General features: G+C 41.2%; 1 protein-coding gene and 1 long non-coding RNA gene across 6 annotated transcripts; one reads left to right on the top strand and one right to left on the bottom strand.

Moving 5' to 3' along the window:
• Positions 1-34,789: 34,789 nt before the first annotated feature.
• LOC118854013 (long-chain-fatty-acid--CoA ligase 1) lies at positions 34,790-125,015 on the top strand. Of its 3 annotated transcripts, XM_036764320.1 has the most exons (22): positions 34,837-34,973; positions 66,813-67,039; positions 84,644-84,758; positions 88,290-88,354; positions 92,662-92,763; positions 95,948-96,047; positions 96,309-96,487; positions 98,566-98,598; positions 98,779-98,830; positions 99,834-99,907; positions 102,224-102,301; positions 102,370-102,447; positions 105,741-105,875; positions 106,559-106,693; positions 109,012-109,107; positions 114,177-114,249; positions 116,270-116,358; positions 117,079-117,195; positions 120,850-120,993; positions 121,522-121,623; positions 122,533-122,604; positions 123,271-125,015. In XM_036764320.1, exons 2-22 carry the CDS (start codon positions 66,845-66,847, stop codon positions 123,409-123,411), a joined length of 2,175 nt encoding a protein of 724 aa, XP_036620215.1. In that variant the 5' UTR covers positions 34,837-34,973; positions 66,813-66,844; the 3' UTR covers positions 123,412-125,015. The 3 variants fall into 3 exon arrangements, with proteins under 3 accessions (XP_036620212.1, XP_036620215.1, XP_036620214.1); XM_036764317.1 differs by lacking the exon at positions 102,370-102,447 and having other exon boundaries at positions 34,790-34,973; XM_036764319.1 differs by lacking the exon at positions 102,224-102,301 and having other exon boundaries at positions 34,838-34,973.
• On the bottom strand, positions 41,861-60,712 carry LOC118854014. 3 transcript variants are annotated; one of them, XR_005010696.1, is made up of 4 exons: positions 60,608-60,646; positions 52,368-52,662; positions 46,587-46,688; positions 41,861-42,810 (listed from the first exon to the last, which is right to left on the bottom strand). It is a non-coding gene; the product is annotated as an uncharacterized LOC118854014 (long non-coding RNA). The 3 variants fall into 3 exon arrangements; XR_005010694.1 differs by lacking the exon at positions 52,368-52,662 and having other exon boundaries at positions 60,608-60,712; XR_005010695.1 differs by lacking the exon at positions 60,608-60,646 and having other exon boundaries at positions 52,368-54,147.
• Positions 125,016-144,179: the final 19,164 nt, after the last annotated feature.

Below are 144,179 nucleotides of genomic sequence, written 5' to 3'. Positions count from 1 at the left end.
AAACCATTATCATTATTGTAAACAAAATCGTTACTGTACAGACACCTGGTACAGTAGATGGAGAGGTGGCCTTGGAGTCAGGAAGGCCTGCATTCAGGACTGAGCCACAGTAACTGTGACACTGGGCGGCTCACCTGACCTCTCTAGGCCTAGTCCTACCTCCAGGGAAGACTCTAAATTGCAGAGCTTGACCTGAAACAGTGGAACTCATCAGGAGTTTTCCTGCAGCAAGTCCAAAAACCAAAAATCCAGGGAGGCCACTAGCAACTTTCCTGAGGGGTCAGAGAAACCTCGTATAGGAGGTAGCATTTAAACTGAGCCTTAAACTACAGATTCTGGAAGAAATAAGTGGGTGGGGGAAGGGAACAAGCATTTATGAAGCTCCTGTTGTATGCCAGGCCCTGTGCTAGTTGTTTCCAAATATTATCTCATTTGATCTTTATAACAACTCTCTGAGGTAGGTGCTACTATTATCCCTCATTTTATAGTTGAGGAAACTCAGGCAGGCAGAGTCACCCAGATAGTAAGTGTCAGGTCACATTTGAACTCAGGTCTTCCTGACTCCAGGCCCAGCATTCTATCCATTGTATCACACTGCCTCTTGTGAGGAAAGAGCACATTTCAGGCACAAAGGATGTCCCTTCAAAGGCAGGAAGATAAGAGGCGGAACAGGGAACAGCAAGGAAGAAGTCAGTCTGATTGAAACATAGAATCTGTGAAGAACAATAAGCCTAGAAGAGTAGGTAGATCTTCTGCTCATCCCTGTTGTCCTCATGAATGAATGTCAGTGTCATGAATGAATGACTATTGAATGAACAGCTATGACTGAAGGGAGAATGGTATCTTAAGGCTCACTGCCTAGATGAAGAGCCCTTGGACTAGAAAGGGAGAGGAGGACAGCAGGGAGTGTTTCGAATACAAACACTTCCAATCTGTGCCAAGCTAATAGGAACATGAGACTGTGCTTATGAGTCATCTCCACTACACCTGGTCTGTTCCCCAGAGTACCCTGACACCAGAACACAGCTGTGTCATATCCTAGAAAGGACTCTGCATCCTGGACCAGGGATGTAGACTCTGAGCCTTTTCTCCCTTGACTAAAACCATGAAAAGTTTCCTGGGGCCCAGCTGTAGGATGGGCAGCCATGCTGGGCGGGGAGGGCTGTTTGGGGATGCCCTTGGGTGAGGTGCCCTATTTCATCACATGACATTCAGGTAAATTATTAATGGCCCAAATAGCTTGGCTATCATTCAGTCTCCAGCCTGTGTGATCTTGCCCCTACCAGTCTGATATCTTGTTTGTGAACTCACAGCATGGGCTAAGATCTTAACCGTTCTTCTGTCACCGTTCCAGTTCAGGACAAAAGGAGCACCCTTTTAAATCCCTGGGGACTTAGTGATATGACCAGAAGACCTTCTAATTCCATTTTTCTAGTATCCTTTATAAATGGAGGATCATCCATTCCTGAATCTGACATCAAACTCTTTTTCCTCATTAGTACCTGAATCACGGCAAACACATTTCTCAGCTTCTTATCCCATAACCCCTTTGAAGGTATTCCCCAATTTTCCCAAATGTAACTATGAGTTTTCCTTAAAACTTAACAATTTCAAAACAATTTTAAAAAGAACCAGTTTACAATATGTACTTCTAAATAATATATATATAATATTTCTATAATATACAATATTTCTAGTGCTTTGTCACTTGGAAGACTATAGATTTTAGCTAAAGAAACCTTAGAGACTGTTCAGTCCAACAGTTTACAAATGAGGAAATTAAGGCCCACCATTATACAGTTAATGTCTGGAGCAGGATCTGAACCCATTTCTTCCTTGGTCTAAATCTAGTTCCTTATCTACTATGCCATGTACTGCTCTGTTCAAAAACCTACCATGAATCACTGTTTGCTTTGTAACAAATATACTTTGGCTCACTTTTCCAGAGCCAGGCAAGCTACACCTGCCCCTCAGGCTACTAGAGTACCCCAAGGGGGTTCTTTAGGGTTCTAGAGTACTCTGAGGGGTTCCTTGGGGTTCTAGAGTACTCTGAGGGGTTAGAAGTATCCTCATATCTCTTGAGCCCCCACCAGGGATATTCTTCTATTGTTAGGTGGCAGTGAGCAGTACTTCAGTTCAGTTTAACCACTTACCATTAATTAGCTTTTACAAAGAAACATTTACATCAAAGATAGAGCAAAAATACACACAAACAAAATTCCTGGACCCTCCTATCCCCAACAATTTAGGGACACACTCTTCCCTATACCAAATTCTCTCTGGAAAGAGTAGGCTCACTCTCAGCACAATTCTTACATAACATTCATTGACCCTCCAAGTTCATGTCCAGATATGATCTGACTTCCAGATGAGTCTTTATCTCAGCTACTTCTGGCGTTGGTCCAGAAGGTCCTGCTCCTTTGGACAATTGTGCAATTGAAGGCGCTCTGTGCATGCACTTATCATTATTACAGATTATCAAGTAAAGTTCAAAGTCCTTTACTGGCATTTAAGACTGTGATTTTATGACAGCCTACCCTTCCAGTCTCAACTCATACTAACCATACCTTTAGGCATTTTGCACTCCAGCCAAAGTGAATTACACTTAGCATCCTGAATGAATACACACTGTGCCCACCCTCTCATTTCGTAACTTTCCTCACTTTGTTTTGTAAATCTCTTAGCACATTTATCATGTAATATTATGTATTTTACCATCTACATTGATACCATTATTACTACTGGTATCTTGCTATGGTTATTATATGTTACAGTGACCTGACAGCAGGGTCCATGCTGTACCTAAACTTTGTACTTCCCCCAGTTCTTAACATAGTAGTTCTTGATATAAGGTTATTCCCTGGATGAATGACAGCTCTTGACCTCCCCAAAGTGTCTAACAAAGTGATGGCATCGTAATATGTGCCTAATAAGTCAACCATTTGTTTTTAAATCTCCTTTGCTAAGCCTTTTACTCAGGTTCAGTGTTAGGTTATCATGTTCCTTGTCAGCATGTGTATAAGTATATAGTAAATAGCCAGAGAAAGAAGGAGAAAAAACAAATCAACAAGTATTAAGCACCGACTATATGCCCAGTAGTCAGATAATCATAATCAATATATATGGATAAATGTATACATATATAAAACACTTTAAAGTTTGCAAAGTACTTTATGACCATAATCTTGTTTGAGTCCCACAAGTACTGGGTTAGATGGTATGAAGAGTCCTTTCAGCTTTGAATCCTATGATTTAGACTTTACACATGAGGAGGGAGAAAGAGAACTGGCCAATGAGGTCCCAGTTCTGGCATCCTGTTCCACCTGATGGCACTCCACAAAGTGAGCCATTTCAGAGCCCACACAGGTTTTCTGTTCCTGCTTCCTATCCCCTTACTGAGTAATAAAGAAAAACCTTTTAATTGATTACTGACCCAGAACTGAGCATGCAGACTGATTACATCTCTCTCTTCCTTGGTGTTATCAAGGCAAAAGCTGCTGTGGGCATCAGGCCTATCCCCACCTGGGTGCTGTGTGGCCTGGACCATACGGAACCTGTGTTGCTTCTGTCCCTGGGGCGTCTGTTCTTTCTTATTCTTGAGTTAAGGAAGGTTGGAAACAGAATGACCCTGTGAGCAGGTCAGAAGACCCAGCAGAATTTGCTATCAGCCACAGCCACCAGAACCCTGAGGAGCACCTGCTTGACCCAGAGCAGCAATGGATTGACCCAGCAGCTGGAAGACTGTGTCTTACAAGCAAGAGTCAGATTCATCCACTGGCTATGCTGAACCCAGATGTAAACGTGGTAGTGCTTTAAAGTACTTTAATTTTGAGCTTACTTTCCCCAAGGACTGAGGTGGAAGAGAGCAAAGTGTGCTGCAACTGGGGAGACAGGAGGGGCGGAGAAGGATATGGTTTTTGCTGTATCCTCTCAGTAAATAGTTCCTCGTAACAGCTAAGTGATAATAATTGTTTATTAATGACATCAAAGAGGTATCAACTCATTAAATTGACAATAGGATGCTCATCTTTGGTATTGATGATACTGAGGAACTCTTAACTAACACCGAATAACTGATACTGGGAGAACGTGCTAGAATGAGGCCTCAAGCCAATAGCATTAAAGAAAACCTCATAACTTTTCAGGTACTTTCAGAATCCTGAAGGAGAAATGCAGCCAGCCTCACTCTGGGAAACCTAAATTGCTTGCTAGTACATAGCTGGGTTGGGGGAACTGACCTGCCTGTAAAAGGGGCTTCTTACATGTAAGGGGCAGCTAGGTGGCTCAGTAGATAGAGCGCCAGGCCTGAAGTCAGGAAGACTCATCTTCCTGAGTTCAGATCTGTCCTCAGACACTTACTACCTTTGTGACCCAGGGCAAGTCACTTAACCTTGTTTGCCTCAGTTTCCTCATCTGTAAAATGAGCTGAAGACGGAAATGACAAACCACTCCAGTACGAAAACCCCAAATGGGGTCATAAAGAGCTGACCGTAACTGAAATTAATGAATAATAATTTAAGTGTAACAGGAAAGGAGATTGCCTCTGTCCTCTTCCAGCGCTGCTTTGGTCTGTTCACAATTCTAACACAGGCAGAATTGACAGTCATTGGAGGACATGATGAGACAGGAGACTCACAGTTCTCCTTCAATGACACTCACACAAGGACTACATACAAATGGTACAAAGTTAGAAGAGACTTGGCAGTCATGGGGTATGGCCATGTGGGGCCACCTCAGAGAGCCGCTGTGGGGAGCATCTGAAATGTCTATAATTGTCTAACTCCCGTGCGCAGAAGCCAGAAGTGTCTAGCCTGTGGTATACTGCTGGGAATCCTGGGATTTTTCTACAGCTGCACTGAGTATTATTGGCAACTTCCATATATTCATGTTTCTATATGTATATGGGCATGTATGTATAATATATTTATGTTTATGTATACATGTGTCATACACACACAAATAGGGAGCCAGAGTAATTAATCAGGAAGCTAACTGACATCTCAAAATGGTAGTTATTTGCAAACGAAAGCATTTACAAACTGATTTAAGGTCCTGATTTAAAGCATATTTTTGGGGGAAAAGAAAAAAAAAGGAGCTAACATGATGTAGAAAAACTTTAGAAGCACTCGCACTACAAAACAGGTTACCAGTAAAGGGTCCAATTTCACTTCTCTCTGACAGTTTTAAAAATGTTTGTTATAGTGAGAGTTTGATGTAATTACTTAGATGCTTCAGGGATTTTACCAATGTAAGTACTCCCTCCAACAGTAGAGCAATCTTTTCATAGCTAAATTAGATGTCCTTTTAAAAATCCTCACCCTTCCTGGTCTTTCTGCAACATTGGACACTGTCAAGTACCCTGTCCTCCTCTTTTTGGGGAAAACATTCAATATTCTATTCTATTCTGATTATAATATACAATTATTATATAATATACAATTACAGTGATATACCATACTCTCTTCAAACATTCCCCAACCATTGGACACATAGGGTGTTTGCAGTATTTTTTTTTGCTACCATAAATAAAGCATCTCTATTTTTTTATATCTTTCTGTCTTTGTTTCCTATTTAATTGCATTATATATAGACTGTAGTCCTATTATAGAGATCCCTGGATCAAGGAGTATGATCAGTTCTGACTTATGTTAAATGTATAAATTAATTGAAAAGCATTGACACTTTTACTATAATTGATTGTACTAGCAATACACAAGGCCTATCTCTCAATTGCTCCTTCTTAATACTTCCTTCAAGGCTCTCTAACAAAATGTTTCTCATGCAACATGAAAAATGTAATGACTTCCTAATCACTATTAATATTGTTCAAAAGCCCTGTGACTATTCATCTCAAGTGAAGCATAAGACAAGATCTATGCTTGTTCAAGGTATTTGCCATTGTCCTAGAGAAGGGCTGTCCAACCTTAGGTTTTTATTGAAACAATAGACAATATATTTTGATTTGCCATTTTAATGAGAGCTCTGCAGTAGCTCAGCTTCCTTTACTAAAGCATTTATGTAAATTTCTATGCTTGTAGGTGGGCCTCATAAATTGCGTTGCAGGCCACATTTTGGACAGCCCTGTCCCAGAAGATGGTCAGTTCAGAGTCCAGACTGAAGGTGTATTCCCCAAAGATGGTGAAGTCCTTTACATTAGACATATCAAGCATAACGCCCATGAGGTACAAACCTTAAAGGGCCAGGGTCTCCCAATACATCCTGGGCCATCTCCAGTTGTCCTGGTGAATATCAGACCACTGAACCCAGATGGTCCTAGAGGAGAAAGTGAGGCTGGTAACCTTGAATAGCCCTTTCTCATTCAAATCAAAGTCAACTGCAAGTCATGTCATCATTTCCATGATGTCATGGTCTTTTTCAAAACCTAAGGACAAACACAACAACCTTTTGCCCAAACAAAGCCAATGCAACCAAGATTAGGAGGGAAGCAGAAAATTGGGAAAGAATTTTTACAGCCAGTGTCTCTGATAAAGGCCTCATTTCTAAAATATATAGAGAACTGAGTCAAATTTATAAGAATACAAGTCATTCCCCGATTGATAAATAGTCAAAGGATATCAACAGGCAGTTTTCAGAGGAAGAAATTAAAGCTATCTATAGTCATATGAAAAATGATCTAAATCACTATTGATTAGAGAAATGCAAGTCAAAGCAACTTTTAGGTACCACATCACACTTATTGGATTGGCTAACATGACAAAACAGGAAAATGATAAATGTTGGAGAAGATGTGAGAAAATTGGTACACTAATTCATTGTTGGTGGAGTTACAAACTGATCAAACCATTCTGGAAAGCAATTTGGAACTTTGCCCAAAGGGCTACAAAAATGTGCATACCCTTTGACCTAGCAATACCCCTTGTAGGGCTGTATCCCAAAGAGATCATATGAATGGGAAAAGGACCCACATGTACAAAATTATTTATAGCAGCTCTTTTTGTGGTGGTAAAGAACTGGAAATTGAGGGGATGCCCATCAATTGGGGGCTGTCTGAACAACTTGTGGTGTACAAATGTAATGAAATACTATTGTGCTATGAGAAATGATGAGCAGGCCGACTTCAGAAAAACCTGGAAAGACTTATATGAACTGATGCTGAGTGAAGTAAGCAGAAGCAGGAGAACATTATACATAGTAAGAGCCACATTGTGCTATGACTGACTTTAATAGACTTAGTCCTTCTCAGCAACACAAGGACCTAAAACAACTCTAAAAGACTCATGATGGAAAATACTATCCACATCCATAGAAATATGGAGTCTGAATGCAGATCTAAGCATACTATATGGTCTCTTTTTTTGTTTTGTTTTGCTTTATTTTTTCTTTCACATGGTTCCTCCCATTTATTCTAATTCTTCTCTACAACATAACTAATGTGAAAATATGTTTAATAAGAATATATATGTAGAGCCTATATTGGATTGCATGACATCTTGGAGAGAGGAGAAGGGAGGGAGATGGAGAAAATTTTAAACTTACAGAAGTGAATGTTGAAAATTAAAAATAAATAAATAAATAAATAAATAATTTTTTTAAATGATGAAAGAAACTATCCCAGAGAATCCTGGGTAGCATGAACTGGTAAAGACAGAAGTGAACAGAACTGGGAGAACAATTTGTGCAAGGACGCAAAATTTTAAAGAAAAGCAACTTTGAAAGACTTAAGACCTCTGAACCACGCAATGACCAACCACGTCTTCAGGGGACCCATAAAAAAGCATGCATGTTACCCAACTCCCGACAGAGAAGGTGATGAACTCAATGTTCAGAAAGAGACATTTTTTGGACATGACTAGTGTGTAGATCCATTTTGATTGACTTATGTTTATTTGTTGCAAGGATTTTTTTCCCCCTCTTCGTTGTTTCTCTTGGTTTTTAATTTGGGTAGGGAAGGGAGGGAATTATCAATGGTAATTCTCTTCCAAAAAATACGGCCATTGAAATATTCTTTTAAATGCCCAAAAGGGAGCAGAAGAAGATTCAGAAGGAAACACAGACAAGCGGGACAGTTTTGAAAGCAACATGTAGAATTATTAGTTACTTTTTTAAAAAAGCAAGCATTTTAAAATAGATTCATAATTTCATGTACCATACACCTTAACATAAAACATAATTCTTATAACTTAATAAGTGTGTATGACTTAAAATGACTGTTTCTCAACTTTTTCACTTATATTCAGAATAAAATACAAGAAGACTTTTCTTTAAAAACAATAATTAACTTTGATTAAATCATAACAATGCTGTGTAAAAAGGAGTTGGCCTCTGAAAGCCTAGTATTTAATTACACACACACACACACACACACACACACACACACACACAATGAGGTATTTAACAGCAAAAAATTGAAGAGGCCCCCAAAATCCTTGGACTAAATTAGAAAGAGATTTTCTAATTTGTTTGCCATTGGCCAAAAAATGGTTGGCCATGACCCAAATTGCAACAGTTTGGGGGGAAATCTATTCAAGAAGGTCTGGGGCAGAAATCATAATCCAGAAGGAGCCCAGCTCTTGTCAAGATGCATAGAAGACACAAGGAGTTGGGGAAGGGGAGACTCCAAGAAGCCTAGTGGAGTTGGGACATGGGAAGGACAGGCAGAGGCAGCCAATACAAGTAGTGGGACTCCAGGAGCAAGATTTTACTGGCAGATCAGACCTAAGGAGCATCAAAACAGATGCTATTTTGCCATACTCCCCTCTCTATCCAGAGGATTGATCCCAAGGCTATAATTCTGTACTTCCTTTCTCCCCACAGTCTCCCTCTTATGAGTCTGGAAGCCTTTTCCCTAGGGCACTAAGGAAAGTCTGTTTACCTTGTTTTGTTTTAAACCATTTACTTTATCCTTATTAAACCCCTTAACCACAGGAATTTGCTAATCTAGGTTTATTTATTGGGACTTCATTGGGAGGAGATGACTGAAGGGAATGATCTTCAGAGAAGAAAGATTTAAAACTAAAATGTTTGCCAAGCGTTTGCTATCTTTGGCTGGGGGTTCAGAGCAAGAAAGATAGTTATTGATTCTCTTTATTACAACTTCCCAAAACAGGGAAAAGATTATTTATCCTGGGAAACCTCTCTAGGTAACTGATGAGTTACTAATAGGGTGTCTGGGGGAGGGGTGTAAAGGCAGGAGAGGAGAGAAAGGTGCATAGGAGTGGTTAAACAATTCTGCTCACACAGTAGGTTCACTTTTGCCCTATAACACCACCTAGAAGTGCATAGCATGCCTCCAAATACCTTATAGCCTCCAGTTTCTATAGGCAGACATGAGCAACACCCAGCTAACCAGTCAAAGAGCTATCTTCTTAAGCCAAATGTTTAAGCTCTGGTTTTTTTAGCTGTTTTAAGAGGTAACTGGGAACCCAATGGCAAAATCAAGATATTAATTTAAGTGAGTGGGTCTTTTAATAGATAAAATGTTCAGCTCACTTATTTTTAAATCAAGGAAAAGGTACAAAGATACTTCAGTTCTATATTATGTCTGGTTAAGAAAATGAGAAAGAAGAGAAAGGGAGAAAACATGGAAAAAGAAGAGGAAAAAAGAGATGAGACTATGAGAAAAGAGACAGCTACACTTAAGAGATTTAGAATATTCTAAAGCAGTAAGAATTACCTAGAATTCAAAAAAAAACTATTGCTATTCAGTTGTGTCAGATTCTTTGTGATCCCATTTGGGGTTTTCTTGGTAGAGATATTGGAGGGGTTTGCCATTTCTTTTTCCAGCTCATTTTACAGATGAGGAAACTGAGGCAAACAGGGTTAAGTGATTTGCCCAAGGTCAAACAGCAAGTTAAGTGTCTGAGGCTAGATATGAATTCAGGAGGATGAGTATTCCTGACTCTAGGCCCAGTACTCTATCCACTGCAGTATCCAGCTGCCCCCAAAAGAAACCTAGGGAGAAGGAAAGTTGCTTCCCCATTCTCTTCTCCACTACTTCTGCATTTACCCTCTAAATCATAGATTCCCAAAATGGGTGATAGGGCCTCCTGGGGACTGCTGGAACAATGGGAGGGGGCAGTAGTAGCCTCGGGTACAATTAGGGGGTGTTGAATAAAAATAAGGGGGCAATGGAAGCTTAAGGATAGAAAAGAAGGAAATTTTTAAAAACTGTTCATATATGTTTCATCTGTTGTATAAAAGAGTTAAAGTCAAAGTGATTATGTTATTTTCCAAATAAACACACAAAATGCAAGTTAAGTGGTCAAGTCCACCAGCAGGTCTTAAAAAGCAAGTGTTGGCAGGTGAGCATGTTGCGTATTGTCAGGAAGTGTAGCATGCATTGGCAGAAATATGTGAGTGTAATGATCTGTTTACGATATGATACTATAGGGTTATATGACACAATATCATGTCATCAAAATTTCAACTTAGGAAAAAAACACAAATTGATAATAAATTATTAAATTTAAGATGCACTATTTAAAAAATTATATTTTATATATTTTTTGAAATGATGCAAATTTCAAAAAAAAATTAAAGGGTTAAAGATTTCCAGGGGGGCACTGAGTATTTTTTGAGAGGGGCAGTAGGCCAAATAAGTTTGGGAACCTATGCTCCAGACCAATAGCCTACCCAAATCCATCCCCTAAGCCACTGCCTCTGCTCTGCTTATTAGTCATGATAATAAGATAAATGAAAGGCAATATATCCTAGTGAATAGAGACCTGGCCTCTCTAGTCAAGAAGACTCAGATTTTGACTCACAGACTGTGTGATTGTACACGTTACTAAACCTAATCCCAGGCAATTCTCTAAGAAGGTTATTGGCAAAGGAGGTACTGATAACCATTGACAGAGGAAGTCTCTCACTAGAAGGTTCCAAACCATTGAAGTCATATGTCTGGTTAAAAAAAGATAAATACATTTTTAAAGTATATTAATATTTTTATATCATCTGTATTGCCAAATATATCCCTCTCCTTTCATACCTTGCAATACAGAATAAAAACAAAAAGGGAAAAACAGTTCAGTAAAACACAACAATAATTGTCATGCAATAAAAATATATTGACATAATTAATATTTATATCACACTTTTAAGATTTTAAAAATATTTATCTCATAAGAGCCCTGGTTGGTAAGCAACACAATAATGATTGTCTCCATTGTATAGTTAAAGAAACTAAGGTTGAAAAAAGATTAATTGATTTGCCCATGTCACATAACTAAGAAATATTGGTTAGGATTTGAAGCCAGGTCCTAAACTCCAAGTCTAAGCTTCTTTTAATACATTCTGCTGCTTTTTGTTACCAAATTCGTCTAGCCAGATTCCACCTCCCAACCCTGAGGCCAACAATCCCCTCCCCACTCACCTCCTTCCTACCCAGCAGTCTTGCTTATCCTTCCCCCTGGGCCAGCCAATGAGTCTGGGCTATTTTAGCAATGAATAAGTCCAGCATTTCTAGGGATCTAGAAATCTCTAGGTGGAGCCTGGATGATCATTTATTGAGGATCTTATAGAAAAGATCCCTGCTTAGTTGTAAGCTGGAATAGATTACCTCTGAGATCTTTTACAACTCTGAGATTCTTTTCATGTTTTGCATGTTTAAAAAAAAGGCACACCGACCCAGTCCATAACTCCATTTCAAATATGTTCTTCCTCAACACCTGTTTATTCTATTAAGCCCCAACTCTGTGTAGGGCACTCTGCTAGGTATTATTAAGCACCTACTATGTGTAAGATACTCTGCTAGATGTCTAAAGTGGTATGTCATATATCTAGTCAGCAGCAGCATCTTGTATAGTCCTTGTCATCACGAAGCTTACAGTGTAGTCAAGGGAACAGAACTTTTATATGAGATAAGTAACAATGCAAAGGAGTCTATAGTAAGTACCAGAGAGTGATACCAACAATGGAAACTGCAAGAGTTCTGAGGAGGAGTCAGTGGGAGACCTGTACCTTTGTGACACACATAGTAGGTCTTTTAAAATGATTATTAAGAAAGGGTGAATAGTTGTGCTTTGAGGTGAGGCAAGGCAACAGCCATGGACAATGGCCTAAAGAGGGCTCTGGGCTCAATTCAATATATCAAAATATTTAGTATGAGCCCACTACATTCAAGGCTGGGGCTGGAGATGGGTATAAAGACAAAGTGAAAAAGAAATAGCCCAGGCCCTCATGCAGTCCCCAGCACTCTACTACGGGCTGGCAGAAATAAAACAAATATACAGAAAAGTGCAAAGTGTAGACAAAGTAAGTTAATTCAGTTCTCCAAGTATCTATTAAGCACTCGATGATTATAAATAAGGCTCTGTGTTGGGACAGAGGATACAAGAAATGATCCCTGCCCTCAAGGAGTTTACATTCTGAGAGAAGAGAATATGACTTGTACACAGACATGTAAATGCCAAGTACTGGGGTCTGAAGGAGGGAAGGATCAGAAAAGAACTCTGCCTGGGCACAGGGTAAGCTAAAGGGTTAATAAATACTTGTAGGTGATGATGATGATAATGATGATGATAGTAAGCCATTTTAGCTTAGGAGGAAGGTAGTGATTCTTTCCCACTCTGGGAGCTACTTACATTCAACCCATAAGAATAGGGGGAAAAGAAAGGCTCATTGCTGGGGCTAGAGACCAGACCTTGGGATATATAGATCATTTTATAGAGATAAGTCCTTCTGATTTTAGAAGAGAGAGGGAAGAGACAGATAAAATGCCCAAAGGGCTTTTTTCCAGCAGGGTGGTGACCATTGCACATTTCACATCTATGCTCACTTCATTACCTTGCAGGTCATATTGTCCATGGTCTGAAAAAGAGAGGCCAAAGAGAGTGGCAGTGATGAATCTGTGTAACAAGGTCAGCAATTGCTTAGACTTCAAATCTGCCTGTAAAATCTTTCTCTCACAAAGGGCACAAATATGGAGAAGTTATTGGACCTGTCGTAAATTGAAATAAGTAAACAGTAATAATAGCCACCATGTATATAGTACCTACTATAGGCCAGGCATTGTGCTAATACGGGTGCTGGGGAGTGCTTAGAGCTTGGTCAGACATCAAAGACACCAGGGTCATACACTGAATCCCAAGCTATCACCAGGCACCTGACCTTTGTCCTGACACTGGACTTTGATGTCTCTGGAAGAGAGAGTGAGGCTGATGACTCTCCAACTCTTGTTGCCAGTCATTTTCACTCCTGTCCAACTCTTCACCCAGCACTCTATCAACTGCACACCTAGTTGTACAGCTCTGCCTCACTTAAATCCAACGCACAGGAAAGTCAAAACTTCACTCAAAAGTGGTGTCATTGGTCTGTGATAATAACAATAACAGTGCCGTATTTGGAGTCTGGAAGACCTAGTAACTATTCTGCCTCAGACACTTACCAGCTGCATGACTCTGGGTAAGCCTCCCAGATTCAGTTTCCTCACCTGTAAAGCAGGTATGATAAGAGTACCTTACCTTGCAGAGTGTGACAATCAATGAGATAATATCTGTAAAGGTGATACTTGTGTAAATAATATCATCATCATTCTTAGTACCTTGCACCATTTTGCCCCAGACTCCTCCAGAGCTTCTTGACAGTTGTCAGATCTTGTGTTTAACTCCAGAAGTCCTCATCTGGCTGGAAAACACTGTGTTCTTAAGTCTCAGACCGAGGTGCCTCTGCCCTTCCTGTCCCTCACCACCTGCTACTACTCCAGGAGAAAGCTGTGGGAATTCTCCACCTTCCAGGAAACTTTGAGTCTCTGAAACATCCCCTCCAGGATTCCTACCCTTTCCTTCAATACCTTAGAGACTATTACTATACATTTTCTATTATGCTCTCACAAGCATTCTGCAGCGAGTCATCCATACTGAGAGTGGAAGGCAAAGCTATTAGTCACCTGTGGTCAGGGAAGGGAGAGGAAAGGTAGCTGGGGTAAAGAGCTACAGAAAACAGGACAGAGGGGTCATGTGAAGGCCAGCCGAAGGACCAACTGCTTGGAGAGGTCAGAGGAAAATGAGAAGAGGTCTTACGAATTTGGGGAAGGGAGTAAGGGAAGTTAAGGGAGTGAAGACAGAGAGAGAGATGGGAAACAGAATTGGACAGCACAGTTGGAGATAGTTATGATGCTGTTGCAACAATTGGGGTAGCAGCTGCTGTGGGGGTGAAAAACCAACACAAACCCAACAACAAGAATGCTGCCAGCACACGTTCTTGTGATCTGCTTTACTAAGGAAAGTAGCATTAAGGGGGTTAACAGTCTTATTTCAATCTAACATACAAATATCATTCACTTAATTCAGGGGAAAAATCCAGCACCCTGAACTTCAGAGCAAATACAAACAAATTACAAACATCAACAGACAGACCTTGTCTGATTCAAATCTCAATTCATACTTACCAGGGTTTAACAAAGTCCCAACATCTGGGTTTACAAGCTGGTGGGTCTCTTAACAGGTGCCCAGAGTCTCTTCCAGTCACATGCCACTCTTCTAGTGAGTCAGAGCCCCCAGTAAATAGCTCTGTTCTCTCTTTTTGTACTGTCTTTGGATGTCATCAAACATCATCTGAGTGACCAGCACTTAGGTGCCTACTATTGGCTCTGGTATTAGCAACTCTCTTTAGGACCCTGAGGGCTTGATGCCCACATAGGCTTAGCAGCTAGTAGATAGGGGTTTGGGCCTGGGGCTTTGCACCTAGTCAGGCTCAATCAAAGACATTTAATTAATTTATCATTCTAAAACAGTAAAAAAGCCCCAACTTAATTAATATTACAGATGCCCATTAATTGAGTCCACTATGAAGCCATGCTCTGTAGTGTCAACTGGGTCCTTGCTTGTCTCCACAATCTCTTTATTCATTTCTTGCGAACACCTTATTCCACCTCCAGGCCTTCCTCTGCTTACCATGACGCTTCCACTTCTTTCCCTTCCACACACTCTTACTTTCAGGGTCTAAACTGGTCTCCTTATTCTTTACTAAGAAAACAGGGGTCATGTGAAGGGATTTCTCTCACCCTAATTCATCCACACTTAATTTCTGTATGTTTTCATTCATCTGATACTCCTACCCTCTGAGAAAGGGGGAGGGAGAAGGAGGAAGGGAGAGGGAGAAAGATGGAAAGGTGCAGAAAGGGAAGGGGAGAAATGAAAAGGGGAGAAGAGGAGAGGGGAAGGGGAAAGAGGGAGGGGAGAGAGAGAAGAAGGAGGAGGAGAGAGGATAGGAGGAAGGAGAAAGGGAGAGAAGAAGAGGAAGAGAGATGCAGAGATACTGGGAGGGAGGGGGATAAAGAAAAGGGATGCAGAGAGAGGAAGAAAGAAAGAGAGAGAGAGAGGTATCTTTCGAAAATTTACCCCATCCCGTCCAACAACCTCTGAACCTTTCTTTTATTTTTCTTTTCTAAACTTACTCTCTCTCTCCTCCCAATGGTTCACTCCCTCTTGCCTTACAGAGTTGTTCAGGACTCCCCTGATCTTAAGAAATAAAAAATTAGAAACCTTCCTAGGCCCTGCTGTAGGTATTGCACTTCCTCTCCTGTGCTCAACACCAAACTCCTCAGGACTGTAGTTGAGACTTAGACCCTCTACCTTAGATCATGATACCCCTGTAACTGGTTTCAAGGCTGTTCCCATAAGTTTTGGTGAATTTTCAAAGTCACCAAATCCAATGTTTCTGGACCGCTCCTCTGTATTTGAAACTGTAGGCCATCATCTACTTTAGAATATACCTCCAGGAAGTGACTGACACTTGAATCTCACTCTCATCTCAACTAGTCAAAAGAGGGAAGAATACATACATACATGAACTTAAGTACAGAAATATATTTCACAGAGTGGCAGGTAGGTGGCACAGTGAGTAGAGCAATGGCCCTGGAGTCAGGAGGACCTGAGTTCAAATGTGGCCTCAGACACTTGACATGCTTACTAGCTGTGTGACCTTGGGCAAGTCACTTAACCCCAATTGCCCTGCCTTCCCCCTTCAAAAAATATATATTTCACTCAACAGGGAAATAGGAGGAAAGGGGAAGAAGGTGGGATTAGAGGGAATTTAGTTTTAGGGATGGCTTAGATCCAAGCAATATTGATTCTAAGGATGTACAAAAATATTTAGAGTTCTTTTTGAGGCAGCAGAGAATTGAAATGGAAAGAGTGCCCATCGGTTTATGAATGGCTGAACAATGGCTGAAGTAATGTTATCTCAACATGCTAAAATACTTCCATGTTTTAAGAAGTGGTAAAGAAGATGGTTTCAGAGAAATTTGGGAAGACTTATATGAACTGATGCACAGTAAAGTGAACAGAAGCTGGAGAGCAATTTATAAAGTGACAACGGTAGGATAATGAAAATCAACTTTGAATGAATTAAAGAATCTGATTAGTATGATCAAAAAATTAAAAAAATTTAAAATACCTTCATAACACTCTACACTCCTGGTTCTCCTATGTCCCTGACTAATCCTTCTCTGACTCTTCCCTTTGCTGGCTTCTTGATCTTTTCCCAACTCTTAAATATATTCCCTCTCCTCTCTCTATTCTCTCTTGGTGATCTTCCCCACCACCAGCTAACACGTCCATGTAGATGACTCTGTGATCTGTATCTTAACTTTGGCCTCTCTCCCAAACTCCAAGCCCATATTTACCATTACTTGTTTCCTTCCATCTTCAGCCTTCTATGACCACCAATGTACCATGACTCAAACTTAACTCTTACTCCCTCCAGACACCTCCTCCTCTTCCTCACTTCCTTTTATGACAGTCTAAAACTCTCCTGGCCACCCAAGCTTAAGATGTCTATCATCTTTCACTTCCTACATTAGGCAAGTAATCAAGAAGAATTTATTAAGCACCTACCGTGTGTCAGGCATAAGTACAAAGAATAAAAACCCCTACTATCAAAGAGCTTACAATCGAATGGGGGAGGGGAGACAAGTACATATTAAAAATAGATGTATAGCATAAATATAAAGTGAAAAATGCAAATATATGCAAAGTATTTAACTATGAGCTGTTGTTGTTGTTCATTCTTTGTTCTTGAAAAGGACCAATGACATCAGGAGGGTGATGTCTTCACTTCCAAGTGAATTGGATTTAAGTGAGGCAGAGCTAGACAAAATCACCAGCCTCACCCTCTCCTCCAGAGTCATCAGGGTCCAGTGGCAAGACATAGGTCAGGATGACTGCTGATGGCCTTGGAAGCAGTGGGAGACCTCGGCCTTTTGTAAGCTAAGGTCTTTCCCAGGTCTCACTTTGTCTGAGGCAATGCCCATTCAGTAATTAAAGGCTTTGGAAGGGAAGACTATAGCAATTGGGGGAAGAGGGTAGAGAATCAGGCCAGGCTTCCTGTGGAGTCTGGTGCTTTATTGGTGCCTCAGCTGCATCTTAAAGGATGAGAGCAACTTTAGGAAGTGGAGATCAGGTGGGGGCGACTTCCAGGAGCAGGTGCAATGGCATAGAGAAAGGAAAAAGGTATGAAGAGGCAGAAAGTCACTGAGACCGGAGGGTCATGCATGAGGCCAGTTTGACTGGATTGCAGATTGTGGGAGGGGGAATAATGTCCAGTGAGGCTGAAAAGTTAGGTGGGGGAAGCTGGCTCGTGCAGGGCTTTAAAAGCTAACCCGAGGGGTGTGTTTTCTCATAGAGGCCATAGGAGACCCCTGGAATTGATTGAGTAGGAGAGAGTCACATGGTCAGATCCACACTTAGAGAAAATTATTTGAGCAGCAGCATGTAGGATGGGCCGGAGTGGGGAGGGACACCAGATCAAAAGCTGTTGCAATGATTTCAGCAAGACATAATGAGGGCCTGTCTGTGTGAGTGGAGAGAAGGGGTCTGACGCAAGAGACAAAAATTGAGACAGTAAGATTTAGCAACCTTTTGGATATGTGGGGTGAGTGACACTGAGGAGCCTGTATAATGGTGAAACTAGGAACCGGAGACACTGGAAAAGTGGTGGTGTCTTCTCCGGAAACAGGAAAGTTTGGAAAGGTGAGCAGGAAAGAGGAGCTTAGTTTTAAACGTGTTGAGTTTAAGATGTCTCCAGCACATTCAGTTTGAAATACCCAATAGGTAATAGACATCCAGTCTGCCACCAAACCCTGTCCATTCTCACACTTGCTTTTTCCTTTCCATTTTCAGGCTTTAATTACCTCTTGCCTGGACTTTTGCTAAAGCTTCCTAATTTATCTCTGGCCTTTCCGCTGCTCTAATCCAACATTTCCACACCAGGACCAGATTAATTTTCCAGAATGAGTATGTCTGCTCCGCTCAGAAATTTTAAATAATTCGCCACTGTCCATGCAATAAAGGCTGCCCACAGTTCCAGGAAAAGCCATGAAATTGGGCTGATTTGTTCTGCCACAAACTCTGCTGTATGAGCTCAAATGGGCCTTCGTTGTTATTCAGTGATCCTTGTGTTGATCTCTGGTTAACTCCCTCAGAACCTCTGTCTCAAACCTTTTCCATTATCATGGATTGAGAGAATTCTAAGGTCAAAAAGAACCTAGAAAATCTATAATCTATTACCTCATTGTACACATGAAGAAAGAGAAGAGCAGAGAGAGGAATTAACTTACCCAAATTCACCCAGCAAAGTTATCTATTGGAGAAATGGGCTAGAAGCAAGGTCTCTACCCCTCAGCCACACTCCTTTCCTCTCTGCTAATGATCTTACCTCTGAATTTACTGCAAATTTAGATGTAACCAGACAGATCAGCCTCTTTACCTCGAAATTGCTGTTGCTTCATCCATTACATACTTCTGTGTCAGAGGGAGAGTTATCTCGCTTTCTTTTAAAGGTTAACAATATCCATGTATGTTGTTAGTCTAAACTGCCTCTACCTTCTCTCAGATGTTCTCTCTCTGCTTCATCTGTCTCTCTGTCTTTCTCTGTTTCTCTCCTTCTCTCTCTGCCTCTCTGTTTCTGTCTCTCTCTGTCTCTTTCTGTCTCTCTCATCTCTCTCTGTGTCTCTGTATCTCTGTGTCTGTCTCTCTGTGTCTCTGTCTCTGTCTCTGTCTCTGTCTCTGTCTCTCTCTCTCTCTCTCTCTCTCTCTCTCTCTCTGTATCCTCTCCCCCGTAAGCCTCCTCTATATGGGTTTCCAGTATAATAAAAATTTGAAAAGCCTTCACTTGACTTTATTGCCCTTTATCTGTTTCATTTCACTGCTAAACTTCTTAAAGAGATTTCTTCCTTATCACTCATTTACCCGGTAAACTCCTCTCAGTCAGGTTTTTGTCTCAACCTCTCCACTGGAGCTATTATCCCAAAAGTCACTAGTGACCTCCAAGATACCAAATCTTCTTTTTATTTCTCACTCCTTGACTTCACCATTGCAGCAGACATTAATCAAATTCCTTTGAAATTCTCTTCTTTGTTGTCCAAGACACTTCTCTTCTCTGATTTCTTCTGCTACTGCCCTGACTCTTCCTTTCCTGCCTCCTTTGCTGACTGAACTTCTTCTTCCTGACCCCTAAATACGTTTCCTAAGTTTCAGTCCTTGGAATTTTTCTTCTCATCTCTCTCCTTTGGCAATCTCATCCACTCCTACAGTTCAACTCTGATCTCTATGTGGGTGTTTCCCAAATCTACATCTCCAACCTAACCTCTCTCCCAAGCCCTAAACTGGCATTTAAAAATAATTAAATTTAATTTTTATTGTGATCTTAATCAACTACGAACAGACACATTTCTGTATACAATGGACAGAAGAATTGTATAAGAATCTATAAACATGGGGCAGCTAGGTTGGTGTAGTGAATAGAAGACTGGTCCTGAAGTCAGGAGAACCTGAGTTCAAAGCCAGCCTCAGAGACATACTAGCTGTGTGACCCCAGGCAAGTCATTTAACCCCAAATGCCTCCAAAAAAAAGAAAAGAAAAAAATCTGTAAACTTCTTTCATGTACAATTTGCTTTTAAGATGTATCATTGTGGCCCAGTGGATAGAAAGATCTGGATTCAAGTTCTCCCTTAGACATGGGTAGGCTATGTGACCCTGGGGAAACCACTTAACTTTTCGATGACCTTGGGAACCCTCTAAGACAACATCACCTCTAAGATGGAAAGAAGTTGACAACTTACATTGATAGAGGGAGTTTCTTCACCAGAGTTCTCTAGTGTAATGAAACCACACGTCTAGTTCCTATCCCTATTCTACATTACATTTAACAAGGTAATAACAAATACTTCTATTGGTTTATCTTTTGTACTTTTTTGTTTTCTTCTTTGCCTTTAAAATATATTTTGTTGATGGTCTCTTTATACATGAAGAGATCCTTGTAGAGGAGGCACATGGGGGAGAAGGGGCAGAGAGGGAGAGAGACACAGACACCGACACAGACACAGACACAGAAATGTCTTTCCCTATAGAAGCCCTCCCTTCTGCCAAATACAGAGTTTCCTAAAACTTTGACTACTTACAACGGCTTTTGGAACTCCAATATTAGTGCATTGTTATATTTCTGAGAGCCTTCCAACATTGTCACTTTCTACTGTGTCAGTTTGACCACCCAAATGGGCATAAGATAGAAACTCAGAGTTGTTTTAATGTGTTTCTCAACAATTATTAATGATTTAGAGTATTTTTTACATCTATAGGTAGGTGGGATTTCTTCCTCTGAAAAAAGGCCTGTTCATATTGTTTGACCATTTATCACCTGGGAATGGCCCTTATTCTTGAAAATTTGAATTATATATATATATATGATACATATATATGAGATATATATGATATATATATATATGAGATATATATGATATATATATATGAGATATATACATTTGTACATACACACACATATACACACATCTTTTTTTAATATTTTATTTTTTTATTTTTAAAAAAATTTTTATTTAATATATTTAGTTTTCAGCATTGATTTTCACAAGAGTTTGAATTACAAATTTTCTCCCCATTTATACCCTCCCTCCCACTCCAAGATGACGTATATTCTGGTTGCCCTGTTCCCCAGTCAGCCCTCCCTTCTGTCACCCCACTCACCTCCCATCCCCTTTTCCCTTCCTTTCTTGTAAGGCAAGATAAATTTCTACACCCCATTACCTGTGTATCTTATTTTCTAGTTGCATGCAAAAACTTTTGTTTTGTTTTTGAACATCTGTTTTTAAAACTTTAAGTTCCAAATTCTCTCCCGTCTTCCCTTCCCACCAACCCTCCCTAAGAGGTCAAGCAATTCAACATGGGCCACATGCGTATCATTAGGTATAACCCTTCCACAATACTCATGTTGTGAAAGACTAACTATATTTTGCTTCTTCCTAACCTATCCCCCTTTATTGAATTTTCTCCCTTGACTCTGTCCCTTTTTGAAAGTGTTTGTTTTTGATTACCTCCACCCCCATCTGCCCTCCCTTCTATCATTTCCCCCTTTTTAAATCTTCTTCTTCCTTCTTTCCTGTGGGGTAAGATACCCAATTGAGTATGTATGGTATTCCCTCCTCAGGTCAAATCTGATGAGAGGAAGATTCACTCATTCCCTTTCACCTGCCTTCTCTTCTCTTCCTAGAGAACTGCTTTTTCTTGCCACTTATATGTGAGATAATTTACCCCATTCTATCTCTCCCTATCTCACTCTCTCAATATATTCCTCTCTCATCCCTTAATTTGATTTTATTTCTTTTATATATCTTCCCTTCATCTTCAACTCACCCTGTGCCCTCTCTCTCTCTCTCTCTCTCTCTCTCTTTCTCTCTCTCTCTCTCTCTCTCTCTCTCTCTCTATATATATATATATATATGTATATATACACACACACATACATATATACATATATACACACTCACATGTACATATATAAACATAAACATATATATATATGCATATTCCCTTCAGCTACCCTAATACTGAGGTCTCATGAATCATACACATCATCTTTCCATGTAGGAATGTAAACAAAACAGTTCAACTTTAGTAAGTCCCTTGAAATTTCTTTCTCTTGTTCTTTTCCTTGATTTCCTTTTCATGCTTCTCTTGATACTTGTGTTTGAAAGTCAAATTTTCTATTCAACTCTGGTCTTTTCACTGAGAAAGCTCTAAAGTCCTCTATTTTATTGAAAGTCAATATTTTGCCTTGGAGCATGATACTCAATTTTGCTGGGTAGGTGATTCTTGGTTTTAATCCCAGCTCCATTGACCTCCAGAATATCCTCTTCCAAGCCCTTCGATCCCTTAATGTAGAAGCTGCTAGATCTTGGGTTATTCTGATTGTGTTTCTGCTTGCAATATTTTCTCCTTGACCTGGGAGCTCTGGAATTTGGCAACAATATTCCTAGGAGTTTTCTTTTTGGGATCTATTTGAGGAGGCGATCTGTGGATTCTTTCAATTTCTATTTTGCCCTGTGGCTCTAGAATATCAGGGCAGTTCTCCTTGATAATTTCTTGAAAGATGATATCTAGGCTCTTTTTTTGATCATGGCTTTCAGGTAGTCCAATAATTTTTAAATTATCTCTCCTGGATCTATTTTCCAGGTCAGTGGTTTTTCCAATGAGATAGTTCACATTGTCTTCCATTTTTTCACTCCTTTGGTTATGTTTTATAATATCTTGATTTCTCATCAAGTCACTAGCTTCCACTTGCTCCAATCTCATTTTTAAGGTAGTATTTTCTTCAGTGGTCTTTTGGACCTCCTTTTCCATTTGGCTAATTCTGCCTTTCAAGGCATTCTTCTCCTCATTTGCTTTTTGGAGCTCTTTTGCCATTTGAGTTAGTCTATTTTTTAAGGTGTGGTTATCTTCAGTGTATTTTTCAGTATTTTTTGGGGTCTCAAAGCCTTTAGCAAATAATTGACTTGTTTTTCATGGTTTTCTCTCCTCCTTCTCATTTCCCTTCCCAATTTTTCCTTTACTTCTCTAACTTGCTTTTCCAAATCCTTTTTGGGCTCTTCCCTGGCCTGAGACCAGTTCATGTTTTTCTTGGAGGCTTTTGTTGTAGGCTCTTTGACTTTGTTGACTTCTTCTGGCTGTATGTTTTGGTCTTCTTTTTCACGAAAGAAAGATTCCAAAGTCTAAGACTGAATCTGGGTGCACTTTCGCTGCCTGGCCATGTTCCCAGCCAACTTGCTTGACCCTTGAGTTTTTTAGCGGGGTATGACTGCTTGTAGAGTAAAGAGTTCTATGTTCCAAGCTTGGGGGGATGTGCCAGCTGTGCCACACTAGCACTCCTCCTTCCCCAAGAACCCCCAACCCGGACTGGACTTAGATCTTCAGCAGGCTGTGCACTGCTGCTCTGATCCGCCACTTAATTCCTCCCACCAGGTGGGCCTGGGGCCAGAAGCAACTGCAGCTGTAGTTCTGTAGCTGCCCCACCTCCGCTGCCCCCGGGGCAGTGGCTGAACCATGAACTCCCTGTCCCCAGCAGCTTTTTCCCCTAACCTTCTCTGTTGTGTTTGGTGTTTGTGGGTTGAGAAGTCTGGTGACTGCTGCAGCTCACTGATCCAGGGTGCTATGGCATGCTCTGCCCGACTCCTGGTCTGGTTGGTTCATGCCACCCACGCTGGGCTCTGCTCCTCTCCGCTCCCATCTCCGTGAGGGATAGACCTTACCCAGAGACCATCCAGGCTGTCCTGGGCTAGAGCCCTGCTTCCCTCCGCTATTTTGTGGGTTCTGGAGTTCTTCTCTGTTGTCTTTGGTGTTTGTGGGTTGAGAAGTCTGGCAACCGCCAGAGCTCACTGATTCAGGGCGCTAGGGCCCACCCCATCCGGCTCCTGGTCTGGGTGGTCCACACCGCCCACACTGGGCTCTGCTCCACTCTGCTCCGCTCCCAGCTCCGTGCAGGAAAGACCTCACCCAGCAACCATACAGGCTGTCCTGGGCTGGAGCCCTGCTTCCCTCTGCTATTTTGTGCGTTCTGCAGTTCTAGAATTGGTTCAAAGCCATTTCCTATAGGTTTTTGGAGGGACTTGGCGGGGAGCTCACACCAGTCCCTGCTTTACAGCCACCATCTTCTATACACATCTTCAAAATGAGACCTTTATTATAGAAATGATAAAAGGATTTCCCTCCCAGTGTCCTGCTTCTCTTCTCCTTTTACCTGCACTGGTTTTGTTTCTGCAGAACTTTTTTTTTAATTTTATGTAATCAAAGTTGTCCATTTTTCCTTCTCTTTTTCTCTCTATCCCTTGCTTCTGATAAGTAATTTCTTCCTTTATCTTCTTGTTTGTTTGTGATATCACCTTTATATCTTAGTCACATACTCATTTTGAGCTTATTTTGATAAATGATATGAAATTTTGGCTTCTGGCAGACTATTTTCCAGTTTTCCAAGAAATTTTTGTCACATAGTGAGTTCTAAAACCAGTAAATGTGATCTTTGGGTTTATCAAATGCTACTGTGCTTATTTGCTTCTGTATATTATGTATCTAATCTGTTCTAATAATCAGCCTTTCTCTTTCTTTACCAGTACCATATTGTTTTGATGATTATTGCTTTATATTATAGATTGAGATCTGTTACTGCTAGGTCCCTTACCTTTCTGCACCACCCCCAACTTTTTATTATTTCTCTTGAAATTGTTGATCTTTTGTATCTTTTCCTGCTAGATTTTGTTGGTATATAGAGAAATCCTGATGAATTCTGTGAGTTTCTTTTCATATTCTTCAACTTTCTTGAAGTCCATTGTTTCAGTGATTTTTAGGTGACTCTTTAGGGTTCTCTAACATATTATATCATCTACAAAAAGAAACAGTTTTGTGTTCTCTTTGTCTATGTTCATTCCTTTAATTTCTTCTTTCTTGTGATCACTGTAACTTTCTAGCACTGTATGAAATAGTAATGGTGGTAATGGACATCTTTGATTTACCCTTGATTTTATTGGAAAAGCCTCTAGTTCATCCCTACTATATCAACATTGGCTCTTGTTTTTTGATTGATACTCCTTAGAATATTGAGGAAAGATCCATTCATTCCTGTGTTTCCTAGGTTTTTTTTTTAAAATGGGAATGGATGTTGTATATTGCCAAAGGGTTTTTTTGGCATCTATCAACTTTTTTTTTAATGTTTTGACAATTGCATTTCAATATAATTGGTTTCCTTTGTAATCCCATGTAATTTGTTTTATACATTTAAAAACGTCAACCTGAGAAGGGGTGTATAGACCTTACTTGCCTATCAAAGGAGTCCTGTTGTTGTTTGACTCTTCATGGCCCCATTGGGGGTTTTCTTGGCAAGGATACTGGAGTGGCTTGCCATTTCCTTCTCCAGCTCATTTTACAGATGAGGAAACTGAGGCAAACAGGGTTAAGTGACTTGCTCAGGATCACTAGTATGTGAGGTCAGATTTGAACCTAGAAGGATGAGTCTTCCTGATTCCAGGCCCAGCATTCTATACACTGCACCACCTAGCATGCCCCATTATGTACTCTATAACACACATACACACATAAAGCTTCAAAACTCTTTTTGTAGAAGGCCTTAAATATCATGCAAAGGAGAATGCAATAAGGAGCCACAGAGAATTTTTAGCGGAAGAGTGACAAGGCTGGATCTGTACAGTGTAACAGCAGCCTATTGTAACAGTCAAGAATGGGGTCAATGGTTTAGCTCATTGCCTTTCAATAAGAAGACTAATTTGAGATATATTGAATTTGGATAGCATGGTATCTAACTGGAAATCCCAGCATTTCAGCACTGGAAGGGATGTCAGATGGCATCTGGCTCAATCTGTAATTGATGAGGGATCTTTCCTACAACCTTGCTGCAACCTCTGGGTGAAAGCCCCAATGAGAGAGGTACTTCCTTATTATCATCTGCAGCATCTAGACCGCTCTGCCCTCTAGGGCTGAGAAATTTCTAGTGAGAAAACGGAGCTTAGTCTTACTCCTGCATGACAGCTCTTGAAAAACTTAAAGATAACTAAGGTATCCCCACTAAGGGTTCTTTTCTCCAAGTTAAACCTCCCCTTTTCCTTCCACTGATCCACACAGGGAAGACTAATCTGGCAAGGGTGAGTTTCCCTGCTAACGATGTTCTGTAGTCAACTAGTGATATAGATCTGAAGTTCAAGGGAGAGAGGTCAGAGGAAAGAGAGGAAGCTTAAGAGTCACTTATGGGATGGTTGTTCTTTCCATGGTATCTCAACTCACCAGCCCCCAAACTTACCTAACACTAGAAAGATCGAAGGGTAGAGTTTACAAATGCAAGTGAGGCTTTTGGAAAAAGAAAACCATCACCATCATCATCATTATCATCAGCGTCATTGACACACTTAAAAGTGAAAGATCAAACCCCAGCAATGGACAGGTACCAAAGTAATATAATCACACATAAGATGCCCAAAGGGAGGGAAACATTATAATAATGGCTAATGTTTATGTAGCATTTTAATGAAATGTTTAAAAAGCACTTACTACCCATAGTCTTGTTTGATACACAATGACCCTACGAGATAGATACTAGTGGTTTTTTTATTTCCATTTTATAAATGAAGAAACTGAGGTATACATGGAAGTTTAGTGGTTGTGGCTAACCGGGTTAGAGGTGGAATTTCAATCTAGGATTCTGCTGATTCCAAGTGTTTATTCTGACATGTGGAATTGAGTTGCCCACAGTACATGCAGGTTGAAATTTCCAAGAGGTACATAATTGTGTAGTATTAAAACTCAGGAGAGAGTCCGGGGCTGGATATAGAGATCTGAATAGAGATGACATTTGAACCAAGTGAAAGTGTAGAAAAAAGAGAAGATGGGTTCAGGATAGAGCCCTGGTATACACCCAGTTAGTCAATAAAAGTAACATTGATGTAATCCAGCATAAGTGATTGGGAAGAAAGGGTCAGACAGATAGGAGGAGAATGAAGAGACAAAAGGTCATGAAAACCCAGAGGAAAGTATCCAGTATTGGGTGTTTGTACTGTCAAATGCTTTATAGTGATCAAGAAGCATGATTAAGAAGAGGCCATTAGATTTCTCAATTAAGATATAGTAGGTAATTTTGGGAGCACACTTTCAGTTGGGTGATGAAGTCAGATCACAGAGGGATTGGATGTAAGTAAGAATAAATGAGGCTGAGAGTGTTAATAGTCTTTTTTTAAGGAGTTTGACTTGAAAATGAAGGAGAGATAATACAATAGCTAGCATGGATGGTAGGATCTGGTGATGTTTTGTTTTTATTTTTTTGTTTTTTACAAATGGGGGAGATGTTGGATTTGTTTACGAGCAGGAGGAAAGTAGTCAATAAATAGGGATTACAGAGAGATGATTGCAGAGGCAATCTTCTGGAGAAAAAAATTGGGGGGGATGGGATCAAGAGAGGTTGACTTAGTGAAGAAGAAGAGTTTCTCTTCATCAGAAACCAGAAATCAGAAATCAGCAAAAAAAAATAGGAGAGTCTTGACAAAATTGTTTTACATATATCCTTGCTCCCTCTTCTTTTGCCCCTCACTCCCTCCTATCCCCACAAATCATCTCTATTCATATCTCTATATCCATCCCTAGACTGTATCTCAAAGCAGGATTTCTGCTTACTGCTGAATAAAAGCCTACGGCTACATTGCTCAGTGGCCACACTGCCTCTTTTGTGGAAACATGTAAGTCCTTAAAAGCATCATCAATCAACTAGGAAACTAGTCCTGTGTAACTTATGAATGTTGGGTTCATTCATTAAGCCTTTTGGCCACAAGTGGGCTTCCAAAGAAGGTTTTGTGGCTCCTGTGGAGAACATACTTCTTCAGTTTACGATATAAAGACAGATTAGGCTGATATAAACTTTGGAAACACATAGGGCCTACCTTTGTTTGTAACAGGAAAAGAAGAGAGTATTGTCTGTATCTGATGGCTATGATGTGTTGGTAGAAGGGATCTGCCAAGTCTTTGTTAGTTCTTTGTTAATTAAATGCTACAAGGCTACAGGTACTTGGGCCCACCCAAAAGGCATAATATTCAAGGTAATCATAATGCCCAGATCTTATCTAAAAGTCTGTCTTCCTCCCATCACCAGCCCTAATTCTAAGGAAATTATGGACATTAACAGGTCAAGACTGATGTTAGTTTTGAGCTCTCTGCACTCTAAGCAAACTCTCTACCTACGATCTCACACTACCTTTATTGTTCGTTTGTTCATGGTTTAAGAGAAAAAGGACTAAGTTTAGTATTACAGGGCTTCCATTTAGATGACTTTCTATGGTACTGATTCTGGCAGTCTATATGCCATATAGAGGAAACTTGCATAGCTGTAGAATGCTTGTTTGCAAGCATTACAAGGTTTTTTGAAAGATCTCATCATCCATAAAATCACATTACTTTGGTTTCCATATTGTTAGGTGAGCTCTAAGTTCTTCTGTTTTTTGGGTTAGATATATATGTTGCTTGAGAGTTCTTAAAGCCGACATAATATCTAAATTGTTGAGTGTTGGTTGTCATGTCCATCTGTGCGGGTTAAATCAGAGCCCAAGCTGAGTCTGGGTACAATTTGTGCCAGGTCTTCAAATAGGTGGGGTGGATGGAGGTGTTTCCTCTGCAGTTTATGGATATCACATTCAAGGTATTGATAGTGTTATCAAGTGTGGAACTCTTAAAGAACTTCCAAAGTTGGTGAAATGGAGTCTTGGATGGGTTCCATGTTAGAGATGGAGCCTTAGGTTTCTTCAAGGAAGGCTTTATTGTCATAGACTCATTTAATATGGAAAGACTGTCCCCTAGCCAATGTGGAGGCAAGCAACATAGCCATAATCTCAGAGAGAAAAAAGTATAGGTTGATAGCTATCTATCTACACACATATGTGTATATATATATACATACATGCATACATATATGTATATATCAATCAATCAATAAACATTTATTAAGTGACTACTATATTCCAGGCACTGTGCTAAGCATTGGGGATGCAAAAGAGGCAAAAAACAGTCTCTGACCTCAAGAGCTTATAATCTAGTGGGGTAGACAACATTAAAACAAATATCTACAAAGCAAACTGTATACTGGATGAATAGGAAATAATGAACAGAGGGGTGGCAGTAAAGCTAAGAGGAGTTGGGGAAGGCTTCCCGTAAAAGATGAGATATTAACTGGGACATAAAAGAAACCAGGAGGGCCAGTAATTGGAGTGACTTCCTGGCTGCCTTCCTGGGTAGATACATACTAATACATCCAAATCACGGAAACCTTGGCAATCTTGGGAATGCAGTCATGGTCTTCCCAAACCCTGAAGACTCAGTTTGGTTTGAGTTGGCTTCCAAAAATCATGAAATAAGTGAATCAATCAAAATGCATTTATTAACCACCTTCAGTATGTGCTTGGCATTATGCTAGGCATTGAGGATATGAAGTGGCAAGAAAATTCCATAGCAGTAGCGAGCGCTGCACTATCGTTAGATGAAATCCGTATTTCCTTCTTGTTAAATCTCCCACCGTATACTGTAGTTACTCCTTGTTTTAACAATTCAGCTAGCAGCTCCTGCTAGCAGCTCCTGCTAGCAGCTCCTGTGGGTGCGTAAGATCCCCCCACAGCCAGCACCCAGGAGGCTGCCAGCAGGCAAGAGGCTGCCGGTAAAGCATAGGTTCTTTTTATTTGCTTAAACAAGGAAAGCATGGTGAAGGGGTTGACCAGCTTACTTTAATCCAGCATTCAGTTAGCATACAGACAACATTCATTTAGTTCAGGGGAAAACACCAGCATTCAGTTAGTTCAGGGGAGCAAAGAGACAAGCATCAAGAGACAGACCAAATACAGATTCATTCACTTACTTCAGGGGAAAAAGCCAGCACTCTGAGGTTCAGAACATTCATTTAGTTCAGGGGAAATGAACCAGCACCCTGAACCTCAAAACCGAAATACAAACAAATTACAAATATCAACAGACAGACCCAATACAATTCATAGTTACCAACATCTGGGCTCGGCCCGAGAGCAAGGGCTGGCCCAGAGTCAAGCTTGCCACTGCTCCCACACCAACCGGAAAAGGAAAGAGAGGAAGCTTCAAGCCATCTTCTCCCCTCTTATAGAGTTTTTGACATCATCAAGCGTCGCCTGAATGACCGGGCCGATTGGTTCTGGAGTTGGCACCTTCCCCTAGGTTAACACCCAATAGAGCGTGGCTCTGGAGTCAACACCTCCCCTCAGCCAGCCCCATGACTCATCACACAGGAAGTTCTCTGCTCCCAGGCATGGCCCAGCAAGGCTCAATGAGATAAACTGAGTCACTCAAAGAAAACAAAGGCCACTCTGGCCACACTCCTGCAATGACAACTTAATGAAACCCAGCTTGTAGGGACTCAGCATTAACACTTTTACATTCTTACTCAGCTCACAGTTCTCACTCAACCTCACAGTTGCCCCTGTCCAGAGTGCTAAGAGCAGGAATAAATGAAGTGCCAAGGGAAACAACAGAGAAAAGGCAAAGGGCCGAGAATAGAAGGGAATTCTTCTTCAGAGATATGTAAGGACAGTAGAGAAGACAAGGGGCCAGTGAAGAAAAAGTCTTTATTAGAAGAAGTAGACAAAGAACCAGGAAAGTATGGTGTCTCTGAAGCCAAGGGAAGAGAATGCATTTAGTAGTGGGGATAGGGAGTCAACAGCATCTCATGCCATACTAAAAAGAGGTAATCTTTCTTTTCTCTTAACTCTCATAGCAAATATCCCCAAGACACACAAGTGTCTCTTAAGACACTAGCTGTATTCTATCTTGTATTATAATTACTTATGTAAATGATGTATTCAGACCATGGACCTTGACTTATCGATATCTTTGAACCCCCCCAAGCTTGAATAGAATTTAGCAGATCCTCCATAAATATTTGTTGAATAAATGAATGAAATCCACCCAGTGGAAGATGTCCAAGTGGAAGTATTTTTGGAAATAGGAAAGCAAGCTAGTTGCAGTGCAGAAATAAACAAACTGTTAAATAGCTAATAAGAAATTCAGGCCGTCTCTGAAACATTTTACTACAGCACCTGCACTCTTTGGGAGGAGTTGACTACTGCTGTTGTCCTAGAAAAGAAGATTCAAAAGAGAGATGCCTTCTGTGAACTTCTTGTCTCGTCTTGAGTTCTCTTGCATTATTCAACATCTTTAATATGCTTCTGGCCTGGGACTTGGGAACAAACTCAAATGTGCCAACAATATTCTTAATTCTCAGAACTTAAAACCATTCATTCATTCATTCATTCATTGGGCCCTGTTATCCTGACTTCAGATCTAATGCTCTTTATGCCTCACACTTTATACTGGAAAGGTAAAACCTAAACAAAATGGATGTTACAAATAAGGATGTGATAAATGCATGAAAAAGTTACAAAATTCTATGCTTGTGGAATAAAATCGATTAGTGTGTGTGTGTGTGTGTGTGTGTGTATGTGTGTGTGTGTGTGTGTGTAAGAGATTCAATGTGGTTATTGTGTGCAGACCACTGTTTCAGATGCTAGCTGATATACAAGGTCTAAATAAGACATGCCTCTTAACCTGATTAAGCTTCTGGTCTAATAAGAGGGAAAGATACATACATATGTGAAGTCCAAGGAGGAGGGGGAAGCCAAGGGAAGGCTCCATGGAGGACATGATATTTGATTTAGGAATTCAACAGGCAAGGTGCAGAGAGATACAGAGGTGAAAAAGCAGAAGAAATATTCAGAGGGATGAAGAAAGGTTGAGTTAGGCTTGGACATCCGACTATGGGAAGAAGTATTAGGACGTAAGGCTCGAAAGACAGGTTGGTGGCAGAATGTGGAAGGCCTTGACTATCAAAGGGATTTGAAATTTATTTGGTAGAGAGCAGGAAACCACCAAAGACTTCTGAATAGAGTGGTACTTTAAGTCTATGCATAATTAATAATAATAACTGACATTTATATGGTGTTTTAAAGTCTATATATCTTATATCATTTAATCTTCACAACATTCGGAAAGGAAGATACAGTATTTTATTATTCTTATTTATTTTATCATAAATTTTAAAACTTTAATTTTAAAGATGAGGTAACTGAGTTAGAGAATTTAAGAGAATACTTACCTACGGTCACACAGCTAGTGTCAGAGATGAAAAACAAAGCTGGATCTATACCATGAAGCTTCCAGTTCTGAACAAACCAATAAGAATAAGAAAAATCAGACTGGCAGCTCCTGTTAGGGATGGATTTGAAAAGAGGAAGACTTGTTCACAGTCTATGGTGCTAGTCTAAGAGCTTGGTAATAAGGGCCTAAATAAGGACAATGGGGATAGAGAAGGGGATTGCTTAGAGAGATGCGGCAAAGCTGAAATGAACATATAATGGATTGGTCAGGAGACCAAAAGGAGAGAGAAGTCAAAAGCAACACCAGGATTTCTCCCACAGCAGGCTAAATGAATGGTGATGCCACTGACCAAAACAGGGAAGTCAGAAGGGACTAAGTTTGAGTTGAACAAAGCTGAGTTTTTGAGATCACTACATCATCTCCATTCAAATGTTTGATTACATGCACCCTATAGCAATAATACCAAGAGACTGTCAGTCGAGGTAAAATTATTCTTGTTGAGTTATTTCAGTCATATTTGACTCTTTGAGACCCCATTTTGGAAAAGACACCGGAGTACTTTGCCATTTCCTTCTCTAGCTTATTTTACACATGAGCAAACTGAGGCAAACAGGGTAAAGTGACTTATTTGTCCAGGGTCACATAGTTAGTGTCTGAGGCTGAATTTGAACAAGATGAGTCTTCCTGACTCCAAGTCCAGTGCTGAAGGGAAAGGATAGTACATAAACATGATTTTCTTTTTTTTGCCTCGTACTGTGAAGACAAGCAGCCCAAGTGTAACCTGGCACAAAGAGAAGCCCTGCTGAATCCTCTGTGATTGAGTTGCTTTCCCAAAGCAATTGGTATCAATCAATCAACAAGCATTTATAGGTCCCAGCAATGCAGAGTGGCAAGAAGATACCACTGTCCAGCTGGCTTTGAACTACTGAAACCCTCTGCCACTGGATGTCCTCATTCCTACAAAGGCAGCCTAATGAAACTCAGCAGGGAGGGGCAATCAATCAATCAATTAATAAGCATTTAGTAAGGTTTCCTATGTGCCTACTTGGCACTGTGCTATGGTGCTGGGGATAAAAAGACAAAGCAAAAACAGTCCCTACTCTCAAACAGCTGCCCAAAGTGTCTTTGGTTGATTCAAAGGTCAGTCTAGTCAACAAACATTTATTGTATATTTACTAAGTACAGGGCATCATGCTAAGATGCCAGGAAAACAGGGTGTCTATCCTCAGTGAGCTGCTCATAGGGAAGACAACGTGCAAATAACATTATATATACATATATATACACACACACATATATATATATACACACATATGTGTATTATATACTTTTATGTGTATGGGAGAGGACAGGAAAAGATTCTTGCAGAAGGTAGGATTGGAGTCATGTTACTAGGGAAATGAGCTACGGAAATGAGAAGGCAAAGATGAGGTGGTATAGGGAACAGTTAGTGAAAAAGCATGGAGCAGGAGCAGGAGACTCATGGAAAGAATAGGAAGACCAGGGTAGCCCGATCTTGGAGTATGTGAAGGGGAGTCAAGTGTTAGAAGATCGGAACGGTAGAAAAGTCTAGGATGTGAAGGAGAAGGCAAGGAAACAAGAGTTTATTAAGCACCTACTGTGTTCCAGGCACTGTGCTTTACAAAAATTATCTCATTTGTGAGGAACTTTAAAGCTAAAATAGTGTATTTGATTCTGAAGGTAATAGGGACCCACTAGATTTTATCCACGGGGGTGGGTGACTTTGCTCTTTGGACTTCGGTAAAAGGACTGCATTTTGAGTTCTAGTTTGGAAGCATTGTATTGTCTGCTGAAAGTTTTCTTTTAAAAGGGATCCCACTAACGCCAGATCCCAAACTGAATCGTTGGCTAATACTAGCAATGGGGAATAAGCACCAATAACTTCCCGGGTGAATGAAGTGTATGCCCTTGAGCAACGTCGAGGTTGCCTCCTGCTCTAACTATAGCCTCGGAGCGCTCTTTCCAAGGTTATTTCACGTTCTGTGCATTGCAGAAGTCCAGTCAGGCAGCCGTCAAGGCAAGGGGCTGTGGTGAAACCCGGTGTGGAGAGTTGTGGTGAAATCGATGTGGTAAAGGTCACGTAGTTTCTGTGCCAAAGAGATAAGGAAGAAGAGAAAAGAGAATGAAAGAAAGAAAGAAAGAAAGAAAGAAAGAAAGAAAGAAAGAAAGAAAGAAAGAAAGAAAGAGGAAGGGAGAGAAAGAGAGAGAGACAGACAGACAGAGACACAGACAGAGACACAGACAGAGAGAGACAGAGAGATTGGCCACCACCACCCGAGGATGGTTCCAAGGAGTGGGCATGCTGCTCCTAGCTGCACCGAGGGCGCCTCACATGATGGGAGGCTCCAGGGGTATGTGCATGACAGTGAAGAATGAAAAGGTCCTGCTCGGCGCGGTTTCTGTGGACGTGATGGGCTCATTTGGGGATTGTTACTGCAAATAGTTCCAAGGCACCCTTTGCCTTTTCCTTTCCTCTGGATTATTAAGAAATATAGCTCGGGGGCAGGGGTGTGGGCGTGGGAAGGAGGCTGGGTTGGGAGAAGTCGAGGTCAAATTTAAACATCAGCAGAACAGGACAGCGCAGTTTTTTTTTTGTTTGTTTGTTTGTTTTTCCCTCCGTGGGCAGGAATTAGAGCCGGGCCGGGCCGAGAGGAAGGAGGAGGCTAGAGAGTGGTCAGCTCCGGATTCCTCCACCCCAGGGACCTCTGCTAGTCCAGCCTCCTCCCGCCAGGGCCCCGGAGTGCGCGCGCGCGCGCCGTCACACCCGGTGAGGGAAGTGGGGGTGGGGATGTGGGTGGGGAGTAGGGGGGCGGGGAAGGGGAGGGGTGGGGGAGGGCGCGGCACGCGCACCACGCTGCAGCCTCTCAGGAACGTCGGCAGCAGCAGCAGCCGCAGCAGCCACAGCCGCAGCCAACCCAGCAACGTCGGCAGCAGCAGCAGCGGCAGCATCAGCTGTCTGCGCTTTAAATAGGATCCAGCCTGGGGACGCGTTAGGCAGTAACGAACTGTGCTCACTGCTGGCGGGGCGGGTTCGGCCTAGGGACAACGAGGTGAGTGAATGAGTGCATGAGAAAGGGGAAGAAGGGTCCGCTAGCCTGCCCCCCACCCCCATCCTGAGGCTGTGTTCGCTCGAGGTTCCGTGGTACCCTCCACCCTGCGGGAGAGGAGCGGAGGACTGGGGGAGTGTGTGTGTGTGTGGGAGGGGGTACATCCGCAGCTTTAGTCGTCTTCCCTCCCCCTCCCCTCCACCCCCTGGTCTCTAGAGCAGAGAAAAAGCAGGGACATGGATATGCCTTCCCTCCATTCTTGAGCCTATGCCCCCCTTCCCCACCTCCCCCGCCTCTCCAGCTGCTGCGAGGCCAGCCTAACCCCTGGCTCGGACCGCTGCTTCCTGTGCGTGAGGCTGGGGCCGTCCAGCCTGTATGCCCACATGCATGCATGCCTGCCTCGTTTCCTCTTCTCTCTCCTTCCTCCCTGTCCCCAGCCCGCCCGGGCCAGGCCGCTCAGTGCAGTGCTGGGTAGGGCAGTACAACGTAGCGCCGGCTCCTGCAAGCAACCTGTGAGAGACTCTCGGGACAGGCAGCTCGGTGTTTGCGTAGATACTTATCCGGGTTACTCGCGTGTCAGAAGCCGGCCTCATGGTTGAGGCGGTGGGCACTGCTGGCACGGTCACTCACTCCTTGGCCACCCAGCCGTCCCAGCCTTTGCTATTATCAGGGTGGCATGACTGTAGTCTCCCCGTGACCCCCCTTTCCCCCCTCCCTATACCAGAATTGTAGGATATGCAGAAGGCGGGCGCTATGGTGAAGCTCTTAGTTTAAAAAATAATACTACTTTATTATTAGGGCTATGTGCTGTTAGACAACAGTGGCCTTTGAAATACAGCTTGCCCAGGGCAATCTTGTTGTTGATACTCTAAAGAGTATTGGAAGAGGCGAAATGCAGCATTTAACACCAGTTGGCATATGTAGACATTCTCCAGATCTCCAGAAGAGGTCCTGGCCCTAGCAATGCCCCTGGTGGATGGAGTCACTGGTCAAAAGGACGCTGGAGATATTTTCTTGAAGTGTGCCACCATGGTACCTTACCTGCCAAAGGAGAATTTGGAGGGTGACAGAAAACTTTTCTCACGTATACACGGGACTTTGAAGTCAGGACAATCTCAAGGGACTCCGTTTTATGTCTGTTTTAAAATTTGCTTTAAAAAAACCATCACTGGTACCTAAAATTCATAGTGTTAGGGTTGGAGAACGAGCTTGCAGATCACATCAATTGAGGCTGGCTAGCTATAGCTTGGACATTCTTTTATGTGTTAGACATTTTCAGAAATCTCTTGTGAGGCAGCCACATTGCAAGACCGCCAAGCAGAATGGCAGATACTGTAAATCACGGGATGCTTTTTGTCCATGTGGTGGCTGAATTTCTTTTAGCCAAAGAGAAATGAGCATAATTTGCCTCCTGCCTTTTTGACTCCAATTTAATCATAGCTTCATGCTGTGACTTGGAAAAGTTCAAATGAGAACAGTAAACTTGTGGGTTGTTTTTAAAAATTATTTGTGCTCCGGTTGTTTTAGAACATGCTGTCTACACAATGGTACTGGTAACATTCTCAATTTACTTAAAATTTAAGGTGGCAGTTTGGGCTGCAGGAAGATTAAAGTAAAATGTACTGCTTTATCATCAGTTTTTAGTCAGAGAAATGAATTTTCCCCCCATGCTGCCTGAGTGAAGGGGAGACTTTGGAGCTTGGCTGATGTTTTAAGTTGTCATTCAGATTTCAGGGCAAGTATGAAGGGCACACATGAGAACCTGATCCTGTTGGTATCATATCATACTACTTGTGTTTGGTGTTTGCTTCTGGGTACAATTTAACAGCAATAAAAAATGTCTATTTGCTCTTCATGTGAACCATAGGGGTGAGGTGCTTGGCAAGACACCTTATTCTCCTGAGAATCTATTTCTCCTTGGGTTTTGACAGCTGTGTGACAGCAAAACCTACTCTTTGCCTTGTCATTTTAATAAAAAAAAAAGAAAGAAAAACCTAGTGGTGGTTCTTCCTCTCCCCCAAGTTTGCTAGCATGTTGTTAAACACTTTAAATGTGACATTACACTGTGTTGTTGCAATCTAAATGGGACAGTGTTAATACTTAATGGAAACTGTTTCATCATAGTTGGAGGGAATTAGAAATTTGGAGATTTATCCATTGGATTTGACTCTAAATGCTAACAGTTGGGAGTTGAGGGAAAGTGCATCTGCTTAGCAGTGTCCAAACCTGATTAATAACCTTTTTCTCCCTGGAGTTGTTAATGTAGAATTAGTCCTTAGAATGTTGTCAGGTTTCAAACATTGCCTTCAAGCTTATATAGCAGAAGCCCTGGGGCTACTTGCTCATTTGCTTCCAAGACTCAGTAAGAATTGTCAGCAAATTTCTTTTTAAATCAGAATTCTTATGACTGGTATCCTGAGTCCTTTGGAAAGCTTACTTTCAGAACTATGGCAGTCAGTCATATGAAAAGAGTATGTGTGTGGTGACTTAAGAGCTGGTTAGTGAAGGTCACCCCAGACTGGAGGTGGTCAAAAAAATGCTCCAGTGTCTATTTTTCATTGCTACATTGATTGACACTTATGACTGGGAAGTAATCCAGGCTGAAAAGGCTAGTGTGTGTCTGGGGTGGTGATGAAGGGTATGGGATAAAGAAGGGTGGTTAGCTTTGAATGTCAACATTGCCCACCTGCTGCCAGAGTCCTTCACACAGTGCTTACCTGACTGACTTTAGTGGCCTCCCACAGCCTCAGGGAGGGAAGGATCTATCTATCTACGTGTGTCTATGTATATAAAGATAGGCAATGATATGAAGAATATTTGGCTAACTGTTCATGTTGTCACATTTAAAGTATGTAAGCAGAGGAAATATGATGGCTGGCAGATTCATGTGGTAATGAATGTTCTCGTGTAATAATTTAATATTGTCAAGCTGCACTGTGATAGCAGGGAACAGGAAGGTGTCTGGAGCCAGGAAGACTTGAGTTCAAATCCTCCTTCTGACACATACCAGCTGTGTGACCATGGACCAGTCATTCTACCCTCCCCTCAGTATCCTCCAGTAACTTTCAAAGACTATAAAATGGGTTGTCCATCTGCATCAATAAGGGGGAGTTTCCACAGTAGGAGTGCCCCATTACTGGTAAAATCACCAGCCGCCCAGTCCTTTCCAAAGAAAAAATTATCTTTATAATACATAAAATTTAAAACTGCCATATCCAGCTGATAAGATTAATACAGATATCACCCCAAACCTTGATTATATATATATATGTGTGTGTGTGTGTGTGTGTGTGTGTGTGTATGTATTTCTTATATTCTAAAGGCTTAGCATGGAATACCAACAAAAATGATTTGCTGCACCAGTGCCAGCAGTGCAATCCATGTTGAATAGTTTTTTTGAGTTTTGAGAAGCCCCAAACTTGTGTCAGTTACCCTACATAGTTTGCTATAAACAGAAAAATACAGTAGAGAAGTTAGATATCGTGAAATATTTATTAATAGAATAATAGTAGGAGAGAATTGTTTTGGTTTTTTGCAGGTAGAGGAAGATTTCTAAGTCAGTGTTACTGCAATGTGACCAATCATTCTCAAGGAAACAAGTTACGAGCTGAAGAATATCTTATTGTTCCTGCCCAGATCAGAATAGTTTCCAGGAAATAGCATTTTACCTGTTAACTGTCTTGCTCTCCCTCCAACTCCCCCCACCCCTTTCCTTCTTTGAAATTAGCATTATCCTGAAGAAGCAGTCTCCTGCCTGGCCTGAGGTACACTCGTCACATCTGCATTTTGCAGGCTTGGCCAAAAATTCTAGAAATGGAATTTGTGTGTCTATGCAGCCTCTTACCACCTTGAGAATTGGCTGTCCTTCAGACTTAAAAACAAATTAATGGGTACATTAATGAACTATTAACAAAACCCTTTGCCCTAAAACAGTTCTTACATCAAACTAGTTTCTGGCATGACACCCTACTGTATTGTGTTTGATTGCCGAGTGTGCTGGGTTGTTCACCAGGGTAGCCCATTGGGGGTTATCTTCTAGCCCATAGCCCATGGGACTATTCAGTTGAAATTTCCTAGTGTGCAGGAGCTGTAACTGCAGTAGTTGAGGGTGTTTTACAGAGGAAAGTACTAATTGCCCTTTATGCTATTTCTTCATTTGGGGAGGGAACTTGGATAAACGTGACTATCTATCAGCTCGCACATGGTCTTGGTGACTGTTAAAGTTGGCATGCCTTCATGTTTGATGTGGAACAGTCTGCCCAGATAAGTAAGAAGCTGAATTCATTGAACATTAGATATTTTACTGACTGGCTAAGAAGGCAGTCACAATTTAGTGGTTGAGCCATCCATCTGCCATTCAGCTGGAAGCTGCCTTAGCAGACTGAAGCTTGAAAATAGACTGAATGAGGATCATAGAATATTAGAAACAAAACTCTGTGAAATCTGCTGCCTTGTTTTCAAGACTACTCTTTTTTAACTTCCTTTTATCTGTTCTTTCCACCTATTAGAAGTGAGCTCCCTGTGGGCAGGGGCACTGTCTTTCTACTTAGACACTTAGCACACTGCCTGGCCCATTGCAGGCATTTCATAAATGCTATTTGCCTGACTGAATGTTGATTGAGGAAGAAATTGTGGCTATAAGGGTAAAGGTGACATGCCTAGGGTCATACCAGAAGTTTCTGGCAAATCCAGGAAATCCTGTCTCTGAGGCCAGTATGCTTTTCACTGTTCTTTATGTTTTTGTTTTATTTCTGTGCTGTTCATCTCTCCTGTTACACCAAGTTATCCCAGCATACCAACTAGATGGAAGAGATTAAAAGTATGAGGTTCACTTTGATTCAGCAGATATTGATTGGATTCTTATTAAATTTGGCTATCACTGAGCTAAGGGATGAGAAGGAAACAGGTCTGAGACTGCCTGATCAGCTCAGATCCCTGAGCTAGGGATTGGGAAGGATACAAGTCTAGACTGCTTGCTGTCAAGGAGCTAACTGACAGCTGTTCCAAGGGTTCTTAACTTTTTTGTATCATAGTCCACTTTGATAGACTGGGGAGACCTTACATTTTTACATAATTGAAGGAAATGATAAATTTCAAATTAGAAATTAGGAAAAATGAAGATGTAATTTTTTCTCATTTAAATTCACAATATTGTTAAAAATTTCTGATATAGAGATAGTAAAAAAAAATCTATGAAATAGAGAGCTCACAAGACAGAATAAAAAAAGTGACAAAGGTATTCCATAGGCTAAGTACAATGGTGTGTGTGTGTGTATTGTGAGTGGGAATTGGTGTGGGCTGAGTAGTTGAGGAAGGGCAGCTAGGTGGTGAAGTGGATGGAGCGCTGGGCTTGGAATCCGGAAGACTTACTTTCGTGAATTCAAATCCAGCCTCAAAGACTTAACTAGCTATGTGACCCTGGGCAAGTCACTTTACCCATTTTGCCTCAGTTTCCTCTTCTGTAAAAATGAACTGAAGAAGGAAATGGCAAACCACTCCAATCTTTGCCAAGAAACCCCCAAACAGGATCATGAAGAGTCAGACATGACTGAACAACAGCCACAAGAGTCTCTGAGGAAGGCCTAGCCTAAATTAAAGCCGTGGTGTTCATTTAGGAAGGAGGAGGTAGGGGTGGGGTGGCACAAGGACAAAAAACAAAATGGTCCCTGCCTTCCAGGAGCTCACAGTCTAGGGAGGAACCACACTATTGCACAATATATACAAAGGAAGAGATACTGGCAGCCATGGAGTTCAGGTGTCACTTGAGCCAAGTTTTTAAAGAGGAGCTAGGGGACCTGCAGAGCTGTCCATGGTGGCACTGGAATAGGTGGTATGGGGGCAGGGGGAACAAGTGCTTATTCAAGTGCTTTCCCTGGAATCCTCTTCAGGCTGCCACGTGGTTTGCTGGAGTGTCTTGCCTCCGTATGTTGTCCCTGGAAAGAGTCCTGTAGACTCATGCAGTTAGAACTGGAAGGAATTCCAGAAGCTGTGCAGTCCACACCTCACTTTTATGATACAGATGAGGAAACCAGGCCCAGAGGAATTAAATGGCTTGTCTGGTATCACCCAGGTAGTAAGTAGCAGAGCTAGGATTTGAATCAAGGGCCTCTGGCTCCAGACCCAACACTCTTTCCACTGTTAGGCTATGACACTTTTAGGAAGTCCCTTTGCCTCCTTTCCTCCCCCCACCCTGGCATACCCTTCCACAGACCCCTTTAATGCTATGTCATTGCCCAAGGGTCAATCCCATCCCTCCCTCCCTCCACCCCCCAATAACTCTGCTTCATGCTAATCTTCATTCCTTGATCCCCAATCATGTAGTCCTCTTCATTCACAGACTCTCCTGTTAGCTCTCCCTTTTCCACTTCCACTGCTACTACCTGACACCAGGTCATCATTATTGAATGATTTCAGCTCATTTGACAGATCAGGAAACTGAGGCCCACAGGGTGCAGTGACTTACCCAGGACCACACATCTGGTAAGTATCTGAGACCAGATTTGGACTCAGGAAGATGAGTCTTCCTGACTCCAGGCCAGCACTCTATCCACTTCCTTATCCAGCTGCACTTATGGTCTATTACCTTGTCTTTAACTCTCTCCCCAGCTACATTGTAACCATAGTCACTTTAAAGTATTGTCAGTAGCATTTAGTAGATACTGATCAACCAGTAATCTACAAGTTTTATTAAACACCTGCCATACCTAAGCACTGTATTGGATGCTGAGCAAACTAAGACAAAAGCAAAGCAGTCCCTGCCCTCAAGGAGCTTCTATTCTTTGGGGTAAATGGTAAAAGTTGGTTAATTGTGATTAAGAGCAGTTAAGTGACCCTGTAGCAAGAGGAGTTACCAAAATTGGAATATGCATTTAATTGTTCAAGTTATATGAAGAACAGAAACCTTTTTAAGGTTTGATTTGAACAGAATCGTCCTAAACATAAAACTAGACGCAAACCCTTAGAAGTCCACAGGCCCCAACCTTATAGTTTTGTTCAATTTGGCAGACATTTATTGAGGACCTACTATGTACAAGGCAGCTGTGAAAGGTACTGGGGGTCACAAAAACAAAAATACCTGCCCTTGAGGGTAGGTATAATACCTACCGTGAGGCATGCAGCATGGGAGGTCTTGGTGTAATGGAAAACAAACTGGCTCTGGAGTTAGATGACCTGAGTTCAAATGCTGCCTCCAGTGCTTTCCACCTGTGACACCATGACCAAGTCACTTTTCTTCTCTGGATCCAAGTTTCCTCATCCATAAAGTGAGGTTGTTTGAGTAGGTGGCTTCTCATGTTCCTTCCAGTAGTGTGCCTGTTATCCTGTGTATACAGGTATAGTACCAGGCAAGACTGATAAGGGCAGAAGATCTGATGAAGAGTTATGGAAACAGTTGAGGAGACTCATGAGCAGGTGGCATCTGAGACGAGCCTTGAGGAGGACAAGGATTTTGGAATGCACTTTGGCCTTGTAGGGTGGCTTGTGTGAATGAATGGGGTTGGCATTCTGACGTCTGGGAATAGCAGGTACCCCTGCTGGGTTGCAATACAGCCTGTGAAAGGATATCCCGGGAGCTAAAGCTGAAGGAGAAAGCTGTCTGCTCGTTGTGGTGAGGGGCTCATGTGCCAGGCAAAGGAGTTTGTAGATACCCTCGAGGCAATGGGGAGCAACCAAAGGCTTTAACTTGGAGCAGTGTGGTCAGACTTGTGTCCTAGGAAGATTATTCAGGCAGCTATGTGAAAGCTAGATTAGATAGGGGAGGGCAAGACTGAAGCAGAGAGACCAATGAGAAGGTTACAGCTGTCCATCATAAAGGTGATGGGCGACCATACTCAGAGGATACCTGTGAGAGGGGAACAGGAGAGAGAATTCATAAGGACTAGAAAACTGGAAAAAGGGAGCAAAGGAGAGGGAAGAGTCATTTGAGCTTCTGATTAGGCGTAGAGTTACCTGCTTGGCAGAGGCTCAACTGTGCTGTTTAGAGACAGGTGGTTGTGGGTTTGGGGGACTGTGGGAGAGGACTGTCACACTCTAATCTTAGCTGACTGTATTGTAGCCATCAATAATACTACTTTAAACAAATTCTCTTTTTTATTCCCTAAGCCATCAGTGAATGTGCTGATGTGTGTGTGTGTGTGTGTGTGTGTGTGTGTGTGTTTTACTGTTTATGGTAAAAACTGTTTATGCCCATACTCTACTTATAGCTTGAGAAGAATGGTAGAATTCTTTCTTAAGGAGCGGGAAGGAGGTCTTGGAGATGGATACCTTCATTTTACAAAGACAGCAACAGTCCTAGAGAGGTTAGGCATCGTAGCTAATACCAGTTAGTGCTGAAGCTTTAGATTGTAATTTGTAATTGTAGATTGTAATTAGAAGACGGGTCTCTTCCCAGGGGTGGTGTGCTGGTATATGTCTATCAGCCAGCTCTGGGAGAGGAAGGGCGACACACTTTTAAGCTTAATTTGCATCATTAATATTTTCTCCACCAATTTCCTAAGTCAAGACAATGGACAAAACCATAAAACAAGCTTTGTTTTGTAGCCTTTGCCTATTTCTAAGGTGTAGATGTTCACACTGAAAATTAAACAATCCTCTTCAGAGCTGGCTCCAGCACACCCCTGCTCCGTTAGAAGAAAATAAATGTCCCACGAGTCCTAGAAATTCCATCTTGGGAATTTTAAGTTCCTGTTTTGGCCTGATGGATGCTTGATGATGGGTGAAAGAAAGCAGAGTGGCCCACGTGGATTCATATTCCTTGTGTTCTGTAGGACCAGGGAGGATGGAATTCTTGGGGCCAGTCTCAGTGGAAGGAGCCCCTGCATGAACCTGTTAGAGGCAGCTTCATTTGGCAAAAAGAGCACTGGATTTGCAGTCAAAAGGACCTGAGTTCAAATCTTAGCTTAGGGACCTTGATCAAGTCACATTTATGTAGCTTTGGGGTTCCTAAACTCTGCTTGTCTTTCCCTGTGTTTGGGTAATACGTCCATCACTACCCTTGTCCTGCCTATCCTCTGAGATACTTCTTCTAGTCATAGGAGATGAAATGTTTTTTCTCCTCCTCCATCTGCTCTGGCAGACAGGAACTCCCTATTACTCTTGGTTGCTCCAAGCTTTTCTCATTGACCAAGCTCATAGTGTTTGCCCAAAGGGAGAGGAAATAGGAAATAGGATGGAAATGGCTCAGAAACTTCAGCCTGATCAGAAGTTTAGTTGCCTTGAGGAAAAAGATGGAGGATCTTGATTGCTTCCTCCCTGTGCACCAGGATAATCCTGAAAACCATTTGGGGGAGAGAATTAAGTCAAATCATGCTATTTGGAAAGAAAACAAGAAACGGCTGGGTTTCTGAAATAAAGGAATGAATCATGTCCAAGTTTGTCCCTGGCTGGAGCTAAGTAGAGTTACATCTGCAGTGCACTGGAATAAAGCTGGCTGTATTAAGTTTCATCAAGTGTTACTTAAGTAATCTTGGAGACTGACTATTCTTCACACTGACCCCTCTTTTTTTTTTCTCTGGGACAGCAATTAGCACTTTGTTGAGACAGTTGCTGTAAATCACTGTAAATCTGCATTTTTCTTGTCTGTTTGGGAGAAGTGATAAAATTGGGACATGATGTTGATGACTGGAAAGTCCACTGTCCAGCCTCATTTCTTTACCTATATTCAGTACCAGCTGACCATATGAAATGAGAGCTTTGCACTGTGTGACCTCTCAGGGCCCTTCCAGTCTAACTGTGTGATCCTGTGACCTTCTTAGTCTCTTCAGGATTCTAGAAGAGAACGGAGCTTGTTCCTGCTTCCTTACTTCCTAACAAAGCAGTGTTTAAAGTCTGGAAAATAGTTGTGTCCCTTTTCCCTGTTGCCCTAACACACACATATATTCTCTCTCTCTCTGTGTCTCTCTGTTTCTCTCTCTCTGTCTCTCCCTCCCTCCCCCTCTCTCTCTCCCTCCCCCCGTACCCCCCCTTCACCCCTCTCTCTGTCTCTCTACTCTGCTCTGATGATTTAGGTTCAAGACAGCTTCTGATATGTGTGGTCTGTGTGACCGTGGGCAACTCATTTAACTTTTAAGACTCGGGTATTGATCTGCATGGATAGAGGGAATTTCCTCACTGAGAGTTTCCTATACTAATGAAATCAGAAATTAAATTCTTTTAGAAAGTTATCCCCATTCAACATAGCATTTATTTAATAATACGCACCATTGTGGAATGCCATTTGATATGAGCCCTCAAGTTGAAATGTGGCAATCAATAAACATTTATTAGGTGCCTATTATTTGTTGGGCATAGTTAACCTGTGAGAAAACAAGATGGCTCTTGCTCTTAAGGATCTCATGGCCTAACAGGAGAGACAACATACAAACAACTGTACACAAACAAGACATATGTGCTATCAAGCTTTAGAATGACTCTCCAGCGAGGCATAATGCCATTAATGGTTCGCAGATTTCCAGCCAATCAAGCAGCAGGCATTTATTAAATGTTTACTATATGCCAGACACATATGGGAGAGATAGCCTTACAAAGACCTATATTCAGATCCCACCTTCAACATATATTGGCAGAGTGACCCTGGGCAAGTCATGTGCCTTCTCAGTGCCCAAGACAACTATCTAAGGCATAAATTTCAGGGCAGTAGTCAATCTCTTTGGGAGAAGGAGTTTCCCAATATCCTGGGGGTTCCCTACACCAAAACAAATCACAGAAACTTCCCTGCCAGGCACTGTGCTGGTCGCTGGGAATCCAAAGACAAAAAATAGTCCTTACCTTCAAGAAGGTTGCATTTTATTGGAAAACAGATTTGCCTTAGTTTCCTCATCTGTAAAATGAGCTGGAGAAGGAAATGGCAAACAGATCTAGTATCTTTACCAAGAAAACCCCAAAGAGGGTCACAAAGAGTCAGACACAACTGAAAAGATAACTCAACAACAACAATAAAACCACATATATTTGGATACAAAATGCACACAAAGCAAATACAAAGTCATGAGAAGAGGCAGGCACTAGCAGCTGGGGTTCTGATTGGAAAACTGTGTTTGTGGTTGATTAAAGTCCATTTTCCATTAATCCCCAGCCTAAACCTCCTCTTCCTGGACCTCACATTTTTGGCCTGTACCGAATCACTTAAACTACTCTTACTGACTTAAAAAATATTCTTCCATTTGAATCTTAGCCAAAAAAAATCAAATATTAAACATAAAATAAAGAATAAAATCTTGCACAAAATCATAAGCATTTACAGGATAGGAAACAAAATAACAAGGAAGCAAGAAATGTTTTGTTCTGAGACTCCTTCCAAGTCTGTCTGCTACCTCTGTATACAATTTTCCATCTTCTGTGCCACCTTCGATTTCCCTTAAATAGGCTGGTTTTCTTTTTTCCCTTTTTTTGGGGTGGGGTGGGGCAGGAACACAGAGTACTTGTGATTCTAGTAGTGTGGGGAATTTCTCCCATTGCAAAAACTTTCTCTGTCACTGCAGATCAGTACCAGCTCCTCAGTGTATTTACAAAGAGTTGCCCTGCCCAGGGTCACAGCCAGTATGTGTCAGAAGCAGGGCTATCCCTTCCCTCCATTCATACAGCCATAGCCCTCTAGTTGAGGCCCCTATCACCTCTCACCTGCTCCATAGAAACAGCCTTGTAACTGGCAATCCAGCCTCAGGTCTCTGCCCACTGCAGTCCATGCTCTCAGCTGCTAAGTGATGTTTCTGGGGAGGTGGTCTAATTTACAGGATAGAAAACAAAATAACAAGGAAGCAAAACATGTTTTGTTCTGAGACTCCTTCCAAGTCTGTCTGCTACCTCTGTCTACAATTTTCCATCTTCTGTGCCACCTTCGATTTCCCTTAAATAGGCTGGTTTTCTTTTTTCCCTTTTTTTGGGGTGGGGTGGGGCAGGAACACAGAGTACTTGTGATTCTAGTAGTGTGGGGAATTTCTCCTATTGCAAAAACTTCCTCTATCACTGCAGATCAGTACCAGCTCCTCAGTGTATTTACAAAGAGTTGCCCTGCCCAGGGTCACAGCCAGTATGTGTCAGAAGCAGGACTATCCCTTCCTTCCATTCATACAGCCATAGCCCTCTAGTTCAGACCCCTGTCACCTCTCACCTGCTCCATAGAAACAACCTTGTAACTGGCAATCCAGCTTCAGGTCTCTGCCCACTGTAGTCCATGCTCTCAGCTGCCAGGCGATGTTTCTGGGGAGGTGGTCTAACCACGTAATCCCACTCCACCCTCCATCCCCTTTTCACTGAGCTCCAGGGACACCCTTTGACCTCCAGGTCCTCTGTCTGGCATCATAAACTGGCCCATTCTCACCTTTCTAGCCACCTTACACCCGTCCTTGTACTTTATGATCCAGCTTTGCTGCTGTCTTTGAAGTTCTTAGAACAAGAATCTTCATATCCCCCTGCCTTAATGCTCTTGTATTGGCTGGCCTCTATGCCTGGAACTCTCTGTGCCCCACCTCAGACTTTTTACTTTTCCTCTCTTCCTTCAGGACTTAGCTCAAGCCCACCTTCTGCAGGAGCTCCAAGATTACCTTCTCTCTACTCCCCGTCTTGTTACGTACACTTCTTAAGGATAGAAATTCTTTTTTTGCCCTTTCTCCTTAGCAGAATGTCAGGCGCACAATAGCCTCTTAATAAATGCTTGCTGACTGACAGACTTTCTAACTCTAATGCTGACTTTTTTTTAACCATTATGACTATGACATTTTTCTACTATGGTTTTCTTAGGGGCAGAGAGACCATATGCCTCCTATTTGTTTGTAAATTCTTTTTTGTTGTTGTTCATTTGTTTCAGTCATGTCCAACTCTTCATGATCCCATTTGAGGTTTTCTTGGCAAAGATACTGGAATGGTTTGCCATTTCCTTTTCCAACTCATTTGACAGGTGAGGAAACTGAGGCAAGCAGGGTTAAGTGACTTGCCCAAGGTCACACAGCTAATAAGTGTCTGAAATCAGATGTGAACCCAGGTCTTCCTTATTCCAGGTGCTCTATCCACTATGCATCACCCAACTGTCTGAAACATTATTTAGGAAATAGGTATTCAATCAACACTTGCTTAAGATCTCTTATGGATTCCACTGTCCTCCTTAATGCTACTGCTATTACCTTCCTTCTATTGATGATCCCCACTTTATCCTGCATATATCTTGTTTGCATATAGTTGTTTTCATGCTATCTCCCCCTTTAGACTATGAGCTCCTTGAGGGTAGGGACTGTCTTGTCATTTTTCATATCCCTTGTGCTCTTAGCACAGTGCCTGGAACATAGTAGGTGTTTAAATAAATGCTTGTTTACTACTTCTGTCATTCTCTTGTTAAGAGGAGAGAGGGAGCAAGGTACAATGGAAGGATTTAGAGTCAAAGGTCCCAGGTTCAAATCTCACCTCCATTACTACCTGTGTGATGTAGGCAAGTCCTTTAACCCTCTGGGCCTCAGGATCCTCATCCATAAAATAGAAGGGGTTGGACTAGATGGCCTCCAAGATTCTTTCCAGCTCTCTGTCTATGATCCTTTGAAATTTGATGTTCTTCCTAATAGAGTTATCCTCCCTTGCTTCAAGATCTGTTTTTCAGCCCTTTCCATTCTGGTATCCTGACCAGTCAGTTCTAGATTATTTTAATGGATAGAATATCTTATTAGGGTTTGGTTGCTATTAACATAATAGGCTTTACCCCGGTTCTTAATAGCTCATCCTATGCTCAACACAGGCTGAAATAATAAGCCTTTAAAATTAGACCAAAGTATGGCAGGGAAAAGTTTAACCTGTAGAAATACTGTTTTGGCTTATTCAGCAGGACCCAGTGAGTAAAGGATCGGGTGATCTCAGCAGAGCAGTCTCCTGTCTCTCCCTAACAGGCTTTACAAACTAGACAGTACCATTCTGTTAGTAAGCTGTATGGGTGAGGAATCTACCGACATCCATAGTTAGATCTTTTTTTTAATTTAATGGTAAATATATTAGATGTTCCCTTGTAAAACATTTCTGTAAGGATTACTTGCATATTTTAATTCGAGGCTTCGAAACCAGTAAGTTGAGAAGCATCATAGAGAGGTGACCTCGGAGTCAGGAAGTTCTGCATTCAAGTCCTATTTGTGACATATACTAGCCAGGGGACCCTGGACTTAATCTGTCAGTGGACCAGCCCACTTTCTAAGTCTGTATGATTCAGAGAGGGGGTGAATCTGCAACAGTAGAAGCCTCTTGCCAATCTACTCAGGCAATCATACATATTGTCAGTCAACAAGCATTTATTAAACACCTTCTGTGTGCCTTAAACTGTGCTAAGCCTAGGGCTACAAGGCAAGGCAAAACAAAACCAAAAAAACCACCAACCCCACCAAAAAAATAAAACAAAACCAGTCCCTGACCTCAAGGGGCTCATATTCTAAGGAGGAGATAATGTGCAGACAAAAATAATAACAGCTACCATTAATACAGAGCTTTAAGGTTTACAGAGCGCTTTAGAAACATCTCTTTTGATCAACTGTATCTACTCTGTGTGTATATACTGTGTATGTGTGTGTGTGTGTATATACACACTAATTATGTAGGGTGCGTATGAGTGTATGTGTTTGTATGTATGTATGTATGTATGGAGAGAGAGAGAGAGAGAATGACAGAGAGAGAGAGAGAGAGAATGGTACAAACAACTACATATATACAATGCACCATGTAAATGGAAGGTAGTCTCCAAGGGAGTGTGCTGGTGAATGCTTAACAACAGGCTCCCAAGGAGGGGGAAAGTATGTATGACACCTTTAATTTTCATCTTCATTATTAATATTTTCTCCATCAATTTCTTTTTTAAAATTTATTTATTTATAGCTTTCAACATTCACTTCCATAAGTTTTTAATTTTCTCCCCCTCCCCAAGACAGCATGCAATCTGATCTAGGCTCTACATATACATTCCTATTAAACATTTTCACATTAGTCATGTTGTATAGAAGAATTAGAGCAAATGGGAGTAACCATGAGAAAGAAAAACAAAAAAAGAAAATAGTCTGTTTTGATCTGCATTCAGACTCCATATTTCTTTTTCTGCATGTCTCCATCACTTTCTTAACTCCATACAGTCAACAAAATAATAAATCAAGCCCTGATTTGCAGCATTTGCAAGGTGTGAATGCTCTCACTGAAAATGTAACAGTAAGAGCTGGTTGGGCTGGCCCCAGCACACCCCTAGAGGGAAGGAGGGAAGGCACTAGTACTTGGGAGAGGGTGAAACTGGAAAAGGCCTCTAGGAGATGTTGAGATTGAAACTGAGAGAAGCCAGAAGTGAGGAAGGGAGGGCATTCCAGGCCATGGAATAGACATGGAAGAACAGCAAGAAAGCCAGTGCCCCTAGATGGTAGAGTAACTAGGAATAGGATAGGAATAAAGTGTCAGGCTGGCAAAGCAGGAAAAAGCCCAGGTTGTGTAACACCTCAAAAGCCAAACAGGATTTTATATTTGATCCTGGAGGTAACAGAGTTTGGACACTGGAGAGTGTGGAATGAACACAGATCTTTGCTTTGAGAAGATCACTTTGGTAGCTAAGAAAAAGGATGTTCACTGTTGTGAATCTTTTGTCTTCCCAAAACTAGACATTGCTATCAGATAAACATAACATTCATAACATTCAGTAAATTTACTCAACCCCTTGGCTTACAGGTTTTAATTGTATTCTTTTTTTGAAGAGAGGATAGGAATGGGACAGTCTAATTTCTTTGCTGGGAGAAGTTGGGTGTAATGTGATTGTTTCATGCATCCAAAGGACCCTTTAAGCTTTAAGCTTTACTCTTCTCCCCACCTCCTGCTCTGGAGGCAAACCTTTTCATTTCTCCTTATTCATGCTATTTACTTTCTTCTAAAACATCACCCTTTGGGGAAGGTTCTCTGCCAGGATTTCTATGAGCTCTGTCTCTACAGAGCTCTTGGTCCCTCGCTGTCTTGCAGTGAGTGAAGAGTTAAGGAGAACTCTCCAGAGGCATTGCTCCTGCTCCTCACTACCTTCCTCTGGAAAGGGACCAGCAAGATGGTTACTTCAGCTGCTACCAGGTGGTGAGTGGGGGCCACGTGCCTAACGTGGCATTCCAGGGGACACAGAAAGGTCTCATCATTGTCATTGACTATTGTCTTTTAGGACAGTGGTTCAAAAGCTCTTTCATTTCAGGGCCCTTTGCACCTAAAAATCATGGAGGATGCCAAAGAGTGACATTAAAACTTATAACTTGGAAAAAAATATTTATTCATTAAAAATAATAAACCATTATATATTAAGTAACATTTTTATAAAACAATATATATTTCCCCCCAAAACGATGAGAAGAGTAGAATTGTTTTATTTACTTTTGCAAATCTCTTTAATATCTGGCTTAATAGAAAGCAGTTGGATTCTCCTGTTTGCTTCTGCATTCATTCTGTTGTGATATGTTGTTTTGATTGAAGTATGTGAAGAAAATCTTGCCTCACATACATACACAGTTGGAAAAGAGGAGTATTGTAATAGGCAAAAAACATCTTATATTTACTATGAAAATAGTTTTGATCTCAAGCACCTCCTGAAAGGGTCTTGGAACACTTCCCCCCCCCCCCCAGGGGTCCTGGGACTACTCTTGGAGACCCATTAGTTTTAGGAGGACAAAATCTAGCCCCAGGAAACAAGTGAACAAAGACAAAGTCTGCAAAGTCGAGTCAACAAGCATTTTTTATGTATCTGGCACTATGTGGGGCTGTAGGGGGTGTTCAAGGAGTACTGGCACCTCTTGCCACCTGAGCCAGTTAACTCCAGAAGAGACAGCGAGGTTGGTGACTTTGCACAGCCCTCCCTCACTTAACTCCAATTCACTTGCAAGTCATGGCATCACTCCCTGATGTCACAGTCCTCTTCAAGAACAAAGGACAAACAACAAATACAACACCATCTCTGGTGTGAGGGCTTGTTGAGCCCTTCCAAGGCTACTTTCTACCTTTGGTGTCTACCTGGCACCCCACTCTCACCTGCGGCTCCAAGAAGCTGTAGCATATGCAGCAGCCACACCCCAGTAAACTGTCTTGGCAGACAAGCTAAACCAGACTGAGGGTAACCAAGGGGCCTCAGACATGTGGCTAAACTAGCAGAGTGTCTACCCTGAGCATGTGAAGATGTCTCCTGGCTGAATGGGTGAATGAGAACAGTTTGTTCCGACAGCCATGAAGGAGGCTGAAGCAGGTACTGGGGAGCACCTAGAGCTTGGTCAGACATTGAAGAGCCAAGGTCATTCACTGCCCCTTGGGCCATTTGCCAGTTGTCCTGACTTTTGTCCTGTCACTGGACTTCACTGACTCTAGAAGAGAGAGTGAGGCTGAGACTTTGTGCAACTATGCCTGACTTAAATCCAATTCGTGCTCGAGTCAAGACATTACCTCATGATGTCATTGTTCCTCTTTGAAAACGAAGGACAGACAACTAACCAACCAGGCATTGTGCTAAACACTGAGGATCCAAAGGAAGACAAAAGGCCAAGGCACCTTCAGTAGAGGTGTGGCCATGGTAACATTAAGCTTTGTGGACATCCTCAGATCATAGACCTGGAGCTGGAGGACACCTCTGGGTCATCTTGTTCAACTCTCTTGTTTTCCAGATGAGGAAACAGTCCTTGGGGGTGGTTAAGGGATTTCACTCGTAGTGGTGAGAAGCAGATTCTGTCCTGAGCCTCATCTGGAGCAAAGAAGAATGTGATTAAGGGTGATGACATGAAAATAGAGGAAATCATGGCCTGATCCAAAACCTGTTAATTAATCCCTGCCTTTGTGGATAGGAAAGGGAATTGAACAGACTGTCTAGAGGAGAGAGAAGTGAAAGGTAAAATTGGAAAGAAGCTTCTGCTTGCCTTTGACCAGAGCCCAGCAGATACATTCCATTCCTCCCACTAGTGCTCCTTCCCCTGCAATCCACAGTTTGTCTAATTGTGCCACTCTCCTCTCCTCCCAAGAACCTTGGAGTTACAAGACTCTTCCCTTTTGCTCATCATATGGGCCATTTGCCCTGTTTTTGTTCTTCCCTCAGTGCCTGGATGAATCTGCATCCATTTGCACCCCAGCCTGCTCTCCCATCATATTATATATGGATTATTGTTCTTAATCTTTCTAAATCCCTTTCTGCCACACCCTCACCTTCACTCCCATCCTGTATGCTTTTGTCATTTCATCATTTCATTCCCCTGTTCAAAGAACATACAGTAACTCCCTATTGACTATCACAGGTCTGAACTTCCCTGTGAGGTTTTCAAGGCTTGACCTAGAACACTTTTCTTCCTTTCCTGTACCCTGCCCCCACCTCTCCCTCCATCTCCCATAAATATACATTTTAGTACCTTGGATGATCTAGTTCAACTTAAGCAAAAATTAAATGTCTACATCTGCAGTCTCACCTAGGATAACTCCAGTGATAACATCATCTTCTAAACCCCAAGGCTTCATATTTCATTTTTTTCAGCTTTGTAATTGTTCGGAAATTTTTCTGTATATTCAGCCAAAATCTACCACTGGATTCTTTATCCATTTGCCTCATTGTGCCTCTCATAGGCAAGTGGAGCAAGTCTGATTCCCCTTCTGCACGGCAGAGATCACACAGTCCTCTCTAGTCTGATGGCTGCTGGGTCATTCCACAAACCCTCCTATGGCATGGCTGTAAGTCCTTGGCCAGGGGGAATCATCCCTTCCTGGGATGAATCATCCCACTGGGGCTTCTAGCTTGTTACTAGCCTTCTTAAAGCGTGGTGAGCAGAGTGGTAAGGAATACGTTAATAAGTTGTCTGAAAATGCAGTTCATCTTGTTTTTAGCTCAAGTTCATTTTTTTCTTTTTGCACCTATGGCTGATATGGCAGCACGTTATCTTACATGTACTGCCTTGTTCACTATTGCATGGGTCTGTAGCTGTGTCAGCAGAATATAAGCTTCTTGAGGGCAAGGGAGTTTGGTTCTGTCTTTGTAACCTAGTGCCTAGTCTAGTGCCTTCATACACAGTAGGTGCTGGATAACTGTTTATGTGTTGTATTGAATGACAGGACAGATTGTAAGTTTCTTATAAGTGGATATTTCCTGGTACCTGCCTCAGTGACATTTAGCCTGGGTTGGCTTTGAAAGCAAGATGCTACTTCTGTGATAGTGAAATAGTTCAGATTTTTGGATTGGCATTTTAAAAATAATAAGTCTAGGGGGCGGAGCCAAGATGGCAGCTGGAAAGCAGGGACTAGTGTGAGCTCCCACTGAGTCCCTCCAAAAACCTATAAAAACTGGCTCTGAACCAATTCTAGAAATGCAGAACCCACAAAACAGCAGAGGGAAGCAGGGCTCCAGCCCAGGACAGCCTGGATGGTCTCTGGGTGAGGTCTATCCCACATGGAGCTGGGAGCAGAGCGGAGCGGTGCAGAGCCCAGCGTGAGTGACATGGACCAACCAGACCAGGAGCCTGGCGGAGTGTGCCGTAGCACGCTGAATCAGTGAGCTGCAGCAGTTACCAGACTTCTCAACCCACAAACACCAAAGACAGCGGAGAAGGTTAGTGGAAAAAGCTGCGGAAGTGGAAGGAGTTCGTGGTAGGCCCTCCTGGTGGGAGGAATTAAGTAGCGGATCAGAGCAGGAGTGAAGAGCCTGCTGAAGATCTAAGTCCAGTCCGGGTTGGGGGTTCTTGGGGAAGGAGGCGTGCTGGTGTGGCAGAGCTGGCGCATCCCCCCAGGTGTGGAACATAGTTCTCTAAACTCTACAAGCAGTCATACCCCACTGAAAAACTCAAGGGTCAAGTTAGTTGGCTGGGAATATGGCCAGGCAGCAAAAACGCACCCAGATTCAGTCTTAGACTTTGGATTCTTTCTTTGGTGACAAAGAAGACCAAAACATACAGCCAGAAGAAGTCAACAAAGTCAAAGAGCCTACAGCAAAAACCTCCAAGAAAAACATGAACTGGTCCCAGGCCATGGAAGAGCTCAAAAAGGATTTGGAAAAGCAAGTTAGAGAAGTAGAGGAAAAATTGGGAAGAGAAATGAGAAGGATGCGAGAAAACCATGAAAAGCAAGTCAATGACTTGCTAAAGGAGACCCAAAAAATACTGAAAAATACACTGAAGAAAACAACACCTTAAAAAACAGACTAACTCAAATGGCAAAAGAGCTCCAAAAAGCCAATGAGGAGAAGAATGCCTTGAAAGACAGAATTAGCCAATTGGAAAAGGAGGTCCAAAAGACCACTGAAGAAAATACCACTTTAAAAATTAGATTGGAGCAAGTGGAAGCTAGTGACTTGATGAGAAATCAAGATATTATAAAACAGAACCAAAGGAGTGAAAAAATGGAAGACAATGTGAACTATCTCATTGGAAAAACTACTGACCTGGAAAATAGATCCAGGAGAGATAATTTAAAAATTATTGGACTACCTGAAAGCCATGATCAAAAAAAGAGCCTAGATATCATCTTTCAAGAAATTATCAAGGAGAACTGCCCTGATATTCTAGAGCCACAGGGCAAAATAGAAATTGAAAGAATCCACAGATCGCCTCCTCAAATAGATCCCAAAAAGAAATCCCTGAGGAATATTGTTGCTAAATTCCAGAGCTCCCAGATCAAGGAGAAAATATTGCAAGCAGCCAGAAATAAACAATTTGAATATTGTGGAAACACAATCAGAATAACCTAAGATCTGGCAGCTTCTACATTAAAAGATTGAAGGGCTTGGAATACGATATTCCAGAGGTCAGTGGAGCTAGGATTAAAACCTAGAATCACCTACCCAGCAAAACTGAGTTTCATGCTCCAAGGCAAAACATGGATTTTCAATAAAATAGAGGACTTTCAGGCTTTCTCAGTGAAAAGACCAGAGCTGAATAGAAAATTTGACTTTTAAACACAAGAATCAAGAGAAGCATGAAAAGGTAATCAAGAAAAAGAACAAGAAAAAGAAATTGCAAGGGACTTACTAAAGGTGAACTGTTTTGTTTACATTCCTACATGGAAAGATGATGGGTATGATTCATGAGACCTCAGTATTAGGGTAGCTGAAGGAAATATGCGTATATATATGTTTATGTATATATATGTACATGTGAGTGTGTATGTATATATGTATGTGTGTATATATATAGAGAGAGAAAGAGTGGGCACAGGGTGAGTTGAAGATGAAGGGAAGATATCTAAAAGAAATAAAATCAAATTAAGGGATAAGAGAGGAATATATTGAGAGAGGGAGATAGGGAGAGATAGAATGGGGTGGATTATCTCGCAAAAAGGTGGCAAGAGGAAGCAGTTCTGTGGGAGGAGGGGAGAGGGCACGTGAGGGGGGAATGAGTGAATCTTGCTCTCATCAGATTTGGCCTGAGGAGGGAATACCATACATACTCAATTGGGTGTCTTACCCCACAGGAAAGAAGAGGGAAGAAGATAAAAAAGGGGGGAATGATGGAGGAGAGGGCAGATGGGGGTGGAGGTAATCAAAAACAAACACTTTGGGAAGGGGACAGGGTCAAGGGAGAAAATTCAATAAAGGGGGATGGGTTGAGAAGGAGCAAAATATAGTTAGTCTTTCACAACATGAGTATTGTGGAAGGGTTATACATAATGATACACATGTGGCCTATGTTGAATTGCTTGATTTCTTGGGGAGAGTGGGTGGGAAGGGAAGAGGGGAGAGAATTTGGAACTCAAAGTTTTAAAAACAGATGTTCAAAAACAAAAAAAAAATTTTTACATGCAACTAGAAAGTAAGATACACAGGCAGTGGGGCATAGAAATTTATCTTGCCCTACAAGAAAGGAAGGGAAAAGGGGATGGGAGGGGAGTGGGGTGACAGAAGGGAGGGCTGACTGGGGAACAGGGCAACCAGAATATATGCCATCTTGGAGTGGGGGGGAAGGTAGAAATGGGGAGAAAATTTGTAATTCAAACTCTTGTGCAAATCAATGCTGAAAATTAAATATATTAAATTTTAAAAAACTATAAAAAATTAAAAAAAATAAGTCTAGTGTTAGGGATTCTTTGGAGTGGGGAGAGTGGGAAAGGGCCATTTTGTTAAGACAGAAGTTACTTAGCTCAGTATTGATGTAAAAACTTCCTTTGAGTCTTTGAATGCGAGTAATTTGCCTGCTCGCCTCCTATGAAGAAACCATATTCTTCACAGAATGTGTGCTAGGCAGTATGGCATAATGGATGGTAAATTGGGCTTGAAGTCAGGAAGAGAAGCATTTAAATATTGCGCCTGACCAGTGTTGTTGCTGGCCTAATGACCCTGACCAAGCGTTTCTGGGTAGGTGGTGAGTTGCAGAACAGTTGCTGATCTATATTGGATGAGGGAGTTTCCTCACTGGGAACTCCTTAAACAAATAAAATCACATATCCAGACTTTCCCTCCTCACCCCAACCCTCCAAACGTCTCTGTGTGTGTGTGTACCCTTGAAGACACAAGGGCATAGAGAGAGAGGCAGGAGGGAAGAGAGAAAGAGGGAGGGAATGAGGGAGGGAGGGAGGAAGAGAGGCAGGGAGGGAAGGGGGGGGGGAGAGAGAGAGAGAGGGAGAAGGGAGAGAGAGAGAGAGAGAGAGAGAGAGAGAGAGAGAGAGAGAGAGAGAGAGAGAGAGAGAGAGAGAGAGAGAGAGAGAGAGAGAGAGAGAGAGATTGAGAAGGGAGGAGAAGGAAGGAAGACATAACATCATATAGTACAGAGGTGTCAAACTCTGCTAAAAGTCTCTAGAGGCCTGATCCAGATTAAAATGTAATTGGGAAATATTTAAAAAAATAAATTACAATGCAGTACAACACAGATAATGTTAATTTGTGGTTTTCTAAATCAATATGTGGCTCACAGGAATCTGTTTCTAGTTGACTGACACTGTTGGTGTTGTGCAGAGAGTGCCAGCGATAGTGTTAAGATGTAGGATCATAGATTTAGAGCTGGAAAGGACCTTAGAGGTTATTTAGTGCAAACCTCTCATTTTACCAGTGAGGAGAATGAGAGAGATTAAGACACTTGTCCCAGATCATAAACCTAGTGAGTATCTGAGCTGGACTTTGAAATTGGTATAGCACTCTGACCCACAATGCATTGCCTCTCCTGAATAAGGATAAGGACAGGACCGCTGATTTTTCATTAGTATGGAGAACTCCCAGGTGATGAAAATTCCTCTATCAGTGCAGGTCAGCACCTTCTCTACAACTGAGAGTTGCAGAGAGTTGTGGAGAGACCTCAGATGGTAAGTGACATGCCCCCCCAGCATCACACAGACAGTGTGTGTCCAAGGCAGGGTTGAAGACCTTCTGGTCCTGAGGCCTGCTCTCTAGCTGTGCCACACAGGCTCTCAGCCTCTTTAGTCCTGAATTATGTATGTGTTTGTTTCCCAAGAGATCTAGTTGAACCAAATAGAATTCCGTAGCTTCTATTTTTTGAAATACCCATGGTAAAGAGCAAGTGTAATAGTGTAAATACTCTTGTCCAGTCCTTCTCTTCTCCCACTCTTACCTCCTTTCAAGCAATCCTGCTGAACTGCTCATTTTTAGTACAAGAAGCAACAGTCTCCAGCCCGCCCTGATTTAGGTCATCTGCCAGCCACACAGCAGGGTGATGAAGCACAAGGCCGGGGCTTGAGAGTGTTCTTTGCTGGCAAATTGAAAGAACAGCAAGCCCACGGTCTGCCTGCTGCTCCCTTGTTCCCTCCCTTACGCTCCAACTCTGCCCAGCTAGTGGCAGACAAAAGGGGCGCTTTCAGCCTTCTGTCAATAGTCCATTGTACAGAGAAGGGGGTAGGTGGAGCGAAGGATGGCAGCCTCATGCCAGCTTGGCCTGCTGTGTTAAGGAAAGATGAGAGGATTTCTTAATTTGCTGCCCTGGTCTGGGGAATGGTACCACACTGTTTATGTGTGTTTGTTTGAGGCAAATATTTAGTGACTTCTGCCCTTCACCTTCACAGTATGTGGTGAGAGAGACAGACAGACAGATAGAGACACAGAGACAGAGAGAAACAAACATGTAGTTCACTGGTCTTCCATTGTGAATGACACCAAAGCAAGAAAATGCAAATGTAAGTAGCGATCTTCAGTCTTCATGTATATATCTATACATACATATATATATATGTAAATATGTGTGTGTGTGTGTGTGTGTGTGTGTGTGGAGAGAGAGAGAGAGAGAGAGAGAGAGACAAGAGGACTGAAGATAGTAACCTGATTTTCAGTCTTCTATCTATCTAACTCTGAAGACTGAAAATTGATATCTGTCCATCTATATTTGTGCAAGTAACCACAGGGGTTACACTTAGGTCATTAATTTGGTTGGCATACACAATTCCTGGGTGAGGAAACCCCCTCCACCAATTAATCAATCAAACATTTATTAAGTGCCTACTGTGTGCCAGGCACTGTGCTAAGTGATGGTGATACTGAAAGAGGCAAAAAGCAGTCCATGACCTCAAGGAACTTCCAGTCTAGTGGGAGAAGCCCACATGCAAACAAATACATACAAAGCAAGCAAGCTATATACAGGATAAATAGGAAATAATGAACAAAGTAAAGGCACTGGAATTAAAGAGGGGTAGGAGGAGGCTTCCTATAGAAGGTGAGATTTTAGTTGGGACTAAAAAAATATGTTAGACTTGACTGAGTTAAAAAAAATGTTTAGACATCTAATTAAGGTATAGCATTTCCATTAAAATGGATCTAAAATACGTTTGTTCCATGGAGTGCTATATTGATTTCCAAGCTAGACAGGAGTTACCTACTTTCTCTGAAATTTATACCATTAGAGAGGTGTCTAGGGCACTAATAGATGAAGTGATTTGCTCAGGGTTGCAGAGCCAGTGTATTTTAGAGGCTAGACCTGAACCCAGGTCTTCCTGGCTCTGAAACCTGCTCTCTACTTGTTGGTTGTTGTTGTTCAGTGGTTTTTTCAATTGTATCTGACACTCTGTGACTGGAGTGGTTTGCCATTTCCTTCTCCAGGTCATTTGACAGATGAGGAAACAGAGGCACACAGGGTTAAGTGACTTGCCCAGGGTCACATAGCTAGCTAGATTTGAGCTTAGAAAGATGAGTCTTCCCAATTCCAGGCTGGGCACTCTATCCACTTCACCCCCTGGCTACCCTTCTTCATCCATTATACCATACTAATTTGTGACCTTTGAATTCTTCCCCTCTCTCATCCTCCCCCCACCCTTTTTTCCTCCACAGAGGAAAAACCCAGTTAAGTTTTCTGAAGTTTAATATGTTGTCAGTTCCCTTTGCCCCTGGTCTCAGGGAGAAAGGGACTAATACCCACTGTACAGCAGAGTTAAACTGTGGGTCGTTTCATTGAAGGAGCGGTGAGTGACTTCACAGAAGCAGAATTCTAGAGTTTGGTGTAACAACAATGCTGCTGTAGGGGTGTAAGACCAATAAACACCAGCACACAGAAGGGCTGCCCTCACAGGTTCTTTGATCTGCTTTTCTAAGGAAAGCAACTGTAAGGGGTTAACAATCTCACTATAATCAGACATATATATATCATTCACTTAGTTCAGGGGAAAAAGCCAGCACCCTGAAATTCAGAGCAAATACAAACAAATTACAAACATGCATTATATAAACAGAGCAAATAAACAGGAATCAAGAGACAGGCTTATCTGTCTGACCAAATCACAATAATTACCAGAGAAGCGTCAACATCTGGGTTTTCTTCAAAGCTGGGGGACTCCAGCGGCTACCCAGAGTCTCCACACCAACACTTCCCATGAGTGACAGCTCCCTTCCAAAAAAAAAACCCACTAACCTCTGAGTTTATATACCCTGTTCAGGATCAAAGGGCATCACAAGATGCCACATCACCTAAAAGCTTCTTCAGGGTCAAAGGGCTTCACAGACATGCAACTCAAACCCATGTAAACTAGACTTTCCCTTGAGGCAATCAGGTCATCAAAGACTGCAGATTTAATCAAAGAACAAAGGCCAGACTCATCAAAGGCACTTGATTCCGTAAGTGCTCCAAAAGAGAAAACAGTTAAAAAAAAAAGAAAGTCCCACCTTAAATACCAATACATTTGGAAGGGCTCTAGAAACCTTCAGGGAACAGATCATTAGCTTTTCAAGACACCAGGCCATCCCTCTCTTTTCTGCAGGATCTTCACTCTTGAATTTCTGGACTTTTCCACCTCCCCTTTCTTTGTTTATTGTCTTCCCCCGTTAGAACGTAAGCTCCTCGAGGGCAGGAATGATCTATTTTGCTCCTATTTGTATTCCCAGGGTTTTAGCACAGTGCCTGACACATAGTAATCACTTAATAAATGCTATATCCATCCAGCACATCTTCTTTCATTGTGTGACCTCATTTGAGCCGGTCCCTTCAACTTGCCAAGGGAAAGGAAAGGGAATCAGCGTATATTAAGCATCAGCTATATGCCAGGCACTGTGCTAAGTGCTTTAAAAATATTATCTCATTTGAGCCATACAACAACCCTATTATGACACCCATTTTCCAGTTGAGAAAACTGAGGCAGACTGATATTAAGTGACTTGTGCAGGGTCAAGTAGCTGTCTGGCCCATCTGAGGCTGAATTTGAACTCAGGTCTTCCTGATTCCAGGCCCTATGCTCTATCCACTGTGCCACCCAACTACCAAATCTTAATTTCCTTTTGATAAAACCTATAGCATCACAAGTACCTTCCTCACAGGGTTGGCATGTGACTGAAGTGAGATAATTCACAAATATAAAGCACTATACAAAAAATACTTATTATTTTTTTTTGCAAATAATACTTATTAACAGTTTTTACAAATTAGGAAACTGCCTGCGAGGAATACAACCAGGATAGAATCTTGTTCTCCTGAATCTGACCCTTCTACCCCACTATCTGTCCAGTAAATCTAATGGATTTGTCTATGCACATTTCTTTAATACTGAGTCATGTTATGACTGCTTTCTTTTATTTTTGTGATTAATTCCCCAGCCCATCATTGCATTCTGTCATTTTTGGATAGGAAGGAATAAGGAATCCAAAGGAAAAAAACTAAACTGAAGGAACCCAGGCCTGGGCCAGAGGAGTGGGTGTGGGGCAGAGAAACTGTTAGCCACCCTGCATCCACAGAGCACACGACTGATAAGCCTTTAAGCTGATTGAGTTATATTCTTAGTAAACGCCCAATGATTTATGTGCTGGAGTTATGAACTGAGAGGCTAGTCCTCTAGAAGTCACAGTCTTCCCTGAATAAAGTGTTTGAATTGAAATGCCATTGGATTGATAATCAAAGCAGAAGCTGTGGTTCTGATAATAAATAGTTAAGAGATAGCCTTGACCCAGCTTGGGTATCTTCGTAATGAAGCCTTAAGAGGATGGCTCTGAACGTTCACCTCCTGCTTACTTAGAGGTCATCGAAGGATCTCTGTTTATTTGTGTGTGTGTGTGTGTGTGTGTGTGTGTGTGTGTGTGTGTGTGTATGTCTGTGTGTGTGTCTGTGTCTGTGTCTAGCAGCATTCTCAAAGCCTGGAAACTCTGGCATTGGATTGAACTTTGCCACTCCCAGACAGCTGAATATTAGCTCCCTACAATCGGTGAAATCCTAAAGTACTTTTCCCTATTTGTTGGTTTCGTAATTGTTTGTTTTCCTTGGACTAAGTAAAAAGCTCTTTCGTTTCTTTTGAATGTATGATGGTACTCTTTAAATAGAGAAGGAACTATTGCCATCAGCCTCAAATAAATATTTTTTCCTGTGGAATTTGTCTGTGACCTTCACTTTGCCAGTGAATAGGCGAGGGTTAAAGTAACTGGTGCAAATTGATATTATCACAGACTAAAGTTAGGAACTGAGCGGGTAAAACTTGTGGTGATGCAAATCAAGGAGTTGGTGTTAGGAAGTGTAGATGTGAAGGCTTCTTTCCTCTGGTATTCTAAAGTTTTAAAGGGGTGTTAGGCATTATGAAGGACGTGTTAACCTTTCTGATATGCTGTGCTCCAGTGTTCGGTTACTCTTGTTACCCCAAAGGCTTAAAATAGATATTTATGGTGTCTGATTAACTTAACTCATGACTGTTCATTTCAGGAGGAATGTAGGAAATAATTATGCAGTTTTGTTCTGGATTTGTGATTTGGTTGAATAACCTAAATTCATGTAAGACATAATGTGTTTTTAGTTTTAATAAGCACTTTTTATACCTGGGGAGTGTGTGTGTGTGTGTGTGTGTGTGTGTGTGTGTACACGCTTCTGTTTTATTGTTGGTTTTTATTCTTATTTTTTGGTTGCAGGGTAGGGAGGGAGTGATCTGCTAGTCCATTCAAGCCTTTGGTGCCTTCAGAGGAATGTTACCTGGGTAGTTGGGAGGGTAGGATAGTGTAGGAACATGGAATGTTTGAGCGAGAAGAAAACCCCTTTTAGAGATGGTCAAGTTCAAACTCTTTGATCCTAGTTAGTGAGAGAACAAGGTCTAGAGGGGTCTTCTAATTGCCCCATGCAGTGCCCCAGGGATCCTAGACTTAGAACTGGAAGAAACCTTAGGGGCGATCCAGTAACAGACTTCTCATTTTACAATTAAAGAAACAGGCCAAGAAGGTGAGGGACTCATCTAAGGTCACCTGAATCATAAGCATCATTTGTAAGATTCATACCCAGCTCCTCTGATGCCAGACATTGATGTTGCATTTCTTGCTCCTTATATGGTAAAGAGTAATAAATGAGGATAAAATGGAGAAAAATGGTGATTGTTTATGAATAATTCAAAAATTCCTTCTCCTGTGTATTAAAAAAAAAACCCAAACTGCTGAGTCGGCAGAATTTACCTGTGTGTTTGTAATGGTTAAATACATTTTACATTGCTTCTTAGAAAGGAGGCTTACTGTCATCATTGGTTTTTTTTTCTTTTTAAATGCCTGTTGTCATCTTTTTTAAAGGAGGCTGAGCAAAAGGAAATCTCTCTCAGCAGTATCTCTCACCCTCTGTGGGTGGGGCAGTGGGGTGATTTCTGCTTTACTGCTGTTGGCTTATTCTTCCCTCCCTCTGAGAAAGTCAAGTATGGATTTTGCCTGCTAGTTACCTTTAGCCTAGTGGGCAGCTGCTAGAGGTTCTGCATGTGACTAATGCCCTGAGAGCCCTTGGAGGTTCAGGAAAGTGCCAGCTGAGCTGACATCAATACTCTATAACCTCCACTCACCCTTCTGTTCCTACATGCCCTGGGTTCTCTCCCTGGCCATCAGCTGCTGGGGGCTCTTCAAGTAGGGTGGTCTCTTAAGAGGTTTAAGGAAAAAATATTTGCTTGCCTGTGCCTCGTTTGTCATGGAAAGCCTACTTGTTTGCCTACCAAAAATTGTAAACAATGTTTATTGGAACAAAAAAAGGGTCAAAAGATGCAGGGACTGTTTGATGAGTTAACCTAATAAACACTATACTCTGATATCTCTAGGTTTCTGATTTACTTCCAGCAACCAAATACCATTTGAGGTGGGGGGGGGGCAGGGAAATGACTTTGTAAACTTAGGTTTAAATGGAGTCAGGCTAATGACTTTCTTTCCAAATTTAGAAAGTTCCCTTGTGCGTTGACTGTTAAAGAAAACTACCTACTGCTAAAACATCCAAACTCTAAAGTGTTCTGCTTTCCATCAGTCAAAGGAAAACACAGCCAGACAGAGCTGGGGGGAGAGGTGTCAGGAGCTGGGGAAGAACTTTGGCGTTTCATGCTATTTGCTTATTATTATTTTTGTTGATAGCTTTTAATATCCCCTTTATTTTCAAATATATCCCTTTCCCATCCCTTGCAACAAAGAATTATAAAGAAATGGGGTAGGAGGGTAAGTTCAGCAAAACTACCAAACACATGAGTTGTGTGCTAATTAATTCTGCCTCTTTCTGCTGGTACACTAGACTGAAACTTTGGGACATACCCCATCAGGAATTCTCTGAATTACAAATGTGCTGATTGTCAGCACTCTACAATTAGCACCTTGTCATATGCACTGGTGTCCTCTAATTGTTTGTATCTTACAGCTTAATACTTTATTGCAAATTGGCTTGTTTGCTAACCTGTTACCTGTGTGTATCTTGACATCTCAATCAGATTAGCATAATGTTGTACACTTTTGTACTCTGCAGTGGCATAATAAATGCTTAATTTGTAGATGAAAAGTAATAGGCCTCAGCAGTTCCCTGGGCACTTGATAGATAGCATCTAACATCAGGCAAAACATAAAAATGAAGCCAAGTTTTGACAATTTACCTAACTTATTTTCTAGCCTCTTTATTCATTTTCAACTCCATCTAACCATTTGTGAAGAACTTACTTTCTCCTCATATTAGGCCCCAGTGCTAGGTAATGGGTCTACAAAAATGAAATAATTAATATTCCTTGCATACTGTGTGCTAAGCACTAAGGATACAAAAACCAACGTGAAACAGTAAACGCTCTCAGGGAGTCCATAGTCTAATCATGCACACATATCAATATTTACATGATAATTTGGGGTAAGAGCACTCTGGCAGCCAGGGGATGAGGAAAAGCTTCCTGTAGAAGGCCATGATTGAACTTAGTCTGGAAGGTAACCAGAGAGTCCAAGAGGTGGCAGGCAATGAGGAGGGAATGCATTCCAAGCATGGAGGACAGCCATGCAAAGGCCTATGGAGGTGAGAAACAGAGTATGTGTAGAATAGTGAGTAGGCCAGTATGGAGGAATTCCTGAGTTCAAGGAGGGGAGTAGAGTGGCTGAAGGGCAAGGTTTTAAAGAGACTGAGATGTCAAACAGAGGAGTCTTTTTTTTAGAGGCAGTAGGAGGGCATTTGAGTTTGGGGTGGGAGGGAAGAGCAATACAATCAGACCTTCAGAAAGAGAAAATGTAGACATAAACATATTCTGCCTCATACTTCAGAGCCAATGAACGTGCTACAAGAAAATTTTGAAAGCTTTCCAGTTGGTAAGATCCAAAGAATACTTCATGGCAGATGTAGCAGTGAGTTTGGTGGGTAGAGCAGAGTTTCGGTTTAAGTGTAGACCGGAATGAGAACAGGGGTTGCTGTCTGTTTGGACTGTTGTGTTTTTTAATTTTCACTATTATTTGCCCATTCACTGAAGGGGCTTCTGCCTAAACATCTTGAATAGAAAGGACATAGAAGAGATGCTTGCTTACTCTCACGTGAGAGTGTGTGAAATTCAGATCAATTTATTTTGCCATTTGGGAAACTTTATAAGGATGTGACCAAGAAGAGTAGAGACAAACTGGTGACTTGAGGTTTCTGGCTATTCTTTGACTATACTGATATCAATATTGTCCATTCAGTTTGACTATCTCATGTTGGGTGAATGGAGAATAGTGAGCATAATAGGGATAGCAGCTAACATAGTGCTTTGAGGTTTGCAAAGTGCTCAACATACATTAATTCACTTTTCCTCACCACGGTGCAGTGAAGTAGGCAATGTTATTCATCCACGTTTTGCAGATGAGGAAAGAGAAGCTGAGGGAAATCAAGTGACTTGTCTAAGGTCACACAGCTATTAGGTATCTAAGTCAGGATTCACAGATAGATCACTTTTTTGAGCGTGGTGTAAGAACTGGTCACCTAGTAAGTATAAAATCTCCTTAATGCTGTTAAAAGGAATTTTTCAAGAGGAAAGAAAATGATCAAAATTGTTTCTCAATTTGTCTTAAAATTTAAGTATTTCTGTTAACTTCTGGTAGGAAAATTGTAGTCTATTTGGAAAACATTTGAATTATAGGACTTGAAGCCTGGTGGGCCCATCATTGATTAGATTTTGGTCTGTGACTTTATAGCTGGAAGAGGCCTTTAGATGATCTAGCAGTTCAACCTAATAATTGGAAACTGGGGATCACGGCTGGAGTTGCATTTTGAAATGCCGAATTTGTTCCTTCTTTGCTTGCAGAATCTGGCCTAAGGGACAACCACAACGGAACAATGCAGGCACACGAATTATTTCGATACTTTCGAATGCCAGAGTTTGGAGACTTCCGACAATATATGCGCACTCTCCCAACAAACACGTTGATGGGCTTTGGCGCTTTTGCTGCACTCACGACTTTCTGGTATGCTACGAGACCCAAGGCTCTGAAACCCCCGTGTGACCTCTCCATGCAGTCGGTGGAAGTGGAGGTGAGTTCTGGGTCAGGCTTAGGTTGCCATCCTCTGTCACGTGGGGCTTGTACTCATCCATGTCAGGCTCCTCATTTAGTGAAGGTTGAGGTAGAAGCTATCATCTCTATCTAGATCTACCATCTATCTATCTCTATATATCTATTTCTATCTATATATCTCTATTTCTACGTATCTGTATCCATCTATGTATATATCTCTATCTGTATCTATCTCTGTATACATTTCTTTATGCATCTCTAGCTCTCTATCTCTATTTCTCCATATCTCTTTGTCTTTATAGATCTACTGAACTCTTTTTATATATCTATCTCTATATCTCTATTCATATCTATCTCTATATCTCTATCTATTCATATCTATCTGTTTCTATATATTGGTATCTCTTTTCATATCTGTCTTTATATCTGTCTTTATTTCTATTTATATCTCTTTATATCTATCTATATATCCATATCTCTCAAAATATCTATCTCCATGTTTCTATATTTCTGTCTCTATATCTCTTGGAAGTCTGTGGACCTGTCCTTGGTCCCATTTTCAGGACGTGGGAAGCCTTCCTCGGGTCATAGATTTTGAGGTGGCAGGGACCTTGATTCTTTATCTGATCCATCACTTACAGATGACACAACAGAGTAGAAGGGTAAAATGACTTAGCCATCAAAAAGGGAATAAGCATTTCTAAGGAAAGGGGAAGGTGATAAGCATTTGTACAGTCCCTACTATGTGATAGGCACTTTGGAAAGATGTTCTCATTTGAGCCTCACAGTAGCCCTGGGAGGTAGGGGCTACTATAACCCCCATTTTTCAGTCTAGGAAAAGGAGCCTTAGGCAAGTCAAGTGACTTGGCCAGAGTCACATACCTAGTAAGTGTCTGAGGCTAGATTTGAACTCAGCTCTTCTTGACTTCAGACCCCGTGCTCTATCTACACGCACCACCTGGCTATCTAATAAGGGCAAAACCAGTACTTGATCCCAGGCCCTTTTGCTCCCAAATCCATGCTTCTTCTATTGCATATGTGCTTCTCTTGGCCTTCCCTGTCACTTAGGAGCCCTTTTCTCCCTTCAGTGGGATTCTGGGTTAAAACAGCGCCTTCCAGGGGAGCATATCTCCTACCTGGGTTCCAGCCACAGCAGAGGTAGATCTTGTTATGTCGTAGGCCCAGATCTATCTTAAACAGGATTTTAATCATGTTGTGGATGCTCAGAAATACTGGTCCTCTCTCCTTGCCACGGAAACTACCCTTTGTCAAACCTGGGACCTTGGTTTTGTCCTTTTCTTGCTCCCCTTTTCAGCAGGGTCCCTTTCCCAGGGTTCCATAGTCCATAATGTGTTTTAAGATGTTTGTGATTCTGCAGCCAGATCTCTGTTTATTACACATATTGTCTTCCTGCTTTCAAAGCTGCCCAAACATTGGAAGGGAAGAATGGAGGAAATCCACTCTGATTTTTGTATTAAGTACAGAGTATTTGGGCTTCAGCTCTGTACACTGTATACCACCTGTCTTCTCTTCCTTCTCCACATCAAGATTTAATGATATTTGTAACTTGGATTGTTATATTGAGACTGAATTCAAACACAAGGGATAAAACTGTAAAGATCAACCAAGAATTGCTAGGATGATGAGACCCCTTGTACACAGAGCCACTGTGGAGGGGAAAAGCTGTTAATTTTCAGCCTTGTGTCCCTCAAGCTAAGCAAAAGAGCCATGAGCAAACTAGATAAAATCCTGGTCTGAGTATGGTAGCCATATGGGACTCAACTCTTTTTTAAAATTTTTATTTTATTCCTAACTTAAGAAATGAAACAACCATTTTCATAATATACTAGAATAGAAAAAAACCTCTTAATTGTGACCCATACGAAGAAGGGGAAGGATAGTAACCCCAGTTTTTTGGGGGAAGAGAGATTGCAGAAGAACACCTTTAGTCTCACTAAATCACTTGCAAATGTCTGTGAGTAGGATAAAACTTGTTTGTTGCAGATGCAGTGAATGGCCTAGGTAGCAAATGCCTCCACTCAAAATTGCTAGAATTGCATTCACTTTAGAATGGGGGTTCTTAGCCTGAGGCCTCTGAGTGTGAATATAAAAATAATATTTGATAGCTGTATCCCTCTATAATCAAAGTTTTTTTCAATCTTATGTATTGGATTTTATGCATTCTAAAACTTGATTCTGAGAAGGATTTCACCAGACTGCTGAGGCCCATGATGGAGAAAAAAGTTAAAAATCTCTGCCTTTGTCTTATTACCTAGATCATTCAGGAAACATCACTTAGACACTGAGTAGGTGCAATTCTAGGGCCTGGCAGCGCAAAGATACCTGCAGATGATGTTGGGTTGTGATTTTTGGCCCAAGTTGAACATAAGACCACTTAAAAATGATCAGAGCCCTCCTTAATGTATTTTTGTAGGTTTGGGGTGGATATGTCAGAAACTGGTGGGGGTGGGGGAGAAATTAACAACAACCTGGAGTATTCAGTTTCATCAAGGAATAATTCAGTGTCTCTGAGGGTCTTGCTGTTGAGGGAGCTAAGTTCATGAGGCAGAATGTTGCATATTTGTATCTCATTTGCAAACAAATGGGAACAATGTAACAATGTTCTGTAACATTTTTTGTCAGTCTGGTCTGGTAGTAGTCACATTAACTTTCTCATTTTGCTTGGTCACTTTATTGCAAGACACTATTTGCCAGAAATTTGAGTGGGGGGTGGGGAGCATAAAGGGCGGGACATTCCCAAAAAGTACTTGTAAGGCATTTGTAAGTCAGAGCTTTAGCTTTGCACATTCCAAGATTCTTGTTCCTGTTGCATCCCCTAGGAGGATGTCAGCTCTGCTTCTCAGTAAAGATATTGGGCATGTTCAAATCAAGCAACTAAAACCTAGACCTCCACTAAGCAGTGGTTTAATCCTATCACACTTGTTTCCTCATCTTCTTAGTTTTAGTTCAATTAGAATTAATATAATTATCACTAGTATGAGAATTAGTTGAATGATTCTTAAACCATAAAAACAAATTAGAGCTCTCCTATCTATTTCTAATGGTATGTTAAGGCACAATTGTTAGACTTCTGCTGTCTTGGATGGTTAAGGAACATGCTGAACTCAGCCCAGTGGTCCAAGGTTCTGGTATTCAGCACACAGGATGTTGCAGTTAGAGGGTTGGCCAACAATTTGGCATTCAGATTTGAAGGGTATCTGGATGAGCACAGGCAGAAGAAGCATGGGAATGGGGGTAAAGAAAGACCTACTGGGTCAGGTGAAGACCGAAGAAAAGAATGTGAGATCAAGGCAGGAGTCTGGTATTCTAGGGATGAGTCTGAAGACAGGTCTGAAACTGAAAGATCAAGCTCAGTCTATGGTGGGCAGAAAGGACAGGAAGGACGCAGGTGCCATCGGCATGTGCACAGAAGGGCCCAGAAGTCAGGGCATCCACCCACATAGGTGGCCCCTTTGGTCCCAGGGGGCAGAACCAGGAAAGCACTGGAGTAAAAGCTGCTGCAGAGAGAGGCTCAGGCTGGTGATTGGCAATGAGAACCTGCAACAGCAGGTATGGGTAACCTGATCACAGATGAGTAATCCTGGCACAGCATAATCTCCCTGGTCACTGGAACAGTAACAGACTAAGATGGGAGGTGAATGTAGGCCTTGAGGAAGTCACACATGCTATAGTTTGTTGCCCTGTATCCAAACTGAGTCAGACAGAGCTTATGGGAGGGATGCTTCAAAACATCAAACGAGATGGAGCCCACTCACTTTCCAGCAGGTTTCATTGTTAAGAGTCAACCAGGAAGCATTTGTGAAGAACCTAGTATGTGCCAGGCTCTATGCTAATAAACACTGGGCATACAGAGAGAGAAAGGCAAAAACAGTCCCTACTTTCAAAGGAGTTCACCATTTAATGAGGGAGACAACATGTAAATGTCCTGATACATACAAGGTAGAAATATAGAGAACTATTATACATCTTAGTAATTAATATGTGCACATGTGTGTATCTGCATGTATATCTACATGCACATGTATGTATAGTACATATATAATTGAGGAATATAGATGCCTCTGTATATATACACACAGGTATAGTCAGGCATACCTGGTTTTTTTGTGCTTTGCTTTATTTTGCTTTGCCGGTACTTCACTTATTTTTTCTTACAAATTGAATTTTGTGGCAATGCTTCTTCGAGCAGGTCCATTGGTACCATTTTTCCCACAGCATGTGCTCACATCGTGTCTCTTTGTCCCATTTTGGTAATTCTCACAATATTTTGAACTTTTTCATGATGATTATTATATCTGTGATGGTGATCCGTGATCAGTGATCTTTGATTTCAATATCGTGATTGTTTTGGGAAACCACAAAACATGCCTATATAAGATGGTGAACTTAATCAAGAAATGTATTTGTTCTGACTGCTTCACCAACCAGCGGTTCCACTGTCTTTCTCCCTCTCCTCAGGCCTCCCTATTCCCCACAATGCAACAATATTGAAATTAGGCCTAGTAATCATCCTACAATGGCCTCCAAGCGTTCAAATGTAAAGAAGAGTCAATCCATGCAGCAAATTTCGTTGTTGTCTTATTTTAAGAAATTTCCCCAGACACCCCAGCCTTCAGCACCCATCACCCTGATCAGTCAGCAGCCATCAACATGGAGGCGAGACCCTCCACCAGCAAAAAGCTTATACCTTGCTGAAGGCTTAGATGATGGCTAGCTTTTTGTGCGTGTATTTATTCAGCATTTAGTAATGTTTCCCCAATTACATGTAAGAACAATTTTAAACATTTGTTTTTAAAATTTGGAGTTCCAAATTCTATCTCTTCCTCCCTCCTCACCCCCCCTTATTGAAAAGGCAAGCACTTTGATATAGGTTATATATGTGTAGTCATGAAAAACATATCCATAATAGTCATGTTGTAAAAGAAAACACAGACAACAAAAGCTCAAGAAAAATAAAGAAAGTGAAAAAAACCCAAAAGTTGCTTCAGTCTGTATTCAGATACCATCAGTTCTTTTTCTGGGGATGGATAGCATTTTTCATCCTAAGCGTTAGCTTTTTTTTTAATCAATAAAGTGTTTTTAATTAAGATATGTACATTGTTTTTAGACATAATGCTATTTATTGAACACTTAATAGACTACAGTATAGTGTAAACATAACTTTTATAGACACCGGGAACCCAAAAGATCTGGGGTGGTCTGGAACCAAATCTACAATATCTCCAAGGTATGCCTGCATATATGTGTATGTGTGTATACATACATAAGTGTATGTATATGTATGCGTGCATAACAAACACACACATACACACACATCTTCAAGCACTTGAAGGGCCATCCTCTGCAAGGGGAATACTCTTGTTCTCTTTGGCCCCAGGGAACAGAGCCAGGAGAGCACTGGGGTAAAAACTGCTGTGGAGAGAGGTTTAATGTCAAGAAAAACTTCTTTCTTAGGTTCCCTTCTATCTATGGTGTGTGTGTGTGTGTGTGTGTGTGTGTGTGTGTGTGTGCGCGCGCGCGCGCGCGCACGCGTGAATATCCTCTGCCATGTATGTATGTACAAAACATGTACAAATCCATGTATATATGTTTATTGGCAGTACTCATACAGAGTGCTGATGATGTTTCACTCTCTCTCTCTCTCTCTCTGTCTGTCTCTCTCTTTCACTGATTTTGTGTGGTGGTACTGTGTATAACCTTCAGCTGTCCTCTTTAATGTTTTACAGATGAATTTGCTTCCTAAACTCATGTTGTCTTTGCTGTCTCTGTTTGGCAGGTAGATATTTAAGGAGTTAAGTTCATCTTGGGGCTCTTTTGGTCTCTTCTTTATGGCACTGATTGAGCTTTTCTTAAGCTGCCACCCCTTTTCTGAGAATTTTAACCAGCAGAGCTGTGGCTTTGCTTAGACCTGATAGACGAGTAAACTGTTTGAACAGGTCAGTATGTAACTGCACACCATGACAGCTGATCTTTATCCTTCCTGATAATTCGTGCTAATGCTGACCTTTGCTCTATTTGGTGGCCAGACAGCCCCATTGGTGGTGACCTTCCTATCAGTTGTTTCCTGTCAGTTAAGTTGGCAAGGATGCTTTGCTCTTGCACCTTCCAGCTCTGAAGAAATTATTCATGATATGTGGATATGAGGCCTCTGCATAGTCTAAAGCCTTTGACCTTTTTCATTCCTTTCTTAACCTTGAGCCATATATTTCACCACCCTACAATGTACCCACTTCTGCACTGAAGTCGCCAAGTGTCAAGTTATACACTGAATTAGTTTGGAGAACGCTTTTAGTTCCCTCATAGAATTTCTCTACTTCATCTTCTAACAGATGGCAGTGCAATTTATGCTGAAAATTTCTTCATGATTGGCCCCTTTCCTATGTTCATCATGAGCATTGAAAGGACCAGTGACAGCATTTCCCATGAAATGTTTCTTGCTGCCCGTGGTCACATAATGAAGCTTTCTCTTTACCTGTTAGCCATCCTTGCTTTTAGCTGAAACTTCTTTGTCTTTTTAGCATAATTTCTAGTGTGAATGCCAATGTGGATGTGATTAATTTGCCCCAGTAGTCTATCATCTCATTTGATTTTTGAGCAGATACCACATTTAGAGGATCAACAGCCCAGTGAATGTAGGTGGCCTAACTTTGGATTCTTAGTGGAGATGGATGAGTAAGTTAGATAGTGAGGAGGCTGTAGAGAAGGCACCAAGACATTTTTGCAAGATAAACATTTGACATAGAGAGGAAGGAAATTCTTCTTGAAACAGTTACTGGAGTTGTAAGGACTTGGCTGAAAATCCATAATTGTTTTAAATATCCTAGGCAAAGAGATTGCCAGATAGAAACAATTTCTGGAAAGCTGTTGTGGGGTAGTGATCAGGATAAGTAAAGTTATTCTCCCTCTGAGACTCCCAGTTCAGGAGGCTCAGGTATAGTGGCATGACACTAATAACCTGAGGCCAGGCCAGCTGATCTATACCGAGCACCCTTTGTTCAGACTAGTTGCTTGACTTTGTTTCTGTTATAACCCCGTATTGTTTAATGTGAAAAACCAGTTCATGGGCACAGCTTTTCTTGCAGAGTAGAGTTGTGTGACTTCCATGGCAGCACGAAAACCCAGGATCCCCCACTGCAGGAGAAGGTAGATCTCCGTGGAGGGACTGACATTGACAGTGTCTTGTTTCACTGTCCAGATCCTATGCTTCAAAAACGTGAGCATATGCAAAGTGTGGTGGAGGTTTATGAAGATCACCATCACCAAACTTTAAATTTGTGTGATTGGTGCACAGAACACACAGCTACCCACAGCTAGTCTTGGGGTAAATAGGGATGTTGAATGGTGAACAGATAGGCAAGGATGGTTTAGAATGGGCTTAGTGATAGAGTGAAGCAGTTTTGAAGAACTCAGATCAGAGGGACCATGCATAGAGAAAAGGTTTTGACTAAAGTAGGGCAAGTGGTGGGTGGTAGAGGAGACAAACTGGTGACATCAAAAGATCACTTAGAAATGTTTTGTTAACCCCAACTCCTACGTCTCCTCAGGTGTAGGTACTGTGCCTCTTCTTTCGTAAGTCATAGATGTAGGGCAAGAAGGAATGAAGGGACATAAGAGGCCATCGAGCCCAACCCCCTCAATTTACAGATGAAGAAACTGAGATCCAGAAAGGGTCCTCCCCAAGGTCTCACAGCTTACTAGCCAAAGAGAGATTCAAGCCATGGGTCTTCCTCCCTCCCAAGTCTAATTCACTGTCCCTTTGTGCCAGACTCCAGGAAAGGCACCAGCCAACCCTTAATTATTCACCTTCTCTACTGGGGCCAGCTCCTGATGGGGAAAGCAAGACTCTCCTCCCAAAGCCTGTACCATTATTCTGATTTGAGTATAGATAGACCAGAAGATCAGCAAAGACGTGAATGCGCTGGGTCCTGTGGCCCAGGTACTCCAGAGACACTAAGGAAGGACTTGGGAGGGATTACTGTCCATGATCTTGTTATTTTTCTGGAACACCTCCAGCATCCTGCAAGATGCTCTTCCTAGCATGGACCCCAGGGAAAGCCACCTAGGCAACCAGCCTCCCCAGAGTGACACTGTTCTGTCCTCCGGGCTCTTTTGCTTGCACTCCCAATAATGCAGGAGACAGCAGGAGGTCTGATTTCGCTATTTCTGGACCAGTGTTTCTAGTCTGCTTTATATAGTCTGGCTGCAGGCAGACTATATGGTATAGGTAAGAGGACAGTACCCTGCCCTGGTTGGGGTTCAAATAATAGGATCTAAAGTGAAATAAAAGGGACTTTGAAGGGTTCTTAACATTTCTTGTGTCCAGGACTCCTTTGCCAGACCATTTCTTAGAATTGTGTTTTTAGGTGCATAAAATAAAATACACAAGATTACAAAGGAAGCCAAGGGTTGGTGAAAATAAAGATGTAAATTTTTTCCTCATCCAAGTTCATAGCCACCCCCTCAAATTTTACCTATTGATCTCAGGTTAAGAACTGCTGTTTGAGGCCGGTTTCTTCAAGTGGAGAGACTTGCACAAGGTCACACAGGTCAGGAAGGTCAGAACCCAGATCTTGTGTCTGTGTCTTGTGTCCCACTTACACCATGACAACTCATTGGCCACCCCATGGATCATCTGCCCTGCCTTCCTGATGGTGACAACAAAAACCCCTGTTGAGAATAGTTCAGATACTAGGGAACCAGAGCCTGGTCCTAGGTTGGGGTAAGAATGAAAAGGAAGGGAGAGATCATGGAAGAAGAGTATGCTAAGCCTCCTCTCCCTAGTGACTCACTGAGTTTACTTAATAAATGTTAGGTACTTAATAAATGTTAGGAACTTAATAGATGTTAGATACATAATAAATGTTAGGTACTTAATAAATGTTAGGAACTTAATAGATGTTAGGTACTTAATAAATGTTAGGTACTTAAGAGATGTTAGGTACTTAGCAAAGGTTGAATTGAATGAACACATTTCTGAGGATATTTTACGAAAGATAAATTAAGCCATCTGAAGGAACAAGGAAGCCTAGATTTCAACAGAGTGGGAGCCATTTTTGACTTTAAGGAAAAGTCTGGTAAGGGATCAACTTGTTTAAAATACATGTGTGTATAAATATTTATCATAAATGCAAAGTTAAGTACTTTAATCCATTTAGGAGAACTTTTAAATATTAATGACAGAATTTCTCAAAATCTTTCCGAGTTGAATTCTTAACTATTTAAACTGGAACTCAGTGAAAACCTTCTGGAATGGCTTTTTAAATAGCGTATTGTGAAACCTGTTTGGGAAGATGCGTAATGTATAACTGTAGAGTAAACGACAGATTTGACATCAGTAGGAAGGGAAATACTTCCTGCCCTTGAAATTTAGGACTAACCCAAAAGCTGACTTCAGGGCCTAAGAATCTGTAAAAACAAGAAATTAAGAGCTGTTTGTTTGCATTAGAAAAGAATTCACCATGGGGTTCTGCTTCAATAGCCAGAGAAGGAAAATAAGCATTTCTAAATTCACAGTGTAAATTTAGGGCAGAGGTGAAGGTTAGGATGGATTTTAGACAAATTCAGTTGATGCAGCTTTTCAGAAGTACATGCTGTATAAAGTATACCTGTATACAAATATCAAAATGCATCATAAAGTTATAGATTTGAGAGCTGGAAGTCATCTAACCCAACCCTCCCATTTTATAGATTAGGAAACTGAAGTATATGAAACCTTAAAGAGTTGCCCAAGATCACATGGGAAGTAAAGTCCAGAGATAGGATTTGAATCTAGGTCTTTGACACCAATGCCAGTGTCCTTTCCACTCTACCGTGTTAGCAGCGGATTACACTCTCTAAATTGGCTTTAGAAGACAGTCTTAACTGATGTACAAAGTGTAAAAATGATCAATTTCTAAACTTCTCTCCCCAAAGCGAATCTTACCCTTAGACCAATGTTGTGGTGAGGGGAGGAAGATTTAAAGTTCCTGCCCTAGTAACAGGAGCTAGGATGCTCTGAATGAATTAAGATCCTTGCTCTGGCATGTGCATGGGTCCCTGGGTTTTACTGTGCCCAAACTCCATGAATGGGCAGGGGTGGCCGGTGGGGGGAGATACACTGCCTTACCCTGATAGAGCAGGCTGTAGGGAGGAGGAAGAACAGATGCATCGTTAGCAGTGATTCATCTGTTACCTTTCAAAGCAAGTGCTTGGACAGATGAATTAGGTTGTTCTTTGGGACGACAGGTGGAAAACAAATAGGGAGAGTTTCAAAGACCCTCAAGGCAGAGAGAGTTGGGGTACCAAAGATTAAGTCAGGATCAGTAAAGGTAGAAACTCAGTCTTCAAAGACATTTAATATTTAAAGGATTTTTCAACTGGAGTCCTGACAATGAGTTTTTAGTTTTTTATTTCAGATGCCTATAATGTAGAGATATTTCTGGGTTCTCAGTCTATGCCAGAAAAATGTGAGCTATGGCAAATCCTAGTGACTTGGAAAGACTTGGCAGACATGTCATCTGATGAGGAATTTTCCCTTTTTGTTGTTTTGTTTTATTGACACTCTTTCCTCTTAAAAACAATTGTCACTGTCATTTTCCAAGCCCCTTCCCCACCCCACCCCCTTCCCCTTCATTGAATGCTACCTTGGAACAAATGAGTACAGTCAAGCAAAAGCAAGTCAACACATCAACTTTGTTGACAACGTTCCTTTTTTCTTTCTCGGCCATATTGGAAGAGTGATGGAATCATAAGTAACTTGAAGTAGGTATAGCCTTGGAGATTTTAGCACTATAGCCCTCTGCCTTTCTTGGGATCTTACTTGGAGTTCAGTAACAATAATAAGTTAGATAGAAGAATGAATATGGTGCTAAATGTAATGGTTATGTCTTTCCCCTCTATCCTTTTCATTTCTTCTAACTTCCCTGGTAAAAAAATGATTGATTTAGAGTGATGTGGTGTATTAGGCTGTGATAAAATCATAGGACTGGTCCAAAAACAGGGAAAGAAGGCTCTAAGCCAGATTTCAGAATTGTGGCTGATCTCTGAGATTAATTCATTATGTCTTGTGTTTGTTGCATGGGAAGATTTAATAGCTGAGTGACCTTCAGCAAGTTCTAAACCTCATTGGCCTCAGTTCCTCATCAGTTCATGGGAAAGTTGCATCAGAAGATCTTTAAGAACTCTTTTCAGTTCCCAATCTATGCCCAGTAAATGCTTCTGTGGTCCCATTTACCTGCCACACTTGTTTAATATCTGCATTTTGAAAGCATCATTACTGTCATCACTCTGGAAGCATTTCAGTGAGAAATGATGGCGCCCAGTGTGGGAGAAATGAATGTAGGAGGTGCATGAGATGGGCTCTTTTGGTTGGTCATAGGTTGAATCTTTTAGGTCTGGAACTCATCTTCTCAAAGCCCCTTCCCACTCCAGAATGGTGTGTTGGCAAGCCTTAGGACATACAGAATGAGGAGCAGAGACAAGGGGATATGCCACTCACCCCTAGGACCGTGGCTTGGTGTGCTGGTGGGGTGTTGCTGTGGCCTTTTTGGAAGTGGAAGTTCTATAGGAGGAAGAGGGAGAGGGAGAGGGAGCTAGAAGAAATCTCCGAGATCATATAGCCTAACCTCTTCATTTTATAGCTGAGGAAACTGAGACCCAGAGAGATGAAGTGATTTCCCCATGGTTACTTATGCGAGTACCAAGTGCCAGAATTGGAATGAAAATTCTCTTAACTCCAAATCGTTGTGCTATGTGTTATTGAAATTTCAGCTGGGTGAAAGGAAATCAAAGTCTGCTAGGTATCATAGTGGATAGAGCACTAAATTTGGAGTCAGGAGCCCTGGCCAAGTCACTTAGCCTGTTTGCCTTAGTTTCCTCATCTGTAAAATAGGTATAATGGCAGGTTCCACCCAAATAAGGACCAAATGAGTTAACTTATATAAACATTTTTCAAATCTTAGTATGCTATGTAATGTCAGCTCTTAAGGAAATTCATTCTGAGATGCCTCTGTGACCAGCAGAGAAAGCTCTTGGTTAGCTATGTGAAAATGTGACTTATTTGTGTATGTGTCACCCTGTAAGGACCCATGGCATGGGTGAATGTGTCATGGGAGAGGAGTCCTAGAACAGGCCAGGGAGCTCTTCCTTATTGTCCTTTTCTGCTGAAATCATTTTGTCAGTTTAGAAGGGATGAAAATGATGCTACACAATAAAATTAACCAAATGCATCTAACTAGATCACTCCCGATACCAGTCTTCACTTTGTAACTAGTTCTGATTGTATGCTGCACCACATAGAAATATTCTGTGACCTTCAAGGCTTACAGAGAGTTTTTATACTTGAACCTTTTAATCAACATATAAGGCTCAGGCCATAGCCTAAGTCACAGAATTTGAATTCAAGGAGACAGAGGTGACCATTGAATTTCATTGGGAATGGGAGCTTATAACCACCTCTCACAGGGGAGCAAAACTTTCCAAGTACAAAGTGTGCTGTTGCTGGCTTTTTTTGTTCTGTCTTTGGCATGGTTGAGATCACCCCACAGGGAAATGACTCAAAGCCTTTCACCCAGTTTCACCTGTTCCCTTGAAGATCAGGCTTTCTTGGCAGGAAGAAAGTTTGTTTCTTTGTCTAGAAACTCTTGCATGTTGTTTGGTTGTGTAACAATAAATCACTCCCCCTAAGTTGCTTTGCTAGGTATTTTTAATAGGGACCCAATGAACTTTCCTAACTCCAAGTGCTTTGGAAAGCACTCTTTCTTTAACTTCTTGCTTTCCTTTAATTCAGCTTTTAATATATTTGTGAGAAGAGGTTTGCCTATAATGTGGTCCCTTCAGATTGTCCACATTTTGGGAACCTGGCAGTTTCTAACAGTGACTCTAATAATGGAGGCAAATGCTAAGGTTTAATTGGCCAGCCTTGCTCCAGAGTACTCATTCTCAGATCTTTTAGATCAGTGGAGTATGGCCCCCATTTACAACTCCAAAAATACTCTTCAAAATTAGCATAAAGGCTGCTCTTGCTTTTGTTTTAACAGTTTGGCTAGCAGCTGCTGTGGGGGTGTAAAACCAACAACCAGCTCACAGAACACTGCAAGCCCAGGTTTTTTGATCTGCTTTACTAAGGAAAGCAACATTAAGGGGTTATCAATCTTACTTTAATCCAGCATACAAATATCATTCACTTAGTTCAGGGGAAAAAGCCAGCACCCTGAACTTCAGAGCAAATACAAACAAATTACAAACATCAACAGACAGTGTGATTCAAATCTCAATTCATAGTCACCAGAGTTTAATGAAGTCCGAACATCCCAACATCCGGGTTTGCAAGCTGGAGGGCTCTTAACTACAGCTGCCCAGAGTCTCCACATTAGTATACCACCAAGAGTGAGAGCCCTAAGGAAATAGCTCAGTCTTCCCTTTTTATGCACACTTTAGCCACCATCAAGTGACCAGAACTTAAGCTCTTACTATTGGCTCTGGAGTTAGCACCTCCCTTCATTGGCCCTACCTGGAGCCCCACCTTAGTTACCAATCCACACCCACGTAGGCTTAGCACCTAATAGATAGGGGTTTGGGCCTGGGGCTTAGCACCTAATAAGATTCAATCAAAGACACTGAATTAATCAAAGGAAACAAAAGCCAAACTCTTCAAGGGCACTTGGTTGAATAAGTGCTAAGAGCCCATCTTGACCCCCAGTACAGCTTTGCATGAGATACTATTGCAAACACTGTTATGAAGAAAGGTACAGGATAGAGTTCTTAACTTGGGAGCCTCAGAGAGATTGATTTTAGAAGATCTATGAACTTGAATGGAAAAATATTATTTCTTTATTTTCAACCTAACTGATTTCCTTTGTAATCCTCTGTATTTTATGTTATGTGTCTAAAAGCTTTGTTCTGAAAAGGGGTCCAGGACACAAATAAGGTTAAGAACTAGTATAGTTTGATCATAAGCATTAGGGAGAGGCAGCAGGCTGTAGTGGCAAGGATTCACGTGGGTTTGGACCCTGACTCCCCTCCCTCCTCTGCTTTTATGACCACAGACAAGTCATATAACCTGTCAGAACCTCAGTTTCCTCATCTGTAAAAATGGAGGTAATAATATTTGCAGGACCCACCTCACAGGGTTATTGCAAAGATCAAAAGAGATCATATATGTAAAGCACATTGCAAACCTTCAAAGGGCTCTATCATGTTAGTTACTGTTATTATCCGTGATATGAAGACAAACTTCACAGGCTCTCTTAGAGATGGACAGTTGCTGTTACCACCATTTTCTTCTCTTAATTTTCACTTTGTAAGTTTTTTTTTCTTTCCTTCTGTCTCATTTTCCTTTCCTCTTTATTTTTTTAAAATAAATTTTTTTTCCAATTATATAGTATTTATTTTTTCTCCATCCCACTTCCCCCACTTTCTGGAGAGAGAGGTGGGGGAGGAAGAGAGGGAGGGAGAGAGAGAGAGAGGAAGATTGAACAGTCTGGAGGAGTTCCTATGCACCATTTACCTATTACCCACTTTTACTAATGAGGCTGTTGGCTTCAGACCATGAAAAATGACCTGTGGCTTTGGCCATTAACAGAAAGTACCTTTCAGTCTCTTGACATGCATGATTCATTTTGAAATCACCTAGGAAGTCCTTCCAACATGGAAGCCCTCTTGCAGATAGGGTCCCCTTGAATAAAATAGCATCCTCTGCTACAGAGGTCCTTACTCCTTTGTTTATTGGATCCCTTTGACACTCTGGAGAAGTTCATGAACTCCTCAGAATAATTTCTTAAATGCATAAAAAATACATATGATTACAGAAGAAACCTATTATATTGGAAGTTATAAAAATATATTTTTAAAAATTTCTCAGGTTGAGAACCTCTGTTCTGGACCCTAGATCTACTACTCTTGAGGATTCTTGAGAAGTGATCCATTTCCAGACACAGATGAGCATCAGACAAACCTGAGTAGAGAGAAGTGGCAGAGCCCTTAATGAAAATCAGGTCCTCTTTGAAGGCCTCAGCTGTGATGTGATGAGTCTCCATCTCCTTCATTATAAAATGAAGGGGATTAGATTAAATGATCATCTCTTCTCATTCTAAATACTGTGATTCTATGTGCAGCTGGCCTCAATGAATAAAGAAGGTAGAGAAAGATACCCTATAGATTTTCTAAAGTTAGGTTTTTTTTTTTCAGTTAACAAGTATTTATTCCCCACCCACCCATCCTATCACAGACTTCTTAAAAGTGGTAGAATTGAGAGCAAAAACTGAGCTTAGTTCATAGGATCATGAATTTAAGGCAGGAAGGGACTCCTGCATCCATCTGATCCCATCCCTCATTTTATAGCTAAGGAAACCTTTTTGGATTGTCCAAGATCACAGAGGTAGAAGTGAAAGCGGTAGAATTTTTGAACGAAGCTCCTCTAATTCCAAAGCTTCCTGCTTTGGGAATTATACTTACACACTGCCCCTCTCTCTGTATGTAATCTGTATTGTCAGCTAAGCTCACCAATGCCAGGGTGACTCTCTTCTATTTGAAAACTTGATTTAAAAGAAAGAAGTGTGAGGAGGGAGGAAGAGAGGAAAGCCAGATTACTGCTGAGATGGGAAAAGGTTATTCTGTCTCTCAGAGCAAGTGCCTTAAGAACCACCCCCTTAAAGCATATGTAATATGCTTTATCCTCAAGGGAGAAGGAAGTTTTAAAGGGATGTCCACATGGTCTTTAAATACTTGAAAATTAAATCACATGCACCCTGTTGAACTAAAACTAAGAAAAGCCTTCAAGATGGAATAATTTAAATTTACTATATTCCCCCTATTGACACTGAAATCCTCTCTGTATATTCTTAAAGTGTTCAAGCTAAAAGGGACCCTAGAGGTTATGAAGGCCAACTTCCTCCATCTACAAATGAGGAAAGGGACATATTGATGAAACTCATAGCTCTTTTTTTGGCTTTATGTAGAGTGTAAAAGATGGGCTGCTCCTGGAAGGCTTCATTTTGCTGTCCAAAACATTGGTTTAGGATTACAGTTTAATAGCTTTAGGGCTGGAAGGGACTTCAGAAGTCATTTTGTCTAACCTTTCCTTTTTGGGGGGCGTGGGCTAGGGGGATGGAAAGAAGCCTTTATGAACCAGAGTACTGAGCACTTAACAAATATTAACAAACATTATCTTGTTTGAGCCTGACAACAATCCTATGGGGTAGATGCTATTACTGTCTTCATTTTATAGATGAGGACACTGAAACAGAGGTTAAGTGACTTGACCATGGTCACACAGGTAGAATTTGAACTCAGGTCTTCTGACTGTCCAAAGATGAGAAAATTAAAGCCTGGAGGGATTAAGTGACCTTCCCAAGGCTGTATAGGTTGCAAACAAAAAGAGTAAGATTTGAACCCAATTCTTTTGACTCCAGATTAAATGTATGTTTTCCATTCCACCTGTCCTAGCATGGGTTTATAGCCCCCTCCTACACCCCACTTTAAGTTGAACCTTCTGTCTCATTCTACAAGAGTTAAAGGTACAGGTCATGTGACAGCTGCAAGTTATGCATTCTTGACTTAGGACCCATGGTTTAGTGTTAGGGGATATAGACAGACAGGCAGACATACACACACACACATGTTTTGTTGACATTGGGACTCAAAGATTTTTTTTCTGCAAGGTAGTATGTATATGAATGGGGAGGAGTTGTCACATTTTCAAATAACGTATAACTCTTCCGAGGCCATTGAGCGTCTCTGTACTGTTATTACCAGTAATTTGTGAATGTTTTATTCTCCTAATTTAGGATATTTTAAGTCCCTCTCAAGTGCCCCCTCAAAAGAAAATTTAGAAGGAACGAAGATCAGTTGCTAATTTTAAATGTTGATGGTGTATCCTTTTAGCATTAAAGAAGGGCTGATTCTGTGAAAGATAAAGGCAGAGAGACAAGACGTTATCTCTACAATGTTCAGAAATTTTCAGACTTGTCATGGGGAAGACTCACTCCTTGATAAACCCCAGGGCTAATATCAATGTACTGCTTTAAGGTTTGCAAAGCACTTATCTCATTTAATTCTCACAGCAACCTTGTGAGGTAGTTACCATTATCATCCCCCATTTTACAGATGAGGATGCTGAGACTTAGGGGGAGTAGGTGACCAGCCAACAAGGAACAGTCACACAATGATATGAACCCAGATCTTCCTAACTCTAAAGCCAGCCTGCTTCCCATTTCCCCACCCTGCTGCCCTGCTGATTTGTGTCATTTGTAGGCCTTTCCTGGCAGGGCTATGATTAGTTCATGGAGGTGGGCAAAGTCCCTCTCTTTAGGATTGTCTACCGTACCTGGTGGTTCTGGTGAGCCACTAACTAGGGAGTCCCAGTTTGGCTTCACTCTTCATAACTGAAACACTGTTAACTTCTGGGTGAAGTCAATCAATAACTTTAATAAAGAGAATCTTTAATTTCTTTCCTTGAAACAAATATTTATTAAGCATCTTCTTTGAATAGGGCACTCAGGCAACTTTTTTGTTGGGACATATACATATACATATATATATATATATATATATATTTTTTTTTTTCCTATTTCTCCTTTCCCCCCACCCACCCACCCATCCACCTTCTCTTCTATCTTTTTACCAGGGGACTGACGGTGCAAGGAGATCCACGATGCTGGATAGTGATGAGCCATTGTCGTTTTTCTATGATGATGTAACAACACTGTATGAAACCTTCCAGAGGGGTGTACAGGTGTCAAGTAAGCAGTTATGTTGAATTTTGGTGACAGATCCATGTTGTCATGAAAGCTTTTAGTCATTGATAAAAAAATCAGCCTTGATCTCACCTCCACCCCATTTACTCTGCTTGGGCACCGGGAGGACACTGTGACAGATGCGGGGGTCCATGCTATCTGATGACATCATGGTGGTGATGATGCTGTCATCCCCTCACTTCTAGAGGAGTCCCTCAGCTAGTAAGCTCAGATTTCATTTTGTTATCTCCTCTACTATTTGATGAAATGAGATCACACATAAAGCACTTTGCCAACCTCAAAGCAGTGTGTAAATGTTAGCTATTATTATTATTATCATTATTATTATTCGTTGTTCCTCCTTTGTGCTTGAAGAGGACCAGTGACATTATGATGGTGGGGTCAAGGCACAGTGAGTCTGACTGTGGCTGATCAGTCCAGTATGAGCTCAGAAGGCGCTACCACAGGCCAGTCCATTTGAACATTTTAGATGGACATATCCTATTATTATAATTTTTAAATGTTAGTATTTTATTTTTCTCTCCCTCAAATATAGTCTATTTAGGAAAGCAAAATCCATGTCATCTTTGAATCTCTTGCTGTACTTTCGTATAAATAACCCAAATAGCGTTTTTAAATTTTTATTAAGGTTTCTTGGTGCTCCAGTGTCTCTTTCTCTTCCTGTCCCCCAGTTGGGAGGTCTTGGGGTGTACTTTGTCAGTTTATACTTTTTATGTCCTATTTCCATAAAAGGGGGAAGAGCACTAAAAATAATAGTGAACATTTATTGTTAACAAAGCACTTTCCTACATAATAACCCTGTGAGATAGGTGGTAAAAGTATTATTCCCATTTTATAATGCAGATAATTGAGGCTTTGTAGGGGATTAATTGAAGTCCTCACCACAGCTAGAAGTACTGGAGCTGGGATTCAAACTTAGGTCTCCCGTCTTCAGATTCAGAACTCTTCCCACCATACCTTGAACCTAGATGGATGGCCCAGTGGAGGGGCAGGCTGCAGAAAGTATACTCTCCCCACCCCAAAGATACTGTTTTCTACATTTTTGCCTTTTTTAAACCTTCATATTTCTAAATTTACCAAATAAAATTTTTGAGGAGTAGCAAGCCATGTTATTCACTTTTATGTTCCTGAGCATCTGGGAATCTCAATAGGATGATAAAAAGTATAAGTATTGAATATTTTTCATTTTTTCTCAAAATGTCTTCTTTTATACCTCCATATCAAAAAACAAGGCTGCAGATGTCTTTAGAAATTATAAGATGTTTACATTTCTATTTGAAATTCTCTTTCAAAGAAGAGAGAACAGTAGAACTTGGATCTTTTCCTTGACTAGAAAAGTTTGTTTTCCCTTTTGCTGGCTTAGGGTTCAGGAGGTAAACTTTGGGGTCTTACGTGGACCTGAGTTCAAACAACCACTTGGATGTGAAAATGAAATTCTCACCTCCATTTTTATTTATGGACTGAGCACATGAGGAGTTGCATTACTAGAGAAAGTGAATTTCTAAAGATTGAGAGTACTGCGGTAGCATTGCGGCAGCAGGCCCTCTCTAAAGAAAAGCTTTTGGATTAAAGTGATCGTTAGCAGGATGTGGGAGTCTCTGAAACTATAAATGAGGGGCAGCAGACTAGGATTCAAGCAATGTGTGTTCTAGCCATCCAACTCTGGCCTTGACTGGAGTATTCAAATACCACTGACACTCAGTTGTCTGTGCTGAATGGAGGGGGGGGGGGGGCGTGGCTACAGATAACCATGTTTTCTTGTAGCTGACTTTGTTCATGATATTGTTTACTAGATACAGACCATTCATTCAAGATATATTTGAAGCACCTACTCTGTGCCAGGGACTATGCAAGCTGCTCAGAATACAAGGCAAGGGTGAAAATGTTCCTGCCTTCAAGGAGCTTGCATTCTAAAATGTAACCTTGTGGTTGTAGTGCATCTAGAGGGTGTTCTCAGTTCCTAGACATTCTTTCTGCATATGAAAAAGATCTCAGAATACTTGTTTTAAGGGTAACAGAGTAAAGAGTCTAAAAGAAAGCAGGGGTCAGACAGAGATCTGTATTCTCCCATCTCTGGCATGTGGATCTGTGTTTGTAAGAGGCATGGGAAGATTTACTAATGATTAATGATTACAAGTACCATTCCTTCACTGCCCCTCCCATATCTTGCATTAAAATATCCCGATTAACATTTGTGAGAAAGTTGCAAAGCAAAGGCATTAGAGATCATCTACTCCAGCTCTGCTTTACAGATGAGGAGACCAAGGCATAGAACAACTAAGTGAATTTTCCAATATCTTTTCTCCATTTGATAACAGAGCCAAGGCTAGAATCCAGGTCTCTTGATTGCCAGCCTAGGGAATTTTTTTATTATACCTGCTAGTATGCACTCACAGCTTCATTGATATTGTGGGATGCATGACAGTTGGCTAGACAGAAATGCACATAAGCTTTCCGTGTACTATCCACTTTTAACTTAACTCTTGTGGACAAGACTGAGAAGGGGCTGGCAGAACTGTGGAGAGTTAGTATAACATAGAGTTCAAGTTCATAGGCTCATTGGATGGCATATTTCCAGCTGAAAGAGACTTTGCCACGATTATCATCCAGGTCAACCCCCTCAGTCACTCAAGTACTTATTAAGCACCTACTATGTGCCAGACCCTGTGCCAAGTACCAGCAATACACAAAAAAGGCAAAAGACAATGAGTGCTTGCTCTCAAAAGGAAACCATGGCCTAGAAGGCATAGTGACTTACCCAAATTGCAAAAAAACAATCCCTTAGCTCCTATGGACAACTTTTGGTTAGTATCTGAATGTGGAGTACACGTCCAAAAAAATTAAACTTTGACTTTGCCCACTTGCGCAATGACTTCTTCAGTCATCAGGGTGTTGCAAGAGGATACAAATGAAATTAATTAGCCTAATTGGCAAAAATCACCACCATTCCAAAATCAAGGAGCAATGGATTTTGGATTATCTACATTATCACTCCCTTCCTTAGTGTGAATGTGTCATGAATTTACTTCTTCTTGCCAACACCACCTGCCCACAAAGCCAACTTAAACATTTTTCCTCACTTACCAAATCTGGAAAACACAACTCGAGAGACCCAAGGTCTCCTGACCTTTGCCTCTGAAGTCCCACCTTCATTTCCTTAACCTTGTCTCTTGTCTTTTTCCTCCTCCTGTGGCCAAGACTTTCCACTTCTTGTTAAGAACCTAAACTCTTGGCCAATAGGATTTGCCACTAAGACTCCCCACCCCACCCCGCAGCTTTTATGAGCTTGAATAAATCATGAGACTAAAGAAGTACCTAAGGTAATCTCTGTGTTTTCTGAATTTGCACTAGAACACTGAACATGACTAAACCAAACAGAGCATAGGAATAATTTATGTTGTTGTTTCCTTAAAACAACAATGAAGCCTAGATCTAAACCCAACTACCAGGTAATAATGCAAAGCTAAGGATAATGCTTTGTTTTAAAATGTCTTCCTTTTTGACAATTATTTTTAGATAATGGCCCTTGTTTAGGCTCTCGGAAACCTGATCAACCATATGAGTGGATCTCGTATAAAGAGGTAAGAGTCTGTGTTTTCATACCTCATTCAGGCTACACACGTGTCATTTAATACTGGATGCATTATGTAGAATGTTTGTAGAGCTAGAAGAAATTAGACATCACCAATTTACTTATTTTACAGATGGAAAAAACTAAGATTTATCAAGGTGAATGAGTGCATAGAGAGGGCTGATGAGTGACTCAGTACTAGAGCCCAGGTCCCGCAGGCCGATCCTGATGCCACCTCTCATATTTGAACCTGGAATGGTGTCTTGGGAAGGGTGCAGGTGCCTAAAGAAAGTGCTTGGAAGGTGTAGGCTGGTGCCTGAAGAGTGAGATTCTTCATGAATTTGGAAACAAAGGAAATATTGGCACCCTGGACAACTCCCTCCTGGACACCCCACCCTCAGGGCACTCTGAGTCCTGGCTGGAACCAGCTTTAAGTAGTTGTACTATGGATGGAGAGGGATTTAACTGAGCTATAAAACTTTTACAGAGGGTGGTCAAGTTGGCGGGGAAGGCAGGGAGGTGTTGTTTGTCACAAATGTAGATCTCTCTGCTTTTCCCCAGGCCAGATGGTGCCCTAGGAACAGCTGGAAATGTTGGTTTGGGGATGTTTCATGCTTAATAGTCCCAGAAAATTGGGCACTTCATCCCCAGGAAACCCAGCTGCCTAAAAAAGTCTCCCTCCCAAATACCCCTGGGTATAGAAATAAGCAAATATCTCAGATTCGGCTTAAGAAGCCAGATTAATTTGAGAACAGCCATGAAAAGTTTTCTATTTGTGATTGGCACAAGAATCAGTGCCCCGGCCCTCTTAGTTTAAGAGTGGTTTTACAAACAGAGTATCCTTGGCTGACCATTGGAGTGGGGAGGCTGGAGTGTGGGTCTGGTCTCTGTTTTTAAGCCACTTAGGTACCCAGAAGTTTAGCGATGTACTTGTCTTTCCTGCTTAGGCTTAAAAAGCCCTTGTTTTCATCTCCATCCAGCATTTTTGAGAGAATGCTGAGTTTTTATTTTAGAGTTTTCATCTTCCGTGGGAGGTGTTTGGATAGGAGTGTGAATAGATCTGCAAAGAGCCCCTCATTCTTCTTAGGACCCAGTGTGGGAATAGGGCTAAGGAGATTCTCTTTAGTTTAATTAAAATAGAGAACATCTTTTCTTTGAATGCTTGTCTTTCACTACACCAAGAAAAACTTTTTTTAGTTTGTTCATTCTGTCAACCAGAACTCTCTTAATTGTGGTATGATGAGGAATACTGGATCTGGAATAAAACACCCCAGCACCAGCGAGTCTTAACTAGGTGAGCCTGGGAAAGTCATTTTAACCTCCTGTACTTGTATTTCCTCATCTGTAAAATGAGGTTGATACCACTTATATACTACCTACCTCACCGGGTTGGTGCAAAGAAAATAATTTGTAAACACTGCGTCATCAGAGAATGTGAGATACAGTTTTGGTTTTTGTTATTATGTGAAAAGCAACCTTATAGCATTGATGGGCCTAGGCCCTGCAATATACTAAAGCACTTTCTGAATTGTCAAAGGAAATTTTAATAATTTATCTTTGGTGTCAAATATCGTGGTATTTAAATATATCCTCTAGTTCTTCATATATATATATATATATATATATATATATAATATACACACACAGAATCTATATATAGCATATATTATATGTATATGATATATGTATATCTGTATGTATACATATATAGCTGTAATCTATATGAACACACACGTAGAACTATAATCTGCATACACACATATAGCTATAAACTATATACATACACACATATGGCTATAGTCTATATACACATACACATGTATAACGATAATGTACACACACATATAGCTATAATATGTATATGTACACATTATAGCTATAATCTATACACACACACATATAGCTATAATCTACATACACGCGTGTATAGCAATAATCTGTATAAAGCATTGTCATTTTCTACCAAGAACACTACATTCTCTGATGATGCTAGATATCAAGGTATTCTGCATTGTTTGGACTACTGAGTTTTCTGAACTTCCTAGCTCACATATTATAGACTAGGTTTTGAAGAATATCTAAATTAGACTTAACTGTTTAAAAAAAAAAACAACCTGCTGGTCTTGGTGACCCAGACCCATAATCTCTGACTCCTAGGAGGCTGGGGTTGGTGGATTTCTGGAGCTCAGGAGTTCTGAGCTGAAGTTGCGAGTCTGGCTCTAATATGGTGAAGCCCCTGTGAGTAGCAGGGGGAAGGGGAGCAGGAGTCATAAGGAAGGGGACTGGGCTTTCTCATAAGGGCTGGCCTGGCCCTGGTTAGAAAGGGAGGGCCAATCAGTAGTAGGACGGAGCTTGGAGGTGGCCACTGCACTCCCGGCCTGCTTGAGATAGGAAGGCCCATCCTCAAAAATAAAACTAAGCTTAACAAAACAAATTTTAAAAATCGAAATTGCAAATATTTTCCTGAGCACTCCCCCTCTCCCTTCTCCACAGTTGTAAATATTAGAATCTTAACAGTAGTCTCTGGGATGATAATTAATCCAGCCTGGCCAATATCTGCCTTCCTCTGAGCAGAATGAAAGTAGGATCCAGACTGGAAGTCCCACTAAAGTGTGAGGAGGATCCGGGTTTGTTCCCCTGACTAGAGCCGTGGGGTTTTGGGCAGGTCTCTCTGAGACCCCTCTGTGCTTCGGTTTCTTCATCTGTTATTAAAGTGGATAGTATAATGTCTATCCTACCCACCTCACAAGGTGGTTTTACAGAGAACACCTTCCAATACTTACAGGGTTTTATAACAGACAAACTATGATTAGGCTCGATAAGGCAGGAAGGCCTCGAGGGCAGGGTAGGAGGAGGCAGAAGAGGCTTTGCAAGGTAGAAGCAGTCCAGAGGTGCCTGGTCAGCAGGCCCCAGCCTTCAGAAACCTAAGAAGGAAAAGGAGTGAAAAAAGGGCCATTCATTTAGCTGGTGGCTCATGGAGGGCACAGTTTTAATAGGAAGTAGGAGAGGAGAGGAGATTGAAGAGAGGGAGGGAAGAGGAGAAGTGGGTAGCTAGTGAAGAAGAGAGAGAGAGAGAGAGAGAGAGAGAGAGAGAGAGAGAGAGAGAGAGAGAAAGATAGAAGCTCCTGAGGAAATATCACGTGAGTAGGGGCAGGGTTTGGGGTTTTGTTATTGTTACTTGTTTTGTTTTAAAGATAGGCAAAGTATAGGGCACCAGAGGCTGTGAAGATAGTTGTTGGGAATGCAGCCAAGAGGGAAGGAGGGAATAAGCATTTACTAAGCACCTACTATGTGCCAGGCACTGTGCTAAGCACTTTGCTATTATCTCATTTGATCCTTACAACAACCCTGAGAGGTAAGAGTTATTATTATCCCCATTTTACAGTTGTGGAAACTGAGGCAAAGAGAAGTTAAGTGATTTGGCTAGAGACACACAGGTATTAAGTCTCAGGGTGAATTTGAACTCGGATCTTTCTGACACCAGACCCAGTGCTCTATTCACTGGGTCTCCAGCTGCCTCTGTACTTGACTTGTCCTGAGAGGCAGCTTGTTACAATGGATGGAGCTGGACACTTGGAGTCGGGAAGATTCTGAGTTCCAGTTTAGGTCTTCCTGGGTTTCTGAATAATCAGGGGTGGAAGTGGTATGATGAGATCTATAGTAATTCAGAGCATTTCTACTTGGCAGTCCTGCATTTAAAACTTTTTTGCTCTTGTTTAAAAGGGACATTGAAAGGAATGCTGTTTCATCCTCTATTTACTCCAAATAAAAAAACCTGGGCTGCTTTGCGTAGCCAATATTGACACGCAAAGTTGCTTCATGTTGAGGAAACATGAAGCACAAAAATGAAAACTGATGGCTAGGAGTGTGGATTATTTTATAAGAGAATTCAGCGTGAGTTCCTTTAATGAGGAGCTGCTCTGAGATTTTCAGATGTGATTGAATTTACCCAATGCAGAACTGTCAGTCAAGACACACCTGCTTATGCATGCATGTGTGATATAGTGATAAGAACTTCAGATCTGGGTTCAAAAACTGGCCCCAAACCTTGCTGCAATATCACAGGCAAGGGACTACCTCCCTGAGCTAGAATTTCCTTATCTCTATAAAGAAAATAAAAATACTCCACTTACCTTGCAGAATTGTGAGCAACTCTCTGTGAAACCTTTGCTATCTGAATGGGAGATACAGATCTCCTTCCATCCCCTCAGCCCTGTCTTTGTGTCATGAATTGGCCATTTACTGAGTAGGACTACATTTGTATGCTTGCTGGGTGCCTCCTGTGGGATTCTTCTATTGACTTTCCTTTTATTTCAGGTTGCAGACAAGGCCGAGTGTGTGGGCTCAGCGCTGCTCCAGAAGGGTTACAAGGCATCACCAGATCAATATTTTGGCATCTTTGCTCAAAATAGACCTGAGGTATTAATGATTAAGGATGGACTGTTTGACCACCTAGTTGTTAGCTTTTTGGTTTGCCTTGATTTTTGATCATGCCTAGGAGTATTAGAGTTCTCAGCTGCTTTCACACACAATTATGTCTTGTGCTCTGCCTCTTACTGAGAGCCTGGCTTTACATAAAGCCTTAGCATTTCAAGGGGACTCAAACAAAGGTTCTTTTGGTGAATGTCCCCCCTAATAATGATGCCTGATCACACATCTATTATCAAATCCTCAGAACATATATTGGACAGAGAGGAAACTTCTTTGTTTAAGGCCTTTAATTTATTGCAGCAGTTGACAAAACTGGAGGGCATGTGTATGTGCTTTTTTTCCCAATCTAAACATACATTTCATGAAATGGAACTACTGACGTCTACTAACAGGATCTTCATTACAGAAATGTTGACTTTACTTGAAAACAACGTGTCCATCAAACCAAATTGAGTACTTTCACGTAACTGTGTATAATAGTGTTACATAAAGCATTTAGTGCATCTTTAGCATTGTGAGTGTATACAGGCAGGTGTTCAGCTGTGTCTGTCTGTAGAAAGCCAAAATATTCCATCACAGCACCTCTCCTCCCACGTTATAAAAATAATAAACCTAACTTTCTGGGTCTTTTTTGTTTAAAAATAAATGTGTGTTGATACAATGTATAATATGTATTTGGATTTTTAAAATTATATATACACCTTTTTTAAACTTGGAAAAAAATTGTAACTTAGTATAAATGGGTAGAAACCAAGATAAAATTTTTCCAATGAAACGACTCATTTTTGTTCTTGCAAAAGATGTTTTCATTCTAGTAAGATCATAAAAGTTAAAAATTAAATTCCTTTAGGATTGCCAACAACACAAAAGAAAGTGCCTTGGGACTGGCTAGCCTGTGTTGACTTTCAGCTCACAGCATTTTATTACATCTTTTCTACCAGACAGTCATACAAGATGTCAATACAAACACAGAGCAAATCAGTTAAACACCAATTACAAACATTTGTGATTTGACAATTATTCTGCCACTAAGTTGGTCCTCAGAGGAGCAGTTCCCATTTAAGAAATGGCACCATTAACCCGTCTTAGCATCTTCAAAATATTCCTCCTCTTACTAATTTTTGACCATCTGGACTGGTTTGCTGTCGTTTTGCCACATCATCTGTCATATACAAAAACCAAACACTTCAGACAGAAATCTGTATTTCCTTCTTAGTCTTAAATATGGTGCATTGTTTATGTGTAAGTAAAGACATGCTATAAGTGAATGAGTTAGCTATCCTATCAAAGGATGATTTCATAATAAAGCAAAAATTATACCAAGTTGTTTGCTTGATAAGAGAACAGTAGCTACCTTTTTGTTCCTTTGTTACAATCACACTTGCTTAATAGGTTAAGTTGTCTTTTCTTATCCTACATTAAAATAGCATTTTCTGCAAGGATGCATTGTGTTTCTGTCTTCATGCAGTGAGCAAACATGTTGTACTCTATATTGAGCAATCCTGTTCAAGCAGTCCCCAATTTTGTCTGTGTGGGAAAGGGAGTGACAGATTGAGAAGTAGAAAAAGAGACAGAGAGACAGAGACACAGAGATGGGGCCAGGGTTGGGGAAAAGGGTCAGGGGACACCCAAGAAGAGTATAGACTGGTTGTCCCAAAAGTCTTACTGAGTTTCCAGTAGCTTTAAACTGCACTAAGACTTTTGGGAGACCCTGTCTATTTTTGCCTTTCCTAAACCAGAGGAGTGAGTGTTTTTAACCTCATGAGCAATTTCTAAGATGAGGCACATAGAATTTTGGTCTGGTTCTTGATCTAAATTGGCTGGCTTTAATCTAGACATGACATCTGTATTCGGGTTTGTAGACACATGTTCCCTCAGAGTTGTGCAGATCCATGTGGCCTAGTGACTGTAAAGAAAATCTCTTCTGGTGTCAGGTGAAAGAGTAAGCTAATTGGGATGTCAGCTAATTAGCAGTCTAGGAACTTCAGGTTGGTTGTTGAATGAATTTACTCCTTAGATTGTTCTTTGTGGAACTCCACAGAGTCCAGCCAATCTTTGGGGATGTTTTTTTGTTACTGTATTTCTTCGGGATTTTTTGAAACAGTGAAAGACCTTCCAGCATATTGAGTCCCTGACTTCATGCCAGGGTGCCACATTAGAATGCTGCTTTAGTGCTACACCCACCATTTCAGGAAACCTATACCTCCTCCTCCTAGAGTGGAACTATCTTTGTGGAACTTCAGTGCTTTTATTCCCAACATATCCAGGACGTCCTGTATTAGAGTAAAACCTCGTAATGGTACAGCAATGTTATAGCAGAGATCTTTTAGCTAACTGTTTGATGTTTTTTCTGGGGTATGGGAGCTTTACAGCATTCCCAAGTACAAATCAGCAGACAATGGGCATATACTGAGTGAATCTACATTTTTTGTTCCCCAGCCCATCCTTAGACACTGTGGATACCTCTAATTTTTAGTTTTTTCTTACATCAAAACTACTTGTGCCTTTCTGCAGCTTCCATGCTTTGGTCTGAGCCTTCTTCCATAAGATTACTATCTTCAGGTATTTGAAGGACTCTTACCTCACCATCCCCACCAAGTCTGCCATTTTCCAGGCTAAAAATCCCCAGTTTCTTCAAATCTGATCATGACATGAGCATGATCTCCAGGCTTCATGCCATACTAATTGCTTTCTTCTAGACTTGCTTTCACTTCTCAGTATCCTTCCTAGAAGGCATGATCAAGAACTGAACACAGTACTGTAGATGTTGTCTGACCAGGGTACAGGTGGGAGGGACTGCCGCTGCTCTAGTTCTGTATAGCTTGTAGCCCAAAAGAGCATTTGGGTTGGGTTTTTTTTTTCAGTTCTTATGTCACACAGTAGAATCCTCATATTACTTAAGTTAACACACACACACACACACACACACACACACACACACATACTCACGTATATTTATGCCTTCTTTTCTTGCCTGATCATTGAACTAAGCCCCTGAAGGCAGAAAATACATTTTACACTGCTTTGTCCTCTATATAATTCTCAGCATGGTGTCTTGCATACAACCTTATTAGGAAGCTCTAGAGGTTTTTAAGATGATCCTTTAGTACGTGATGCTTCTATGACATTTTTTTCTTTTCTTTTGTTTTCTGTTCTGACCCCCACCATGTAGTGGGTAATTATCGAACAAGGTTGCTATGCCTACTCAATGGTGGTGGTCCCTCTTTATGACACTCTTGGAAATGAAGCAATCACATACATAATTAACAAAGGTAAGTTGTTTGTGTTCTTTCAACTGGATGTTGGCTTAACAATTGACTAAACATGGTTTTTTTGACTATTTCTCTTTCATTTAATGTGTGTGTGTTTTGGGGGGGGCAGTATTTTAATGGCATTGTCCAATCTGTTTAAAGGATAAAAGGATCTAATGCTGCTTTAATGTGAAGTGAATATGTGGTATCATGGTACTAAATAGTACTTGGACCTTCAATAATATGCTAAGTTTAATCTTAATTGTATCATTTCTCTTCCAGCTGAACTGTCTTTGGTTTTTGTGGATAAGCCAGAGAAAGCCAACCTCATGTTAGACTCTGTAGAAAACAAGCTAACCCCAGGTCTCAAAACCATAATCATCATGGATCCCTTTGATAGTGATGTCGTGGAACGAGGCAAGAAATGTGGGGTGGAAATAATGAGCATGAAAGCATTCGAGGTAATTACCCAGGACTGTTCTGCTGTCATAGGGAATCATAGCATGCTAGGGCTGAAAAAGACCTCAGGGGATGATCATCAAGTTCACCTGCTTTTCAGATGAGGAAACTGAGACCTCAAGAAATTAAGTGACTCGCCAGAGATCACGCAACTAGTTAGTGATAAAGGTATGACCAGGATGGAGGTTCCCTAATTTCTAAATCCAATGATTTCCCCACTATCTCACCCCTGCTTTCTATGTGTGGATTTTTTACCAAGGGTTTAATTGGCTCCTTGGCCCAAGTATCATAGCCCAAGAAAGGTAAAGTCGTGCCTTTTAATCTTTGTGTGTGCCAATTGGCTTTATCCTGTTCCATGGCTATAGACAGTACTTCTAAGGTGGGTTGGTCATTTTCCCTAGCCCAGTCATGTAACCAAGAAAGTAGAAATCCTTCTCTCTCTCTGGACATACAACTTATACGTGTCCAATAGACTTTATACTGAAAGAAAACACCTTGTGATGAACATAGAAGTAGCCAAACATTTAGGTATAGAGTACGTATTGTGGTCCAAGACCATTAGAAGGTACTTGTGATTTGTAGATTGCTTGTAATCAGACTTCCTAAAGTAACTCAAGCCTTCTCTGCCTCTTTGAATGTGAATTAGACTTTCAGGTTTCCACAAACTGGAAGTCTGAAAGGTGTTCTTGAAAGAGATTGGAGCCAGGTGGTTGTTGTTATTGTTGAGTCGTGTCCAATTCTTTGTGACCCCATGGGCCATAGCGCTCCAAGCCCCTCTGTCCTCTACTATGTCCCAAAGTCGGCCCAAGCTCCTGTTTATTGTTTCCATGACACCATCCATCTTACCCTCTGCCATCCCACCTTCTTTTGACTTCAATCTTTTCCAACATCAGGATAAAATGGGTTAATCCCCACTTCTGATGCTACCTATGTGACCTTGAGAAAGTCGACCTCTCTAGCCCTAAGTTCTCTCAAGTATAAAGTGAGGGGGTTTGACTAGATAGACCTCCTGGTCCATTCCATGTCGTGAATCTAGGGTCCTAGGAACCTGTGACTCTAGCTAAGTCAGTCGACCTGTCTGAGCTTCCATTTCCTAGTGGAAGAGGGAAATAATAGCACTATGTCACAGGGGGTCGTGAGAACCGAAGGAGATAAAAGCAGTTAGCAGACTTGGAAAAGCATCATAAAAATGAGCTATTATTCTTAGTTCATGGTATAGTCAACCCAGATGGCCACTTCCTAGATGTCTGAAAAGCAGGAAGCTATTTAGAATAGTCTTTTAGGAGTGTGTCCCCCTCAATGTGCCCTCCTGAGAGTTTCTCTTTTCAGCAATCATTTCTCTTTCTAAAGGTGGCTGGGTGGAGAGGGGAAGATTCCTGCAAATACAGATTTCTAGAACCTCACACCTTGTGGGTGTGAAAGCTAGAGGTAGTTGGATCTCTTCAGGCTGAGCTGACACTTAAGTCTCTCTCTTGTGGAGGATCTGTTTCTATTTTATTTTTGCCTCTTTCAGTGAACTAAATTTATCCATTGCATTGCACTAGCTGGCAGGATTGTGTGTCTGTGTACACACACAGAGTGTGTATGCATGCATGTGTGTACAGCATCCATGTCCTCCTATGCACGCACACAAATTATTAAAGAGGGTGTCTGAAAGTCATACCTCCTAGGCTGGAAAAAAAATGTATCAAAGGATGGTAGTGTCAGGAGAAATTTATATTTAAATTAGGCCGTACATTTGCCATCTTCAAATAATATAGTTTGTTTCCAACATTAGAGACCTTAACACCTCTTACATAAGAACAGTAGAATCTATTTAGGAAAGTGAAGAGTAGTGCTTAATTAGGTTCAGATTTAGTTTAATCCCAATTACTATAGTTATTTGATTCAGGAAATTAAGCTTTCCTCATTGAGGAGTTAGCTGTTAAGGGAAGGATACCAAAGTGCCTGATTGGCATTTCATTGAACATTTACAATTCTCTGTATCTATGTCTTACACCTAGCACAGCCCTTGGCACCTACCATCGAGACCAGACCAAATGGCAACTTGTATCCTGTTTTCCCTCTATTTCTGTTTTAGGACCTGGGAAGAGCTAACAGGAGGAAGCCAAAGGTACGTGTGCAAGGAAATCATCCCACCAGACTTTTGTTGTCCCCTCAGAGCTACCTCCGTTCTGTGACATGAAAACAACCAAGTCATCTCAGGAAAGCAGTAGAGCCCTTAGCCTCCCTGGAATGTTATCCTTGACTGGCTTCTTCAGGCTTGTACTAAATTTGTTCCTAACCATTTTAGCCTCCGTCGCCTGGTGACCTTGCTGTGATTTGTTTCACCAGTGGGACAACAGGTAAGTTTTGAAATGGGAGAGCCTTTGTCTAGAAACTGGAAGGTTTGTGCTTCTTTCAGAGAATGAAGCCCCTCTCTCACCCTTGTTACTGAATGCGGTAGATAGGTTGTGGAGGCCACCTGGCCTGGCCCACAGTGTGCCTTCTCTGTGTTTCCTAGAAAACGTTAAGCCTCTAGTAGAACAAAAGTGTCAAACTCAAACGAAAATGGCGGCCACCTAAGGATCCGTGGGCTGCATACTGACTTCGTTTTAAAATGCTTTTATCTAGGTTTTACTGGTTTTTTTCTCTTGTTAAATATTTCCCAGATACATCTCAATCTGATACCAGCCCATTGGGGAATGCAGGTGTGTGACACCTCATTCAGTAGGGTCTCAAATAATTCTTGATGAATGTACCCATTCTCTAAAGCAGGCGATGCCTTAGGGTGATTTCGAGGGTAGGAATCCCTGCTTTTCCCTTCCTGCTATCCACCATTCAAAACCGGGCCATACATATATCTCCAATGGTAAAGTTTACTCAGCCCAGCCCCTGGATTTTGGCAGAGGGCCTGTTTGGTGGTGGGACAGGATATGACAGGTATTGAAGGACTTGACTTACTGGAGTTGTGTTTTCTAAACTGCTATCAATCTTAAGAAGCACTTGAGGCATTCTTAAATGCCTTATCATACAGCTGGGTGTCTCAGTAGACAGAGGGCTGGCCCTTGTAGCCAAGGACTCATCTTCCTGAGTTCAAAGCCAGCTTCAGACACTTACTAGCTGTGTGACCCTGGGAAAGTCACTTAACCTCTGTCTGCCTCAGTTTTCTCAACGGTAAAATGAAAATCATAGCGGTACCTCCCAGAGTTGTTGTGAGGAGCAAATGAGATAATATTTACAGTTCCTGGCACATAGTAGGTGCCAAGTAGTTGCTAGCTCTTATTATTATTATTGTGGTTGTCATTATCTTCCTTAGAATGTATTCCATTGGCTTTAACTCTCTTGTGCTCCCACTGTGTTCTGCAGGCGATCCCAAAGGCGCATTGATCACACATCAAAATGTAGTGAGCGACTGTTCAGCTTTTGTGAAAGTGACAGAGGTAACCTTTGGAAATGCTGGAATGGCCATCTGTATTAGGTGGCATTAAGCCATAAGAATTTAAGTAGTTAAGCCCATAGTTCTTTGGTGATCCATTTGGAAGTATGGGCGATTTTGGAACTTTTATTAAGATGTGGGTGGAACACACTTATAAGGTCCGCTTCTCTAAAATGGCAGTCTCATGACCCTGCATCCCAACTCCTGCCTGCCACCATGGAGGCAGATTGGCCAGTAAAAGCTCTTAAAAATTTGGACCGGGAAACTGCATTTGGATGTTGCCGTAAAGATTTTGTTAAGAAAACAAAAGAGAGTACAGAGGAAGGCCTAAATGTATTATATCTGCTTGACTGATGACATTTCAGCATCCCTTTGGGGATGCTAAATGATGCCAGATGGGTAGGCTCATTCCAACTATGGATCTCCCAACTTCCCAAGATCTACCATCTTCTTGTGAAGAGGTTAAAATTTGTCATCCCAGCTGCCTTTGATGCTTGCCCAATATGTTTGTTATCTGCTCACTTCCAGTGACACTTAGACAATCCTCTTATTTGATGATGTGGTATCAGAACAATCAATGTCACTTTTGTCCAGCAAAAGACGTTCTCTTTGCCCACCTCTGAGCCTTATATATCTGACTTTTGCAGTCCTTCTAAAATACTCAGTTGCCTTAATTTTTATGGTAGATTTTCACACTTAACAGGTTCAGGGAATGAAATCCTATTATTGAATAATGGGAGAAGATGTATCCATTTGGGATCTTGCTACCCCGAAGCACTTTTTAAAATATGTTCAGCATCTTACTCAACTGAAATTTTTACTTGTTATTCCTTTTTCTGAGGAAAACTAAAGAAGGTGATATGTTCATGCAAGACTTTAAAAAATCAGTTATAAAAATGAAATGGAGTTTTCAAGTCTACTAAAACTTCATATCAGACTGATAGGGAGCTCTGTCAGTTCTAAATCTATGGGTACAGAGACAGTCCAAGTTGGACTTCTCCAAATGGTGACCTCCATAGCTTTGGATTGACAGGTGGTTGGGATGCAGGTTGGGTTGGGTTGGTGTATAACTACAGTCTAATGGGTAAGGAATTCCTTCTTGGTATTGATTCTCTTACTAAGAAAATTGCCCAGGGTTGGTACTATGATTTCTCTAACTTGTGTAGAATTTATGACAGATTCTAGAGGGGGTAGGAGAGCAAAAATGGAAAGCAGAAGTAGGTGTACCAGTCTCATATTAGCTCATCAGCCCACCCGCTAATCTGGCAGATGCCTTATTTTGGCCAGAATTCTATTATAACTTTATCACCACCCTGTGCAAATACTTACCATGCCTTCCTTGCATTTAAAGTCCAATATAAACCCCACCCCATAAGGGTTAGATCAAACTTGGGCAGTAGGTTTTAGGGATGGTGCTCAAAGGTATGCAGGGTAGAGACTTCATTTACAGGGGGCAACAGATCACTTTGCGGTGGCCTGAAGTTTATTTGAACTCAATGAAATATGCAAAATGGGAGATGAAATATTGGTTTAAAATGAAGAATAAAATCCCAGCTACTGATATCACCTTCAAACTCCTGAGTACAAGTATATGGGTGCCGGGTTCTTTTTCCTCTTTGTGATGTTATGGTATTCCTTGTATTGGGAGATGACTTCTTGCATTCCTGACCTGAATGTTGAAGGTTGAAAGTGTTCTTGCTGGGAAGGGAGGGAGCTCTGGCAGTGGTGCATTTTCAATTCTGAACAATTAGAGCACATAATCCCTTAATATCCTGACTGGGGGAAGAGGATGGGCTTGGGGCGAGGTGAGGGGGGGGGCGGGGGATTGTCCTAGCTTTGACTGAACCACCTAAATGAATTCAACTTAAGTCTTTTAGAAGAGAAATGGTAGCCCAGATATCAAATAACTCATTTAATACATTCTTTGGCTGATACTGATTACTTGTCAGTAATAAATACAAAAGAAGGGAGTATTACATAGTGATTAGAGAGCCAGCCTTGCCAGGAAGACATTGAATTCAGGTCCCCTTTATGTCATGTATTGGCTATATGAGCCTGGCCAAGAGATTTAATGTCTCAGTGTCCCTGGGCAACCCTCTGAGACTCTTAAGTTGGTAATAAATCTACATTACTAAAGAGATTTTGTTCCCCAAGAGTTTCCCACATACCAAAGATATTAAAGCCCCAGACACCCCAAAATCGTATGTCCTCTCCCTCAGTAAAGTTAAGGTAATATGTGCTCGGAAATATGGGGGTGGGCAATGGATGGAAATCTTAATGGTCTTGTGCTTTTCTGCCATGCTGGTATCTTTGCTTGTAGACTGTGGTGGCTCCTTCTCCAGATGACACTTTGATATCTTTTTTACCACTTGCACATATGTTTGAGAGAGTTGTGGAGGTAGGCACTGACTTTATTTCAATTGCTTTTTGTTTGTGCATGTTTGCTCAGTTATTGTCTTTTCACAGAAAGTACTTCATTTGAACTCCAGTGACTCACATATTTCATATTTACCACTCGCTCATATGTATGAGCAGTTATTGCTGGTAAGGAAATTGGGATATAGTGTGGTATGGTGTTGGAAATTAATCTCTTGCCTTGTATCATGTACAGGACCCAGATTATTGAGAACAGTGTAGGTGCCACCCTTGTTTTTCCCCTGTTCCCAGGTGCAAAGCTTAACATGTCTACATTAGTGGTTCACTGTCCCTCAGTCTTTTGGTGTTTAAAAGGGAAATTTGATCTTCTGAGCTGATTCTATTCGCTCTTTTGACCCAGAAATTCAGGTGAATGCTTAGTCAGTATAATTTTGTCCTTTTTCGGTTAAGCCAAATTAAATATAATATTCATAAATTTTACCTAATTTTATATATTCTAATAAATGTAATAAATATAATATATTAAAAATAAATATAATAAAAATATGCCAAATTATTCAAGACTTGCTCTTATGTAGCATTTGAGGCACATACATGTTAAGTAGATCGAGTGAATGTTGACTTGAACTCGGGAAGAACCCTGCTTCAGGCACTTGCTAGCTGTATGACCCTGAACAAGTCACTCATCTGTAAAGTGGAGATAATAATAAAACCCATTCCCAAGAGTTGATGTGGGAATCAAATTAAATGATATGTGTAAAGTGCCTTACAGTGCTTAGAAGTGTTAGATGAATGTTAGTTATTATTGGTCAAAATGTACTCATGGGCTGGTTTTTATAACACATTGTACTTTGATTTGAGAAAGGAGACAGTCCCTAAATAGATTTGGCAAGATTGCCTTGACATAATCACGTGATTCAACCCAGCTGAGAATGCTTTCTTGGCTCCATTTTCAGGTTTAGAAATCTGAGAGTAAGGGCTTCCATTAGATGCAGAGAGAAGTTAAGAAAACAGAGGAGCTCACGGCAGGTTTCCGTGACTACCTTCTCACTCTGGAACTATGTTTCTGTAAGGGGGGGTCACTTCAATCTAAGGATCAGACTGGTGCTTGGTAGCTATCTTTAACCTGATCACTAGCAAGGGGTGAAATGGGCTGTGTTCCTAAAAAAAAAGTTCTTTGGTGACTAAACATGGTATACAAGGGTTCTTAAAGGGCCATGCATATGTGACTATAGATCTGGAAGACACCTTGAAACTCTTTTGGTTTGGCCGTTTTCAGTCTTGGTCAGCTCTTTGTGACCCCATTTGGGGTTTTGTTGGCAAAGATACTAGAGTGGCTTGCCATTTCTTTTTCTAGCTCATTTTTCAGATGAGGAAACTGAGGCAGACAGGGTCAAGTGACTTACCCAGAGTCACACAGCTAGTAAGTGTCTGAGGCCAGATTTCAACTTGGGAAGATGAATCTTCCTGCCTCCAGGCCCAGCTCTCTACTATGTCACCTCGCTGCCCGAATCAAAGTATATTGAATGGAAACCTGCTGAAATTTCACTTATGAATACAACCTGAGTTGTTCCTGGAAGAGAGAATCTGATTTAATTTGGGTGTACAGACTTAGCAAATGTAAGGGACAGATGTGCAGTGGAATGTATCACCATGTGACGAATCACCACAACCTGCCCTGGATTCACTGAGGTTGAAAGTCTAACAGCCTTTTGGAGGTTTTTTTTCAAAAAAAAGAAGCTTGTTATAGTAACGTAAATTCTAATGAACTTGGACTTTAGGTAATAGTTGAAATCTTTATGGTGAAGCAGTAGCATAGGGTACTAAAACTCACATTTGTTCCTCTCCATCCTCACAGTCTGTTATTTGAAGTATTGATCCAAATAGGGGTTATGCTATTCTCCCCAACATCTAGTCTGTGCACAACAGGAAGGCCACCTGGAATTGTGCTGTAGGCTAATGATGGGAAACATCATATAGTACCTGTCTCTTTACCTTCATTTGAATGGAAATCAGTGTAAAAATGGTCACACTGATTATGCTTAATAATTTTATTTTTCAATACATACATATGTGTGTGTATACACACTAATACATATATATATATATATATATATTTTCTCCCTGTTCAAAGAAATCACATTTTTAGGAGTGTGGATGACATGTGGAATGTGGATTATGGAAGCATTTTCTTTTTTTACAATATGTTTTATTGAAGTTTTTGTCTTTAGCTCACAGTCATATCTTCCCCCTTTCTCCTTCCCCCCTCCCATTTAAACTTGTGGCAAAAACAATTCCCAGAAACATCTACTCCAAGGACCATACCTGAAATTGTATACACTATTCTGTACTAGTAGGCCCCTACCTCTCTACCATGAAAGTTGGTATCCTTTTTTTTTTTACAGCCACCAAGACAAGATATAGTATCTTCAACTAAAACCAAAAAGCAGACAAGTATCCCTTCCTCCAATAAATAAAACAAAATGTATCACAGTCCTAATCCTCCTCTACCTTAAGGATTGTATTAATCCTAAAATATGTCATCTAATGTTAGAATGGCCCCAAGATTTTAGCTAAAAGTTCTTTTGCGGGCATACCCGGCATAATGCCTTCCTCCAAACACTCATGTCGTAGTGTTTCCAGCATGCCCAGATTCATGGGTGTGAGGATTTCTTTCATCACTGAAGACCATAACAACGTGTTGCCTTTAGTAAACCATTTTCATGAACTGTAGCTGAGAACATTCACCATCTAGTGGCTGCCCTCCTGAGGATGAGCCTTTCTGGACTTAGCTAGGGCAGATCTTGGACTATAGAACACGGCCCACTGCCAGACTGGCCCCTAAAGCCGTAAGTCTTCTTCTAAGTCTTAGCTAGGTCCTGAGGAGACCCTCAGAACCACCTACCACCATTCACAGCCCACTCAGGTATCAAAGGACTTCAATGGATGTTAACATTAACAACATTAAACTAATGTTCTGACCCATGTTATTTGGCAATAATATCACGACCAGAGGCCATCTTGTTTAAGCCTCTCATTTTATAAATGAGGAAATTGAGACCCAGAGAGATTATCAAGGTGCTCAGACTCTAGGGCAGGCCTGCCCGAAATCCTTTGGCATGCCGCAAGTGGCCCGTGGGCCACAGATTGTGCCAGCGTACTCTAGGGCAGATATTCCTTTCATTGTACAAATAACTCATTAAAAAAAAACACAACCTTACAATCTGTCAAACTCCAGTATAATGCTTTCCAGCCAGTTGTCTGTATGTAACAAACTCTGTGTGTAACTGCTTCCTATAACATCATTTCCCCTATTTTTATGGAATACCAACAAACACTGTTAGGTGGGATTGTCTGGGATAGAGAATTTAAAGGAACTTGGTGGCCAAACCCAAACTGAGATGATCTCACCAGAAAGTTGCTGGTTCCTGAATTCACACCTTCATGTTCCCCCTCTCCAGAGTGTCATACTGTGTCATGGAGCTAAAATTGGATTCTTCCAAGGAGATATCCGGTTACTTATGGATGACCTCAAGATGCTGCAGCCCACCATCTTTCCTGTGGTTCCAAGACTGCTGAACCGCATGTTTGACAGAGTAAGTTCCAGCCTGTTCAGGAGGGTTGGAATGGGGAGAAACTCTAGCTCCAGGGAGGAAGGAATCTTTTGCAGGGAGCAGTATTGAAGTGCCCTGAAGGATGAGCGTGGAAAAGCAAGAAGCATTTGTTAGGTGCTTACTTTGTGCCAGGCATTGGGAATACATATACCAGTAAAAAGAGATTCCCTGCTCTCAAGGAGCCTACATCCTAATGAGAAAGACAGTGCACAAAAGGGAGCTTAGGGCAGGAAGGGGGACTTCATCAAGGGCATTCTGTTGAAGTCTGAAAAGTCAAAAGTACAGCCAGGAGGCAAATGAAGGTTGGCCAGACTGGGCCACCCCCCAAAACAGGCGGAACTCCCAATGGGAAAAAGTGGCTAACATGGTGGAGGAGGCCTTCCGGGGGGAGGGAGGAGTCCTCAGGAGCCCAGATAGGTTCCAGGATGTGACAGCAATCAAGGAGGCATGGTACCAAAGCCTGGAAAGTCAGAAACAGAGCCAAGAGGGGAATGAAGATGGGAATATGACAAGAACAGTACCTGCAGTAGCTTTAATAGCTGGGGGCTGGGGTGGGGGGCGGGGTGGAGATTATTGGCTGTGTGTTCATTGTCAACTGCAAATTAAACTGCTGTACAAACCTTTTACACAAGGAGCAACCTAGTAATCATGACTTGGCTTGTTAGATTTTTGGACAGGCCAACACAACGATGAAACGGTGGATCCTAGACTTTGCTTCCAAGAGGAAAGAGGCAGAACTCCGAAGTGGTATAATTAGAAACAACAGCCTGTGGGATAAAATTATTTTCCACAAAATTCAGGTAATAACTGAATATGCAACAATTTCTCTTATTGCTTAAACTAGCCAGGGTCCAAATTTCTAAAGGGGCTTTTGAGGAGGAGACTAGAGAGGATGTGAATGGTATGTGTGTGTTTGTGTGTGTGTGTGTGTGTGTGTGTGTGTGTGTGTGTGTGTGTGTGTAGTGTTTTATCCCTTGGATACTTAAATTTTGAAATTTAGTCATTGGCATGGAGCTAGAAGGGAACTCAGAGTCATCTAGCCCCAGGCTTCTTAAACTTTTTCCACTCGGGATCCCTTTTCACGTTTTGGCAGCCTTTATTGGCATTGAGTGGCGTGACAGCATGCACAGTACAAAGTGCGTGTGCTTTGTGTTTAGAACCAAGGCTGCAGTGAAGTTGTATGATACAACATGGGCAAGCAGTGCCAGAAACACCTCGGATTCATTATGCCTTTGATTTTTAATTAATTTTTGGTCGTTTCACATTCAGAAACCTTTTACTGTTGCCAGATTTCTCATGACCCCATATGGGGTCAAGACCCACAGTTTAAGAAATGCTGAATTAGTCCACCCTCCTCACTTCACTGAGGCCCAGAGAAAAGGAGTCACTTGCCCAGGATCATATAGGTAGAAAACATCAGGGGTGGACCTTAAACACAGGTACTTTGATTATGCTGCTGTTTCTATAAGCAGCAGCAGCAGCAGTAGTAGTAGTAGAAGAAGATGATGATGACAAGGATACTGGACTGTTTTGCCATTTCCTTCTCCAGCTCATTTTACAGATGGGGAAACTGAGGCAAAAGGATTAAGTGACTTGCCCAGGGTCACACAGCTAGTAAGTATCTGAGGTCAGATTTAAATTCAGGAAAATGAGTCTTCCTGAGTCCAGGCCTGAGCATTCTATTCACTGCATCACCTTGCTGCCTCATAGCTTTTATAGGGCATTGCCAAAACCTTAAAGCTTCACAGATTTTAGGGCATCCTTTATTATACTCATTTTACAGGTGAGGTTAAAATTCAACCCAACAATTAATTATTTAGTGTCTGCCATGTGCCTGCTAGACACAGGGGATATGGGTACAAAATGAAAAAAGTCCCCGCCTTTGAGTTTCTATCTCCAACACGTAAAGAGTTTAAAATATCTAGATAGGAACTGGTGATGAAGGATTGAAGCTAGGGAGAGAGATTAGGGCTGGATGTATGGAACTGGGGATCATCTGCAGAGGGATGATCACTGAGCCCATGGGAGCTAATGGGATCATCAGAAGTATAGAAAGAGGGAAAAAAGAAACCACAGACCAGCCTGCCTGGGAGGTGGGAGAGGAACGTTAAACCCAGAAAGAAGACTAACGTAAGGAGGAGTGGTGCATCAGACAGAAGGGAGGAGAACCAGGAGACAGCAGGGTTGCAAAAACCCAGGGGAGAAGATGTATCCCCCGGTCACACACACAGAGCTTGCTAGTTAGGAGAGGTGGTGTAACAACAGTGTTGCTAGCAGCTGCTGTGGGGGTGTAAGACCAACACTACCAGCACACAGGAGGGCTGCTGGCACGAGTTCTTTGATCTGCTATTCTAAAGGAAAGCAACTAAGAAGGGGTCAACAATCTTACTTTAATCAAAACATATATACCATTCACTCAGTTCAGGGGAAAAGTCAATACCCTGAACTTCAGAGCAAATAAAATCAGAAATTACAAACAGAAATTATATAAACAGAGAAGATAACACAAGTCAATAGACAGGGCTTCTGTCTGACCAAATCACAATACATACATAGTTACTACAGAAAGAGAAGTACCAACATCTGGGTTTTCAAAGCTGGTCCTTAACAGCTACCCAGAGTCTCATCTGGCTACATCACACAAACACTCTTCTCATGAGTGAGCCCCAAAGCAAAATGCTAACCTCTGGGTATATATACACTTCTTCAGGGTCAGAGGGCATGATAACCCTTGTGACCCATGCTCATGTGACTCAGGCTTCCATGTGACTTAAGCAGGTCACATGGGCATATTAATGGATGGGAAAGATCTTCCCATCAAGCAAAATATACATTAACAATGCAGGTGGTGGTATTTTAATCCTGACTCTGGGCCCAGCATTCATTGTCTGTGGCTTTCCAGATTTTCTGACTTCTGTCGAGGTCACTTTAGCCTAAGCATAATTTAGCGTGGCCTTCAGAGATCAGAACTGGAGCTGTGGATGGGGTGCTGGTTCAAAGAGGCTTCAGTGCATTGGAAGAATTCCTAACAGTGGTAAGCATATAAACTGCAGGGAGCATCAGTTCTCAGATGGTCACTAAGCATCCTTTTGCTTTTTTCCCTCTCTACCCCTTTAAGGCAAGTCTTGGAGGGAAAGTGAGATTAATGGTCACTGGAGCCGCCCCTGTATCAGCAACTGTTCTGACTTTTCTGAGAGCAGCACTTGGATGTCAGGTAAGTTGTCAAAGTTGTTTTGGGGCTGCTGAGTGGTGATCTTGGGGAAGCGCGAGTACGTGTGTGTGTGTGTGTGTGTGTGTGTGTGTGTGTGTGTGTGTGTGTGTGTGTGTGTGTGTCATTCCTTGCTTGGGGGAAGAGGCAGCATTTCATTTGACAGTTTTGTGGCTGGGAGAAGAAAAAACAAAATCATAGCAAATATGGGGAAGGGAATGCATGTTGTCATTCCTCACAGTCCAGTCTCTGAATCTTTTGCGTGATGATGTGAAATTGCCTGTTCTGTTCCCTGCCTTGGTCAACTCATGCACTCCTAAGGCGTAGTTGGCTTTAACCTAGTCTTGAACGGTGGAACAGAAAACCCCTGTGTGCCCTTCCCAGCAGAAGCCTATCTCTGCCCTCCTGTCCTTGGTACACCATTTATGAATGGGACATTCACATCTGCCATACTGACCGAGTCTTTGTTGTTTGTTCAGTAGCTGGGATTGTTGTACTTGGAAGTAAGGGAATTGTCCGTGTCTTTCATAATAATAATAATAGCTAGCACATATAATACTTTGAGGTTTACAAAGTACTTTTTATGTGTTATCTCATTTGATCCTCAAGACAACCCTGTGAAGTAAGTGATATTCTTATCCCCATTTTACACATGGGAAAATTGAGGCACTAAAGACGTAAACTGACTTGCCCAGTGTCTCACAAGCTAGTAAGTGACTGAGGCAGGATTTGAACTCAGGATTTCCTGATTCCAAGTATTGCACTCCATGTGCCTGATTGCCAGCTAGTGCTCTTAAGGCCTGGCCCACCTTTTCATAGAGTCTGCATGGCTGGGACCAGAGAGTCTCCACAGGTGACCAGGAGAGAATTTCCTAGTGCTCACCTCAGAGATCTATGGGGAAATCATGAGACACCGACAGCATTTCTCACTGACAGACCCAACTCTCATCTCTTTACCAAAAAACCCTAAGTTTTCATGTAACCTAGTCTTCCTGGAAACCATTTCTGTCTTTGGTGTCTAAATCTTCTCATTTCTTCCTTGAAAGACCCCTTTTGTAGGACTTTCTGTCACAGGATGTATGAATCTCCCAGTCAGCTGGATGTGAACTCTGAAGCTACTAGAATCATTGCTTTAGAGCTAGGTAGAGTTAGGGTTGGCTGCACCAAAATTGACCAGGTCCTTTGACTCCAGAGGCAGTGATCTGTATTCTTAATTATGGTGATTAGCTATATATATACGTATACATATATATGTATGTATATACATATGGGTGTATCTATATGTGTCAATAGATAGATGATGGATGGATGGATGGATGGGTGGATGGCTGGATGCTATATCTTGTCATGGAGTACCAGTATCCTGTGGGGTGACCCAAACAGAATGGCCCTATTCCATACAGACCGTTAAGCTAAACTATGGAATCGATCTTGCCACAGTGAGCAGAACCACTCAGGATAAATAGTTCAAGGCTGTGGGTATTAATTTCCCTGCCTAGAAGAGGCTTTCCTTCTCAAAGAAATACATTGGAAATACTGAAGCTTTAAAAAAAACAGAAAAAGAAAAAATGCTTTATTCAACTCTTGGTTTTTGTTGAGATTGGTATTAAGTTTAGAATAAAAGTTAAACAAAATTAAATAAAATTAAGTTAAACAAAATTGTAAATAGTTTGAGGTTTATAGTTTATGGAAAAGGAGAAATACATATGTTCCAAAACAATAACTTCTTAATGTTGTGTCCCGTCTAGTCTCTCTTTCATACGCAAACTTATGATTTGTAGTTTTTAGTGTCGTATCCCATGTATAGAAATATCTGAAGGCATGAGGCCATGGTTGTATAGCTAGAAGAAGGAATTTGAGATGCCATCTAGTTCAATGTCTTCATTTTACAGATGAGTAAACTGAGGCTCTTTGGGTCTTCCCCTCCTCCCTCCTCGCCCCTCCCTCTTCCTCTTTCTCTTCTTTGCCCTTCTTCCTCTCATTACTTACTAGGCCTTAGTCACTGAATAAGCATTAAGACCTTAGCTTGAAACCATCTCCAGTCATCCTGATCTGTATCTTGCCACTGGACCCAGAAGGCTCTGGAGGAGAGAGTGAGGCTGGTGACTTTGCACAGTCCTCCCCCACTTAAATCCAATTCAGTTGCATGTTACGGCATCACCTCCCTGACGTCATGGTCCTCTTGGAGAACGAGGACAAACAGCAGCAGCCGAGGGAGGCCCATGGAGAGCACTTCAAAGACCCGAGGGCCCACTGATGTGGGTGCTCCCTTGACCATGTGATAAACACATATGGGTGGGTACCTCATTGTATTCAGCTCTTCCCTAATGGCTGCACAGAAGTTTCCAGTGTGTTGCTAATACAGGCTGAGGCATAATAAATGTTTCTGTTCAGCTGGCTCCTTTTTCCTCTTCATATCCTCAGAATGTGGTCCCAGCAGTGAGACAGTTAATCAAAGAATAATTTCATTTTCATCATTGATAATTACTATGTTCTAACAAAAATAGCACCAGCTCACAATCCTACGAATGGTGTTAGATGTTGGTTTTGCACTTGTTTTATCAGTGGTCATTTAAAAAAAAGATTGGAAGATATGTAAAATATCAGCTTTATTTCAATAATTATCAGCCATGAATGACGAAATAAAATTTTAGACAATGAGATATCCAATGATTTAAATGTATTTTTTGTGACTGCTACTTCATTAAACACATTGGGCATACCAAACAAATCTGAGGCAGAAATTACTGTGATGTATTTTAGAACTCGAGTTATTATTTCAATAGACAAATGTAGAATTCAGTATAGATGATTAGCTGGGGGAAATGTAACCTAATAGCACAGAGCATACATTCTTTTTAAAAAATTCTCATGTTGGGGTAGCTAGGTGGTGCAGTGAGTACAGCACTGGCCCTGGAGTCAGGAGGACCTGAGTTCAAGTTTGTCCTCAGACATTGACACACTTACTAGCTGTGTGACCTTGGACAAGTCGATTAACCCCCATTGCCTTCCCTTTTCCCCTCCATAAAAACCCAGAACAAAACAAATTCTCACGTCTTTAATCTAATTTTGTAAAATTAACACAAGATAAAAATTCTCAATTTAAAGCAGGGATTATTAACCTGGGGTCTATAAACTTTAGAAAAGTATTTTGATGACTCTTTCAATATAACTGCTTTCCAGAAAATCCTATTCATCTTATGCATTTAAAAACATTATTCTGAGATGAGATCTAAAGACTTCATCACAATACCAAAGGAATCCAGGAAGCAAAAATGCTTTAAAAATTCCCTGCTTTATAGCATTTTGTCTTTGTTATTTTTTAAATGTTTGCATAGTATTTCAGAGCCAGTATTACCAATAGTTTATGGCTAACACTTCTAAACTTTTTTTGCTCCTGACTTAACTCTGGTAACAATTAAGCAAGACTGGCAGCCTCAGGAAAGTCCACAGGGTTTGGAAATTATTCTGTGATGGCGTGACACAGAGGTTCTTCACCTTTTCCGTGCCTTGGGACCCCTCTGGCAGCTTAGCTATGCCTATGGACCCCTTTGCAGAATAATGTTTTTAAAGGCCTAAAATAAAGTCCATAGGATCAGAGAGGAAACCAGTCATAAAAGTTCATGAACCTCAGTTGAAGAACTAATGAGTTGTTAGCAGGTTTGACTAGATGGTTCGATCAGAGGAATGTCATAGACATATGTGTGTGTGTGTGTGTGTATATATGAATGTGTGTGTGTGTATATATATATGCATACACACACACACACACACACACACACACATATATATATATATATATCTGTAATGGGATAGGCAAAAGCCAGGCCTTAATTAAGGACACAGTGAAGGATCACTTTTGTCTTCCTCATTATGCTGAATTAATCAATCTCTGCTTTGAAGAAGCATCAGGGTGACAGAGTCTAAAGCAGTCATTCTCAAAATAGCCAGTGAGTTCTTGCCTCTGTCTTCCTGCAAATCACAGGACTGCTTGTCATACAGCTTGTTTTCTGTCACATGTGGAAGACAGCTATTCCTACAAATAGGAAGGATAAAAACATATCGGCCTCCTTGGCTAGATACAGATTGAGCCGTGCCCCTTTTTCACATAATCTCATCAAGCATCCTTTTTAAAAGTCCATGAATCTTGAGAATCTGGGAAAGAGTGTTTGAGCTATACATTTCTCCTCACAATATGTCTCTGGCAGTCCATGATAGCCACTGAATCCTGGCAAAGGCTCTCAACTCCTCCTGATTCACAGCAGTGGAACTGGCAGGTCTGCCTATGTTTCTTTCCTCTCTTGAATCATAAATCGGCCTGTGTTAAAAGTCTTCAGTTGAGGTGCCTGTTTGAAGAGAAGAAAAACCCTTTGTTGGGAGACAAGGGAGACTCAATGCAAAATGCAGACTTGGGCACCTCTGACAGCTAAGAGTTAATTAAGGTCGTTACATTCTTGGGGAGCTTGGTGTATATATAGCACATTTATCGCTGCCTGAATGTGTATCTTTAACCCGTCATTTCATTGGTATAGGGAATTCCCCAGTTGAGAACAGTCCCTCTGCCAATACAGAGAAGCAGCTGCTTTGTAATTTTCTTAGGGAAACACCTGGGACAAAAGCAGGACTTAAATTTGATACACACACACTAGTGTGTGTGTATGTGTGTATATGTACATAACCATACACATCTGCTATATGTACAAACATGCATATCCATATATGTACCTGGATTGTTTACCTACGCATACATGTATGCATATGTATATGCATATGCATAGACCCATATATACATGCACATATACTATATATACAGTATATATACTATATATTATATAATATATATGTGTATATATACAGTATGTGTGTGTGTGTGTGTGTGTGTGTATGTATAGTCTGTGTCTGTGTGTGTATCCTTTCTTTCCTCACAGTGGTCAGGTAGAAATTAGACTCAGATAAATGGACTAAACTAAGGCACGTCCACAGGAACTCAGGCATTTGTTGAATGTGGCCACTTTCAATAGTGACATAGAACTTTTGCTGCCAACAAATAACTTTTAATGTTTTTGATATTGTAGTTCTACGAAGGCTATGGACAAACAGAATGCACAGCTGGATGTTCCTTGACGGTACCAGGAGACTGGACAGCTGGTATGGTTGTACTTCTCATGATCTCTCTGATGTTAATTTAGTTGATCAAAGATTTAAGGGGGAAATCCCCTAACTTCTGTGCAAATTGAGCCTTCAGACGAAATAGTTTGTAGCCAGCTGAACTGCAAAGTGGCTGCTGTGTCTTCTGCAGTGATCTATGGCAGTCTGGCTTCATGTGTCTTATCTTTTCCCTACACTTGTGCCTTGAAGAAAAGCTTTGTCTCCTATCTCCCATCTTTGTCTTCCCCGCACCGTGGAGCTCACTGAGTTGTATGTGTGTAGGAAATTAAAGGAGCTTTGAGGGCTTGGCAGATAGGGAATTTCCCAAGGTGAAAGTCTAGTTTACCAGATCACAACTTCTCTTGGACTTAGTAGATCAAAGTTGCCTACTGAAGGCTGAAAGGTTAAGGAATTTACTCTGGGTGGTACAGTTAATCAAGTATCTGAGATAAGACTTTGGAGTCTTCCTGACTCTACTACAGCAGACCCCCTCTCATATATGCAGGTATATCTGTGTTTGCACAGACACATGCATGTAAATGTATGTGGCCCATATGTGTACTGTGTTACATACTAATATGTACCACCGTTATCAGCATAGAGTATATGTGTGTGTACATCTGATGTTTATGCATACACATGTATATATGCATAGGGAATGTGGAATAAATGTGTTACATATTGTTGAATACAAAATATTCATTGTCTTGTTGATGCTCAAAGATGACTTCTCCAAAAACTAAATAAATGATCTAATAAGTCCTCTAAAATGATAAAAGACATGCTTAGGATTTGTAACGTGGTGTTGAGTTGGGCTTTTTGGTCTTTTGGTCAAGTTATTGGCCTTCAGCAAAGCATTCTGAACGTCCAGCCCAGGAAGTTTCAGAAAGGGACTTCCAGTTCTAGCTTAGAGAAGACGTGGGTTCCAACCTACACATTTTACAAATGAGGAACCAAGGCCAGAGGTTAAGTAACTGGCCTTCCCGACTTGGAGGTCAGCATAGTCTCCATTACATCACCACAGAATACACACATACATACATACAAAACATTCATGCACCTGTGTATGTATGTTTGTGGGTATGTGTGTATATATAAACTTTATTGATACACATCTACACACGTGTGGTGTGTATAATGTCCTAAATTATAGGCTTTAAGAGCAGGGACTACCTATGTCTTTTAAATTTTTCTCTCTTCCCACAGTGCTTAACATAGCGAATCAGACTTTTTCATTTTTCAGCCCAGACTTTTGACCTAATTGTATAAGGAAACTCCCTGACATGCTAACTCCTTCTACTGATGCTGATCAGCAACTGATTTATAATTTATAGCCTAAGACAGTTATCTGGAAAAACAGATGTTCAGTGATTTGCCTATGGATATACACAGCATATGGCAGCACTTGAATAACCGGGCTTATGATCTGGGGTCCATGAATGTTACAAATGAATGAATGAATACGATTTTATATATAAATATATATAACTTGCAGTATAATTAATCTCCTTTGCAATTTTGTGTATTTTTCTTTATAAACTTAAAAAGATTACTCTGAGAAGGGGTCCATTGATTTCACCAGACTGCCAAAGGGGTCCATGACCACCCCCCCCAAAAACGGGAAAACCTCTGATCTAACCACCGCATCCCTTCCTAGCTTTACTAACCACCATACTGGACCCTTAACAAATGTGTTGAACAGCTAGGTAGCCAAGTGGATAGAGTGCTGGGCCTGGAGTCAGCAAGATTTGTGTTTGTGAGTTCACATCTGGCCTCAGACACTTATTGGCTGTGTGATCCTGGGCAAGTCACCTAACCCTTTTTGTCTCAGTTTCTTCATCTGTCAGATGAGCTGGAGAAGGAAATGGCAAACCTCTTCAGTATCTCTGCCAAGAAAACCCCAAATGGGGTCACTAAGCGTGGTGGATGAATGTTGTTGAAGACAAGTTCCTGAGCCAGGTGCCAAGGGGATGGTGACCAGGCTCAGATGAATGATCATTGTATTTCATTTGATGCATAGGCCACGTTGGTGCTCCAATGCCTTGCAGTCTTATAAAGCTTGTCGACGTAGAAGAAATGAATTACTTGGCTGCCAAGGGAGAAGGTGAGGTGAGTAAATTTGTACCGATTGCTAAAGCTTCACCTTGTCTCCTTTTGTTGCTCCTGACTTTGAAGAGAAGACAGCTGCATGTTGGAACTGCTAGGTTTAGTCTAATTGGTGATTCTAGAGTGGAACATTTAATATTGTTTAAGATGCCTTTGCTTTTGAATTAGTAGGAAGGAGACACTGTGGGCATGGAGGACAGAAGCTATGTAGCAGTGACTCTATTCTTCCCCCGGGGCAGCAGGAAAAGAGCTGGACCCAGGGGCTTGTAGAACCCAGAGGCCTCCAGTGGCACTTGTCCTTGGTGCTTAGGTCCTAATTACCCTTGGGGGCCAATTAATTCTTACAGATTAAATAATGTGATCATAATGACCTAAAAGTACTTTCTTGGGAATTTGGGGCCAGGAGTAAGACAGGCACTAACTGCCCTTAGCCCTAAGCATTGTCACCAGAGCCTACCCAACAGCCCATCTATCACTGCTTCAGGCTTGAAGGGAAGATGGGATGTTGGAGGTGGGCCCCAAGATGCTAGGTTGGTCCAATGTCCTTGTAAAGTATTTCTCTGGCTTTGGAGTATGGAACAGAGTAAAAATTCCAGCTACTGGGAGAAAAAATTTTTTTTTCCTTTTCAGAAAAGCCTTATTAAATCTTGTAAGTTGAACTTTATCTCCACTTTAGCAGTTCAGTTTATGGCATTAATGGTATGAAAATCCCCCTTTTCTCAGATATGTGTGAAAGGGCCAAATGTATTTAAGGGCTATTTGAAGGACCCAGCAAAAACAGCAGAAGCTCTGGATAAAGATGGCTGGCTGCACACAGGAGATATTGGAAAATGGTTACCAGTAAGTAAATCTCTCCTCTTTTCTCTAATAATTTACTCTAAAATGAGGTGGGGTGGGGCAGAATCTGCTGGGTCTCACATTCATCTCACATTTCTCACCCATCCCTGCCCGCATTGAACCCTCCCTTCTAACAAAGAAAAACAGTGAAACAAAAAGAGCCAGTATATCTGAGAATGTAGGCCACCCTCTGCCCCTCTAGTCTCCTCTTCTCCCATGTTTCATCCTCTGTTCTCCAGGACCAAGACTGAGTATCACAATTACCTACCTGGCTTCCTTTTAAAGCTCTTTTTACTTACATTTTGAAATCATTTTCTGGTTCTCATTTTTCATCGCACCAGTTTACATAAATCTCCCCATGTTTCTCTGAATTCTTCACAGTCCTCATTTATTACAGTACAGTAATCTTCCATTACATCCCTATACCACAGTACATTCAGTCACTTCCTAGTCGACTGGCATTCAGTTTGTTCCCAGGTATTTGCTGCCACGCAAAGGCTGATATGAATATTTTGGCATATCCTGAAGCTTTCGTTCTCTCTTGACCTCCTTGGGGTGTGTGCCCAGTGGTCATAAAAATAAGGATGAGGCTCACTAACATTTATATTTGCCAGGCACTTTTACACAATCATTTGATTTTTATAACCACCCTGAGAGGTAGTGTTATTTTCCCCTGTTTTACAGATGAGCAAACTGAGACAAACAGTAGTAAGGTTTTGGGGTCAAAAAATATTAAAGCTTGAATCACTTTTTTCTTCCAAAATTCCAAATTCTGATCCAGAATGATTGGACCAATCCGCAATTCCATCTGTGGTTCATCAGCAAACCTGTGTTTCCCTACAGCCCATCCGGTGGTGATTATTTCTGCTTTTTGGTGTCTTTGTTCATTTGCTAATTAAGTTTGAGGTGAAACTGAGGGGTTTGAATTGCGTTCTTCTTCTTGGTGATGTGGGGCACATTTTGTGATGGTTGTTGATAGATTGCAATTCTTTTGCAAATTCTTTCGACCCTTTTTTCTATTGGGGAATAACTTGTGGTTCTGTGTGTGTGTGTGCACGCGCGCATACGTGTGTGTGATCTTAATATTTCTTTGGGGAGAGAGTTTGGGCAAATAATTTCACTGGTGTTGGGAACTCTCAGTCAATAAATTCCCTCCATCAAGGCAAATCAGGAAGTATTCTGCATCTTACAGTCTTAGGGGCTTTCTTGGGGACAGTGAGTTTTATCCCAAATCACAGAGTCAAAGGCCGGGCTTGAACCCAGCTCTTTCTGACTCTGAGGACCTCTCTCTTACTATGCCACACACCTTCTCACATCTTTGTTTCAACAGAGGTGAAATGTATTTTTATAGAATGCTTATTGTCCAGCTCTAACTACCATCCTATGATCCTTCTTATTGACATCTGGGATTGTCATAAGGTGAAGGGAGCTAGGGGAAGAAATATTTACTTTTTAAAATTTATTTACTTATTTTTCGTTTACAACATTCAGTTCTGTGGAACTTTTTCGTTCCAAATTTTCTCCCCTTCCCTTTCCTCCCCACTCCCCAAGATGACATGTAATTAATCTGATATAGGCTCTATATATACATTCACATTAAACATATTTTCACATTAGTCATGTTGCAAAGAAGAATTATAACCAGTGGAATGAGGCGTGAGAAAGAGGAAACAAAACAAAAGAGAGAGAGAGAGAGAGAGAGAGAGAGAGCAAGAGAGTAAGCTTCGATCTGCATTCAGACTCCGTAATTTTTTCTTTGTATGTGGACAGCATTTTCCATCATGAGCCTTTTTTGGAGTTTTCTTAGAATCTTGCATTGCTGAGAAGAGCCAAGTCTGTCAAAGTCAGTCATTGCACAATGTGGCTGTAACTGTGTACAATATTCTCCTGGGTCTGCTCCCCTCACTCAGCATGGGTTCATATAAGTCTTTCCAGGTGTTTCTCAAGTCTGCCTGCTCATCATTTCTTATAGCACAATAGTATTCCATTACATTCATATACCACAAGTTGTTCAACCATTCCCCAGTTGATGGGCATCCCCTCAATATCCAGTTCTTTGCCACCACAAAAAGAGCTGCTATAAATATTTTTGTACATATGGCTTCTTTTCCAATTTGTAGGATCTCTTTGGGATAGAGCCCTAGAAGTAGTATTCCAGGGTCAAAAGGTATGCACATTTTTATAGCCCTTTGGCTATAAAATTGCTCTGCAGAATGGTTGGATCAGTTCACAACTCCACCAACAATGAATTAGTGTTCCAATTTTCCCACATCATCGCCAGCATTTATAATTTTCCTGTTTTCTTGTGTTGGCCAGTCTGACAGGCGTGATGTGGTACCTAAGAGTTGTTTGGATTTGCTTTTCTCTAATCAGTAGTGATTTAGAGCATTTTTCATATGACTATAGATAGCTTTAATTTTGGAGAAGAAATATTTTCTCAGAATGGCTGTGCAGGTATGGGCAGTAAGAAATACAAGGTTACTCATCCCTTTAAAGGTAGCAAAGGTGCTTCCCAGATCAGGCTAGTTGGCTCTATCCTGACTTTATCTAAGTATTGGGTGTAAACTACATTCTAGAAGACTGATGATAATGAAGCCACCCACCTGTGGATAGAGGAGTGACAGACTTAAGATGCAGAATGAGAAGTATGTTTTTGGACATGGTCAATGTAGGAATTTGTTTTGCTTGACTATTCAAATTTGTTACAAGGGATTTGATAGTAATTTTTTTCGAGTCTGGGAGGGGAAGAGAAAGTAGAGATAATACAGAAAAAGAAAAGGAAAGGAAAAAAGGTCATTGAAGCAGCTTTTTGAAAAAAATGCAGAGAAAAATATGAAGAAAATTCAGAAGGAAGCACAGACAAACAGGATAGTGTTGAAAGCGACAGGCTTTCAAATTCAACTTATTTATACTTAAAGAATAATAATGATTTTCTGTAAAAGTTATCAACAGGAATTTTCAGAGTACTCTGATGGATTAAATTGTGGGTTCTGGTCCAGGTTCCACCCCCAAGCATAGCTATGTAACTACAGACAAGTCAGCATCTCTAGCTCTCATTTTCCTCATCTGTACTATGAGGTAGGGGAAGCAGTGTTGGAGGGAAGGGAAGCTAGCACTTAGCCAAAGGTGGGGAACCTGCAGCCCCAAGGCCACATGTGGCCTGCTAGGTCCTCAAGTGTGTCCCTTTGACCGAATCTACCCGTGACCTAGACTGAGGTGTCAGAACACTCGGCCCATTGGCCACATAGTGCTTCTAAATGTGGCCTGAACTGGATTAAAATGTAATTGAGAAAAATTTAACAATATAAATAAAACTACAATAAAATATAGATAGTTTGTGGTGCACAGGGATCCTTATGTATAATTTAGTGGCTTTTGTCTGAGTTGGGTGCCACTGGTAATAGTAGACAGCAGGCTGGTCCTGGAGTCAGGAATTCTCACTAGGGATGTGAGGATGAGTCCTCAGCCTCTCTGTTCACAAAGTCATCTGTCACTTGAAGGGGCAATACTTGTTTCTCTTCCACCAGGAATACACTAGAGGACAGTAATGGTGCTATTTGAATTAAGTCTAAATTGTGACAAGGGCTGGTGGTCTCTGTGTCAGAGCTGTTTCTTTTGTGGGTACAAATGCTCCTTTTCTTTCTCTCTCCTGTCCAGAATGGTACCTTGAAGATCATTGACAGGAAAAAACATATATTCAAACTGGCACAAGGAGAATACATTGCGCCTGAAAAAATTGAAAATATCTACCAGCGAAGTGAGCCAGTTGCTCAGGTGTTTGTACATGGGGAAAGCTTACAGGTGTGTTCTCTTTGTGGTTTAATGCCCACAGCTATGAAGCAGTGGGAGCAGAATAGCTATTAAGACTGTTCTGTCCCTCAGGTATGGTTACTTGAGGGGCAAAACCAGACACTTGGATTATATATTAAGCCCAAGAATCTAGAATGTATAGCATTGGCCTTTGGCAGCCAGCCTCCCAAGTGATTAACGGGCAGGTGTGGCAAGGCCTTCTGAAAGCTGATTCTGTATCAGTTTTCCACTAGAGCCTGCACTGAGCAGAGGGGTTGAAAGGTGAGAACTAGGAAAGGTTCAAGCATTGCTGTCCACTGTGGCTGTGAACCTTTATTCACTGTTAACAGACATGATAAGAGCAGGGCTTTCTCAGCATTGTCATACAGAAATAAAAATGGAGATTCCTGTAGATCCAAATAGATTGAGGTTTAGTGTTTGGTTAGCACGTATGGTTCAGGATTCCCCCACACCATGGTGGATGCTCAGGGACTCCTGGACAAGGTATGAGTGTGATTATATGTTATGTGTGTGTTCAAGGCATTCCTCATAGCTATAGTGGTACCAGATGTGGAGACACTGACTTCCTGGGCCAAAAAGAAGGGCTTCATCACAAGTCATGCAGACTTGTGCAAGAATAAGGTAAGCGTACGATAATAACCATCATCATCATCATCATCATCATAATAATATAATAATAACACAATTAGCATTCTCTCTATGCCAGGCACTGTTCCAAGCACTTTGCAAATATGACCTCATTGGACCCTTCCCCCACCCTGGGAAGTAGGTACTGTTATTATCCCCAGTTCACAGTTGAGGAGGCTGAGGCAAACAGAGGTTAAGAAACTTGGCCAGGGTCATAGAGCTAATAAGTGTCTGAGGCTGGATTTGAACTCATGACTCCCTAACTCCAGGGCCAGTGCTCTGTCCTCTCCACCACCTGGCTGCCAGTGGTCCAGTAGAGCTACGTGCCCTTCCTGCCTCCCCCATTTTGTTTTAGATGTTCTTGCTCTAAAAATGCACTTTTTATACTTTCCCTCCTCCTTTGCTGGGGCGGGGCTCCTCGCATAAGGAACATTACACATAACATCAGATTTTTTTATGTACTAATTGGTTTTACTGACCTATTTCTCTCTTCTTCTTTTAAAAACAAATTTTGTTTATATAGATATTCTTCATATGTATTGTATATGTACATATATACAACATTTTACACATGTATTTGTTATAAGGGATTGCTTTCTGGAAGGGGGAAGGGAAAAACACCTACTATATGCCAGGCACTGTATACTTTATACTTATTTTCTCATTTGATCCTCACAGCAACCCTTCCAGGTAGAAGACATTGAGATTAGGTGACTGGTCCAGGGTCACACAGTAAGTGTCTGAGGCTGGATTTGAACTCAGGTCTTCCTGGCTCTAGGGCCAGCACTCTATCCACTATGCCAGCTAACTGACTAGGAAAACGGAAAAATCTAGGGCAAGGTAAAGACGAGTGATATCGACAAAAATATTTTTAATACAGTCTTTATTTTCTTGCCTTAATAGGATGTTAAAAAAATGATCCTAGAAGACATGGTGAGGCTCGGGAAAGAGGCGGGTCTGAAGACTTTTGAGCAGGTGAGGCTTGAACAAAGGTTTGTGACTCTGTACAGCCAGTTTCTTGCCTTTGGAGGTTTTGCTCCAAGTGTCATTGCCTAAGATTGGAATTCGTAAATGAAGTCTTTATTGAATTAAATCAAAGCAAGTGGCTGTGAACAAATTACCCTGTAACATTGCAGAAACTTGTAGAACCTCTGAAAAGATTAGTTACTACTCTCCATCTAAGTTACTACCCTCCTCTTAACCTTTTTTGTGGCCCAGACCCCTTTGATGGTCTGGTGAAGCCTGTGGACCCCTTCACAGAGCCATTTCTTCCAATGCACAGAGTGAAATACACAGGATTATGAAAGGAAACCAGTTGTCCAGGGTGTCCCAAAAGACTTGGTGCAACTGAAAGCTCCTTAATAAAGGGTCCATAATTTGATAGTTTTAAACTGTACTGAGACCCTATATTGAAGTATAGTTATCAAAATATTAAAAATGCAAGTTAATGGATCCCTGGTCTAAGAGAACCAAGCATAGCAGTCCCTGAAGGGAGAAGAATGGGCTACCCACATACCCTGGTGGCACAGTGGCTAGTTAAGCCACTTCCCTCATTGTTAAGTGAATTGTTGTTGTTTGCTCTGCATTGGGCAAGTGGCTTTCACCACCACCCCTCATTGCTTTTGTTATTTCTATGTCCAGGTCAAAGGCATTGCTCTCCACTTGGAATTATTTAGTGTGGAGAACGGCCTTCTGACACCGACCCTGAAGGCAAAGAGACCGGAGCTCCGGAAATACTTCAGGTCACAGATCGATGAACTCTATTCTACCATTAAGATTTAATCTTGAGGAAGATAGCTTGGATAAAACAAAACCGCACACCTCCAAAAGCTCCGCTTCTACTGCTGGCCTTCATATCGGTAATTTTGACTACAAGAAACATAGGGAAGGAGGCTTGCTTGGACGGGGTTCTTGCCATAGGAATTTTGATGGAAAACAGAACACTGCCTTACTGTCACCTTGTGTTGCTGACCATTTTGTTGTGATACACAATTTCCAAAATGAGCCTTAAATTGTAAAGGGCAGCTGTGTACCTGGTAATTATTTGGGACTCCTCAGCCCAAAAGTTGGATGTTGACTCTTCTCTCCTGATCCTAACTAAGGAACTAGGGCTTCCCAGTTTCTGAGAGGTCACATGTTTGATATGTTCTCTGCAGTTGTCTACTCCCAAGGGTACATGGCACACTGGAGGAAAAGATTCCTTTTAGCAGTGACAGAACACACACACACACACACACACACACACACACACACACACACACACACACACATATACAGACACCCGCAGGACTGGGGTACACCATAATTCATCCAAATACTATTTAAGCCCTCTTTTCTTACCCTTCTTTGAATGAGGGTTGCGAAGCTTTCTCTCCCTTCTGCCCTACCCCCAGGGCCACCCCAACCCAGAAAAGAAAGAAATGTCTGAACTTTACTCTTTTAACCTTAAGGTTCACTTTAAATCAGGACAAATACAACTGAGCAGATTTGGGGTCACATGTGAATGTCCCACAGAGTGTGGACTCTAACGCAAAGCAGAATGCTACCAATGAGTGCTTTCCAGATCTCTCTCCTTCCCATCCCTCCCCGCAGTAACAAATCTGCCTTAGACTCGACCGTGAAGATGAGAATTTCAAGGATACATACACCATCTAAGCAGGATCAGCCAAGCTCAGCGGTGATGACCTGAAAACCGTACACCTTATCTCTACACTGCACTAGCCACAATTTCTGTATAATGGTCAACGGGTTTTTAATGTAGTTTTCATATCAGAGTATCATGCCGTGATTAATGCTTCTTTTGTTTCCCAGAATAAACTGTCTCGTACCAAACACATCACTTCAAAGGATAGAGGGAGAGGATATACTTCAATACTTTTTTGTTGAAATGGAGGGTAGTAATGGACAGGAATGGGCCCATCTCAGAAGTCTACCGATGATTTCTACAAGCCAGGACAAATGCTAACTAATAGGGGAATGTGTAGATCTGGGGGCAAAAAGCAATTCTTCCTAGGAGTTAACTCCTGAGGGTCTTTTAGTCTAATTGGGGACATGGACAACATTTCAATTTTTACAGGTCTTGGCCATATTTGAATGAATTAAGTTGTCATTTAAAATGATTCTGTTTTTTGGATACATGGGGTTATATGTAATATTGAAGCACAACAAGGTTTGCACTAAAGAGATGTCATTGTAATAACACTATTTGGTAGCCTAACTTCATAATGTGTGCTCTTAATTGCACAAATATTGACAAAAGTCGGTAATTTGTCACATTGGAGTTTTGGATGTTTGCTCTCAGTGTTGGCTATTTCTATGTTTTATAAACCAAAACAGAATTTCCAAAAAATAACTAAGGAAACCAAAATAAATATTTCTGCATTTCATGTGCGTGAAGCATCTTTTTTTTCAAATGGCAGATGTCATGGTTGCTCTGAAGAGGCACGATGGGGAAGCCTTGCCACTCTGCTTCAGTCAGTTGTATGTCTGCTATATTTTTTCCATCCTCATTGACCGTTAACAGCTCTATGACTCCTAGAATAACTGACCTTGACATCTGGTCAAAACATCATCGGTAAAGACTGATCTGTTGAAAAAATAGCAAGTGCCATTCTGAAAAATGCCAAATATTTTATTTTAATGTTGTTTTCCCCAAGATGGCGTTTTGTTGGGATTGGTTGCCAGAGCATGTCTTTGGTCTCTTGCAGGCTATCAAAGTGGTAACAGCTTACTTATTCTCCCCTTCCCTTCCCTTCAGCTACTTCTCATTTTTATGCTTTTGATTATGCTTATCCATTCCTGGTTCCTCCCCTCTAGCCTGTCCTCTTCATCCTGTCCCTTATTTATGGACTCTTTGAATGTTTGCTTTTGTTGGGCAGTGACACTCTCATCAACAATTTGACAGTGGACCAAGCTTCCCTGTGATGGAGTTGTTTTTTTTTAAACTTCATAAATCACACAGAGCTGGGCAGCGACATGTGGTGCATCTCAGCAGCTGTGTTCCCACTGCTGTGCTCCTGGGCTGTTAGTGTAGAGGAAAGAAATACCTTTCCATGAAACCTTTGTTCTTTAGTTTGAATTCTGGGTAGAACAGAAGCCAGCTCTGAGAAGAATTACAGACTGTCTACAGCTTCCATTTCTGTTTTTCCTTCTATCCTTCAAATACCTAGCTACTAAATCATCCTGTTCTCTAACCACTTCCAGGCTCAGATCTCTTCCTTTTCTGCTAGCCACCATTTATATTCATTTCAGCGATTTTTGTGGGAATGACTCTTAGTTCCCATGTTGCCTCATGGAGCAGCAGTTCTTAACTTAGGGTCTGTGGACTTTTTTTAAAATTTTCAATGCTTGTATTTCAGTATGTTTGGTGATCTTTGTAATCCTATTTATTTTAGTTTATGCATTTTATAACATTATTCAGAGAAAAGGCCTATATGTTTCATGTGACTGCCAAAGAGATCTGCAACACACAAAAGCTTCAAGAATCCTTCCCATGAAATCAAAGACATTGTCCACCGTTAAAGAAGTTGTTGTTCATTCATTTTAGTTGTGTGTGACTTCTCTTGACCCCATTTGGGGTTTTCTTCGCAGAGATACTTGAATGGTTTGCCATTTCCCTCTGCAGCTCATTTTACAGATGAGGAAATTGAGGCAAACAGCGTTAAGTGACACATCAAATAAGTGTCTGAGGCCAGATTTGAACTCAGTCTTTCTGACTCTAGACCCAGCACTCTATCCACTGTACAGCCTAGCTGCCCTAAAGGAATTGTAGGACATGAGCAAAACATGTGGATCCATAGGATCACAGATTTAAAGCTGAATTAGAACTATACCCAGAAAGTTGTCAAACCCTGCATATCCTTTAACTCATTTACACTACTTGTAGGACTGTATTCCCAAAGAAATGAAAGAAAGTAGGAAAGACTCGTGTTTTGTCATTGTGTTTGTATGGGGGAAAAAATTGATGAACAAGTTAGCAAAATTCTTTCTCGAAGGTTGTTTGCAGGGAGTCATTAAACTTCCCAATGTGCTTATGACTCTTCTGCTTTTACATGGTGTACAACTGGGGTAAATTTTGTACAACTGAATTTAAACTTAATAGGATCTGTCATGTGAACATGATATATTCGAAACTAGTTTAATCGCACCTTGGGAAGTATGCAAATGAAGACTGATATTGCCTTCTGCCTTAATGTATTATTGCCTGCACCTCCTCCCATCTTCAGTCTTGGCCTTTCTTCTCAAAACAAACCTGTATCTTTGGGCGGGGGGAACTCTACTGTATCTTTTTTTTTGGAAGGGGGAAGGCAGGGCTTGCCCGAGGTCACACAGCTAGTAAGTTTGTCAAGTGTCTGAGTCTGGATTTGAGCTCAGGTCCTTCTGACTCCAGGGCTGTTGCTCTACTCACTGCACCACCTAGCTGCTCCTAAAACATTTATTTCTGTAGAAGATAAAATAGACAGCTCTGATTATATAAAATGAAAAAAAAACCTCTTTCACAAACAAAACCTATACTGTGAAAATTAGAAGGAGAATAGTTAACTGGGGGGGAAAAGCCTGCAATATATTTCTCTAGTAAAGGTCTGGTATTCAAGCTATTTAAGGAATTGATTCAAATAAATAAGAACAAGTTCTATTCCCAATAGACAGAATGATGAAACATCATATAAATAGGCAATTTTAAAAGAATGGAATCCAAGCTATTAGCAACTACATGAACATGAAAAATATCCAAATTACTCAGAATTAGAGAAATGTCAAAACAAATCCGAGGTTCTCCCTGATGCCCGTTGGATTGGCAAAGGTGACTAAAAGGGAAAATGACAATTATGGAGAGGCTATGGGGAAGCCTGAACAACGATAATACATTGCTGGTGGAAGTGTGAATCAGTCCAGCCATTCTGCAAAGCAATTTGGAACCACGCCCCAAAAGACACTACATTTTGCCTTCCCTCTGATCCAGAGATACCTTTCCTATGCCTATGCCCTAAAGAGATCAAAGAAAGAGGAAAACTGCCCATATGTACAAGAACATTTATAGCAGCCCTTTTTGTTATATTGCAAAGAACCAGACACTTAGGAGGTGCTCATCAATTGGCAAATGGCCAAACAAGTTGTGGTGTGTGAAGGAAATGGAATATTGGTGCACAAATACCAAAATGGACAGTTTTCAAATAAACGCAGGAAGACTTGTATAAACTGACACAGAATGTAGTTAAAAGAACCAGGAGAACAATTTAAATAATAGCAACATAGTAAAGAAAAAAACAACTTTGAAAGCTTTAAGAATTGTGTTCAGTATACCATGATTCCACAGAAGCAATGAGGAAGCATATTACCGATGTGACCATAAGATGATGAATTCAAGGTGCAGAAACCTTTCTTAGACACAGACAACATGGGAATTTATTTTGATGCAAAAGCTTATTGGCTACAAGAGTTTTGCTTTCCTTTCTCTTTTTCAGCAGGATTGAGGGAGTTGGCAGGGTGAGAAAGGTTGGCAATATGGCTCCTCCAAAAAAAAGTAAAAGATATTTTTTAAATGCACAGAAGAGAACAGAGTAAAGCCAGAGAAAAATAGACAAGCAGGAAAGCTTAGAAAATTTCATATTAAGTTTATCATACACTTTTTGGGAATTTTTTATTTAGTTACTATTTTATTTTCCCCAATTACATGTAAAAACAATTTTCAACATTTGTTTTTAAAATTTTTAACTCCAAATTCTCTCCCTCCCTCCACACCCCTCTCATTGAGAAGGCAAACAATTTGATATAGATTATACATGTGTAGTCATGCAAAATATATTTCCATATTAGTCATGTTGTAAAGAAAACATAGACCAAAAACAAACCCAAGAAAAATAAAGCTAAAAAGTATGTTTTGATCTATATTCAAAGTCCATTGTTTCTCTCTCTGGGAATGGATAGCATTTTTCATCATAAGTCCTTCAGAATTGTCTTGGATCATTGTATTGCTGAGAAAAGCTAAGTCATTCACAGTTGACCATCTCACAGTCTTGCTGTTACTATGTATAACATTCTCCTAGTTCTACTCATTTCACTTTGCATCAGTTCATGTAAGTTTTTTCAGGTTTCTCTAAGAGCATCCTGTTCATCATTTTTTAGAGCACAATAGTATTCCACCACAGTAGTATACCACAACTTGCTCAGCTATTCCCCAATTGTAATTTATCATATACTTTAAAGGAAAAGCAAGTTACATGTAATAGAAATTTGGCTTCATGTACAAACCTCTATTTTTGTTCTACTTTGGACATAGAATGCTAATTTATTTGGTGACTAAGTCTAGAAAGAAAAGCAAACAAAATAGAAATTTTTAAAAAATGAACAAAAAAGAAGCCATTCATCTTCTCATGTGGCAGGCTCTGTGTTAGTTGTTAAGGATACAAAGACAAGTGTATGACCTCGAAGGTAATGAGAGCTAGAGTAAAACAAGAATTAGTAGCACTGCTTCCCTTCCAGGCCCAGGAGGAAAGTAAAATGTGGTAATGATCACCTGCCCACAGAGTTCCAGGGTCAGGAGAAACTCAAGAGCCAGAAGGGAGTTCCCATATAACCCTTATTGCAGGGGAGCAGGGACGTGCCAGAGGGCAGCAAAGACCTTGTTTTGACTCTGTCTAAACCTCCCATGAAAAAAACTTCCATGGAGTTGGAGAATGCCATAGCAAATAGGTCGCCACAACCAAAGTCTTCCTTTTATGTCTTTGGTTCTGTCTTTTATCAACTGCTTTGGCTCATTTCTATAACCCACATAGGAAAATAAGCCTCATTATTATATATAATAAGTATATGATAGAAGTTCTTCATCAAATCCGTCTCTTTGACTCCCAGCTCAAACACTCAAAGCCTTTACTGACTCTCCAGCTTCTAATGCCTCCCCCAACTACATTGTATACATATGTATGTACATATATACATATGTATTGTATATAATTTATATATAAATGATAAATGACACACAAGTGTGTATATATATAATAAAGCAAATAATAAATACATAAAAGATCTATGCTAAATTTTAAAATAATATGTAATAAAATAATAAAAATAAATATATAATAAAATGTATATACATGTGTGTACATGTTATTTTCCCCAATAGAATAAAGCTTGAGAGTGAGGATTTTGTATTTAAAGTGCCTGGCACATAGCAAGCACTTAGCAAATGCTTGTTGATTAGTTGAACCCCTTACTTTAGAGATGAAGAAACAAACATTCCTGGGGAGAGGGGAGAGAGCATTAAGCGACTCAGTAAATGGCATACCTAGGTCAGAGCTCTTTTCCCCATGCCATGCTGCTCTGGATGGGGTTCTAGGACTGCTTCTGCCTCTTCCTAGCTGCGTGACCAATCATAACCTCCCTCGGTCTCAGTTTCTTTATCTGTAAAATAGAGATAATATATTTTTTCTCACAAAGTAGCTGTTAGGAAAGTACTCTGTAAAAGCGATGCTTTATATGCATGTGAGCTGTTATTGTTAGTCTGTTAGTGGTCTAAAGCTGGAAGGGATCATTCACTTAGTCTAACCCCCTATGAATTAGGAATCAGAGGCTCAGACACCTTCCTAAAGGTCAAACAACAGAGCCTGCGTTTGAACCCAGATCCTCTGGCTTTAAATCTTTTCTAAACTTTTCTCTGCTCCTACCTCCTTCCCCACAGCCTAAGGCAGGAATTAATACCATAGTCTTAAGGCTACTTGGGGGGCACTACCTGAGAATGACAGTAAGCCAGGCTGCAGGAAAGGGGCAATTAGGTGGTAGAGTGTGGAACTTGGAGCCAGAAAGGTTTCCCAGAGCATGGAAGACTTTCCCAGAAAATGCAACACTGCCATTGGAGAATGGATCTATGAACTCTCTGACATGGGTACTTTTCTCCAGGGATGCAGATGACAACAACACTCCACTCACTTGCTCCCATGTCTGTCCGTACTATGGTGGCTCTTGATCTATCCAGCATGTTAAGGACCTTCCTCCCATGGGAATTCACATGATGTGGTCATCAGAGGAAATAGACACAGGCTGCTGCTATTGGTCACTCTTCATGACTGACCCATCCTTTTTTTGAAACATATTTATTTCTCTCACATCCTTTCTACTACTGCAGTGTGATCAAATACGGAACAATACGCATAGTTGATAGTATGGCCTTAAGGAGGAGTTCTTAACTTGGGACCCACAGATATCCCCCAAGTGGTCTCTAGACAGATTTTAGGGGATCCATGAACTTGGATGGGAAAAAAATCTATATAACCTCTAGCTGAAATTTAGCCCTTCCTTCTAGGTCCATAGACTTTACCAGGCTGCCCAAGGGGCTTATGACACACACTAAAAGTTAAGAACCCCTCTTCTTAAGGGAACTCTATGAAATGGATCAATGGAATGGATTATAGAAGTAAATAATTTATTAGAGCAGAGAAGAGAAGGAAAAGAGTCCAAAGATAACAGGGATAAGTAAAATATCCAACTTTACCAAACAGTTGCTTGAAATTTCAAGGACTAGAACAATTCCCTAATTTATTTCATTTTTCCTCTCCTTTTCTCTGGTGGAGAAAAGAATGGGCAGTACAATACTTGGAAAAGTGAAGAGCTGAGGCTGCAGTGGGACCTATATGATCAGGACTAAAGACCTACAGAATAAGTCTGGCTAACCTAAACTGAGATGATAGAACATCGTGTCAGTAAAGTCAGAGTAATGCATTCAGTTGGAAGTGTTTTCCCTAGGGTGTGCTTTTTTTCTTGCAAGTTCAATCTTTACAAGAGGGCACCCTCTAGTTACATTTCTTCTGCTCACATGGCCAATCATGGTCCCTTGATTTATCTCTAGTCTCCTGGTCTGTCTGCTCCTGCTCTGGTTTTGCTTGAACTTCCATAGTTCTCTGCCTATGAATGTAGACCCTTGGGGAGTGCCCTCCCCTCCCCCCCCCCATCTTATTTCTCTGATCTTGTGATTTTCTAAGTGCCATTCAATAGCTATAGGGCAGGAATGAGTTCATTTGGGGATCACCCGTAAGCTCTGCCCACCTGTTTCCTCGTCTATAAAATGAGGAAAATAAATGCACTTCCCTGTTGATTTTGTTTCTGTTCAGTCACATCTGACTCTTCATGGCCCCATTTGGGGTTTTCTTGGTAAAGATACTGCAGTGGTTTGCCATTTCCTTCTCCAGTTCACTTGACAGATGAGGTCTGAAGCAAATAAGGTGAAGTGACTTGCCCAGGGTCACATAACTAGTGTCTGAGGTCACCTCTGAACTCAAGTCTTCCTGACTCCAAGCCCAGCACTTTCTACACTGTGCCACCTAGCTGCCTGTACTACCTGTGTGATTGAAATCCCTGCATCGGTAGATGAGTGGGGAACCTTCGGCCTCGAGGCCACATGTGGCCCTCTGGGTCCTCAAGGGTGGCACTTTGACTGAATCCAAACTTCACAGAACAGATCCCCTTAATGAAAGGATTTGTTCTGTAAAACCAAGGCAAAGGCTGAACCCACTGGCCTCAAGTCCAGTTCTAGACCCACTGAAAGAGCTCACCTAAAACGTCTTGGAACAAAGCACCCTGTCTCTCCAGATTTTCAAAAAATGCATCACATAAATACACTTTTAAGTTTTAATCAGCATCATTAACATTTTGTCCATCATGTTCTTTAGTCTAGACAATCCACAAAACAACAAACCAAGCCTGAATTCATAGTGTTTCCCGATTTCCAAAATGAAAATGAAATTTACTTGTGCACTGACAATTTGATCATTGTGGAGCTGGTAGAGGCTGGTTACCTGTTAGAATGTAATCTGCTTGAGGGCAAAGAGTGCTGTAGTTTTTCTCTTTTTATCCTTAGTGATTAGCACAATGCAGTGCACATAGCAAGTAAGCAAGAAATGCTTTTTTGTTTATTCATCCAATGTTTATTAGGTTGAGCATTTTCATTTGAGACCACAAGGTGGCAGACAAAGTAGCAATCCAAAGAACTCAGTTTCACAAGCCAATCAGTTTGAATTTGAAATTATAATGACTGAGCTAGACCCCAAAGAAAAGACATGAGGAGGCATCCCTTCACCCCACTGGGACTATGGGCATGAAGTACTACAAAAAATGTCAGGGTTTTTTTTCTATGTATTGATTCTTTTTGCTCTATTTTTTTTCTTTACCTGTTCTTTGTTATAAAGCATGGGTCTCAGGATGGGGAGGTGAAGTATTTCCCATACTGGGAAATGTACCATATCTCCCCATGTATAAGATGCACCCTTTTCCGAAAAATCTGGGGTCTAAAAACTGGGTGCGTCTTATACAGTGGTTGTAGATTTTTTTACTTGCATTTCCCGCTTTTTCATGCTTGTTTTTGCACTCGTTGTTGTAGATTTTTTTACTTGCATTTCCTGTTTTTTCGTGTTTGTTGTCTTTGTGCTCATTGTTTCGCATTTGTTATCAGTATATTAGGTTACATTTTGCCACTTCTGCCCTGAAATGGCTCAGAAAAGATTTTTGTATAGTGCTGAATTCAAGTTAAAAGTGATCCAGTTTGCAAAAGTGAAGGGAAATCGTGCTGCTGAACGTAAGTTTGGTCTTCCTCCAACTGAGAAAACAATCTGAGACTGGCTATGGGAAGAAGAGATCCTACTGAAAATGCCACAGCAGAAGAAGGCCATGAGAGGCAAGTCAGCAAAATGGCCTGATTTAGAGAGGGAATTAAAGATATAGATTGAAGAGCAAAGGGCAGTTGGAATTCCTGCGTCCACAAAGATGGTTCAACATCAGGCAAGAAGAATTGCTGATGAAAAAGAAGTTACTGATTTCAAAGGAGGACACAATTGGTGCTTCAGCTTCATGAAATGGAATAGGCAAATGGAATGGAATATGCATACGTGCACCAGACTTCCCCAAAAGAAAGCTATGAGGAGATGAATAAAACTTGAGTTGAATAACTTTATGAAATACATTTTTTTCAAATTTCAGGACCCGAAATTAAGGTGCATCTTATATATGGGAGCGTCTTATACCTGGGGAAATACGGTAAATGTTGACTGATTCATAGAATTGTTGAACTAGTGCTGGAAGGGGCTTCAAAGGCCTCCTAGTCCAACTCCCTTATTTTACAGATGAAGACAATGAAATCCAGAGAGGTTGTGACATGCCCAAGGTCACAAAGGAAGTAAGCCTGATAAGCAGGATTTGGACCCAGGTCTGCTGCTACTCTCCCAAACTTCTCATAAGCTGAGGAAACTTACCAGCACTCCTTCATCTGTAAAACGGAGTTGATACGCACCCTACCATAATACCAATTTAGATTTGAAGATCTTTCTCACCATTAATAGGCCATGTGACCTGCTTACATCACAGGAAGCCTAAGTCACATGTGGAAGGAGGAGCTTCCTGACAGGGAGAGAAAGTTGTGTCACAGGAAATGCAGGGAGAGGGAGCTAATTGTCATTCATTGCTTAAATGGAACTTGGGTTCTAATGACTGGTGGTTAAAAGTTGTGGAAACAATGGAATGCGGGCTTGAGCCAAGAGAGTTAGAAACAGACTTACCCAACTCCTCAGGGGCACCCCTCTAATCCTGAGGGCAAGACACAGGTGACCTAGCTCTGGAAAAGTATCCCTACAGAAGAAATTGCAGAAATGGCCTCTCTCAGCTGTGACTCAATCCCAAGGGCTAAAATGAAGTATCTAGATTTAGACTCTGTAAGTCTCTCTCAAGTCATTCACAAAGCACGCTTGCTCCATGGAGTTTCTTGCAAAATGTTGATCGTCTAACTCTCACTTCACAACTATTAAAGTGACACCAATGGTTTTCTGTGACCCAACGCTTCTCCTGCCAAATGGTTCTCATCTGAGCTGTGGACTTGAGTCACTTTAGATTCCTTCATTCCCTTCAAGACAAATAAAACCCTTCTTTTTCATTGGTCCAGGTAACTGTAGTTTTTCTTCTGGGATGTCCCCCTTTCCCTTTTATCCCCACACCTTTTGCAAACATGGAAATACTTGATTTCCCATCTATACTCATCATATCCCATAGATTTGTGGGGTTTTTTTTGTCTTGACTAGATGCTTCTACTTTTGTCCCTTTCGAATTGATTTCACACAAAAAATTCCCACCTGGGCCTCCCTTTGCCTTTAACCTACCCTAATTGCCTTGCCTTCCCACCCTCAAAAAACAAACAAACAAAGTTAAAAGTCAAGTAATGGGCTGGGAAAATGAGAAAACAACAGAAAATAATTCTGACTATAGAAAGTTACTACGGTGACAAGGAAGATCAAAACACACACTCAAGAGAAGAAAACAAAGTCAAAGCCCCTACATCCAAAGTCTCCAAGAAGGACATGAATTGGTCTCAGGCCATGGAGGAGCTCAGGGGGGATTTTGGAAATCAGGTAGGAGGGGTGGAGGAGGGATTGGGAGGAGAAATGAGAGTGATGCAAGAAGATCATGAAGAACAGGTCAGCAGCTTGGTAAAGGAGACATGAGAAAGTGCTGAGGAAAATAACACCTTAGGGAGTGGAATGGGCCAAATGGTAAAAAAAAAAATGGGGGGAGGAGTACAAGGAGCCAATGGGAGAGGAATGCCTTGAAGAGTGGTGTTGGCCAGATGGAATTTGGTGCAGGAATTCACTGAAGAGGAGAATTCCTTGAAGGGTAGAATTGGCCAGGTGGAAAGAGAGGTGTGAGAGCTCACTGAAGAGAATAATTCCTTAGAAACTGGAGTTGAGCAAGAGGCTAGTGACTTTATAGCAAACTGGGAAGCAGTGAAACGGGACAAAAAGAATGAAAAAAGTAGAGGATAGATCCAGGAGAGTTAATTTGAAAATTATTGGACTACCTGAAAGCCATGATCAAGGAAAGAGCCTAGACATAATTTTTCAAGAAATTATCAAGGAAAGCTGCCTTGATATTCTAGAACCAGAGGGTAAAATACAAATTGAAAGAATCTTCTGATCACCTCTTGAAAGAAATCCCAAGATGACAACTCCAAGGAATACTGTGGCCAAATCTCAGAGTTCACAGGTCAAGGAGAAAATGTTGCAAGCAGCCAGAGGCAGACAATTCAGGTATCCTGGAGCCACAGTCAGGATGACACAAGATTAACAACTTCTACATTAAAGGATCAGATGGCTTGGAATGTGATGTTCCAGAAGGCAAGGGAGCTAGGATTACAACCAAGAATCACCTACCAAGTGAAACTGAGTATAATCCTTCAGGAGAAGACAAGGATATTCAATGAAACAGAAGACTTTCAAGCATTCTTGATGAAAAGACCAGAGCTGAATACAAAATTTGACCTTCAAATACAAGACTCAAGAGAAGTATGAAGAAGTATACAAGAAAGAGAAAACATGAAGGACTTAATGAGGTTGGACTGTTTGCATGCCTACATGGGAGGATGATACTTGTAATTCCTAAAAACGTTTTCATGTAATGGTAGTTAAAGGGAGTTTATATATGTCTATAGACAGAGGGCACAGATGTGGGTTGAATATGAAGGGATGTTATCTAAAAAAATAATATTAAAGGATGAAAAAGAAGTGACCTGGGAGAAGGGGAAGGACAGAGGTGGAATGGAGTGAATTGGTCTTACATGAAAGAGACAAGAAAAGGCATTTATAGTGGTGGGGAAGTTGGGGGAGTTAAGGGGGAATGAATGAACCTTACTCTCATCAGGGTTGGCTTGGGGAGAGAATGGCATGCATGCTCAGTTGGGTATGGAAATCTATCTTGCCCTACAGAGAAGTGGGAGGGGAATGGGATAAGAGAAGGGGGAGGTGATAGAGGAGGAGGCAGAATGTGGGAGGCAGAGGTCGGAGGCAGAGCACTTTTGAGGAGTGACAGGGTAAAAGGAGAGAGAGTAGAATAGACAGGGTCAGATAGGGTCAGGAGTGGGAAGATAGGATAGAAGGAAGTACAGTTGGCAATAGTAACTGAAAAATTTTGAAGCAAGTTTCTCTGACAAAGGCCTCATTTCTCAAACATATGGAGAACTGAGTCAAATTTATAAGAACAAGAGCCATTCCTCAATTAATAAGTAATCAAAAGATATGAACAGCTTTCAGGTGAAGTAATCAAAGCTATGGAACTTTCCGTCTCTCTCATCTCTCAGTCTCTGTCTCTCTCGCTATCTCTCTGTTTCTCTCTCTCTCTCTCTCTCTCTCTCTCTCTCTCTCTCTCTCTCTCTCTCTCTCTCTCTCTCTCTCTCCTCTCCCCCATAAGCCTTCTCTATACAGGTTTCCACTATAATAAAAATTTGAAAAGTCTTCCCTTGACCTTACCCCCCTTTCTCTGTTTCATTTCACTGCTAAACTTCTTAAAAGAGATTTCTTCCTTATCATTCATTTACTCATTCACCCCTCTCAGTCAGGTTGTTGTCTCAACCTCTCCACTGGAGCTATTATCCCAAAGGTCACTAGTGACCTCCAAGATACCAAATCTTTTTATTTCTCACTCCTTGACTTCACCATTGCAGCAGACATTAGTGAAATTCCTTTGAAATTCTTGTCTTTGTTGTCCAAGACACTTCTCTTCCCTGATTTCTTCTGCTACTGCCCTGACTCTTCCTTTGCTGCCTCCTTCACTGACTGATCTTCTTCTTCCTGACCCCTAAATATATTTCCCAAGTTTCCATCCCTGGATTTTCTCTTCTCACCTCGCTCCTTTGGCAAGCTCATCTGTTCCTGCAATTCAACTCTGATCTCTATGTGGGTGTTTCCCAAATCTACATCTCCAACCTAACCTCTCTCCCAAGCTCTAAACTGGCATTTAAAAATAATTAAATTTAATTTTTATTGTGATCTTAATCAACTACAAACAGACACATTTCTGTATACAATGGACAGAAGAATTGTATAAGAATCTATAAACTTGGGGCAGCTAGATTGATGTAGTGAATAGAAGATTGGTGTTGAAGTCAGGAGGACCAGAGTTCAAAGCCAGCCTCAGAGACATACTAGCTGTGTGACCCCAGGCAAATCATTTAATCCCAAATGCCTCCAAAAAAAAAAGAAAAGTTAAAATCTGTAAACTTCTCTCATGTACAATTTGCTTTTAAGATGTATCATTGTGGCCCAGTGGATAGAAAGATCTGGATTCAAGTTCTCCCTTAGACACATGTAGGCTATGTGACCCTGGGGAAATCACTTAACTTTTCCATGATCTAGGCAACCCTCTAAGACAACATCACCTGTAAGATGCAATGAAGTTGACAACCTACATTGATAGAGGGAGTTTCTTCACCAGAGTTCTCTATTGTAATGAAACCACACGTCTAGTTCCTATCCCTATTCTACATTACATTTAACAAGGTAATAACAAAATAGTTCTATTTGTTTATCTTTTGTACTTTTTTGTTTTCTTCTTTGCCTTTAAAATATATTTTGTTGATGGTCGCTTTATATGTGAACAGATCTGTATAGAGGAGACATATAGGGGAGAAGGGGCAGAGAGGGAGAGAGACACGGACACAGACACAGAAGTTCCTTCCCCTAAGGAAGTCCTCCCTTGTGCCAAATACAGGGTTTCCTAAAAGCTTTGACAACTTACAACAGCTTTTGGAACTCTACCATTAGTGCATGGTTAATATGCCCATATTCCTGAGGGCCCTCCAACATTGTCACTTTCTACTTTGTCAGTTTGACCACCCAGATGGGCAGGAGGCAGAATCTCAGAGTTGTTTTAATGTGTCTCTCAACAATTACTAGTGATTTAGAGTATTTTTACATCTATAGGTAGGTGGGATTTCTTCCTCTGAAAAAAGGCCTATTCATAGTGTTTGACCATTTATCTATCACCTGGCAATGGCTCTTATTCTTGAAAATTTGAATTATATATACACACACACACATATATATATATATATATATATATATATATATATTTGTACACACACACATACACACATACATATATATATATATATATATATATATATATATATACATATCTTTAAAATGAGACCTTTATTATAGAAATGATAAAAGGATTTCCCTCCCAATGTCCTGCTTCTTTTCTTCTTTTGCTGCACTGGTTTTGTTTCTGCAGAAGTTTTTTTTTTTAAATTTTATGTAATCAGTGTTGTCCATTTTGCCTACTCTTTTTCTCTCTATCCTTTGCTTCTGAGAAGCAATTTCTTTCTTTATCTTCTTATTTGTTTGTGATGTCACCTTTATATCTAAGTCACGTACTCATTTTGAGCTTATTTGATAAATGATATGAAATTTTGGCTTCTGGCAGACTATTTTCCTGTTTTCCAAGACATTTTTGTCACACAGTGAGTTCTAAAACCAGTAAATGTGATCTTTGGGTTTATCAAATGCTACTGTGCTTATTTGCTTATGTATATTATATATCTAATCTATTCTAATAACCAGACTTTCTCTTTCTTAACCAGCACCATGTTGTTTTGATGATTATTGCTTTATATTATAGATTGAGATCTGTTACTGCTAGGTCCCTTACCTTTCTGCACCACCCCCCACTTTTTATTATTTCTTTTGAAATTGTTGGTCTTTTGTATCTTTTCCTGCTGAATTTTGTTGGTATGTACAGAAATACTGATGAATTCTGTGAGTTTCTTTTTATGTTCTTCAACTTTCTTGAAGTTGTTCATTGTTTCAATGATTTTAGGTGACTTTTTAGGGTTCTCTAAACTATTACATCATCTACAAAAAGAAACAATTTTGTTTTCTCTTTGTCTATGTTCATTCCCTTAATTTCTTTTTTCTTGTGATCACTGTAACTTTCTAGCACTGTATCAAATAGTAATGGTGGTAAAGGACATCCTTGATTTACCCTTGATTTTATTGGAAAAGTCTCTAGTTTATCCTTATTATAACAATACTGGCTCTTGTTTTTTTGATTGGTACTCCTGAGAATATTGAGGAAAGATTCATTCATTCTTGTGATTCCTAGGGTTTTTTTGAATAGGAATGGATGCTGTACCTTGGCAAAAGGGTTTTCTTTGCATCTTTCAGCCTGTTTTTTTTAATATTTTGACAACTGTATTTCAATATAATTGGTTTCCTTTGTAATCCCATGTATTTTGTTTTATGCATATAAAAACATCAACCTGAGAAGGGGTGTATAGGCTTCACTTGCCTGTCAAAGGAGTCCTGTTGTTGTTTGACTCTTCATAGCCCCATTGGGGGTTTTCTTGGCAAGGATACTGGAGAAGCTTGCCATTTCCTTCTCTATCTCATTTTACAGATGAGGAAACTGAGGCAAACAGGATTAAGTGACCTACCCGGGTCTCACAGCTAGTATCTGAGGTCAGATTTGAAACTAGAAGGAGGAGTCTTCCTGATTCCAGGCCCAGCATTCTATTCACTGCACCACCTAGCTGCCCCATTATGTACTCTATAACACACACACACATGCACACACACACATACATACATAAAGCTTCAAAACTCTTTTTGTAGAAGGCCTTAAATATCTTGCAAAGGAGTATGCAATAGGGAACCACAGAGAATTTTTAGCAGAAGAGTGACAAGACTGGATCTGTACAGTGTAGTAGCAGTCTATTGTAATAGTCAGGAATGGGGTCAATGGTTTAGTTCATTTTCTTTCAATAAGAAGACTAATTTGAGATATGTTGAATTTGGATAGCATGGTATCTAGCTGGAAATCCCAGCATTTCAGCACTGGAAGGGATCTCAGAAGTCATCTGGCTCAATCTGTAACTGATACAGGATCCTTCTTACAACCTTGCTCCAACCTCTGGGTGAAAGCCCCAATGAGAGAGGTACTTCCTTATTATCATCTGCAGCATCCAGACTGCTCTGCCCTGTAGGGCTGAAAAATTTCTAGTGAGAAAACGGAGCTTAGTCTTACTTCTTCATGACAGCTCTTGAAAAACTTAAAGATAAATAACGTATCCCCACTCAGGGTTCTCTTCTCCAAATTAAACCTCCCCTTTTCCTTCCACTGATCCACATAGGGAAGAGTAATCTGGCAAGGGTGAGTTTCCCTGCTAATGATGTTCTGTAGTCACCTAGCGATACAGATCTGAAGTTCAAGAGAGAGAGGTCAGAGGAAAGAGAGGAAGCTTAGGAGTCACTTATGGGATGGTTGTTCTTTCCATGGTATCTCAACTCGCCAGCCCCCAAATTTACCTAACCCTAGAAAGAATGAAGGGGTAGAGTTTACAAATGCAAGTGAGGCTTTTGGAAAAAGAAAACCATCACCATCATCATCATTATCATCAGCGTCATTGACTCACTTACAAGTGAAAGATCAAACCCCAGCAATGGACAGGTACCAAAGTAATATAATCACACATAAGATGCCCATAGTCAGGGAAACATTATAATAATAGCTAATGTTTATGTAGTATTTTAATTAAATGTTTAACAAAGCATTAAAGAAAACCTCATAACTTTTCAGGTACTTTCAGAACCCTGAAGGAGAAATGTAGCCAGCCTCACTCTGGGAGACCCACATTGCTGCTAGTGCATAGCTGGGTTGGGAGAACTGACCTGCCTGTAAAAGGGGCTTCTTACATGTAAGGGGCAGCTAGGTGGCTCAGTAGATAGACCACCAGGCTGGAAGTCAGGAAGACTCATCTTCCTGAGTTCAAATCTGGCCTCAAACACTTACAAGCTGTGTGACCCAGGGCAAGTCACTTAACCCTGTTTACCTCAGTTTCCTCATCTGTAAAATGAGCTGGAGATGGAAATGGTGAACCACTCCAGTAAGAAAACCCTAAATGGGGTCATAAAGAGTTGACCATGACTGAAACTAATGAATAATAACTTAAGTGTAATAGGAAAGGAGATTGCCTCAGCCATCTGTCTATATCGAATGATTCCAGCACTGATTTGGTCTATTCATAATTCTAACACAGGCAGAATTGACAGTCATCGGAGGACATGATGAGACATGAGACTCTCAAGTCTCCCTCAGTGACACTCACATAAGGACTACTTACAAATGGTGCAGATTTAGAAGAGGCTTGGTGGTCATGGGGAATGGCCATGTGGGGCCACAGGAGCATCTGAAATGTCTGTAATTGTCTAATTCCCGTGCGCAGAAGCCAGAAGCGTCTATCCTGTGGTATACTGCTGGGAATCCTGGGATTTTTCTACAGCTGCACTGAGTATTACTGGCAACTTCCATATATTCATGTTTCTATATGTATATGGGCACGTATGTATAATATATTTATGTTTATGTATACATGTGTCATACACACACAAATGGGGAGCCAGAGTAATTAATCAGAAGCTAACTGACATCTCAAAATGGTAGTTATTTGCAAATGAAAGCATTTACTAACTGATTTAAGGTCCTGATTTGAAGCATGTCCTTGGGGGGAAAGAAAAAAAAAGGAGCTACCATGATGTGGAAAAACTTTAGAAGCACTCTCACTAAAAAACAGGTTATCAGTAAAGGGTCCAATTTCACCACTTCTCTCTGACAGTTTTAAAAATGTTTGTTATAGTGAGAGTTTGATGTAATTACTTAGATGCTTCAGGGATTTCACCAATGTGAGTACTCCCTCCAACAGTACAGCAATCTTTTTATACCTAAAATAGATGTCCTTTTAAAAATCCTCACCCTTCCTGGTCTTTCTGCAACATTGGACACTGTCACGCACCCTGTCCTCCTCTTTTTGGGGAAAACATTCAATATTCTATTCTATTCTGATTATAATATACAATTACAGTGATATACCATACTCTCTTCATATTGGTCTGGCCAGATTCCACCTCCCAACCCTGAGGCCAACAATCCCCTCCCCACTCACCTCCTTCCTACCCAGCAGCCTTGCTTATCCTTCCCCCTGGGCCAGCCAATGAGTCTGGGCTATTTTAGCAATGAATAAGTCCAGCATTTCTAGGGATCTAGAAATCTCTAGGTGGAGCCTGGATGATCATTTATTGAGGATCTTATAGAAAGGATCCCTGCTTAGTTGTGAGCTGGAGTAGATTACCTCTGAGGTCTTTTTCAACTCTGAGATTCTTTTCATGTTTTGCATATTTAAAAAAAGGCACAGAGACCCAGTCCATAACTCCATTTCAAATGGGTTCTCCCTCAACATCTGTTTATTCTATTAAGCCCCAACTCTGTGTAGGGCACTCTGCTAGGTGTTATTAAACACCTACTATGTGTAAGACGCTCTGCTAGATGTCTAAAGCAGTATGTCATGTATCTAGTCAGCAGCAACATCTTGTGTAGTCCTTGTCATCACAAAGCTTACAGTGTACTCAAGGGAGCAGAACTTTTATATGAGATAAGTAACAATGCAAAGGAGTCTATAGTAAGTACCAGAGAGTGATACCAACTTTGGAAACTGCAAGAGTTCTGAGGAGGAGTCACTGGGAGACCTGTACCATTGTGACACACATAGTAGGTCTTTTAAAATGATTATTAAGAAAGGGTGGATAGTTGTGCTTTGAGGTGGGGCAAGGCAACAGCCATGGACAATGACCTAAAGTGGACTCTGGGCTCAATTCAATATATCAAAATATTTAGTATGAGCCCACTACATTCAAGACTGGGGCTGGGGGTGGATACAAAGACAAAATGAAAACAAAAATAGCCCAGGCCCTCATGCAGTCCCCAGCACTCTACTAGGGGCTGGGAGAAATAAAACAAATATACAGAAAAGTGCAAAGTGTAGACAAAGTAAGTTAATTCACTTCTCCAAGTATCTATTAAGCACTCGATGATTATAAATAAGGCTCTGTGTTGGGACAGAGGATACAAGAAATGATCCCTGCCCTCAAGGAGTTTACATTCTGGGAGAGGAGAATACAACTTGTACACAGACATGTAAATGCCAAGCACTGAGGGCTGAAGGAGGGAAGGATCAGAAAAGAACTCTGCCTGGGCACAGGGTAAGCTAAAGGGTTAATAAATACTTGTAGGTGATGATGATGATGGTGATAGTAAGCCATTTTAGCTTAGGAGGAAGGTAGTGATTCTGTCCCACTTTGGGAGCTACTTACATTCAACCCATAAGAATAGGGGGAAAAGAAAGGCTCATTGCTGGGGCGAGAGACCAGACCTTGGGATATATAGATCATTTTATACAGATAAGTCCTTGTGATTTTAGAAGACAGAGGGAAGAGACAGATAAAATGGCCAAAGGGCTTTTTTCCAGCAGGGTGGTGACCATTGCGCATTTCACATCTATGCTCACTTCATTACCTAGCGGGTCATACTGTCCATGGTCTGAAAAAGAGAGGCCAAAGAGAGTGGCAGTGATGAATCTATGTAACAAGGTCAGCAATTGCTTAGACTTCAAATCTGCCTCTAAAATCATTCTCTCACAAAGGGCACAAATATGGAGAAGTTATTGGACCTGTCATAAATTAAAATAAGTAAACAATAATAATAGCCACCATGTATGTAATACCTACTATAGGCCAGGTCCTGTGCTAATATGGGTGCTGGGGAGTGCTTAGAGCTTGGGCAGAGATCAAAGGTCATCCACTGAATGCCAAGCTATTACCAGGCACCTGACTTTTGTCCTGACACTGGACTTTGATGTCTCTGGAAGAGAGAGTGAGGCTGATGACTCTGCAACTCTTGTTGCCAGTCATTTTCAC

Source organism: Trichosurus vulpecula, chromosome 6 (genome assembly GCF_011100635.1).
Source record: "Trichosurus vulpecula isolate mTriVul1 chromosome 6, mTriVul1.pri, whole genome shotgun sequence".
NCBI classification, from domain to species: Eukaryota; Metazoa; Chordata; class Mammalia; order Diprotodontia; family Phalangeridae; genus Trichosurus; species Trichosurus vulpecula.
Note: the sequence above shows the minus strand (reverse complement) of the source record. Positions and strands in the feature narration are given on the sequence as shown.

Excerpts from the sequence above, each read along its gene's own strand:
- LOC118854013 (XM_036764320.1), top strand. The coding sequence starts at position 66,845 with ATGCAGGCACACGAATTATTTCGATACTTTCGAATGCCAGAGTTTGGA. Across the intron at positions 102,302-102,369 it reads TGTTTGAGAGAGTTGTGGAG|AAAGTACTTCATTTGAACTC; the intron begins GTAGGCACTGAC and ends GTCTTTTCACAG. Across the intron at positions 102,448-105,740 it reads TGTATGAGCAGTTATTGCTG|AGTGTCATACTGTGTCATGG; the intron begins GTAAGGAAATTG and ends CCCCCTCTCCAG.